Raw genomic sequence first — 107315 nt, forward strand, 5'->3', positions numbered from 1 at the left:
AGCAAATCAGCACAGTGCTCAAATGACAACGTTTGGATTACTACAAAAACGCAGAATTCTTTTACCCAACCAGCTTACATTCCGGGGAAAGGAAAACACAACTGCCTACATTCATAAGGATAAGAGAGAAAATGCACCAACTGCCACAGACTTTTACAAAGGATTGCAGTTCTTGAAACAAAGTTACTTACGGGACCACCAAACCAGACGGAACACACAACAGAGCTTCGTCATGGACACCCTCAGCATATAGCCGGTGAGTCCCATGAAACTAGTGCTCCTCGACAGGTAGAGAAACAAGCCGATCGACTTACAAATCGATGGCACAAACAGGGAGCGAGACCCAAAGGCACTCGAGACATCAGATTGTCACGAGCATCACATATTGCCGCAGTAGCATCCTCTACCCCAGATACAGCTCTGACAAGGATTGCAAACACTGGTTTCCTACCACCGCCTATACATCTTTAGAACAGATTTGAAGTACTAATGAATGTAAATGAGGAATCCCCAAACATGATGAATGTGATTGAACACAGACTGAATGGGCCAGTAGCTAACACTGATGCTAACTGGCGCTCAAGGTCGAGCAGACAGCGGCACTCAGCTCAGAGCGCAGCTGAGCCCAGGACTCTGATAGTGGGGGACTCCATAATCAGAAACATGAGCAGCAGGGATACAACTATGTGCTGCCTTCCACAAGCAACAACTTCTGATATAAACAGGGAACTTCAGACATTCTGAACAGTCCTCAATGAAACAGCCCCTCCTAACTTTACTTTTATGAGTGTCTGCAGAGCGGGTAGGAGAGGTGGGGGTCTAGCTGCTCTTTTTAAAGATATCTATCAATGTAAGCAAATATCATTTGGGAATGACCCGTCTTTCGAATATCTGGGTATTGTGTTAAAAGGTGCTCCACGCATTTTACTTATCATTATTTACAGGCCTCCAAAATACTCTCCAGCCTTTGCTGAGGACTTTATAGAACAGTTATCAACAATTACCTCAGAGTTTGATTGTTTTGACATTGCTGGAGATTTTAACATTCACATAGATAATGCAGAAACCAATATGGCAAAAGAAATCAAAACTGCTTTAAAAACTTTTGATCTGACTCAGCATGTACATGGACCCACACATGGACCCTGTAGATTTACTTATCAGTAAGGGTCTAAACATTTCATCGATTGTTATTAAGGATGTAGCACTGTCTGATCATTTCTGTATTTTCTTTGATATATTGATCTCTCCTACCATTGAAGCTAGATCTGTGTCTGTCAAGAAGAGATGCTTAAATGAGAACACTAGTGTACTATTTATGAAGGCTATATCCTTAACACCAAGCATATCTGCAGACTCTGTTGATTTTCTCATTGATTCTTTTAACTCAAAAGTTAAAAGTGTCTTTCACTTAGAGAAACTTGTGCATGCTTTCATCACCAGCAGGGTGTATTATTGTAATGGACTCCTCACTGGCCTTCCCAAAAAGACCATAAGACAGTTGCAGCTCATACAGAACGCTGAGCAGAACCAGAACAAATGAACACATCACACCAGTCCTCAGGTCTTTACACTGGCTCCCAGTTAGATTTAGGATTGATTTTAAAGTATTATTACTGGTATATAAATCATTCAATGGCCTAGGACCTCAATGCATTGCAGATATGCTCACTGAATATAAACCCAACAGATCACTCAGATCATTAGGATCATATCAGCTAGAAATACCAAGGATTCACTCTAAGCATGGTGAGTCTGCTTTTAGCCATTATGCCAGCCGCAGCTGGAACCAGCTTCCAGAGGAGATCAGATGTGCTCCTACAGTAGTCACATTCAAATCCAGACTCAAAACACATCTGTTTAGCTATATGGATTTACTGAATGAGCACTGTGCCACTGTTCGTCCGACTGTTTGTACTGTACTGTATTTTATTTTATTTTTCTAAACTGTTTTAATTATTCTTATTTCTTTTTATTATTTTAATTTCTTCTATGTAAAGCACTTTGAATTGCCACTGTGTATGAAATGTGCTATATAAATAAACTTGCCTTGCCTTGTATATTTATTAAAAAGCCTGTTTTTCAGGCTTTTTAAAAGACAGAGAAGACAGATAAGTGACATTGTATGGGGATGGGAGAAACCCACCCAAATTAGCTTCGGTTAAACAGGCGTATAAAAATTTGGGTAAATGTGTAAGCTAGATTTATGCCTATTTTTTCACATCTTCATGGACACAACAATGATTTCCCTCGTGTGTTTATATCTTTCCTTGTAATAATGTATAAGTAAGTAAGTAAGTAAGTAAGTAAAATTTATTTATATAGCACTTTTCACAGATATTATTGTTCTTTGTTGATATGAACCTGCAACCAGTCAAAATATATTGAGCAGTCAGTACTGTAAACAAATGGAAAGCACAATGTTCAGGGCCATACAATTTGTTCATTGTACAGTTTACAGCCTACAATGCACTGTACTACAGTATACAACACTAAAATCAAAGGAGTAAACATGTGATCATTGTGCTTCTTCTTGTCTTTGGGCATCATTTGAAACAGGTTAAATCAATTTTGAGTGGTTGTGTTCAATCAATGACATGTGTTCTCTATTTGTATTTGATCGTTGCCACTTGTGTTTACCAGTATGGATGGCATGTGCATTAGAGTGCAGAATGTGTTTTGAGAATGAGAATGTGTTTAGCGTTTTGCTGAAAAGTCTAAGTGAGATCTGCAAATTGTGTTTTACCATGTGAAATGGTTTAAGGTATTGACAACAGACTGCACAATTAGCTAAATGAGTTCAGGCAACTGAGAACTTTGTTCAGCCAATGGGTTTTAGTGTTTTAGCAATTGAGAAAAACTGTAAAAGGGCCAGAGTCAGTTCATTCAGTTTTGGAACAATGGATCCAGAAAGACATGAAGGATTAGGTTGAGGAGGAGGAGGAGGAGGAGGAGGAGGAGGAGGAGGAGGAGGAGGAGGAGGAGGAGGAGGAAAAAGAAGAGTAGATGGGAGTGGAGGAAGAGGTGAAAGAAGAGGATGAGGAAGGTGAAGGGGTAGGGCAAGGCCAAAGAGACAAGCAGTGCCACTCTAGTTGCCCATGTCTCTGTCCACGGTATGACAATGAGGCAGGCTGGGCAACGAGTACAGCCAAACTTGAGTCGCTTCATCGTCGCCTCGATCATAAGAACCTTCCAGGAGAAAAATAGGTACAGTAGATTAGCAGTACTTCAGACTGCTCTCTACTGAAACAGTGCAGTACACTGTGCTGTTACAACACATACATGTACTGTAGCTGTTGCACTATACTACTGTAATAAAAAGAAATGCCTCAAATTGTCTCACATGAATGCTTCCATTTTGTAAAAAGGATGTGTTACAGTTACCGTAATCAGTACTTCTATTTTTCTACACAGAGACGATGAAATGGAAGAAGTCTGCCAAATATTTCAGTTGATGCGTGCCAGCGGAGAACAGGTATACCTGCATATATGCAAGTGGATTTTACCCCCGCTGCCTGGCTAGGGCCAATATAGCCAGTGATGTTGACGAGATGCTGGGGCAGAGTATTTATTTTTGTTTGTTAGTTTGGTGTATTATACAGTACAGTACATTAAGGAATAAAAATGTGCCAATGTACCCATTGGTTGTGTATTTTGTGTTCATCATGTGAAAAGGTTTGTGAGGGAGGGAACAGCAAGCAACATAACTTACCATTTTTGGAAATGTTGTTTTGAATATATTGCACCAGTGTGTAGACTATGTTGTAGTGTTTGTGTTTGTGAGGGCTTGTGTGTGATGTCTGAGGGCAAAGTTTGGTTTTTCAGCAAGAGTGAATGGTTTTGACTGTAGAGCTTCATTCTGACCAGAAAATAGGATGTTTGGGGAATTGGGCGAGACGTTATGGATTTGTGTTTACTGTTTTGAGAATACGAGGCATAGTTTCAAGAAATGCGTTTAAGCAATCGAGAAAAACTGTAAAAACGGTCACATTTCTATAGTTGCCACGAAATTTCAATGATCATTCAGTGCAAGGTTGGAGTCAGCATTGTGTGTAGTTCAGTTGTAGTGTAACACAATACAGTTTGACCCATATTTATGATTAGGACCCACAACTCCTACAGTGAGCAAATGCCAGTAATGAGTTGTATCACTGCTGCCCGGTAAGGTGGTTAAATTTAGATCTGGTATTCTCGTAGTTGCGAAGTCTAACAGTCTGGAAACTCAAAGGTGCATGCCTCACAGCATGTCGAAGATCAAATTTATCATGTGCCTGACTGATGCAGAACTGATGCAGAACTGACAGAACAGAAAATGTGATATTGTTCTCCACAAACTATGTTAAAGTACCATAAGAAAAACATATGTGAGAAAAAGGAGTCTTCAAAAAGGAGTCTACCAACAGAGATTATGTTTGTTTGGACCAACAGAGGGCGCTATCAATTTCCTAACTGTACTAATTACTTGTTCACACTAGACCAGTGGTTCCCAAACCTGTCCTGCCGGCACCCCAACACTGCACGTTTTCTTTGTCTCCCTAATCAAACACACCTGATTCAACTCATCAGCTCATTATCACATGGGTTAATGAGCTGATGAGTTGAATCAGGTGTGTTTGATTAGGGAGACAAAGAAAATGTGCTGTGTTGGGGTGCCGGCAGGACAGGTTTGGGAACCACTGCATAGACTATCAGATATCATCATCATGTTGCCATGTGTTGCGTGCTGTTTTTTAAACATTATCTAAAAACGTGGTGCTCATGGCGCAAGATGCTAATAAGAAACATACACAAAAACCTTTACAATGGTACAGTAGTTTTACACTTGACAATGGTCAAAATACAGAAAATCATAATTGTCCTAACTTTTTAAATTCATGGATAATAACATAAAAAATGTAATTGATATTTTGACTATACTGAAATAGAAATGAGTTTTCAGTTCAGAAATCGGAATATGTACAGCTCAATTATAGCTACCTATGCATGTAAGTATTAAAAAAAAAAACAGTAACAAAAAGTGACATGAAGTCCTGCCAACAACAGTCATGCAAAAAGTGCACCTAACAAATGTGAAAACAGTATGTTTGACAAGAGTGTATGGAAGTAACAGATGTAAGCACAATGTGTTCCCAAAGAATAACACTATTATTGGGTAATGAAAATGTGAATGTTGAAGAGAACAACTGGATGAATACACCACACTACAGGATAGGGTGATCTGATTCTGAATCACTGACTAAATTGGATTTCATGCTTGTCCTTCTCCAAAAAGCTCAATAGGAGATTGCATCACTCAATGTGGTGAAATTAAATTTGCATCGGATAAAGAAAATGACAGGTTTTTCTGGTTGAATTAGGCCTCTTCGATTTAGATGGCTAACCTTCACTCACCTTTTCCAATCTCAGCTACGGTAAACAAGACGGGTCAACAGGCAGAAGTGAAGAGAGGCTAAGTGGCAGAGGTCCTATTAAATTAATCAGGTAGGCGAACACTTGACTCATTTTGGATAGATTAAAAAGGATTATAAATAGAAAGATTCAGAGTGTTGCTAATATTGAATCCTGACCAAGTGTGAACTGGTGTGTGTGGTTGCTGAAACTGGCAGGAGCAAGGATGGTCAATCTCTTATGCTGGCCTGTTGCATCACTTTCAGGTCACCAGTCCCTGCCTCCACATGTGTAAACAGCAAACGATAAGAGCTGCCGATGCGCTGCAAACATTATGTTGTCTGGAAAAGCAGTCAAGAGTGAAGAGACAGTTAACAGAAAGAGGACAGTGTCCAGCTTTGGAAATGACGAATATTTTCCAGAAAGTCATTTTCACCAAACCAACAGCATCATGGGTACTTAATCACCCTGAAACTTGTTTATATGTCTCACACAGAGTTCACGTCTGCACTCTTCCTGGCCAGGAATAGAAACAGGACTTACATCTGGCATTTGGCAAATCACTACTGGACTCGTGCATATTTCAACCCAGACTCATTGGAAAAATATTTTCTGCAGAATTATACAGTACAACTTTATTGTCAACCAAGGCTGAAATTTCTCTTTGACCACACCAGCAATAAAAAAACAAAAAACACATACTACACAACACAAAAGTTAAAATAATCAATCAATCAATCAATCAATCAATCAATCAATCATTTAACCTTATTATTATGATTAATAAGTCCAATCACAGGTAAAAATTATCTTTTCTGATCTGGCAATGTTTAATATGTTGGTAGTTGTACTATATGTATCGTAGCAGTTTGGAAATGAAATGCTAGTGGGACTAAAATGTTAATGCTATATCACTTTTGAAAATAACGTACCACACTTGACCCTACACTAAACCTAATCAATAGTTAACAAAAGCAGTGAACTGTATGTATAGGTATATTTTTGAACTGAGTTTTGCAAAAATGTAGATAGTCTTTCCAATGAGCATTTATTTTCTCTTTTATAACACAAAATGTACATAACATCGACAGAGGTTAAGAGCGAAAGCTCACAGTTACAGCTTGTTGATAGTTTAATCTGCCCTGTTATCCAGCTGTACCGATCTAATCCTAAGATAACTAAAACAAGGCCAGAGAATCTAAATATAGTTCCTGCCATTCACAGTATTTTTAGGCTTGACCTATGAATGACTCATGCTTTTTTGTAAATATTCTTTTGGGCTACTGCCATTCAAAAACACACAACCATGACCAATCATATCCCTCATGGGGTTGTTAGTAGCAAAATAATGTTTTGACAGTTCCAAAAGCAATTCATGTTTTGTAATATTTGTGCAAATGTTTTATTTTAAGATTCCATTAGGGAACGTCTTGAAAACGTCTGTATTGGGAACTCTACTTGAAGGTAAATAATCAGCATGTTGTTTTTGGACATTAAGAGTCTCCCTTTCTATTTCAAAGGATGAACAACCCCGGATGTGATATTATGATCCTACGCTTAAATAGCCGAATACTCATGAAAGAGACATTGGGAGAATAGACTTTATCTGCTGCCTGTGAATTATTGGCTCGTGGCAAGAATCAGCAGCAACATGACAGGAATTGCATGGGGAAATTTTAAAAAAAGCAGGGGACACGACAACAGTGAGAGCTATACATTCAATGCCAAACAGGCTTCATTTACAGTCATAGCGGGAAGGCTGATGTTTGGCGTCACTCAGCGGCATGTCTATTTTTGGCACACTGAATGTCTATATATAGCATACTTGTAAGGTCATCTGGGTCACGTTCGCCAGTGTCATCTCACCATAAAAAGGATATGGCTGGCTAAAAGGGTGGTTTTATTTTTTTTGTGGTTAATCTTCCTGTCTCACTAAATGTGAAACTGTTTTAGGCTGATTATTATCCCAGGGGATGGGATTATTATTCTATATCTCTAAAACCTGAAGATGGCCTGAAAAAAAATAATGTGGTTAAGCACTCTTTAGCTTTCTCAATGTCATTCTATCTTCTTCTCTATTTATATGAGAGACCAAACAAAGCTGGTTTATTTCAGTTAGACAAAATCAATAATACAGCATAAAAAATGTTTTAATCACCACTACCGTGTTTGATCGCAAACAAGACATTCTAACCGGATTGCATTAAAATAACAGAAATATATAGAAAATAATTTTCAAAATTCATTAACAAAATCATGAGGTAGTTGTCAATTCATCAAAAACTCTCAATGAGTCAAATTAGCTGCTTCCATTATTATAGACTATACATTATTATTATTATTATTATATTTAAATTAATTTTTTAAGTGATATTATAATAATTGTAAGTTGTCCCTAATTTTTTTTCCTTTATGTATATGAGTGACCAAACAGAGGTTGTTTTCTAATTGTCTTTATTTCAGTTCATTGATCACACAACTCGGCGGGGAAACAAAATGCATATTTATCAATCAAAATGTTTTAATCTCTACTAATTATAATAGATTATGATTGCAAAAAATATAATGCAACTACATAGCATAAAAACAAATAAATAACATAGAAATATCTCATGTAGACACAATTATTGAATGCTTCACAGTGGTGCTAATATTTTTTTGCCTAATATTTTGCTTTTCGCTAAAACCACAAAAAAAGTAAGCTAATTGTTCTTTAAAACAAAGAAATCCCTCAATGATCTGATGTTAGTTTCAAGACTGTAGTGACCAAAGCTCAGGTGTTAGAGAGAGACTTTAAGTGGCACTCGTTCCTGGCAGTCTTTGTTTGGTGGCGTTGAATTCTGGTAGGACAGCCTCACAAATATAACAATAAGTATAACGCCTGTAAACAAAAACATAAAATGTGATTGCATGAACCGCAAATTGTGTTATCCTCTTCCGTTTCCAATCATTTCAGGATGTTTTGAATGAGCTGTGTACGCGTCTCACCTATAAATCCCAGAGTCCCAAGCAGGATGCCCACTGTTGACTGAATAGTGGGCATGCCCTGAAGCTGTTTTGGTGCAGTTCTACAGTTCCCCCTCACGTTGCACGGGCAAACCGTCACTGTGAGAGAGACAATGACCATTGAGCTCTTTTTAAATGCATTAGAAGGGGCAATGGTTGCACACAGGGAAATAGGACATATTTATGGAGCACTAGGTGAGGGTGATTGCAATGGAGAGGTCTCGTGGGAAACTAGAATGAGAGTCAGACAAGATGAGAGCATTAGAGTGAGAGAGAGAGAGAGAGAGAGAGAGAGAGAGAGAGAGAGAGAGAGAGAGAGAGATGCCATTGCCCTGTGGCCATGCTATGCATCACCGGAGACTGTGTGAACACGATGTTTCAGGAGAGAATCTATTAAACCAATGGATGTGAATGCATGACAAAGGAGACACAAAAACACACAGCATTTGTTCTCAACCTTTTTGATCAGGTAGTCACCCCAAAGATAATTCCTCTTGTATTTCTGCAGTAATTATGACAATGCTGCTTTTTTTTAGATTTTTTTTTTTTTTTTTTTTTTTTTTTTTACAGAAAGTGTAGATAATAGATTAATGTAACAATTTATTTTGTGATTCTCCGAGATTCAAGATTCTGTGTTTTTCAATGAAAATAATAGTTATCGAGGGGAAATAACGCCTCGGTTACGACTGTAACCTCGGTTCCCTGAAGAGGGAACGAGCGTTGCGTCGAGAATGACGCTATGGGGAACGCTTTGCGTGATGACGTCTTGAAGCACATGTAAAATCAGTCCAATGGTGTAGCGGGACGTCAGAGGCGGGTGACGTCACGTACCAGGAAGCTATAAAAGCCGGCCCGAAACAGAAAACGAAAGCTTCGTAAAAGTCTGAAGTCGAGCTGACAGGCATGAAGGAGATATGGCAAGGCGACGCAACGCTCGTTCCCTCTTCAGGGAACCGAGGTTACAGTCGTAACCGAGGCGTTCCCTTTCAAGGGAACTCCCGTTGCGTCGAGAATGACGCTATGGGGAACGTCTATACCAACGCCTCCATAGCTACGAATGTCTGTCCTGTGTGTAATCTAATAGAGCAGCACTAGGATGACAAAACATGAGACCCTGGAGCAGAGTCTAGATCCAAAGAGTAAAACCTGACGAAAGTGTGCGGTGAGGACCAGCCTGCCGCATCACAGACATCCTGTAGTGAAACTCCTGAAATAAGGGCCTTAGAGGCCGCCATACTCCTTGTAGAGTGCGACCGGACAGCCAAAGGAGAAGGCTGCCCAGCCGCCTCATAAGCAAGTGAGATAGCCTCGACCACCCACTTGCTCATCCTTTGCTTAGACACTGGACCTCCTTTGTTAGGGGACCCAAAGCACACAAATAATTGATCACTTTTTCGCCACAGGGCAGCTCTGTGGACATATGCGTCTAACGCCCGCACAGGGCAAAGCAAATTATTAGCCTCCTGGTCCGCATTTTGAAAGGGAGGAGGACAGAAGGCCTGCAGAACAATAGGTCTGACCACATTAGTGGGGACCTTGGGGATATAGCCCGGTCTCGGATGAAGAAATGCTTTGATCATACCCGGAGCAAACTCCAAGCATGACGGAGCAACCGACAACGCTTGGAGATCCCCAATTCTCTTGAGAGAGGAAATAGCAAGAAGGAAAAGAGCTTTCAGCGTTAAAAACTTCTCAGGAACCTCCTCAATAGGCTCAAAGGGGGCCAGGGACAAGCCTTGTAATGCAATGGACAAGTCCCATGGTGGCACCCTAGAGCGAACTGCAGGCCTCAGCCTCCAAGTGCCACGAAGGAAAACGAGATATCAAAGGGTCTTTCCCCACAGACATTCCACCCAAAGGAATGTGGTAAGCACCTATGGCCGCCACATAAACCTTTAAAGTGGACGGGGTCAGACCTGCAGTGAACCGGTCCTGCAGGAACTCCAGCACTGTACCAATTGGGCAGTTAACTGGGTCCAACCGACGGTCACTACACCAAGAAGTGAAGACTCTCCACTTCAGGGCATAAAGTTTCCTCGTGGAGGGAGCTCTGGACTGTAGAATGGTCTCAACAACCTCAGTTGAGAGACCTGACTCTATGAGCTGGGCCCCCTCAGAGGCCAAGCCCACAGGTTCCACAGTTCTGGGCGGGGGTGAAATATTGAGCCCCCTGCCTGGGACAGAAGGTCTCTCCTGACGGGTAACTCCAGAGGATGCCCGTCGAGGAGGGAGACCAGATCGGGAAACCATACTCTGCCCGGCCAGCGCGGGGCTATAAGAAGCAGGCAAACCCGGTCCCTGCGAACTCTCTCCAGAACTCCCGGGAGCAGAGCAACTGGGGGAAAGGCGTACAGACGTAGCCTCGGCCACGTCTGAACCATAGCATCCAGTCCCAGAGGAGCTGGATGCGTGAGGGAGAACCAAAGTGGACAGTGAGACGTCTCTCGAGACGCAAACAGATCCACTTGTGCTTGGCCGAACTCCCTCCATATCAGCTCCACCACCTCGGGGTGGAGCCTCCATTCCCCGGGCCTCGGCCCCTGCCTCGACAGAGTGTCTGCTCCTATATTCTGGACCCCGGGGATGTAAGCTGCCCTGAGTGACAGTAACTTCCCCTGGGACCACAAGAGGATATGGCGTGCCAAGTTGGATAACGGGCGCGAGCGCAAACCCCCTTGGTGGTTGATATAGGCGACTACCGACGTGTTGTCCGTGTGTACTAACACATGGTGTCCCCTGAGATCTGTGATAAAGCTCCTCAGAGCCCGGAAGACAGCTAACATCTCTAGGCGATTGATATGCCAGGAACGATGATGGTCTTCCCACAGACCTTGAGATGAGCGACCCTCCAGGATCGCTCCCCAACCCGTGAGGGAAGCATCCGTCGTTAGCAGTTTGCGACGACAAGGAGCTCCCAACACTGGGCCCTGGGACAGGAACCAAGGTTTCTTCCACATAACCAGGGCACGTAAGCATCGCCGCGTGACCCTGATTGTGCGAAATGGGTTGCCCCTCGGGGAAAACCCCCTGGTCCTGAGCCACCACTGCAGGGGCCTCATGTGCAGTAGTCCAAAAGGTATCACGTTGGAAGCTGCTGCCATGAGACCCAACAGTCTCTGGAACTGTTTGACAGTGAGTAGCTGGCCTAGCTTTACACCTTTCACAGCTGCAAGGATGGACTCTATACGTGGCGGTGACAGGCGCGCCTGCATCGACACTGAGTCCCAAACCACGCCTAAAAAAGTGGTCCTCTGGAGTGGAGAAAGCACACTCTTCTTGGCGTTCAGCCGTAACCCCAACTCTTTCATGTGGGCGAGAACAACATCTCGATGTTGAACCGCCAACTGATGCGACTGAGCTAAAATCAACCAATCGTCGATGTAGTTCATGATGCGAATACCCTGGAGGCGCAGCGGCGCCAGAGCTGCATCCATGCATTTGGTGAAAGTGCGGGGTGATAAAGCTAGGCCGAATGGAAGAACCCGATATTGGTATGCTTTGCCCCCGAAAGCAAACCTCAGGAACTTCCAATGACACGGACGGATGGAAATATGGAAATATGCGTCCTTGAGGTCTATCGTGACAAACCAGTCCTCGGACCTGATCTGTGGCACGATCTGTCTCAATGTTAACATTTTGAACTTGAGCTGCATGACTGACTCGTTCAGAACTCGAAGATCTAAAATGGGACGCAATCCCCCGTCCTTCTTTGGAACTATGAAGTACCGGCTGTAAAACCCGGCTTCCCTGTCGGAGGGAGGTACATATTCTATGGCCCCTTTCTCTAACAGAGTGTTTACTTCCTGTTCCATAACCAGAACCTGCTCGGGGCCCACCACTGTGGGCAGGACCCCCATAAACCGAGGTGGGCGTTTCTTGAATTGTATCTGATACCCTTTTTCTACGGTCTGCAGGACCCAACGAGAAACATTTGACAGTAGCTTCCACGCTGTCAAAGATTCTACTAGAGGTACCAGCCTCTCGAGACTGGTTTCTGGATTTTGTTGTTGTCGAGTAGTCAATTCGTCGCCCTGTAACGGCGCACCGGCAGGGAACGACCGAACAGACTGCTCTAACACCCTCCTCGGAGGGGGCGGGCATCCCGAGGCCACTACGTTTCCGGGTGGTCCTTGAGATATGTGCTCGCCGGAGACCGCTGCGCCCTGTAACACCTGAGGCGGCAGGGTTGGCAGAACGGTCCCCTGAGGGTACCGAAGAGAGACGGGCACCGTAAAAAGAGGTGTTAACCGCTCTGCTTCGGGGGGGACTACCCTCATTAGTCCTGAGCCCTCGGACGTCAGGATTTCTTCCCAGCAGCCTTCTTGGCAGTAATAACGGTCCGCAGATCCGCTCTACCCCTCGAAGACTGCTGGGTTTGAGCGCGCCCTCCGTGTCCCCGAGATTTTTGTGGGGGAGCACGGGAGGACACACTCTGCTTTTGAGTGGCACGATGATCAGCGCTCTTTTTAGAGGAGTGAGGCTGCTCCCGCTCAGCAGCCTCAATGAAAGAACGGCGGGGGAGAAGTTTCTGGAGTGCAGCAGCCTGTTTTGAAGCTTCTTGCGATTTTAGCTTGACCAGCGGCTGCATACGATTTATGAATCAGGGAAGATGTAAACTTTACTGGTTTAGTGGGGAGTGTAGGAGTCTTCAAGGAAGATGCCGTTGCTGGAGAGAGATAGTTCGCCAACGTCTCCTCCACCTTCGGCATCTCCCCATAACCATGCTCTTTATATTTATAGATGGAAGAGTAATGGGATGTTTGTGGTGTGTATACTCTGTATGACATTGGTTTTCCCCACGATCTCGACACCTCGGTGTGGAGATCGGGGAAAAACGGAAGACTCCTGCGCTGAGGCTGTGCACGAGATGGCAGGAAGCGTTCGTCGAGTTTGCTTTTCGAACGAACGTCCTGCCTATCCTCTGGCCACTCAATAGAAAGTCTGTCAACTGCTCTAGTAACTACATCAAGCAGCTCTTCAAATGCATGAGACTGAGGTGGCGAATCCTCAGACTCAGCTTCAATACTGACAACATCCAACTCCTCAGAGCTGGATAGTTGTAGTACTGGTGCCTCTATCGGGGGGGAAGAAACCGCAGCGCGTGCTTCCACACCCTGATGAGAGGCACTGGATCTGTCAGTAAGAGGCTGAGATAAGGCAGAGCCCGTCTCAACATCCACTGACAGATCCATTTGCGAACCCCAGGTCTGAGATCGCCGCCGAGCCTCAGCCGCGGCGGGACCCGAGCCCTGGGGAACGTGGTCGGGATTGAACCGAGCCAACCGGGATCGGAGCGTCCGCAATGGAAGCGCACAGCAATGCACACAGTCACCACCCTCGAGTGCTGACTGGGCATGCTCCTCTCCCAAACAAACAACACAAAGAGTGTGTGTGTCACCTCCCGTTAAATAACGCGGGCAGGGATGGACACACACTCGATACTGCTGCTTGCTCGCCATATCTGAATAAATATATATATATATAGACAGACAACACCAAATAACAAGGACAGATTTCAACACAGAGCGCGACTGAAGACTCAGAAAGCTTTCGTTTTCTGTTTCGGGCCGGCTTTTATAGCTTCCTGGTACGTGACGTCACCCGCCTCTGACGTCCCGCTACACCATTGGACTGATTTTACATGTGCTTCAAGACGTCATCACGCAAAGCGTTCCCCATAGCGTCATTCTCGACGCAACGGGAGTTCCCTTGAAAGGGAACTATTAAAATATTGTATTTTTGTAATATATAATTTTTGTATTTTTAGCATTCAATTTTTATTTATTTTTAATAAGTAATCCTGTGGCCCCTTGAGAACCACTGACTTAGAGGCCACATGCACACTGTAAAAAAAGTCCAGTGAAATGTGAAAACGGTTCCTTCAACATCGAAGTCACTACACCAACTGGTTTTATTTATTTTTTAATCAGCCTGTACAGTATGTATGTATGTATGTATGTTTTATTTATTTTTAAATTAAATTAAATTAAATTAAATTAAATTATGAAGCAGAAATTGTACCCTCAACCGCATGTACTCCATATTTTACAGTGTACCTTCCAGAGAAAATAAGCAGTAAAAGAATGCAAAATGTCTAAAATGTTAAAATGTCAGACATCAATTAAACAAATACAAAAAGTCTCACCTATTCTTCACATTCTTACATCAGTGAGCTTTATGAGGAACAAGACTCAATTATAACAGATACTGACTACATTAGAGCTAAATTGTTTCACAAAAATCCTCTGACTGAACAGTAATTAAGCTCATTTGTACATTTAAATAACACGAATGACGTGAATGCTTGTTTATCATTGACGTGGCTGAATTGCGTTTTTAATGTGTCGGGGAAAATTTGTTAGAGATCTAAAATTAAACATGCCATTTGTGACCTCCAATGGATATTACAGTCTCCAGTGAGCCCATTAAACATTGTGTTCAGACAGCTGATAAATGCAAAGCATGAATGTAATCAAATTACCTACATGATTTTCCTCTTTATGCAAACATGCTCTCTTCAATCATTCAGTTTAAATTTAGTCCATGTATGTTACCTGGCAGATTGATGAATGTGCTTCTGGGAGGAGAGCTGCTGTCTGAGATGGTAAAAGGTACAATATAAACCTCTGGAGGCAGGTACGGGACATTTAAAGACAGGTTGGTGTGAGTGTCTGTGGAAACAATAGAATTCCAGTTTACATTTCTATAGGGTGTAACTTTATCATCCACTTTCTAGACATTCTAACTATAAGTAACTTACTTCAACTACCAGTCATTAGAGTATCAATAGACTGTCTTCTTACACTTTATTTTGATGCTCTCCCCTCTACTGACTATAAGTAACTTTGCAAGTAAGTAGATGTCAACTTATTCTACTAACCCTAACCTAACAGTCTGCTAATACTCTAATGAGAGTTAGTTGACATGTTGTTGCAAATTAAACAAGCATAGCATCAGTTCTGGCTGGTCACGTTAGTCAAGCTCGCATCAGCTGACTCTCAGCTGATCCACGTCTACCTATAGGAATACAATGCCTATCACTGTATACATATATAAGCTCCTTCAGTATTATCAGCAGCTATCGCGTTCTCAGGAGCGAATTACCCTCCTCCATCCCCAGCTCCTCCTGTCTCCACTCAGGATTTGGCATTCTGAATCCCCTCTGAATCAGACTAAATTCTCAAAATATGTTGTACATTAAAATATTGAATTAATGATATCTGCAATACATTCATGTTGGTTCTGTTCTGTTTACCCAAAGGGGGGGTTATTGCTGCTCTCCCTGCTCTTATCCATGCTAGGCTGCATGGGTGCGCAGGGAGTTCTTGCCCTGAACAGAACCATACTGCCAATCCAAACTATATGCTAATTGTCAATCGTATTTGATGATAGTGGTCCTGACAGAAATGAGAGTTAGTTGACATGTACAGTATTTGCAAAGTTACTTAAAGTTAGTAGAATGTCTAAAGTGGACTATCAACATAAAGTGTTACTAAGATTAGTCATAACGAACAATGTTATTGCTCTTACCACTTGGTATTTTGCCTTGACAACATAAACATATTAGCAATGTGCTAAAACATGTTGGCAACATGCTAAACATAGCCTATTAGCTAAATTTTAAATATACCAATGGTGTGATAAAACATTCTAGCAACATGCAAAATCATAATATCAGTGTCTAGCTAGCTAGTTGTAGGCTATAACCATCTTTATAATCATCAAACTTTAAACTTTCAGATAAGGCTTTCTCACCCTTGATATTAACAATAAATTAATTGGGTGACCCAACAGTAAGTCAAGTGGTTGAGTAATGCTGCTGAGTAAATCTTATGGAAAAACTCCTGACTGGGCCTAATCAGGACTAGGCTGTGTGACGCAGAAGCATGAACTCAGTCCAGTAAACAAGGGGGTGTTATCAGTCTCTGCTCACTCTTATCAATGGTCCAAGAAGCCCCACTAGTATCCTTTGACACCAGTCCTTTAATGTGCTAGTCAACAGGGTCACCAGTGCTGAACTAACACAGAATTATCTCTCATCAGAGGTGACCAATATGTTGCCCATGGCCTCCACATCAGTGCAGTTAATTCTACACAATAGAACAACTGATTCAGGCCATGAATATTTAGATCCCTCTCAAAAGAAGAAAAACAAAATATTCGACCAAGGCCAAACTTCACATTTGTGCACTTGCAATTCCTTAACGTGGCTTACTAAGAAGACAGTGATTTGAAAAGATCAAGTTTACACTTTATTTATGATCAGGGGTGTTTGCACCATGGAAGCAAGGAAGGCAGTGCCTCAAAAAAATTGGATGAGAAAATAATCCATATTACAAAAATAAAACAGCAGCAGGAGTTTGCATCTTTCTTACCTCCCCTGAGCCCTTTGACTTTTAACAGACCCCCTAAAGTGTGCGGTGGGTTTAATGGGGGGCAACTGAGAATGAATGGGGAAAGTCATGTGAGGAGACAATGCCTCCATCGCGCTATGATCAGTGGTTATGATTGGCTATGACTGGTTCACATGATAAATCATGCCTCTTATTTCTGTGCACATTCCGCGTTCGTGAATCAGTCTGAATGAACAAAATGATGAAGTTAATGGGAAGACTAATTAAAAAGTAAGTAAACAGCTCAGCCACTTAGATATCACCACTTTATGTCACGTCATGATGACTGTGGGGTTTTTTAATTAATGGTTTATGATGGGAAAATGCTTAATGTGAAACTTTGTGCATTGAATTCATATGTTGGGTTCATCTGTTTGCTTGTACATACAGTACATATAGTAGTAGGTTATGTTTTTGATCCTCCAATATCACTTTCTTAGTGAATTAAGACACATTAAGCATTTTCTTTATTATGATTTTCTATGGGAGAATGGTTCACATGCAATTTAGTGTACTGCGTTCATATTCTAAGAATTCCTGTATATATTATGCATCACGAATAGGGTGTATACTGAATTTGGTCTTTTAATATCAGTCTTACAATATTAGTACACATCTGGTAAAAAAAAAAAACTGGAGGAAAGCATTGTTTTGCCCTCCAGATGGGTGTCCATTTGTCAACTAGTGAAAACTATGAATAGAACTTCAAACTTAAAAATGCTTATTAAATTCTTTAAAAAACGTTTAAATTCAGTTCAGTCAAGCCAACATTCAAAGTTTGACTATTGACAAACTTGCTGTTCTATTTAAAATGTACAATTGAATTTATGGATTTCTTTGAGCTTTTTTCTTCCTTAAAAATTTCTTTGAGGAAATTTTCTTCCTTAAATGTCAATTCTTAGGGTAATTCTGAGTCCTGTTTTTTTGGAATTGGAATTTAAAATATATTTTCAATTCTAAATGGTGCACAGCAAGGTTAAATATCCATCACACATTAAAGAGGATGTGCTCGTGTATCATGAGTGGATAAACAGCATTACACGCACAGACAGGTTTAAATTTAAATTAAGACCTACAGATGTCATACTACGTCATCCCTCCCCATCATTCTTGACACACTTTCATTATAGAGCAGGAAAAGCTGGATGAGTGAAAAACGAGAAGAGAGAGAGAGAGAGAGAGAGAGAGAGAGAGAGAGAGAGAGAGGTGAGTGGGGAAAAAAAGGAAACTCTCTGTTGGATGTCAAAAGATCAATTAGATTAAAAGTCAATGGAAGTACACATTTAGCTCCTTAACCAGTAGACACTAGCTGTGAGATCATATAAATTAAAGGCAACATAATTACCCATGTTACTAGAGGAGGCCTTTTTATCAATTAACAATGAAGAGAAAAAAAACCCCCTGATAAATACTGAGACAGACCAAGAAGTGTGTGTGCAAAAAACAACAAGTGAACAAAATCTATTTGATTCTGGTCCATGACTCAGATGCTGCAACTAAGTCAACTTGCTCATCAGCTTGGCACATTAATGATGCCTAAAGCTATCGGGAAGAGAACCATTATGCTTATTACATCCAATACAGATTCATCTGAAGACACCAGACTTGGAGGGCAATTTCCTTCTTTGTCAGTACACTCTTTTCCCTAGACCTGCACTGTGTGTGTGATTCAGCAGGTGGTAAACATTATACCCTGTTCAGATGACGTCTCAATCTGACTGCACAGACTCTACAGCAATTTTTTTTCCCATTTCAAATCTCTAATTTTATCCACATTGACGTCATTGCTAGAGGAGGTCAGTGTAACTGGGTATGTCAATGCTATTGCGGTTATACAACGTTTTAGAACATTAAGGGAACTATAAAGTGAGTGAAGCTTGTCTGACATGTAATTTTGAAATGACTGACAGAAAAATAGATATTCAGAGACGGGTCACGTAGTTCTTGGGTGACATGCACGATTTGTCACTTCACATTCAACCCCAGTATTACTCAATAGATAGAGTGTCTGGAAATGGGTGAGAGGACTAGACAAACCATTGATGGGAGTGAGCTTCCAGTTGCTACGAACAGTGGTGTCACTGCGGAGGGAGAAGTTGAGCCTTCCTCCATGCTGGGGCCCATCGCTGTCTCGAGAGGCCAGAACCAGAGCCTGATCCTCCCAGCGAGGTGTGCACAGGTACTTCCAGGAGTAATCACCCACCAGAACTGGGCTGTTGTCATTTACATCGAGAATGTGGACTGTCACTAGCGTGGAGGCAGACAAGGAGGAATTACCTGAAGGAGAAAATAGATGACAAAATATGAATATGAACTCTGTTTAGTGTGCATTTAGTCTGTGTATTTCAGCAATGTTGGTAACCAAATAGTTTTGGTGATCATTGACTACCATTGTACAGACACTACCATTGTTCACACACCAAACCACAAAAGCTTTATTATACAGTAGATCAAGTCATGTATTATTAACCTACTATGTATAAAGAGAGACACAACTCCAGCCAGTGTTCAGTGGATTTAAGCTGCTGGTATGATAAAGCTGCTGCTTGTGCTGCTTCTTTGCTCTCTTCACTGCAGTACACATTTAACCCTTAAATGCATGAATGTTTCGCCAAGCATTATTACATATTCTGGTCTTTAACGACCCGGAAATATATCCAACAGTGATGGATCCCTACCTGTCACAATAATATAAAACCCTCCTGATATTAGAGTAACAATTACAGAAGAATAAAATAAAACATATTTTGTTACTTTTTGGATCTTGGAAGGGTTCAGTTTGAGCAGATGTTTTATACCATCATCACTGTCCTCGTCAGAGCTCATTTCCCAGTACATTCAGCATCTGGCTCATATTCATGATCTCAAACAGCCTGATCTCACGGCAATTCGTATGAATTCTACAAGGTGGCTAATTCGTACGAATTCATACGACCTCACTCATACGAATTAGTACGATTTTTGCTAAATCGTACATATTTTACGAATTGCCCAATTCGTATGAATGCATACGAATGACCTACCCCTGACCCCGCCCCTAAACCTACCTATTACGTGGGTTTAGACAAATCGTACAAATTCATACAAGTGAGGTCGTACGAATTCGTACGAATTAGCCACCTTTTTATCACTCATACAAATTAGTACGAATTGGTCGTGAGATAGCGTTGTCTCAAACATATTCTCAAAACTATAATTTTCAACATCTTCAAAATCAATATTTTGATCGCTGACAGCTTCTTCACCAGATCCACCATCAAGTGACAGTGACACTATTTGATTGTGTTCAGTACTTGCTCTGCAGTAAATTGCTGAGCCATTTCAAGTTTTGCTGATGATTCTTCCTATTCTTTTGTTTTCTGCCTGTGGTAACTATGAGTGAAACGTCACTTCATCATTGTGTATCAGACATTGCCACATTGTGGAATAAAGATGAATTGCACTTATTCAGTTATCAAAGATTCAATTATTGTTGTGCAGAAAAAAATATATACTTACACTGTTACACACCTCGGGTCATTAGTGACCCTATACAATTTTTTTTTAAATTAATGGGAAAACAGGCATTCTTTTATAAGTTTATATATGTTTTTCTTGTTAAATTGTTTATAATGAATTTATTGAGGAATACTAAGAAGGCTGATATCTAAAAAAAAAAAAAATGCATGAGGAAGAGGGTAGTGAATGATGTCCCGGGTCACTAAAGGCCTGAGGTATGTGTTTAAGGGTTAAAAAAGATGTTTTAAAGCAAACTGATGCTAAATATTTCTCAGGAGATACATTAAAGGCTGTGCAGATTGAGATTAATGCTACAAAGCTTAATGGCACAAGTCATGTTTTACCGAGAGAGAAATTATTATAAATCAATAAAAACTGATTTGAAAAGGAATTTCTAACTTTATAATATTATACTGTATCTAGAAAAGAACAGCTCTTACTGCCTGAATCGCATTAAGTGAAAACGTAGCCTACATACAACCTGCATGCAAGAGGGAGAAAAAAAATCCTCAAAATAAACCAATAACAAAAACCACCAAACAAAAAGAAAACAAACCCTAATTTTCTTAAAAGGTCTTGAAAACTCATAACTCTCATTAGAAAGACCCAAACAATAAACAAATATATAATAAAAAACGCAAGTAAATTAAATAAAGATCATTCACACAGTGAATGTGCAGGTGGAAGAGCAAACATACTGTACATACTGTAATGTATTTTTCCCATATTTTCTCTGCCACCTGCACCTGAAATATTTATTTATTTATTTCAACATCATAGGTATTGATAAGGCGTGACCATCTTGATGAGATGGACAGTCACTATATTTCCTTGGCCATCTTTCAAAGAAAGCCCTGAAAAAAGAAATAGCTAAAAAAAAGAGCTAAATAGCTCAAATCATCCTCAACCACACACTCCAGCAAATGCACTCTCTGTGGTCATTAAAAATCCCATGGCACTTCTCGTAAAGAGTAGGGGTGTAACCCCAGTGTCCTGGCCACATTCTACCCATTGGCCCTTGCCAATCATGGCCCCCTAATAACCCACATCCACTGAATTGGCTCTATCACTCTCTCTCTTCTCCACCTGTAGCTGGTGTGTTGTGAGCGCACTGGTGCCATTGTACTGTGGCTGCCGTCGCATCATCCAAGTGGATGCTGCACACTGGTGGTTGAGGAGAGATTCCTTGATATGATTGTAAAGCGCTTTGGGTGTACAGTAGTACACATGAAAGCGCTATATAAATGCCTCATTCATTCATTCATTCATTCATTCATTCATTCATTCATTCACTAATGCAACTCATTTCAGACAAACCTTTTAAATCGAGTGTTTGTATTTAAAGCCTAGCCTACAATAACATGCATATACAGACCCTTTCCAAAAAATTTGAATATCATGGACAAGTTTATTTCCATAATTCCATTCAAAACGTTAAACTTCCATAGATTATAGATTCAGGGCCCACATCTTAAACGATTTCAAGTATTTAGTTGTTTATTTGTACATAATTTGGGCTTCCAGCTCATAAAACCCACGAAAACAGGATTTCAAAAAATTAGAATATTACATGAAATCACACAGTAATTACACAGTGATACCATGGTCATTGAACCAGGTTTTGGTTCTTTTGGCAGTGTGGGCAGGTGCAAATCCTGCTGGAAAATGAAGTCAGCATCTCCATAAAGCTTGTCTGCTGAAGGAAGCATGAAGTGCTCTGAAAATGTCCTGGTAGACGGCTGCGTTGAGTGGACAGCACAGTGGACCAACACCAGCCGATGACATGGCTCCCCAAACCAACACAGACTGTGGAAACTTCACACTGGACTTCAAGCATCTTGGATTGTGTGCCTCTCCATTCTTCCTCCAGACTCTGGGACCTTGGTTTCCAAATGAGATGCAAAATTTGCTCTCATCAGAAAAGAGGACTTTGGTCCACTGTGCTTTATTAAATCCAGAGTCAACGCAGCCGTCTACCAGGACATTTTCAGAGCACTTCATGCTTCCTTCATTTTCCAGCAGGATTTGCACCTGCCCACACTGCCAAAAGAACCAAAACCTGGTTCAATGACCATGGTATCACTGTGTAATTACTGTGTGATTTCATGTAATATTCTAATTTTTTGAAATCCTGTTTTCGTGGGTTTTATGAGCTGGAAGCCCAAATTATGTACAAATAAACAACTAAATACTTGAAATCGTTTAAGTTGTGGGTCCTGAATCTATAATCTATGGAAGTTTAACGTTTTGAATGGAATTATGGAAATAAATAAACTTTTCCATGATATTCTAATTTTTTGGAAAGGGTCTGTAGTCACACATTTACATACTTTGTTAAGACATTATTATATTTAACTTTATTTTAGCTTCTTAACTTTGGGATAGGTTGAAGTTAACTTAAAATTTTTGTATTTTTGTTAACATTTTGTAAACAGATTTGAATATTTGACACAAAAATGTATCTATAGTTTCTTAATTTATCTCTCCTCGTATGCCCTTCCTCTCATTTTAGACCCTGGTTCACCACTCAAGACCACACAGGACCGGGAGTCTCATTTCTCTCCTTTCTTTCTCCCCCGTAAACATTTGTGACTGAGCATTTTGGACTGGACTGATTTCACATCTGAGAGCATTGATGGGGAGAAAGAAGGTAATTGGAGGGTGAACCATGTGACCTTCACACCTCAAGACTTTGATCTGCGCCCCTCCGTTCAGGTGCAGAGGAACAATGTGGAATTCTGTTCCACACACACACATGCTGCAACATCTCAGCTGGTGACTCATTCACCGCTAGATAAAATGTCTGAGATTTCACTCACGGCGTGTGGATGTGGCCCAGAATTTCCAATGAGATTTGATACTGAATAGAGCCTGTCACAGCATTTTGAAATGTCAAGTGTCTCAGCAGCACTGATGATTTTGAAAAAGAGAAAGCAGAGGAATGCTGATTTTCCCAGATGTCTTGCATTTGATAGCCTCTTTTTCTTGCACTTGCTCTGTATAATAACTTCAGTTTGATAGACATGTTTATTCAAACAAACAACATGAATTGACAGCCCTCCACAGTGAATGTACAGCATGAGGAGGGAGTAAAATATTTCTTACGCCCATCTTCAGCCACCACCTCCATGGTGTAGGTGCTGTTCTCCTCTCTGTCTAAAGCCTGGACTGTCTTGAGCTCTCCTGAGTACTTCCCAATGGAGAAATATTTCTTAGTGTCTCCTCTCAGCGAATACCTGAGAAAAGAAGAGTCAAATACTGAATTTAAAAAATAAAATAAAAATAAATTGCAAATAAGAATATCCGCAATCTATTGCAATTTGTTAGGTGTGCATATAAGCATTTCAAAATGTATAGTGTTTCCTGATGTGCATTCAGATCACATGCACATACTTTTATACTTTGAACCCAACATATTCCCAAATACAATCACAATTTTACTATGAATATTTTAACACAGTTTATTATTAGAGACAAAGGACAATATTAATTCATAAACAGTGAAAGCAAGTGGAAATATTTAGATTAAGCATTGAATTTATGAGTGGTCCGAGACTCTCTTTAGTATACTAATGAATGCGACAGATGGAAATTGTTTCAAGGCATGAATCGATGTATAGATACCATTTGCATTGTGACCGATGGTTATATTTACTACTTATTTAAATTAGTGAAATATCACTTTACCTGATTGGATGAGAGTCAGGGTCATAACCTCTGATTGTGGCAATAACACGTCCTGGCTCCTCCCCTTCTCTGACAGTGACTTCATAGTGGCTTTGAGACAAAACGGGTCCTTCGTTGATGTCATCGATGAAAATGGTGACAGTGGCTGTGGATGCTGGTCCGTATCTGCCTCGCACCAGAGCAACTGGGTTCTGAGCGCTCAGTACCAGTATGTACTCATTCTCCCGCTCAAAGTCCAGCACCTACATGCAAGTGACCAATGAAGTGTTAGTATATCACTTTTTTTTCATGCTTGGAGGATGGTTTTAAGAAAAAAATAATGCCACTATGTGTTAAAAAAAAAAAAAAAAAAAAAACAGTGCTCTGATTTTCACAAGCAGCTAATCTGTACCAGCCCAATGTAGTCCAGGACAAAAGAACAAAATCGGAGAGTGTCTCACAAGTCATCACAATGTGTCACAGTCAAACTATATTTCTGAAGGAAAAATGTGTTCAAATCAGGTTCTGAGTGACCCACTGTATGCTGTGATGTCATTCATCAGACTGAAGGTCAGACATTTCTCTGGACGTCAACCTGCTGTCGTCACTCTGACTGTATGCTATACACTGGGCTGTCTTCCAGGAAAACATAGCTGTGATGCAAAAGGTAACAGAGTTCAAATAAATGTCGATTTAGAAGTGGGTGGTAATGACATGTCATTATTGATGTCAAAGCACTTTTTTTTATCCCTACCGGTAATTTTGATCTTTTCATTTTCATTTCTCATTTAACTTAATTCTCAACACTTGCACCTCTAATGTGTGTTTGTTGAAAAATCAACAACAAAAATCATCCTTTCTATAATTGAGAATAACTGATGATGTCAGTGATGATGCAGATGTTAAATCTGTGTGTGTTTCCAGAAAACAGAAAATGAGAGAGAAAGACAGAGACAGAGAGAAAAAGACTAATGCTACTGACGGGAAGTGAACAGCATTGCTGTTTTTTCCCCACTAGTAATATTACAACCAAATTTCACTTAATTTAATTCATTAAGTCACTTTATCCACTTGTATTTTTAAGAGCAGACAGCATTCTGACCAGACCCTGCTGTTCTGTCATTCTTTGCCTATATTACATTTGTCATCCCAGCCAACCCATCAGTTGACCAGTGTACAGCTAGGATTTACAAATCAAATGCAGCCAGGAACCAGGTGGCAGTGTTCGATGAAAAAAGACACAGTCTTGCAGGTTCATGCTTTATGAAATCAAGAAAATCAGACCCTTCCTGTCTTAATAAAGCCTTTGCAAAACACAAAAAAATAAACAAAGTTATAAAAGGTTATGAAATACAAAACCACTTTCCAGAAGTCTTGTTCTCTCTGTTCTTGTGTGGTGGAATGAATTTCCAACCTCCACCCAAGTTACTCATCAAAATCTTCAGGAAACAACTCAACTTATTGTTGTGTATTTTCACAACATTTTATCTGAAACTTTGCATTGTGGTACTGTGAGTGTTGTTGGCGCTTATATGACACATTGCTTGTGACGTTCCTCATCTGTAAGTCGCTTTGGATAAAAGTATCTGCTAAATGACTAAATGTAATACTACATTTATCTTTTTTTCAAAACTCAATCATTTGAATTTACAATAATGAATTTCTAAAATTGTTACACAAAGCTTTGTGCCCTTCCCATGCAATAATAAGTTGTCCTTTTGCTGCACTCAGAATACATCTGAGAGTTCAGCACACCCGTCATCATGGACAAGAAATGAGCTGTTCTCAAATCCTCAGGCAATCCCTGCATACAATCGAACACAAAAACATTGTTTATAGCTCCTGACAACTGTTAAAACATCAGCCCACTGCTCTAACATGCTTCAAGGCAACAGCAAATTACATTTATTGTTGTTTCCTTAAAAACAGTCCTTCTACTATTTGTGGTCTCCAGCATTGACTGTGCATGCTGAAAACTTGACATTCTGTAATTAGTGCTAACTAAGAATACAATACAATTACTTAATCACTGAGGCACAGATCAACATCCAAGAGAGTTAAGCAGAATAAACTAGAAAACAGATAAACACAATGTAAAACAAATGGCTTAGCTCCTTGACATACAAATATATATCAGTTGAAATGTCACCACCTCCCAGCCTGCAGTCTGATGAAAAGCTATTAGCACATGAATAAAATATGTCAGAAATGGGTTGTATCAAAACGGAACGGGTTGTATATCACAGACAGGGTGGACAGAGTTCAAGATCAAGGGAATCAGTGACACTAATCACATGCTTGTGGTGACCCTGCAGTGGAACAACTGCATCACCTGAAGGGAATGTAGGTCACGGCGAGGATCAGGCCTTGAGCTCCGGCTGAATGGCCAGCTAAAGAAAGACTTAACTGTTTGTTTTTATTTAACGGCCTCAAAAATGTATTTGAAAACCTAAAGCCCCACTTAAAAATGCATTAAATTCATTGCGCTAGATCAAACCAAGTGGCATTTGGAAACAAATTATACTATACATTTTCTCATAATTTACTTCATTTTTCTGAGCCATTACTTTTAACCAACTGGGCCCAAAGGCATTTCTAGTTCACACAGTTGCCAAGTTTTGTCTTACAGTAATTTTGAAAAATTTATACACAATAAAAAACAACAACAATAACATATTTTCATGAAATATGTTGCTTGTAAAGTGTATGAACTCTTGGGGGTTGAGTGGTCAACAACTTAACTTTTAAACCTCATCCATGCACTTAACGTTACCTATAAAAATACTAGTTAGTATAAATGTAACTGTTCAGCGAAGGTAAACACAGAGATAATTTTAGTAACTCAAGAATATGAGCGATCATACATTTTGACAATTTGACAAGCATATGCAGTGTCAGTTCCATTTTGAATGTGGCTCACTTCAGTGAAAAAGAACAGACCAATGAAAGTTACTTTAAAGCTCCTTCTTTAAAACAAGTGCAACTTGGTTTAATGTTTATCTACGCATCTATGAATGGCAGTAGTATAGTCAGGCAGAGATGATACCTTATCAAGGATGAGGGCAGCTTCATTGGTCTGTCTGTCTGTCACAAGAGTAAAAACCTCCTCCTCATTCCCAGATTCAAGTCTGTAGTCCACCTGCCAGCTGTCTCCACCCCACTCATCCGCATCCCATGCTGACACTACAGTAACTGTGGTGCCCACTGAGGAGTCCTCAGCCAGGTGGAAGGGTCCATACTAGAGAGACAGAAACAAATAAAAGATTTCAAAGATACTATACACTCTTAAAAATAAAGGTTCTTTATTGGCATTGATGGTTCCATGAAGAACCTTTAACATCCATATAACCTTTCCATTGTACAAAAGGTTCTTTATAGCAGAAAAAGGTTCTTTAGATTATTAAATGTTCTTCACACTAAGAAAAAATGGTTTCGCTTCGTTCAGTCACGAATGGGGGTTTCGCTTAGAAGCCTATCACCTTCGAGTTCTTACAAAACAAGCCAATGGCAAAACAATGCCATGGGTCTGCCGAATTTGCATAGCGCAACTCCACCCCACTGCGTGGGTATAAAAGGAGCAGCGCGACAATCTCGCATTATGTTTTGTTTCTTCACTTCTCTCCACTGCAAGCTGTCTACGAGTTCTAGATACGAGACGAGCGACTCTTCAGCGGTGTTGGTGTGACGCCGTGTTCCAGCGAGATCTCATTTCTGCTGCAGCATTCGTGGATGCGTCATGTTCTCATTGTGGGAACATGATCATCGCAATGTTGCAATCTAGACTCAATGACCTCCTTAGAGGTAGAGTCCCTTCTGCCACACCCCAATCTATTCTCTCCACGAGAGGGGATACTTTGGCTGGTGGCCAGGGTGATTGAGTCATCTGGAGATGAAGACTCAGCTGTGCTGCCTCCTTCGGGGGTGCCAGCATTGCCCGAGTCTGATCCAGAACTGACTGCCATGCTTTCCCGGGCAGCCGTGAGCATCTGGCTTGTGTGGACGACTGGCTGATTCTAGCTCACTCTCGAGAGCAGGTTTGCGAACACAGGGACTTGGTGCTGCGGCACCTCGCCCGTCTGGGCCTTCAGGGTCAACTGGGAAAAAAACAAACTCTCCCCCGTGCAGAGGATCTCTTTTCTTGGTATGGAAGTTGACTCGGTTGCCATGTGCGCGCAGCTTACGAGCGAGCACGCACAGTCACTGCTGAAATGCCTGAGTCAATTCAAGGGCAAGAGTGCGGTCCCACTGAAGTTATTTCAGAGGCTCCTGGGGCATATGGCATCCGCAGCGGCAGCCATGACGCTCGGACTGCTTCATATGCGACCGCTTCAGCGCTGGCTTCGCAATCGAGTCCCGAGATGGGCATGGCAACAGGGCATGCTCCGTATGTCGCAACTCGCCTGCCATCCTTATGGAGTCAGAAGCATCTGAGGTTGCTTCAAACCATTTTCATTCCGGGAGAGCTGAATCATGCAGCCGACGAGCTCTCACGATTTCAGGCCACATCCCGGGGAATGGAGACTCCATCCCCAGGCGGTTCAGCTGATTTGGGAACAGTTCGGCGACACACAGGTAGATCTGTTTGCCTCCCCAGACACTGCCGCTGGTTTTATTCCCTGTCCAAGGGGACCCTCGGCTCGGATGCACTAGCACAAAAATGGCTGCGGGGCCTCCGCAAGTATGCGTTTCCCCCAGTGAGCCTTCTTGCACAAGTCCTGTGCAAGATCAGGGAGGACGAGGAGCAGGTTGCGCCTCATTGGCCCACCCGGACTTGGTTCTCCAAACTGGTGCTCCTCGTGACAGCCCCTCTCTGGCCAATACCTCTGAGGAAGGACCTCCTGTGTATTACAGAGACAGGGCACCCTCTGGCACCCATGTCCCGATCTATGGAACTTGCATGTGTGGGTTCTGGACGGGACGCGGCAGGTTTGAGTACCCTACCACCTCAGGTGGTGGCTACCATCACTTCTGCTAGGGCCTTGTCCACGAGACACGCCTATGCTCTGAAGTGGAACCTCTTCATCACCTGGTGTTCTTCTCGCAGAGAAGATCCCAGAAAGTGCCGGTCGGTGCGTTAAGCCTAGCCCTTCGTCCGTGCTAGTCTCATGACAGGGAGCTCAGACTTGCACAGGGCACTGGAAGACAGCCACTGTGGCGTGATTGAATTGGGACCCCCATTCGTCAGTCACTGACGTAACTCGGTGTGACTGAACGAAAGGGAACGTCTCGGTTCCATATGAGACGTTACGTCCCCCTGCCACAACCGCTGGAACAGCCGGGAGTTCAGTCTCGGCTCCTCAGCATAACATAATGTGAGATTGCCGCCACGTGGTGGGGCGGAGTTGCGCTATGCATTGTTTTGCCATTGGCTCGTTTTGTAAGAACTCGAAGGTGATATGCTTCTAAGCGAAACCCCCATTCGTCAGTCACTGACATAACGTCTCCGTTCCCTCCTCAGGGAACGAGGGTTACATGCGTAACCGAGACGTGCCTTTAAGACCAGTTTACTGAAAGGCTTTTGGGGGAACCCAAAAATGGTTCTTCTATGGAATCATGGCAAAACACACCATTTGGAACCTTTATTTTTAAGTGTGTATGCGATTATGATAAAATGGAGAATGAATTACCCATGAAGATGTGTGTGATTAGATAACATATTGAACAAATGGATGCATCAAAAATGTTCCATTTATGAATGATCTCCAGTTAAGAGGAGAGCTCCATCAAATGGAAAATTAAAAAAATTCAGTAAGACAGTAAAGACTTTTATCATGTTAAAATGGAGAATATTATAATTATTTATATTGTTGTCGATGGAGCTAACCACACTATGCTAACTAGACAACCTTGACCGCTTGCTATATTGTTGTTGACCTTCAGAACTACTTAACTCCTGACATACAGGCATGACCCTCTCAAAAATGTACCTCCAGAGAGAGAGAAAAATAGAAAAAAGAGGTAAAAAGGAACCAGAATATTAACTGAATATGTGGGCATGACCGGAGAGTGCCTATCAGGAGAGTAGAAAATATATGTGTGTTCATTTCTGCAAACAATGCTGTTCATTAATGTAAGTACAGCACAATTTATCCAAACATCATCCATCTAAGTTGAGGCTGCTTCATAGTGACTAAACTTCATTGTCAACGAAATGGGGGACACATAATAAAAATGAAAAGGCACACAGCCAGTGAGGTGAGATTTATGGTTGTTTCCAGAATGCAGAACAGAGCTTATTTCAAAGAGGATCTATATATACCTCTTGAATTCAAGCCAGCACTGCTTTTTTACCCCTCCATCTTTACACCGGCACTCTATCTGCACCCACATACATCTCCTGTATTATTCACAACACGTAGGCGTAAACACGCAGGGTGTTTTCCAGAAATCAGGGACCATTGCCTGCCTCCATCCTGCATCCGCTCTGTTCTGTATCCGCTCTCCATCCCTCATTTTTCTCACCTCTTCCAGTCATTTTAGTCAGCGATCATAATTTCACTGTTTATTATTCAACTCAGACACATCAATGAACAAAGATGATGACATAAGAAAGGCGCTTAGGGCTGTTCTGCATAAGTGAATGCGTTCATGTACCATAAATAGACAGCGCTACAAATTAGTAAGTGGTCATATTTAGAACATCACCTCAGGGTAAGAAACTCTTCCAAAAATAGTAGAATCAGACATGCTCTGTAAAAATGCTCATCACAGAATTATATATTACATTTGCTCACTGAATGTAATTATGGATGCACTAATGTTAACATTCTGGCCAATGCAGATAAGGTGATAATTTACTTTAATGTACTAGTTGAAAACTGAAAAATGGCTCATATTAAAATTCTACAATAATTTGTAAAAAAAAAGAAAAAAAAAAGAAATCAATTATCTAAATGCTACAAGCGATTTTAGGCTTCACAACATTACAAAGTACAGTCAAAACTGGATATTCATTTTGAGATTTGCTTAAATACAGCTACATTAAATACACTACATTAAATTGCAATCAACTAACACATAATCTAAATGTAAAAAAAGAGAAATTAGAATGTACAATTACTGCACAGCTATGTACAAATAACTGATGTGGTTGGTACCTTGAATATAACATTATTTCTGGTAAAATGCAGAATTAATATGAATAAACTGTCGTAATTGGTGTCATCCAATTATAGCTGTGAGCATTGTCCATTTGTAGTGCTCAATACTAAAAAAGAAACACTCACAGCTAAATTATTACATGTCCATAAGCCTAAGATTAAAGCATGGATTCCCCCTGAAAGCTCTTTATCTCATCTGACTCTGTAAATCACATTTTCTAGAACACAGGCCTTGTACACAGGCCTTGTACACACACACACACACACACACACACACACACACACACACACACACACACACACACACACACACACACACACACACACACGTACGTATATGTGGTTTACAGTGACTAATGGTTTATGGGGCGTAATGGTTTTTATTCTGTACAAACTGTATATTCTATCCTCTTACACTAACTCTATCCCTAAACCTACCAATCACAGAAAGTTTTTTTATTTTTTTTTATTTCAAAAAACACCTTTTAGTAAGGTTTTTTAATGTTTACGTTGTAATACCCATGTCGTTATAAACCACATATTCCTGTACACACACACACACAAAAGTGAGAGAGAGGCTATGACAGCAACAACATCAAGAGTCCAAAAGAAAAGTTATGTCATTCACAAAACTGAAAATAATATATAACAGAGACATAGTAGTACCCATAGTGCACAGCCCTTACCTCATGATGGGAGAAGATAGGTGGGTTGTTATTTTCATCCAGAACTTTGACTATGACAGTGCATGAGCTGTTCAGCCCTGAGGAACAAGTTAGAAAACATATTAATTATCTATTTATAACAATATCATTGCATTAGAGACTGCCATTTAATATCAAGGGTGATAAGATATCATGCTGCTGTCTGACAGCATATCAGATTCTACATGGCATATTATTTATTCTAACTGACAGAGTAGTCATACTATGTATGTGGAAAGAAATGGCATTTTAAGAGCCATTAGTCGGGTCCATAAAGTGACTGAGATTGCGCTGCATAACTACACTAACAGCCACAGGTGTTATAGGAAATTATGTTGGAGCAAAAGGTGTCTTTAATCACGCAAACCAATCAGAGAAAATTGCACAAAATGACACTTGTTTAATTACGTGGTGCCATTCTAACTAGACTAGTTTTGCATTGTGTCGACCTTTAGCGTCCTCTGCTGTGATGGTGAGTGTGTACTGTGGAGCAGTGCCCTCCATGCTGTCCGCCTGCACTGTGATCACTCCCGAGTCCCGGTCCACACGGAACAAATTTCGAGGAGTCTCGGGCATCTGGCCCACCAGCCGATAAAAGATTCGCACGTTATCGGTTTTCGGATCGTCGTTGTCCGCTGCTTGAACAGTGAGAATCTCTGTACCTGTGAGCAGAAGATCATACCACTCACTAAATTTGCCTTTTTTTAGTATTTACATAGGATTTTGTGTTTCTATTGTGCATGTATATGTGTGTAACCTTTAGTCGCAAGCTCCTTGACCACAGTGTGGTACTGCATCTGTGGGAATGTGGGCCTATTGTCATTGGCGTCCCCCACCATCACTCTCAGCTCCACGGGCTTAGCAATCTCTCTGCCATCTGGCCTCTCCACTACTATGTCAATATGAAACTAAAAGGGAAAAAACATAGAAATGAATGGTAATCTAAATCATTCTTGTGAATTATAATTTGCAAAGAAATCAGAACTGTATGTCATCTGTCTATTGATGTATAGATGATGAAAAGAAATCATGCTCACTTAAGTCCCAAATGTTCTACAGATTGACTATTAAAATGTATCAAAAATAAAATTAGAACAAACTATTACAGCAAACTGGCAACTGAACTTGTAAATTTCGAAGACGTTCTGTTAAAGTGGCTAGTTATCTGATGGCGGAGATGTACGTACGTAGACCTATTTACAGAAACATCATGAGAATTATGATGCTATGTGAGTTACATACTGTAGCTGGAGGAGTCTTCTTAGTAAAAAATGATTGGGATTTCCCTGTACTACTGATGAAGACAGATACAAAGTTCCAGCTTTCTTTGATTAAATGACCCCCACAGGCATATGTACCTCCAAATGGACACTGTAGCAATGCTGGCCTACTCTTAAGTGATTAAAAGCCATGGAATTGTTGATATTTGGCTCTAGAAAAATTTCATTATTCTGTGATCCATTGTGCAATTATTTAGGACTTTGTTGAATAGTTGGGTGAGTATTTTATCTAACAGTTAATATGAGAGGAACTGAACTGAATTGGGCATATTCAGGGCTTTTGGGCATAACTTGGGCAAGCTGATCAAATAATGGCTTTATGTACAGTACTACCATTCAAAAAGTTTGGATTGGTTTGGAGAGATTTTTTTTTATTTTTTACTTTTATTCTGCAAGGATGCATTAAATTGATTAAAAGTGACAGTAAATACATTTGTATTCTATTTCAAATAAATGCTGATCGGTTGAACTTTCTATTCATCTATTCAACAATCCTGAAAAAAGTATCATTATGTTTCCACAAAAATATTAAGCAACACAACTGTTTTCAACATTTATAATAAGAATAGTTTGTTGAGCATTAAACCAGCATATTAGAATGATTTCTGAAGGATCATGTGACACTGAATACTGGAGTAATGATGCTGAAAATTCAGCTTTGTCATCACAGGAATAAATTACATTTTAAAATGTATTAAAATAGAAGGCAAACATTAAAAATTTTGTTTTAATGTTTCACAATAATTACTGTATTTTTGATCACATAAATAATATGCAGCCTTGGTGAGCATAAGAAACTCCTTTCAAAAACATTAAAACGTTTTATCAATCCTAAACTTCTGAATGGTAGTGTAAAGTCACTACATAATCCTCAAGCATGGCACTGATTTGTTCAAAACGGGTTTGAGTGCAAAACTTGGCTCGAGCTTGATCCCTGCTGGACTACTTGTTTAAAGAAATATAAATGGATAGAAAAATAGCAGCAACAAATTGAGTTAGAGGAACACCAGAGTGAACACTATTATTATCTTATTATTTAAACATTATACAGAAAAACTGTTGTAAAAAATTAAATTTAGACAGAATTTACCACATTTAGCACTGATGTAAATCCATAAAAGTATCTTTCACCTGATCCTGTGTTTCTCTGTCCAGAGGAGCATTCAGGTAAATGATTCCTTCCCTGTTGATAGTGAACAACATTTCCGGAAACTCTCCCTCAAGACTATATTCAACTGGGCTGCCACTCCACTTCACCTGCAAAGACACACCCCCAAAATACATAACATAACCAATCAATACTATTGACAACATTAACTTGAGTGAAAGTGTATACCCAAAGGCTAATCTTAAAATCAAGCCTGCTTTATTATACAGTGTTCACAAGGCACCTGTGAGGGCACCATCCAAATGGCTTGGACATCAGATTTAAACAACGATGAGATACAGTGTTTGAGGAAAACCCTGCATGTTTAGGCACTGCTGAGAGTTAGCTGATAAGTGCGGTGAGGCCGGGAACCTGCCAAAACAAACCAGCTGCCTTTGCGATGGAGGGATTTTCCACTGTGCTGCCACAAATGATGCAAACTGTTCTGGAAAGGGTGTGGAAACGCACCGAAGAAGGAGAGGACCCTGTAGAGGGGAGAGCGAGGGGGGCATGTGTATCTCCTCAATACCTCGCCCTCCAACCGTTTGTTATGGAGATGGCTCTCCAAACTCAAGCACTCTGTATACATCAGCGGGCCTCTCTAAAGGTGACCTGCCCACACTGTTATGAACCGTCAAGGAAGCACAGCTTTGAAGAGATTAGTGTCGTCCTGCTGTTCTAAAAATGGTGAGCACCAACTAAGGTGATGTCATCTATTTAGTTTCCATGGCCTGTTTTTGATAGAAGTGATAGAATCCTCTTAGGACGAGTCAGTTCATGCCTTTGATGCTTAGTGCTGTGGATTGACAAGAGAGAGTGTTAACAGTTTGATGCTGAAAATGTATTCTTGTGATAAGGAGAATGATGCTTTAGCAGTCTATGCCCAAGTTTCACTGAGGAGATGCAGGTTAATACGGGAGAGGCTATTTTTATTTGAGTTCAGTTTTGTTTTCTTGTTATCATGAGAGAAAAAAAAAAATTTGATCAGCTGAAAATCATTTAATTTCATCTGTCAAATATTATTCTATTATCATGCAGAATTTTTGACCACATGTTTAGAGTCACTATTATGTAACTGTTAGATAAAGTTGTTGCCTCCTCCTCCTCGAGTATACAGATTTGGAAAGGCTCAATCACTCACAAGTGAATATCTGATCAAAATGACGAGATAATTTGCTCATGATGCACCCTTTTATATTTATTGTGCTTATAAAATGTAAAAAAGTGAGAAATAACTTTTACTGTAAGTTGAGATCTTGATAAACAATATTTGCTGTGTTGAGATCGTGAGACAATTTGTCCAAAAACAAAAAACATAAAAATTAAGGATGATAACTATAACTACTGTATAACTAATAACTAAAGTTTTAATAATCATAATTATATAAGAATATGGAGGTTCAGAACACAACTGTAACGACAACGAACAATATTGTTGGAATCACTTTCAGAACTATTTTTTTCTGGCTAATAATAACTTTAAAGAGCTCAAGCATTTCAAAAGGGTTTTTGTGCAGAATCCTATTGAAATGACTGGATTTCACTTGCGAAAATTAGCTGAACAGCGGTAAATGTGGCCACACCTTAAGTGTGAATGCACCTTTAGGGCTTAAATCTAAAAGAAAGTGTTAGGAAAGGTTCACACAGTGATTTATATAGTGTTTTTTCTTAGTAAACATGAGCTACATCTTTGGCTGTTTCGCCTAGTGATCCACATCTCACTGCCTGTTCAGCGTCTTGCCCATGAGTGCCACTGTTTTCAATAAAGGAAAAGAACGGAAAGGAAAAGAAAGGTCTCTATAGTTTTACTTCATTTAACATGAAGCAGCGTCTTCAAAAAATTTGGCACAACGATCAAATATGTCTGTGTAGCTCACAAAGCTAGAAAAGCAATTTCACAACAAAATATTAATAAATTAAATTGGAAAGGGATCGAACCTTGCAATAAGGCCCCTAACTGGATATGAGTAGGCGGTTCCTTACAGACGCTTGTGTGATGATTGACAGGACAGATTGATCAGGCTTCTCCTGAACTTATGTTTATTAAAATGTAGCGCAGTGAAATCCAAGAACATATAGAGCATTAAGCAAGCCAAATTTTAATAAAAGCACACCAGCATCTTGTAAAATAAACGATGGAGTGCACAGATCACAGATTTACAGGGACAGTGTTGACATTTTCAGCCTGAATCTTCATCATGACAACGTCCACAGACTTGATTTAAACATGGCAATTTAAAATGCTTCTGCTGTCACCCCATCAGTCTAATACACACTCATTCACAAGCAAATTGTGACTCTTGAGCAGTGATTTGTCATCTAGGGTCAATTTGATAAAAAAAGAAAAAAGAAAAGTGGATTGCACTATTGTGGCATCAGCTAAATGGGGATAAAGAATGGGCAGCTGCTGAATTTAGCTGCTCTTCTGAATTGTGGCACCCCTGTACTTGGTGGATTTGAGTGAGAGCAAACAAACAAAGCTGACATCCTAAGCCCAAGTCATCCACTAAGCATTATGATCGAATAAAGCTCTTTATCTGAAATACCAAAAAGTGTTTTGTAGGAACACATGGAGTTAAGAGGATTGAGATACAATTTTTTTTAGGTTTATATCTATACCATTTTAAAAATAGAAGAATTGAGAAGGATGAAATGAGGAGTGCTGTACTGCAGTGTTGCTATGAGAGACACACAGAGTCTGAGTCCTTCATGACCACTAATCTGTTTCATAACCAGTGTAACTCCAGCCACCCACATGCACATCACAGCACACATGAGTGGGTGGGAAAAGGCTTTTCCCATTAAAAAAAAAAAAAAAAATCCAGACAGATCCAGCTCACATAGCACACTCTTATTGTTCCTTATCTGACTCCCTTACATCAAGAGTTATTTTGTGTAAATTAATTCAAATATAATACAATGCATTGTCGATGCAATACTATATTATTGTATTAATATAAAAAGGTATTTGTTAAAATTCTATTGCATACATCAAAACCAGTACTATAATATAAAACAGTGTGTCTCACCATTTCTGTCATTTGTAGCTCCTAACTTTAAAACAATACTCACTCAGAAATTGCAAGAAATTTTCACAAATAATCACAAAGAAATGCCAAGTAACTCTTGGAATTAAATATGAAATTATGAAATAGAAAGACTGAAACAGTATTTTCAATTAAAGTGTCCTCCAATAATCTTTTTTATTTAAAAATTTTGAAAACTCACTTTTATCCAGAGAGAGAGAGAAGTACTTTTTAATAAACAGGAACCATATAACACTACACATAGGAACTAGGGATGTCACGAGACCAAAAATCTAGTAGTCAGTACCAATACCACTATTTTTATACATATTTCTTTTTAAATAAATTACAATTATCTTACCAAAATGTTAGCTCGCTTAATGGATTTGTGTATTTATGAGGTAATTTGTTGCAATAGTCAGTAATAAAACAAGAATGAATAAACACATTAGAAGCAGTAGCATAAATAAATACAATAGAATAAAGATACAAATTAAACAATGCTGTATATTTTTTCAGTTAGGTCTAACAGTGGCATTCAAGTATAAATACCACAGAAATTGAAGAATCAAATATAAAATAACTGTGCATAGTCATAACTGTATAAGTAAAATATAGATTAATCCTTATTAAAGCTTTTCTTTTGTTGTTTGATTATCATTAATAATACAATAGTAGACAGTAGCAGATTTTAAAGGGGTCCTTGATCATGATATCACTTTTTTAACTTTAGTTAGTGTGTAATGTTGCTGTTTGAGCATAAACAACAATACGGCGCTCAAAGTTCAATGCAAAGGGAGATATTTTATTTACAGAAATCGCTTTTTAAGGACTACAACAAACAGCTGGTAAGGAATACAACAAGCTTCTTCCCGTGTTGGTAACATCACAAACCCTAAAATTTACATAAACCCTGCCCCCGGGAACACACAACGAAGGGGGTGAGGCCATGTTGGGCTGCTTTAGAGAAGAGGAAGAGTTGTTGCCGCTGTTTTTTACACCCCAGAAAAAGTTTGTCCTAAGGCTGACACTGTTCCTGAACATTATAACCTCAACATTTGTCTGTGCGCTGCACATTTTATGTTGAACAGCTTCCAGAAGAGAGAACAATGCAGGCTATACGCACAAAAGCTTCTCCTGAAAGACGTAGCCATTCCCATTTTGTCGGGACAATCTGTTGTTTATGGATCACAACTTGCATGTCTTATTATTTGTAGTTGTGTTTTCTATTAACAGTTCCAATTATAAGCTTTTTGTAGTTGCTTTGATAGCTATGATCTAAACGAAGGGCAAAGCTTTGCCTCCGCTAGCCCGCTAACTAACATTACAGTATTGATATAGTGTTTACTTTAGCTTTTGCAAGCTCTTGCTTTTGTCAGACTGCTCACCACGCCTTAGGGAAATTATTCATGATTTTGTGATCGATTACTGTTTGGATTACCATAGTTTTCCGACAAATATGATTAAACGGTGGATAACAACGTATCTGTAAGAGAAAAAAAACAACAACAAAAAAAAAAAAACGTTCCCACTCTGAAACGTCCCGTGAAATCCATGCTTGAAGTCTGTTCAGCACAATCCTCTTGTTCGTTAACATTGTCAGGGTCTGAATCGGGCTTAAATTGGTTTGAAATTGACACTAATCATTAATATTTACATCTGAGTAGAGCTTGCGGTTATAAAGGGGTGGGACATTTCGGTGCCAATCACAACACACTGGGCCAGCTAACCAATTACAGCACATTTCGTATTTCGGAAGGAGGGGCTTCATTGAAAACGACGCGCTCAACCATTACTGGGGAGAGAGGAGCTGTAATAATGTAAAATATGTGCAAAATAATTATTATTTTTTAACAATCAAGCATGAAAACATATTCTAGTACACCCCAAAAACAAAATCAAGACTTCGTAAAAGGACATAATAGGACCCCTTTAAAGGCTGCTGTCACTAAGACCTAATCGACGGACGGACGGACGGAGACAATATGCTGTTCACATTCACATAACCGACGCAAATATTCACCAAGATGGGCATTTGGACATAACTCTCTGTGTGTATTTGAACGTTTATGTGAAATAAGCTGCAAAAATCTGACACTCGCGAAAGGCAGCTATGAGTGTACGCTATGGTTGAGGGTGCAGCGACTGAAGACCGTCTCTCAGAGAGTGCGCAAGTACTTTATAGTTCAAAATCGCTTTTATTTATAAATTGCCATGATACAAAACAATGTGAGCTAAAGCTTTGTATTGTAGCTCAATGTGGATACTATTGAAAATGACTGATTTGCTCTGATAATCTGTTTGGGTTCAACCTACATGCTATAGTGCATAAATGTTCAGTACCATCAGTACTTACGGTACTGCAGAAAAACAAGTATCGTCAGTATTTTCAAATGTTGATATCGACTTGGTACCCAAGTATCGGTTCTCATGATATTTCTAATAGGAACACAACGTTAACGCAAGACAAAGCACAGAGGAGAATTAAGGGCTTAAATACATCAGGAGGCTAATCAACAGAACTATAGGCAGGTGTGTAATAATCAGAAAACAAACAAGGATCGGAAACACAGGCAAACAGGAACAGAAGAGAACCACACCAAAACACAATTAAAGTGACACCAAGCCAAACCCACCCCCCTGGATGCGACCTCATGCCATAACTAAATAAAGTTCAACAGAGGAGGTAGGGTGGGGGCTCTGGAGGAGGACGAGGAGTCAGAACAGACTACAACTGGGAGGAGCCGGCAGATGAGGGGGAAAAAAAACTACAAAGGAGCACATATATTCTGCAACAAATGTCACTCACTTTGATGTTTTCTTTCCTTAAAATATCATGACAATTTCTTGTAATCAATAACATCAAAACCTTTCCACGCTACTTTAGTACCCCTGGAGTAGCCCAGGCTGGGAAAGAAAAGCATTTTTGTGATCCAGAAATTTAAGTGGGTGGAAATGTGTTGGTGTGTGTGTAGGAGGCATCCATAAAGGAGAGAGAGGAGGATCGTTTGCCACAAACCCACAAACAAATTGTGATGGTAATAAATATTATTCTGCAAACACAACTTATATATTTTCCATTTCACATAGCACAATTGTACTCTGATTTCGCTGACTGTATTCAAGCATTTTCTGATGTTACACGTTAATTGTCAAGCTAGATTTAACCTTTGCTGTGGAATTAAATGTAAAGTAAACTAAAGATAAGTGCTAAGAGGTCGGAAGTAGACGGCCCATATCAACTATCACAATACCAGGTGTTTCAGACTGTATGTTAAGATGGCAGTGAGTAATGATTAATATTATAAAATCAGAAGCAAAAGGTCATGTCATGATGAAAGCCATTTGCAATTGAGGGATGCTGCCACACTTCCCTTTGAACACAATATAACATACTCACCTATAATATATACACACAAGATATCTATATCATGCCGCCAGCACCTAGAACCCTCTGCTTTCATCTTACCTGTGAAATTGGGATGGGATATGGTCCAGGCAGATTCTCCTGCAATCTCACTGGATCAGGTGAGGCCCACGCATTCCCAGTCACCTCCACCAACACAGTTCCAGTCGAGAAGAAAGCGTTGGCCTTGCCAGCCATGTCCTGCACCATCACCGAGAGCTTGTAGCGGCCACACATCTCTGGATCTAGTGTTGAGGCACCTGGACAGATAGACACATTTAAGAAAAAAACCCACAAACGGCTGATATAAAAAGATCCCCATAACACCAACAACAGCTAAAAAGGGAAACTATTTATTGTAAGTATCTTATACTGTATGTAAAATCTAAATTAAATACAATTCTATCATGTTACTCTAGATGGCGCAGGCTGATGGGTCCTTAACTGAACCCGCTGACAATTACATCAACTACATGGCACAAGCTGATTGGTTCTTGTTGCATCTGCAGCCAATGAGCTTGCTGCTCAAATTTAAAATAGTTGGTTAGAGTTTTCTGTAGCAGTTTCAAACAGCGCTTTTTAGAGTTCCACTGAAACCTTCCACTTTCCTGAGCTCCACCTGTATAGATCTGTTACGGGTAATTTCATATATGTTATTTTTTATACAGCAGTATGTCTTACATGCTCACAGCAGCGTGTCTGTGTATGTATTGGCAGTAGCAGCAGCACTGTAGCAGATATATATTCTGCCAAGACTAAATACATTAACATTGTCATATCCATTACCATGCAAAACTGAGAGTTGTCATGATAGAATTGATTTTATTTACTCTACCATTCTAAAGATTTTTAAATGTTGATAAAAGTCTCTTGCTCACCAAGGCTACAAGGTTATGCTACTGTTTATACAGTAAAACAGTAAAATACTATTACAATTGAAAATGACTGTTTTCTATTTCAATATGTAATTTATCCCTGTGGTGGCAAAGCTGAATTTTCAGCATCATGACTCCAGTTCTTTAGAAATCCCTTTAATATGCTGATTTGGTGCTCAAGAAACATTTCTTATTATTATCAATGCTTTTCAGGATTCTTTGAATAGAAAGATACATAGCACTTATTTTAAATATAAATCTTATGCAATAACGTAAATGTCCTTACTGTCACTTCCGATCAACTTAATGCATCCCTGCTAAATATAAAATCTTACCCTAAACTTTTAAAAGATGGTAGTGTAAATCAAATAAATATTTTGTTAATTGGATAAAATCAACCTAACTAGTAAGAACATTAGATTACTCCACAAAGTAATGTAATGTATCTAATCTAATGTATCTAATGTACTCCACAAAATAATCTAATGTATCTAATGTATTGTTAACACAAGGTATATCACTCTGGGAGCAAATCAAATGCAGCAGTAAAGACCTACATTGCAAAACCATCTATTGTCTGCACAGCCACATAAAAACACTATGTACAAACTGAGAGCGTATTAAGCCTCTGTTATTATCCCTCTCTCTGAGCTAATGCCAGGCTGCTCTCATTGCATTTGAACCAGAATCGTCTGAGCTGACCTGATAGGGACGGGGTCTTGATGACTCATTCAAATAGTGGCCGTGTTTAAAAAAAAACCAATGTTGTTAACAGCCGAGTTAACAATGCAATTAGCAGAGCGTGTTGGACTGGCTGAGAGAAAGTTATTAGCTGATGTCATGGTGGAATTGGGCTGAGAGGAGTGACAGATGAGGAAGGCAGTTTACACCAAGACACTTAAAAAAGCATAAGTGCACTAGTCCAAAATTTACAAGGAAAGAGGTATTATTCTATGCCTTTTCAAGATTTGATTGGTCAATGCAATGGTATTGTGATTAGGACAGGCACTGACTTATTCTTTACCAAATATATCAGTCAGACTATTCATTCAATTTATCCTAATCTTAGTCACAGAGAAGCATCAGTAGTTTATTACCATCCTCTGTAAGAGACACTTCTCCGGTGATAGAATCAATGGAGAACATGTGGCTGGCAGGGATGCGTGGTATCTGGTCCAGAAGACTGAAGCGCAGGTCCGCGTGGGCGGTGTTTCGGTCGTCTCGGTCCAGCGCTTCCACCTGCATGAACGGGATTCCTGTGACAATGACACGTACACACAGACACACATCAGAATTATTTATCACAATCTACATGAACTGACGCATTTAGATTGATGAGCAAATGGTGGTTATTTGCATATTAACAGAACGGAATTTCAAAAATAGTTATTTTTTTCACAATTATATTTTTGCCCATTTTATTAACTGTGAAAGGAGAGCGAAAATGACATGGAGAAGAGGAAGGAATTGGATTGGCCATAACGTAAAATCTCTCAAAGCAAAGTCGTTCAGAAAATAATTCACAGTTTTTTACTAAATGGGGTATTAGTCAAAATCATTATTAACAGCTGTGTATAGAGCTTAATTTGGTTGAAACCGGAATACATTTAAATGTATGTAATTGTTCTGTTCTTAATGTTTGATTGCAATCAAGTGATTGTGAAACAATCTCACAACTAGCCTGACATTCAACACAGGTCATTATTGATGTTCTATATTCAAATAATTGCCAATGCGTATTCAAGAGGATGACTTCACTGCACTGATAAAAAACGGTGAATCAGTTTGTTCGTTTGTTCTTCAATTAATTTTCTTCCTCAGCATGAAGCCTCTGAGGTCAGAGTACATGAGTCTCTCTTTTCTGATGTTCTTAAAGATGAGATGAGTAATCTCTGAACATTAATGACAAAAACATTCTTGTTATTCACTCCCATCTCTACAAGCAAACAAGCGTTTCTGAGAAAATTAAGAAATTCAATTCCCAATTGTTAGCACTTCAAGTACATTTCATCTATTATCACAGTGATGGTGTACAGGTAAAACAGCTTGTCTGCATGTCTAACAGACATAAAATGCTCTTCATGTGTCTTATAGAAAGTCCCATTCAACTATGGCATAATAAGCTTTTTCTAACTGCGCTACTATGCTGCTCTAATTTATGGTGTGGTGAAGGAAATGAGGGACATTCAAACTAACAGTTTATCTCATTTAGCATCACACGCCTATATAATTTAAGAAAAAGTCAAGGCAATTAGGATAAGCATCAAGCAAATGAAGTTCTCTGATGCAGGCCTGCTGAGCACTGCCCACCCACCTTTGAGAAGCCCCAGCTGCACGCTGCCTCTCATGCTCTCAACCAAGAACACCGGCACGTTGTCGTTCTTATCGATGACGCACACTTCGACAGTAAAGCTCTGAGTGTGCATGGACTTTGTGAAGGACACCTGGGAAAAATCACTCAGTTCAAAACACTTAGAAAATGTCTTATAAGAGCTCAAACCTTTATGCTTCACGTTTCATTGGCCAGCAATTTTCTTCAGCATTTGTTATTTTGGGCTGCCTCCAGATGTACTGAACACTGATTTTTACTAAAATTTGTATCAAATGATCTGAGTGGCATAGGTTTATTACATTCGTGATCCAAGAAGCTGTGTAGTAGTCAATGCCGAATTGACATGCATCTCGAAGTAACTTATGCATTTTACAAAGAACTTCTGTAACAATGAATGTTAAAAAAAAAAAAAATCTTCTTGAAATGGAATTGATACATATGTAAGGTTATCCTGATATCTTCAATGTATCTTGAAAAAATGACATTAAATATAAGTCAAAGACAAAGGAACATTACTTATTGAATGATTTTTAAATGTTCTTTATGATTGTGCACCTGTAAGGAGTAGGATGGCTGCTTCTCTCTGTCCAGAGGTTTAAGGGCATACAGGAAGCCTGACTCCACCCCAAAAATCCCTTCATCATCACCACTCACAGTCAGATCAGAATAGGTCAGGGGGAGATCCAGCAACTGAAATATCAAAATATGGTAAATATATAAAAACTTATCTATAATGGGAAACTGTAGGCTACTAGTGTACTATTTATTTGTAAAAAAAAAAAAAAAAAAACCTTCTGAAAGGCTTAACAGCTTGTTTGTTTTGACATACATCATTATGTACAGTATGAGGCTCTAGTGAGTACTGGCTCAGTTCACACTTGACATTAAAATGCACTGAAAAACAAGAGTAAAAGCTTTTGTTACTGGCAACTGCTTGATATCGAGAGAGTTGGGGATATGATTTCAATGTAATCTAAATGCTATCTAGTCATCATATCTGCATTCAAATCACACAAACCCTGCCCATTCCACCAGGTCTAATACGCTCAGCCACGTAATTTATTTTTAGAAGAATCACATGAAAACTGCTTTGCTTTGGGGTCATTTGTGCAGTTGTCACTCCTGAAACTTTGCAGTGTGTAGGTGACCTCTTGTCTTCTTAGCAGCATGAATATATATATATATATATTTTTTTTTTTTCAAATAGTTAATAGATTATAAACGGAGTGCAAGCAAAGAAAGCTTTATCAGACAGGGTACGTTTACACGACAACGAGTTTTCCGCATACAGACGACACCCTTTTCAAAACGATCCACGAAAACGACTAAAAACCCTGTATTCTGCTGCCAGGCCATTAGATGGCGATGAAACACTAGAGACTGAACACGTAATACGCATGTGCACGACGTCATCGTCTTCAGAGATTCGCATTTTTGTTGTTTATGGAGACCGTTTTTTTAAAAAACTTGCACTTTGAAACCGTTTTCAAAAGTTTGCGTTTCACCTAAAAGGTCGTTGTTGTGTAAACGAACGGCCAAAACGCATAAAACATTTTACGTATCTACTTGATCGATTTTTAAAATTAAGTCACACATTCAAGTTGTAAAATTAACACAGAAGTAGTTTAAACAAAACAAGATAGTTTGTGAACATAAACCCATATAACTACATCTGAACTCAAAAAGATGATTATTTTTCCAAATCTATAATGTATTTATAATAGTATCAACACTAAATGTCTAACAAAGTTTTTACAATGATTTCACTTTTGGTGTCCAAAAACAGAACTTTAGATTTTCAATCAAGTCCAATCAACAATCAAGTCCAGCCCAGGTGAGAAAAAGTAACATAAAAGTAACTTAACATGACTTTCCATAAAAAGTAACTAAGTAACACAATTAGTTATTTTTTTTAGGGAGTAACAACATATTGTAATGCATTTCTTTTAAAAAGTAACCTTAACCCAACACTGCTGATCTCTCAGTCTGATCTATCAGTGTTTCAAGTTGACATTTTTTTGACAATTTGTCAACTCATGCATTATCTAGAATTCAGAGTTTCCCACTTGTAAATACAACTTGGACATTCATGAGCTCGAAACTAATAATTATGAAATTCCAACTCCATTTGAAGGGCACATTAAAAAACATACCGCCTGTTAGTGTAAACAGGGCCACTGGTTGTGCAGTTGGAGCGGTCAGTGAGACTGATGTTTGGCTGACCACCCCTTCTCTAAATTTCTGTGAGTGTGAACAAACATGGCAGCTGCTGTTGACAGCAGGTATGTGACTCAGTGGTTGACACCAATTCGCACGGATATTCTGAATTAAGCTGAGCATGAGGCTACACATTGTAATGCTTTGTGTTCAATGGCACATCCAATGCTAGGTACAGTCCCAGATAGCAAAAAATATCTGCACGGCTTCTTTTTGCCGCCGGCCCCAAGCTGTCGGCTATAGGTGCGCCCCGCTGGCGGAGATGAAACGTTTGCCGCCGAATACGTCACTCCCATTTCTTGCGAGATGCCACCGGCGAACAGCCGCCGGGCCGCCGACTTCATTCTCTCTGACGGCTGCCGCCGTCTAAATGAACCGCGGCTGGCTGGCGGCAAGTCGCTTTGAAATCGACCAGCCATGAGTGAAACTGACAGCATTTTAACTACTTTTCACATTTAAAGCGATTATAATTATTATGTGAATTATATCAATTTTTGTTGTTGTTGTTGCTTCAAAGCCATTAGGGGTTAACAGATTTGACTCTGATTCCATGATAAGGTTTAGGAAATTACATTTAAATTACTTTGAAACTCTGAAGCGATAGCAGATATGTAAAATATATAGAATTATTTTATTCACTTAAGGTGACAATTCTTTACATTTCTTATGCACAATTTGAGATGCACCAATAGACCAAAAAGAATTCCTTTTGTAAAACTTACTTGGCAATAAATATCTTTCTGATTCTGATTAGTTTTTAAAATAAATATTTAATTCATGGTATGAACAATTTAGCAGAATAAATGGATGAAGTTAGATTTTTCACCAATGCTTGAAATCAGTGAACAGTGAACGATATCTGCAACTTGGCCAAAATCTTGGGTTTGCTTTATATTTTTTTTATTAATTTGCAACCATGGTAATGTCTATGAGAAACATGAAAATCCCTGTTTTGACCTGAAGGATAAAGTGAAATATTTAGAAATATTTTGTCTCTCTGTCACTCCAGGAAATTGTGGTTATGTCTTTCATTGTTTTACAAGCTCAATTTTTAATTTATTTTACCTTTTACATGTATAAGGGATTACTTTGCAGTTTGCAATTGCGAGTTTTGCGACCTGTACAAATGTTTAAGAAAGTGTTAAAGCACAAACAGAGAAGTACCTCCACCGGTCGAAAGGGGCAGCACCTAAAAAACTGAAGCAGATTTACTCGTCTCGTCACACGGTTTCAGTACCTTCGTAGTGTTGTGACGTATTTCCAAGTGAAGAGAATAGTGATGGGAAGTTCGGCTCTTTTCAGAGAGCCGGCTCTTTTGGCTCAGCTCCCAAAGAAGAGCCGGCTCTTTCGACTCCCGAAAGGCTCTTAATTTAGGATTTTTTGTAGGCCTTTATTTTACCATAACTTTGCAAAAATTAATGGTTTGTGTGTTGAAAACCCTTTCATGTGCAGTGTTTTTATGCATTTATTGCACAAATTAACAACAAAACAGCAAATAAACAGCTCTGTTGTCATTGAATGCAAGTTTTTTAAACCTAGGGATCCTATATAAAGCGACGAGAATACTTTTTGTGCGCAAAAACAAACAAAAATAACGACTTTATTCCACTATTAATTTCCTTCTCTCTGGGCCTCGAGTCTTTTCACGTAGTGTTTTTGCGCAGCGCGTCAGTGTTGTACGACACACGCATCACACACATGACCAGCGTCGGCCAATAGTGAGCCTACGTGGTGACGTGTAACACAGACACGCTGCGCAAAAACACTACGTGAACTAACTCGAGGCCCAGAGAGAAGGAAATGAATAGTGGAATAAAGTCGTTATTTTTGTTAGTTTTTGCGCACAAAAAGTATTCTCGTCGCTTGATATACTTAACATTGAGCCACTGTAGTCACTTAGACTATATTAACGATCTCTTTAATAACTTTTCTGGGCCAGCAAGTTTCAATCCCTTATAAGCCTATGGAGAAGTGATCCAGCTCTCAAATTTAATCAAAAATATCGTCATTTGTGTTCCGAAGATGAACGAAGGTCTTACGGGGTTGAAACAACATGAGGGTGAGTAAATACTGACAGAATTTTCATTTTTGGGTGAACTAACCCTTTAACGTTGTTACGACTCATTAACTTGCAGTGGAGTGCTGCTTCGCTTCACCCACCTCTCTGTTTTTACATAATGGTATGATCCCATATCCTCACATCTGATTGGCCGCGATGCGATTGCTGACCAATCAAAACAAAGTTCTGCCTTGAGGAAAGCAGAGAAAGGAAAAAAACTGGGAGCCGGCTCTCACTCGATGCGAGCCGGCTCTTCTGATTCACTACAAAGCATCGGCTCTCAGAGCCGCATCTTTTGCGCATGACACATCACTAGAAGAGAATTACAGTGATCGCTACCACATGCTGTTTCACCTTTTTTACACACCTTTTTTACACACTGAGTTCAAGCATGTTCTAACGTTTCATGTTGAAATGTATCTAGCTACAGGTAGTACGCCCTCACGCCATTGCTCATGACCGGAAGAGAAGTCATTTCGAGGGGGGAGGGAAGGGTAACGTATTTGATTAAAGATTATAAGGGTACATGAATAAATAAAAAAAGTGCACAGATGAATCATTTACATAAACACTACAATATTACATATAAAAATACAAATAGTAAAATTTGATTTCATGCTGACTTTAAGATGATGAATCCTTTAATCATAATCTGTTTTTCACTAGGACACTTGATGGGATTCGCTGCAGCAGTTTCTGGATGAAAGGTGTTGAGGTGTGTTGTACATTCCATTCTCTTGCACAGTTCAATTATTGTTTCATTACTGAATATGCAATACTCTGCATTGAAATGAAAGCTGTTATGTTTGCTCCCCCAGCTCAAGTACTAAGCTTTACACCCCCGGCAGCAAATTTACCCTTGCAGCATATGGGTGAAAACTATGGAGGTATGTAATACGTTGCGCTTAACTAAGTGTTAAATTTAAGTCCAATTCATTAAATGTATGCAATAACTTCAAACATATTTTTACATGTCAATGATTATCAATAGGAGGGAGAAAGTCATTGATCTATTGTTGGCCCTTGTACTCCAATGACATCTCATGTCAAGCATGAAGTTTTCAGCTGTGAAGGTATATTCTAGCCCTATGTCTTAATGTCCAGTGTTTTAACAGTATTGAAAATAGTGCCTTTAGTTGTTTGTTTTATTTTATTTTTTAAATGTAGAACCAAGCCCTGAGGGAAAGCAATGCACGAGCAGGTGAGAACTTGCCCTGTTTCTTAAATTGTACTTTTTTGTGTGTGATGTAAGTCCAAAATTACCATATGCCTTTCATTTTGTAGCTTCGGATGACAGCGGCTTACTTCAAGAGTAGGTGAAGCAAGTTCAACAAACAATGTTGAAGACGTTTGCTTGCACTGGGCAATCAGGTTCAACTTGCAAACAGCACCTGTGGTTGTTGGTTTAATTCCCACTGGGGCTACCTGTACATGTAGTAGACCTAGATATAAATGTCATAGTTTAGTAGTTGAGGGACCAGGACTGACTATTTTATTCTGGGAAACCCTGTAGGTGCAGATCAGACCCTTATGCTGTGACGTCTTGCAGAGTTTGGCGATGTTGTGTCTGTTGGAGTTACTCCTGTCAGGGGATCTGTTACTCCCCCTACACACCCAGGAAGATTTGCCGGTTCTTGACAACAGTTTGAAGCAGGATAAAAAGCTCCAGGAACAACTTGTAAGTTTGCTGATTATAACGCCGTAGAGTAATCTAAAAAGTAAAATTTAAGATTGTATACTGCATATATTACAGTCTGAATCCTTAGCCTTTCACATTTTTAATTTATTTATGAGAAGCTTCAGAGAAATGTAATTTGTAACACTTTTTTGGATTTTCAGCTTGGTGTAGGGGATAAAGCATGTTTTAGAGACATGTTCCTTTAGACCATTGTTCAAAGTAAGTTGAATATTTTTTTAATTATATTTTAAGTAGATGTGTATGGCCTCATGCAATTCAAATGAAATGACAGATCTGTATTTTCTAAATTAGCCATCCGGATGAACTCAGCAACCCAGGATGCCACTGATGCGGTCTAGGTTAATGTTTCACGTTACCTGAAAGGAGCATCTGACCGTGAAGGCAGAAAAAGGCACCGCACAGCTGAGAGGGACCCACAGCCGACCACTTGGGCTGACTACTGAAACCCCAGAATCACTGACAACTGGAATCCTTTCTTTATCTTGCAGTCAGTAACATCAAGACCCCTAAAGAAGTCAGAAGTGTCACACTATACTCACTCACTGTGGAAATTACTTTCTTTTTTTTCTTTTTTCAAATAATGCTTGTAAGTCCTTGTGCCACAGGTCAGCATTGCAGTTATAATGGTCTATTCTACTCCAGAGCTTTACTATAAATTACTACCACTTATCCTATTGTTAGAAATGGCTTGTAAATGTGATGTCATACTTTGATTTATTTGGTATCCTGCACATTATTTGGTATCAAGTATTCTCTTTAATTGTCATAATGTTTACTGGTAATTTGTTTCACCCTAGAGCTGTCCTCTTTATATGAACAATTATTGTAAGAGTTGTAATTTGCTTCTAAGGCTGATTTTATTTTTTATTTTTAACCAAAATTTAATTAGAAACCTGCATGTTAGTATATTGATTTATATATTTTTCTGTTATGTTTCAGTGATCTGACACATCTTGTTTAAAATACAGTTACTGTACTTTGAAGTGGAATAAAAATGGCAAATGGATATTTGTCTGGTTTGAGCAATCATTATTCTTGATAAACTGCATGCTATATATATATATAGCCAGAATAAGCGGCGGCTGATCGCTCGAAAATAGCGCTTGCCTCCGGCGGGCCGCGGAAGGGCCGCCTGCAATATAAAGGCGGCGGAACGGTGGTTGGCCCGCGGGCCGGCCGCGGAACGAAGGCGGTAGGAAGGCGGCTGCCGCTTTTAAAAAGCGGCTGCCGCCGGCAGTGCGCCGTCCAACGTGTTTGCGATGTCGCCATTCTGCCGCTTATACTGCCGCCGGAGCACCGACGGTGGTCCGCCGACTCATTGCTATCTGGGGTGTGATCACATGTCTTAAATAGCACACAAACCAGAATAGCCCGTGTCATACCAATAATTCCCATGCAGTGAATTTTAATTCTTTGGTTTGGTTCCTGGAATGTAACTCCGAATAGTGTTTTTCCATGCTTGCCCTGCTTATTTAGAATAGCATGCCAGTGAGTGTTTATTTGGGAAAGGTAAAGATTGATTGAAGCGCTAATTGCACACAGCATGACACAAAAGTGTGGCACTTTGTAGCTCGCCGTTCCCCCTGTCTGTTCAATCTGATATGCAGCTTACGCACCTGCACAGGATATCCAGGGAACAGTCTTTTAAACCCATGCTTGCTTGTTTTGATTGACTGTTAAAAAAAAGCTAGCGAAAAATTTATCAATTCTCTCTGGGGGCCTTGCAACAAGAACACAACACTTCTGTGACAGCTAAATAAAATAAAAATAAAATACATGAATGCGTCAGCCCTCATTTGTCACTTATTTTTAAAGCCTAAACAAATATTCTGTAGCCATCATCCTGTCCCTTCAGTGATCACACGGGGTGTGGGTAATTATCCACCCACTCACATGTAGGCCATTATACTTGATTTGGAAAATGCACAGAGACTGTTTTGATAGCATGCCATGCCGTCAAATTCAGAAAATGGTGAGCAAGAAGGAATAGAACCCAAACAGTCCTTCAGAAATGCAGCCAATTACAGTGTCTAAGCAAAAAGCTTTTTGGAGAGCAACTGGGCTATTACTAAACGACATCTGGTAAAGATTTCTGACACAAGGCTTGAAGTAAAGCATTGTACAGGAGCTCCATATTTAGTTTGGTGATGACTGGTTGTTGCGTGAATGCCTGCTCATAATTACACCTTGAGTTCTGAGTGTTCTGAGGAGTGGGATGTAGGATTTATTGAATGGCATGTTCAATGCTCTGCTTTTTCAGTCCTTTCTCTACATTGCTCTTAGAAGCAGTCATTAATACATTCCCAGAACTCTTTAGTCATTCTGAACACAGCACAAGGACAGTCCATTTTAACCAACTAAATCCAGTCTATAAATAACACGCAGGACAATTTCTTTCACTCAGTAATCTTTGTGGTATTTTAGGCACCAAATCTGACAATATGTTGCTTAAGGCCTCATTATGCTTCTGCGTCAACTCCACGGCGTAGCTACGCCGTCACTCCTACGGCGTCGTGGCCGTTTTATGGTTCTGCGTCGGGTTGCGTTGCATCGCGGTGCATTTCACCGCCAGAACGCTAGGGGGGTGTGTGGTTCGCGAATCTCTTTGCTAGTTTGTTTTGGTTCCGTGCGCCGGTTCCGCTATTTCATTTCCGACAATGGCAGGCGAAAGAGAGAGAGTGTTGTTGCAGCTGGAGCTAATCGACGTTGAACAACAAATGATTTTATTGCAAATGTTTAATCGCAGAAGAAAAAGAAGATGTCAGCGAAGGTGGTCTTGAAACAAACAGTGCAGTGGTCACTTTAAAAATGGCGGTATAGCGGGAGGGGGAAACCGGAAAAGCTACACTCCGGAAATGATGTATAATCTGACCAATCACAGCCCTTGCGGTCTGCGTCGCCTCGACGCGTAGTTAAAATTTTTTGGAGGTGCACGTCGAGCTACGGCGGAGGGGTCGGAGAGGGGTTCGCGGCGACGCAGAGGGGTCTGCGGGGGTACGCCGTCGATTCGACGCAGAAGCATAAAACAGGCTTTAGTCTGTCAGAACTGCTTATTACAATTTTTAACCAACTAAAATGTTCAGAACCTTGGTGTTACATCTTCTCACATTTGAAGATTACATCACTTATTTGGTCTGGACTGCAAAATGGCACACCTCCGCACCATATGTAATATGAGAATGAGAGAGTCTGACATTCTACTTGCCACTTGCCTTCATAATTTCCCATCTTGATTACTGCAATGCCCTTTTCATCAGCCTAGTCAACAAAACCATTGCTAGACAGATTGGCAACCTGTATCATCCTGTATTAAGTGCAAAAAAAAAACTCTTTACCTTCACAGCTCTTTATGGCCCTTCCCCTTCATCTATTTGAGCTTTCACTCAGTCTACACACACTTCCGCAGTCAATTCTTATTATTATACATATTTTATTTATTATTTTCTTGTATATATTTATTTTTACAGTGGACAAATATACCCAATATAAGCCAAGCTAAATCTTCTATTAATATGTAAACTTCTAACAGAAAAAACTCACCTTGGTGAGGTACCATGGGAAAATACCATCATAGTTTTCAGGAACACCAATTTTAAGATGAGCGGTCTCAGAAAGCAAAATGTTCTGAGTCAGCACCTAAAATAGAAAGCAATTAATTGCAGAAGTTAAATCATGGTGAGTGATGAAAATGTATACATTCCAGACAAAAGGGCCAAGATCTTACGCTCAATGCAATAAAGCAAGCACTCAGAGATTCCATCGAGCCAACAGCGGCCTTCATGCCTGAGACAAAAACAACAACATAATTTTAGCATTTATGCTTATTTGCTTTAAAGTTCAAGCTTAAGTTTTGTTCAGTTTTTTTAACACAGAGAAGAGACAAAGAATTGACTACTGGATTTGCTTTTAAGGTGTACTCAGTAGCTGTCTAAGTTTGTGTTGATCTATCTATCTATCTATCTATCTATCTATCTATCTATCTATCTATCTATCTATCTATCTATCTATCTATCTATCTATCTATCTATCTATCTATATATCTAGTGTATTTCTCCAATCGTTTAAATAAAAACTAAACTAAACTAAACTAAAAACCATTGGGTACACCCTTAAGAGAATGTAATTGGCTGAGTGAACGAATCAAGCGTGCCATCATACTTTTTCTCCAGTTAATGTTCAACTCGAGTACATCTCATTAATGTAACATCACGTAAGTGTCGAGTTACTTCTGTGTCCTTTTTTTTCAGGGACAGCTACACGATTTAGGCTAACTTATTTTTTTAATACAATACATAAAACAAGAATATCCGGCAGGTACCTGTTTCAGAAAAGGATAAATCGTACGCAGCGATTAATGAAAAAAAAAGAAGAAATTACGTCAGTAAAGAAAAAAAAAAAAAAAAAAAAACATATACGCCATGTGACACAGAACTAAATGGATATACTCGCACTTTAATAAAATAAATAAAATATAGCCTAAATAAAGTTACGATAGTCTACTGTAAAAAGTAAAATGCGGATGTTTTATGATGAAATAATAATAAGTGTGGCCTAATAAAAACAACGCAAATAATTAAAAAAACGACAACAAAAATCTCCAAATTAATGTCAGGGTGAACTGTGACAGATACAGCAAAATCTTCCACGCTTTTTTCTTCTGTTTATCTGATCATAGGCCTATGTTGTTTAATAAAAGCAGCTCTTACCTCCAGTCCACACTTGCCGATAGCGAAATTGAGAATGGCTAAAGCGTTAGAAGAGCATTGCATCTGCCTTATCTGATTAATGATTAGCTTTCTTAATTTGTCCGAGAAAACCTTTAACTACCTTGTTTCCTCCAATTATACTACCGTCCTTGGCTTACATATGTATGGGGGAATAAATTACATGGTATTATAGCCTCAAGTTTGAATCATGTATTTTGTGTTTGTAGAAAGAGTAAACTCAGATTGTTTTTTTAATATATATTTTATTATAAAACCAATTGTAAACATGTAACAAAATTAACAACTCAATAATATTAAATGCCTTTAAGTGCAAATCAAACGTTGTTAAAAACAGCTCACAAAACATAATTTATTGCTTCTATGTCGTCATTTGCACACAGAGCATAGATGTCTAAGTAGCCATATGTCAGACCTCTTATATTGAAACTTCTTATTTATATTGCCTCTTGCCCTCCCCTCCCCCACCCCAAAAAAACCCCAAACCTTCTAGTTTGGTGTCTTGGCTGAGTTACGAACCTGCGCACTCAGTTTCAAGTAACATTAGATTCCATATGTTATTTCAACAAGAAAAATGACTTGTGCTCATCTATATGCACACATGTGCATTCCACACCTGATACAGCTGTAGTGCACATCAGGAAAAGAACCAATTTCTTTTGCCTCCGTGCAAACATAACCATAGCTCTCCGAAGGGAACATTGTGATTAGTGGATTTACCTCCTATTTACATGCGTAGAATTTGACAACTATACATATTAAGGCAACAAAACAAAAAAAAGTAACGTAACAATAAAAAAGCCTCATGCCGGCCAACATAATCAACATGATTTTGTCAGTTTTGTTTCATACATAATCTCTTTTTCAGTTTACAAAACAAGTTCATATTTGTCTGTACAGCTAAATAGTCCTTATATTAGCATTAAAAACACACAGCTTCTGGTCGTGGGTATCAGAGGGCATATTAGTCCAGTTTTTCAGAGCACTGACAGGTCGTGACAGGATTTGGACTTCTGTCTAAAGGCCATCTTCTTGTTCTTCCGGGCCACCATACGGCCCAGGAAACGTTTGGCCTTTTTGCTGATGCTCTCGCGGCGCTTGCAGTTGGCCATGCGGCGGGCGTTCTCTTCCTTGCTGTCCTTGCGAAGGCGAATTTGCCGTAAGATGCCCTCGAAGAGGTCGCGCACATTGTGATGCAGGGAAGCTGAGGTCTCAATGAACTTGCAGTCAAACACAACGGCACAGGCACTGCCCTCTAGAGAGACACGGAAAAAGAGATGCAGGTGAGCAATAACTCCATTACCAGAGGGACTGAGGCTACAGTGTCATCATTACTATATGCCTCCTGGCTGTTCCTCAAAGCTCAGGAGAGATGAGCACTTTATCCAAAACATGACTCCAACCAGAGGCTGCAAAGTCTGTGTTTCTACATGCCATATTTAAAATAGAGAAGGAGATGGGTGAAATCTTACCATCTACAGAAACTTCTCGGGACCGCACCAAGTCACTCTTGTTTCCCACCAGGATAATGGGGATGTTTTCCGACTGCCGAGCTCTGCGCAGCTGGATTCGTAGCTCTGAAGCTTTCTCAAAACTGGACTTGTCTGTCACCGAGTACACGATGATATAGGCATCTCCCATACGCATGCACTGATCTTTCAGCCACTGGCTGTTATCCTGTAGGAATAAAACGAACGGTTATACAGTGCAAAGTTGATGGAGATCATAAAAGCCATTCCATTTTTTAAATCTATTTTTATTTATTTTAATTCATTTAAAATATTTTATTTTATTATTTGTAATTAATTTAAAATATTTTTATTATTATTCATTTTAAATAAATTCGTGGATAAATATTACTCAATGTTGATTGCTCACCTGTTCCCATATATCATACAGAAGGATTGATGTCTCCTCGTCATCAACCACAAGCGATCTGTCATATGTGTTTCCTGAAATGAAAGTGCAATAAATAAGCACAAGATAATATTACACAGGTTTTTAAAACAAAAAAGCACCACGTCACGTAAGACAGATGCTGCCCAAAGACTGACTGTGTCCTAAAATCTTCTGAAATTATAGGTCTGTAGGGTAAAGATGCAATATAGATATTTACCCGTTTCCTCGCAGTCGCTACTGTCTTCAACTCCACCAAATATTCTCGCCAAACTCGACTTCCCAACGCCGTGCTCTCCCAGAAGGACCACCTTGTAGACCTGTCCGTCTGAGTCGCTGCCGGAGGAGATGACCGAGTCGGAGGAGTCGGACACGCAGCTGTTCCTGTGCTGCTCTCCCGGACTGAAGCGCATGAGGTTGGACAGCTCGGTGGGTTGAGCCTCGGGCATCGAGTGCAGCTCTCGGTCGTCCACCGGCATGCTCCTTCTGTGCAAGTTCTGCAGGTGAAGGGGAAACGGCATGCTACCTCTCCTCTTATCCATGTTCCTCAACTTGTCTCCTTTGTTCAAAGTCATGACTCCAAACCTGTCTGTGTAGAACTATATTATAACAGCTGTAATACACTTATAGGCTACCTATAATACTACCAAGAGATATGAAGATACGAAAACATGTCAAAATTATACTTACATGTGAGTGCGGCTATAACGTCTTCCGTTCAATGTCAAAATTCCAGTTGTTCCGTTTTAACTCCGTTATTCTTCCACTGAGGGTTTCGCTTATAATCTCTGACGATACGGATGCCTTATTTATGCGAGTGAGTGACGTCAGCCGAGGGAGGGCTTGCCTCGGAGAATCACTCGTTCTCTCTTCTAGTAGTAACATGATTTTGAGGGAGGGGCGTGTGATTCACAATCTTGCGAGGGCGTCCATCAGAGAGGGTCTTCCCTCCCCTGCTCGTGTAGTGCGTGGACGATGGGCTTAATCAGGTTCCGCCAAATGCGTTCTTTGTCTGTGAAGGCGTATAGCCAGTCGTCAATGCTTCAAGAAAATAAATCAGGGTAGCCTACAACATTTTTTTTTTTCCATTACACTGCTGGAACAAACATCTTGCTGGTTTGACCTGGTTTAATGGTCTTATAGCCGGAGAACAGCTGCACTGTAAAAATCGTATTTTTTATAGGTCAAACAATGTGAAAATATTGTAAATTAGTATAAGATGACTATGGTAAAATATATTTCAATAGACAACGTCTCGTATGTAATTTCGCTGTCAAATGTTTTAAAAGTATGAATTACAGAATGTATTTTAAATTCTCTCTCTCTCTCTCTCTCTCTCTCTCTCTGGGGTGTTTTCTGTAGCATTTTCTGTTATTTTGTTAGTATTTATAGCATTATTTTTGTGTTATGTTTGTTATCGTGATGTTTTCTTGTTTGTGTGGCAAACTGTGCTCTAATATCATTGGTTACAGCTGGAAAGGTACATTTTTAGGCTATGCTTTTAATTGTATCCCCTTTTTAATTATCATCAGTATTTTACAGTAACAAAATTAAAATACTTGAACAGTTTGGTACATTAACATTAAATTAATTCATGATAAATTGTAAAGTCACCAAAATGTCATTACGTACGTCTTGAAACATCATCACTTGAAACCTTTTTTTTTTATATATATCCAGTAATTCTGAAGGGCAAAACGACCCTTTCATCACGTTGCTGGAGTGCATTTATAGGTAGTTCAATGTTGCCATCTAGTGGCAAGGATCGGTACATATGACCATTTCTTCATGTTTTATTAGATCTGATTGTTTTTTTTATTCATTTGCTCTCATGTGTAGAGACTGACTCTCTGACTTTGAATAAATTTGGCAAGTATGCTCCACTCAGTTCTTTTACACACAGACTTATTATGTGGAGGATGTTTATGCATTGCAATGACTTGCCAAAGTTGTGGGATTTTTTTTTATAGCCTGCACTAGCTTCTAAAATTCACCTAATATGCCAAGGCCTGGAATTTAACAGCTTAACCATGAAGAAACACTTTACAGAGCAATAGACATAACCAAGTCTTGGACATAAGCATAATCAGAATAAATGTACAGATCACAGTTAGTTGATGCACTGCATCATTTACAATGTACTGTTTTATTCAGACAATGAGATTGTGAGACACAAAGATGTGACCTGACATTTGTCCTTTCTACTTATAGATGCACGAAAACAACAATTTATATTTGAAAGTTCGGTATTTTATGACTGGACTGAAAAAGACTTGCAACGTTAGCTAGTCTGGTCATTTATAAAAAGACTATTGAATAAGAGTTCTGTTACATGAAATAATATCTATCATGCATTTTTAATGCATGCCAGAGAAAGCACTTTTTATGACTTGAGAGCCAAGCAAGTGTAATCTAAATCGACTCTGCTTAGTACCTATTGTGCTTATTATAGTATCTGTATATCATCACTGACTTCTGCCTTTAGCTTAGACCGACTGGATTATCTTCAAACCTTTAGATGACAAAAAGGTTTCAATTATAACTTAATTATAACACAGGTCAGTAACTTGTTAAATTGCAATAACATAGAGTGTAAGGTCAATGGTCTGTGATGAAGGTTAATAATAGCTAGTTTTACAGAAGTTACCATGCCTCTTTTGTGAAGTGTCTAGTGTAAAGTTAAGGGGTTACTAAATAACCTGAAGGGGTTTATTTTGAGAGAACCACCGGCTGGATGTACATTATCCCGCTTATTACACAACTACTTGCCACATAAGTAAATAATTAGACACAAAATATTACGGAGCCCGGGAAGTCACCTGTGGGAGAAAAAAAACAAACAATCCGTGGCGACGGTTTTGCAATCCGTCCGCTCAGTTTATAAACCGTACTCACGAATTCTCAAACTGTTCCCTCGGTTTAACAAATCGTGCCCACGGATTAATAAACCTACCCACGAGTTTCTAATCCGCGCTCTCAGATTTGTAAACCGTGCCTTCAGTTTTTGCAATCTGTACCCACAAATTCATAAACCGTGCCCACGCTTTCGCAATCCGTTCCCACGGGTTTGTAATCGGTAGGCTACTCATGGATTTGTGGCTCACTCTCATTTTAGAAGAACACGTTGTTAACGAATCTTATTGTATATTGTTTTATTGTGTAATAAGTGGAATAGCCTACATCAAATTGTCTTAACTGCGTCTGCATCCTTAAAGTGATTCTCAATTTTAGCGGGTATGGGTGGAATATAGGCTACTATTTAATAGGCCATTCATAATAATATGAATGACGTGCATCAAAATCTTTTGTTTATTTGTGATAATCTTAGCACTTTATTATTATTTTCTAACCTGTGCTATTATGACTGTCATACCCGTTTGTATCTCATAACAGTGTACAAAACAATAGTCACAAAATGGCAGCAACTGCGTTTGTATGAAACGAGAGAGCGAGTCCACGATACTGGATGGCATAATTAAATAACTGTACACAAAATATTGATTCGACTGAGTTTTAATATTTTATTTGCTCACCAAATGCAAAACTTGCACGAAGAAAAACCATTCCTAGCAAGCAGCTGACCTCAGTAACCCAGATGAGCCTGCGTTATCTGTTTTGAGCGGTTGTTATCTGGGAATAATTTACCGCTGGATGGCACTATTGACCAATCAGAATCAAGTATTCCACAGAGCCGTGAAATAATAATGTATAATGCTATATCCATGTACCAGTAAATCCGTATTTGATTTATCTGAAGAAATGAAATATTTATACCACAGCATACAAATTAGGCCTATGTTTTATTTTATTTATTTATTTTTAGCCTTTTTTTATTATTTATTGTTACCTTCCAAACAAGCATATGCAAGAAAAAATATCAGATTACAGTAAATAGCTGTAACATCAATACAACTGACCTTGGGAAAATATTGTTTGCTTATGGGTTGCTTGAACTTTTTCTTAAATTCTTTAAATCTTTAAAAAACTTTCACACAAAATTAATTTTCAATTTTTTATTGGCAAAAACAAGAGGTACAAAACAAAGCAGTCCAAACTATTTCTGCTGTACACATGCTCCATTTTGATCAATAAGAAATTTATTTGAAACAACTCTAAAATGATGCTATGTCAAAATGAGACTACTATTAAAAGTAATTTTGTGCATATTCACAAATATATGACATGGTTACAGAATAACTTTTCGTTCTGTATCCACGTAACATAAAATCGAATTATGTTTCCACATACATTCTCTATTACTGTGGTTTCCTTTCTTGACACCTTTTTAGCTCAACTCTCACTTTATAAGTACTAACAAAGTCCTAAATTGTCTCTGGTACTAACCAGTCTTCCTGATCTGGTACTGTGAGTGTAGCAATAGAATTACAAAAGAATCAAAACAATAATGATCAAGGCGCTCACATTATTATTATCATCGTCACACAACTCTGGCTTGCCTTTAGGAGTTCAATCAAGATAACGTGTCAAAGGAGCACACTAGAGCGGCAGAGGTTTCTTCTGATCACATGCTTCTGGTGTACAGACACTGGTTGACCACCTCCAGAAGCTGAGAGTTCTCCAGAGCTGCTGCCACTCTCTCTTTGTCAGCGAGCTGCTTATTGACTGGAGGAGAAAAAAACACAACATATTATCAAACTCAACAGGGTGCTGTGTGATAAAAATATAATGTTACATTAACTCATAAAGCCTACTGTACCATTTTTGATACATTGATTTCTAAGGCCTATATTATCAACACTTTGCCTTCTGCACACTGACTGATGGTTCAAGTAAAAGGCCTTTAGTAGAATTCTAAAAAAGTCCACCTTCAGGTCGTAAATGAACATTTCCTAGACTGAGGGAACTTTCTTTTTATTTGATTATGCATGTGTAACGGAGGCCAGCTAGTAGTGGCTGTGTGAGTAAACCTCACTCCTCTGATCTCAACAGACTTATTAGAGCGCCTGACTCTTACGCCGGAAACCAGTGTTCGAGGCCCGCACAGAGCGGGGCAAGTAGGACTCGGGTGAGGGGTTACACATGCATATTTAAAAAAATAATAATAATAATGTTAATGTATGAATCAACTATGATATAACAGGCTATTGGGGAATGTTTATTTTTACATTTCTTGATCATCATTGCAGTGCATTGCATTTATACAGTATGTTTTGCCACCCACAATTAAAACTACAGAGCTTTGATCATAAAACAAAGCATTTTAACATCTTAATATTTATACTTATATAACATTACCTTGGATCTTACTAAGACATTATTGGGAGATGAGTAACAAATCATGTGTATATGCATTTTAGGAAAGTGGTCTGCCATACTGTTAAAAAAAAAAAATCATAATTTATATTACTATCAGAAATGTATCTTATGTTTTGGATGTATAAAGATAACAATATTTGCACAAAATTAGTTTTGCTCAGTGGACTGAATAATATGCATGTATTTTTTTCTCGTGTGAGTTCCATATTCTCACTGTGTCATCCTAAATGGGCCATAAAAGCCTGATGAATGAAATAGATAATATCAAACGCATATGCCATGTATAATATATGTAATATACAGGTGTGTATATATATCTATATCTATATCTATATCTATATATATATATATATATATATATATATATATATATATGCAAAGCTGACTTTATCAGCCATTACTCAGTCTTCAGTGTCACATGATCCTTCAGAAATCATTTTAATATGCTGATTTATTATCAATGTTGGAAACAGTTGTGCTGCCTAATATATATATATATTTTAAAATATATTTTTTCAGGATTTGTAACAATATACACTACCTTTCAAGAGTTTGGGGTCAGAAATTTAATTGTTAAAAGAAGTTAAATTGATAAACAGTGCTAGTAAAGATTTATATTGTTATAAAAGATTTCTATTTTGAATAAATGCTGTTCTTTTTTTTAAACTTTTTATTTAATTTATTTGTTCATCAACAAATCCTGAAAAAAATCCCCCCCCCAAAAAATTCAGCAGCACAACTGTTTCCAACACTGATAATAACGGAGTAGCAAATCAGCATATTATAATGATTTCTGAAGGATCATGTGACACTGAAGAATGGAGTAACGATGCTGAAAATTCAGCTTTGCATCACAGAAATAAATTATATTTTAAAGTATATTCAAATAGAAAACCATTATTTAAACTGTAATAATATTTCACAATACTATTGTTATAGTATTGTAATACTATTGTTATAGTATTACCCCCCCCACACCCATTTCTGATTAAATAATGCATTTCATATGTCGCGCATTTCATGCCATTATTTCATAATATGTCATTTTATAATAAACGTTTACCTGCATCCTCTGAGGCATGTGTGCCAGGTGTGATGTGAACGTCAATCTAACAACAAAAAGGCAAAAATGAATGACTTGTAGATCGGAAATCCCAAAGCCTAATAATGCAATATAATGCAAGCCTGTGTTAATGCAAGCCTAATATAATAGGCTTATAATATATAATAGGCTTATAATATTGCAATATAATATAATGCAAGCCTAATATAATGCAAGCCTGTGTTTGGCAGCTCACTAAAATGTACCTTAAACCTGTCAGGCAGGGAGCGCAGAAGCTTGACTTTGATAGACAGGCCAATGAGAGTGGCCATACTGCAGTGTGGGATAGTCGGTGTGAACTCCACAGACACTGTGCTCTCCTCATCACTCACCTACTCGGAGAGAAGAACGTGACAGACAGACAGACAGATAGATAGAATATTGTATCCATTTCATTAATGTGTAAAGGTCTATTCCTCTTCAAACTGCTCGCAGATCGGACTCACATTGACGCGCATTTGTTCCACGACATTCAGTTCTTCGAGGGACAGTGGGTGCTCAGGATCGTTGATCGATCTGATTAGATGTGATCATTTAGTTAAGGTCTGACTCAAAATATTCAAAATGCTTTAAGTTGAGGCTTCTAAACTATTGCAGTTTGCTAAGAGTTGCCCAACTTTCAACATGGCAGATAATTCAAAGCAACGAGGCTGACTTTATACAGCATTTGTGTAGCGAGAGCCAAATGATGCTAACGTATTTTGAAAGGATATCGAAGATTTCCCTGTCATCGATGGGGTCCGCTACATCCTCATCTTCATCAGTGGCAGTTAGGAGTCTTTCCCCTGATCGCTGAAAAATCAGAGGATTGGCGTTTTCTAGTCGAGTTCCCCCTGACATTATTATCTACTCAACGATAAAATAATAACCAACAACCAACGCTGTCAGACGTCAGATCACTTCGCAAACTCTGCGATTCCAAAACAAGCCAGCCGGAAGTTATACAACAAAACCCGGAAACAGTATAAACGCTTTTTAAAATAAAAGATTTATTTATAAAAGTCCTAACCCTAACCCTAACCCTTTGCCTTTGAAGACATATAATAATAATAATAATAATAATAATAATAAGAAGAAGAAGAAGAAGAAGAAGAAGAAGAAGAAGAAGAAGAAGAAGAAGAAGAAGAATATAGATTTCCATGCAGTTGTTTTACCTATTTAAAAAAATTCTAATCCCAAATCTATCCTTTTTACTTGTTCAACAGATGCTGAAAAAGGGTTGTTCTGATCAACACAAATAGGCCTATATGCAATACTTTGAGCATTTCTCATTATATACATCTGCAACATTTTATCTCAGATTTATGGCAACAATGACCTCAGATTTAAACTATTATCATTGCACAGAATGACCTCGTGGATCAAGACAATTTTCCAGTTTAAAGTAATTTGTCTTTGAAAGGGGGAAACAAAAATTAATTTGTCTTCAACTAAGAGGGGTGATAAAAGTTATGTGATATACAATAGGCTGAGACATGGGCATTCAGTAGTATGCATTTACATACACCTATTTCACTATAGCACACGTGAGGCAGATGTGAGCAAAACATTTCCAAAACTTCTGTTGTGCCAAGGTGGCCACTGTCATCAGTACACTCCAGAATAACATAACAGGTAGAAAAAAGCAAAGCTCTGTCTTCCCTGAACTGAAATTGTTAGTTTTTCAGGTTATATGCTCACATCAAAGCAGTGTTCATCAACCATGAAAGCATGACCTTGATTTAACAGTGAGGTTAGGTTATTTGTGAGCCAACCAATGCTTATTCCAGTTATAAAGAGCCTTTTGACCTAATTGTTAGGCATCTGTATGCATAGATCTTGAGTACCACAGACAGCACACAAGGCCTAGCAATCCTATGAACCAATACAATCACAGTGACAGAGTGTGCTATAAATCTTCTTTATTTCATTTAATGACAATAATCATTGTAAGACAGCCAGCATTTGCTTGTACATTTCCTTGCACAATAATAATAACTTTCAGATACAGTCCAAACAATCTAAAAAAAAATGTTTCATTTTAGTAGGCTATTTGAAGAACTCTTTTTATTTTTTTATTTTTTTATATGAAACATCCCTATCAATCAATTGAAAAACCCAGACTCTGGCTATGTTTTCTCACACAATCCTTGCTATTTGGTTTTGCTCTCATTAAAAGTATTGTACTGTGTCACATTAGTATGGTGTTATTTGCAAGACTTCATCTGCATTAGCTGCCATAGAGAATTCATGTGTTAGCGTTACACATTTGCTCTGTCTCTTATAGTTTCTTGAAATAAATTTGCTGTTTCATAGCATTCATAACATTTGCTTTCTTCTTAGAAGCTCTGGCATTTTAAGAATGCAATGTGTGCTTTATTAAATTACACAATTTGGCTACTACTTCAGTGTTCAGTTCATAATGAGTCTCTTCCTGAGACTCACACAAAGGATTTATAGACAAAGAGATTATCAAGAGAGTCACATCTTATATTTAATGGACAAGTGCTTTTATTGCAGGCTCTTTTCCAACCAATGAGACTATAAATCTGGCATCACTGCTCTGCATCGGCCTGTTAAAAGATTACCATTATTCCGCTGACTGCTTCTATGTGCTAATGTGAAGGTCAAAGGTTAACTATATGAAAACTTAAGTAACAAAGGAATTTATTGAAGTGCCACAACCTCCGTCTCCTTTCCAGTAAGACATTTGCGCATTCCTAAAATCACAGAGGAGCTGGTATTGTTCAAAGCCTTTTGTTTAAAATGTTAATGAGTCAGAAATGCATTCCCACTTATTTGCATGAAATGCACATTTGCTCATTTTTTCATTATTTTCCCTTTAATTGACTATTTAATAACTTTAATAAGCACAATGTTTATAAATCCCTTGATCTGTTGGATTTTTCAGGACCAACCGTAATTAATATTCCAACCAAACAAATTAAGAAGTTAAAATAACAACTAAATTGCCACCACATCCCTCTTATCACTCTCTGATATTCTCCCACTTGTCTCAGAAACACTACCAAATGTACTTTTTTTATATGCTGCACATTTTCTTAACTGTTATTGCTCTTCTTTCTCAGCAATTTAACATCAAACCTGTCTACTAGTGTAATTTTCACAGACACAGGATAGTCTCATGTCAAGTGGAAACCTTTGACTAGTGGTTTGATGGCTAGAGCAGGGGAGGCATAAGAGGGGTGCGATGAAGCACAATGAGCTCTACATTCAAATACATATGGAGAGCTTCAAGAGTGCGAAGGTCTGCTAGTATGTCTGAAGAACTTTAGCTGTCTCCAAACAGCAAATTACTCATTTTATCCAGAGTGAATGATTAAACCAAACGACCACTCTTAAAAATGCCCTGAATCTCAAAGATTTCCAGGGGTAGGACGTAAAAAAGAGGCTTTTGTGCTGATTAAATTTGATCTTAGCATCTCGGTTTATCTCAAGGCAAAGCAACCACAGAAATGATTTTGCTGCCACAAGGGTGCAGTCTTAGCACATGCTAATATCTGCCATGTATTCATAATGACAAAAACTGCAGTAATCTGCACTGGGTTAATGCCAGTTGATAGGGAAGGCAGATAATCTCTGACATCCTTCTTTCTTTCTTCCCTCATTGGTTGAACACAAATAAGAGGATTATTTAAGGTGCTGTGAAAACAAACTCCATTTCTTTCCTCAATACCAGAATCAGATCCACTGGTTTCCTGAAAAACAAACAAACAAACAAAAAAAAAAAAAAAAAAAAAAAAAAACCCAGCCCACATGTACACACACTTAAAATGATTACATTATTTGCTCCACATGACCTTCAAGAAGGTCACCTGACTGCATCCCGACCCTTGAATCTGGGTGTCTTGGTCCTGTTGAGTGCTTTTGACATTTTCAGTGCAAGTAGGTCTGTCATTCTGTTTAATATAATAACAGAAGTTGTTCAAAAGTTTATAGGAAGAGTGATTGGCCTGGTTGTGATGAATAAAGAATGAACATTATGATATAACAGGTAAGTACCAACAGAGTAAGTGGGGGACACATACAGTTTTGAAATGAGGGCATATAGGTAGGAAACAAGTCATAGATTACAATATCATTGTCAGGGTTGGTGAGCATGAGGGGGAGGTATATTAGTGTAGAAATGTGTGCCACACAGATATACCCAGCCAACAGTACTGACCTATTTAGTGTAAACGCTGCCATAATGGGTTTCTCTGTAGCATCCCTTCATTTAGTCAGAAAGTCAAATGCCTCTTAACCAACGTCACAGCTGTTCACAAGTTCACGGTTTTGTCTGGGATTTATGTTTTTGCAAATGACTTTGACAGAGATTTTAGACAGCATTTGGCAGGCCATGCTCTCTCAGAGTGCCAGGGTTAACCACAGGTTTTGCAGAGGGTGATACAGATATTCAGTCTTGCAGTAGATTCATTTGTTTACTCTGGATTTCAGCCATACTGCTGATTAAAGACTCAGATGGCTGGTAGAAATCCAACTTGATACACACTCTTTGGAGCTCAGTAGGCCTATGTATCTGTTCCACTTGAAGAGGTAATAATGCAGAAGACCACAATAAACTACAAATAAACAGTTTAAGAAAGGGATGTGGTTGGTCATTATCACAAAAATAAACCCTCAAAGGGTGATCAGGACACAGATTGGAGGCCACTCACCCAACAGATAAATATGTAGACATGAAATATATATTTTAGTTGATTATTTGATCATTTCACATGTATATTATCTTAAAGTGTCCACTATACAATCACAGTTCTGCCTAGGTGTATTAAACAAGCGAGTGATATACTGTAAGATATATGAAAAGTAATGGTTATGTACGTACATATAGTTAAATATATATACTTAAAACTTGTGCACTTTTTGACAATTATGTGCAAAATAATGCTGACTGCCAGGCAGATTTTGGATTGAAATGTTTTTGATGTAAGGGTTTTCAGGGAGAGGTAAAATGCTGAGGTTGTTGGCTTTTGGGGATGTCACTGTTTTTGGTTCTTTCTCCAGCGGGATTGACAGGCTGAATCACTGGGTTTAGGCAGCTGCAGCCATTTTCTTCGGCAGTTCAGCTGACTGGGCACAGAGGGGTGAAGAGAGCAGTCATTGCTTTCTGTCTCGTTTTCGTATTTTCAGAGTCAGACCAAACTGTAATATTTTGCTCTCACTGTTTCTCATACTTAGAATATCATAACCATTGAAAGTTGAAACCATTGAAACCATTAAGGAGAATCTCTACAAGGCTGTAAATGTCACGTTTTGCCTTTTTGTTTTTGTTTTCTGTCAGTATATTCCTTTGTTCTCCTTTTCCTGCCACTAGTCAGTTGTCATGGACACTCATTTAGAATCACACCTGTTAGTCTTTGAGTTAATCATCATTGTGTATTTAAGTTCCTCATTTCCTTTCATTTGTATTGTTTGTGCTATGCACACTGTTTGTTATGTTACCTCTTGTTGTTTTATCTGAGCTTGCTTCATTTATTAAGCGACGCCGTTATATCTTGATATGCTTCATTTATCTTCTTCTTCCTTGGACTAAACGGCAAGTAACCATTACAGAAACGGTTATAGTTACCATGTCTTGAACGTTGTGGGGACCTTTTTTTTTTTTTTTTTAGAAAGCATAAAGAAAAAGAAAAGTGTAGTGAATCCTAGGTTTAATTCTTGTTGGGAAATAATAATTTTGAACTGTTCACACATAATATTTGCATTAATTTACATTAAAATGTATGCCTCATATGTTGAAAACGTAAAACGTTTCTTGTATCATCACACTATATAAAGGCCATATTTGGGAAAAAAGTTGAATAGTTTGCATAACTGGATGTTACTGTCGGTCGTTTAACATTTATTTCATAAAAATATTTTATTGACGTATTAAATGTTTCACTATTTACATCTTACCTCACTCTCTTTCAACGTTAAGTGAAAATGATGCTTTCACGCTGGAATTCACACTCTGCTTCTGTAAACATTCATTTGATTGGCCATCTCAATCATTTTGACATTGACAATTCGGCCATTTCTAATTATAAAATGTATTATGGCACATTTTATATGTGGTCTTCTGTAGACCTTTATCAGGAATGTGTAGATAAATACGTAATAAATGGTTGGCTGTATGTTATGAAATCTGGATTCTGCAGTAACTTCTGTAAATGGCAGGCAACAGTGACATTATGTTTGGTGTGTTTTAAAGAGATTTTTCTGAAGGATGAATGGGATTCTACCTTAAGGAATCACACTAGATAAACATAGACATGTAAAACACTTATTTCATAACCATTATGCACAAGTTTAATTAGAAAGAATAAAAAAGCTCCGCTGCTTTATTGAGTGAGGATTACCCACATGCATCCTGCTACACACTGTTCACAGTAATCACAACCGGAACACAAAACCAACACGGCACCAGGGAACAAACTAGGCTGTTGACGGGATAGCCTTTGTTGTTTTCATGCATCGATGAGCCTAGGGCGCCCAACACCCTGTTGCCGTTTTGTGTTTTTTTCCTCCTCGGACCACTGTTGGTAAATTTTTACCACTGCTGACTAGGAGCAATCCACAAGACTTATCGTTTCAGAGATACTCTGACCCAGTTGCCTTGCCATAATATTTTGGCCCTTGTCAAAGTCGCTCAGGGGCCCGTTCTTCGTACGTCGCTAACTCAGTTAGCTGGATTTGATTGTTGGCGATTTGGCATGATCTTGGACTGTTTGGTTCTTCGAAGCTCATCCTGGACTTGCTGTCATAGCAACAGGTGCGCAAGCTTAAACCTGCTCGGGAGCAGGCTTATTTCATGTTAACAGGATTAGATCGCGGCTTTATAAGCGGAGCTGATACGGGAAGTCCAGCGCAGCGCGATAGTGCACTTTCTGAGATATATATTTTTTCTCGTGACTCGTGAGATCGTAGTTTACATTATTAATTTGTTGGAAACGCACATTTATTTTAGACTTGTCGGAGTCGGGCTTTAACTACAGCACAAACTGTTTGCATTGCCCTAAGATTATTTGCGAGTGGCTCTTTCCTTTACACTATTGGAGATGCGGAGAACTTGATGGAAAGTGCTGTCTGTCGTGTCATTCAGAGTTTACCTGGCGCTTTTAGGTTTAAAAAACAGTTTTAGTTTTTTTTTTTTTTTTTTGCATTTCCAAGCCACTGAAGACCCAGTGTTGTAAAGCAGTTTTTTTAAAGCAGTTTTTTATTTTTTTAGGCTATCATAATTTTTTATGAAGATCATGCAGTCATGACCATGCCAGTTACAGTATGTGTCACTCAGGCTTCACTAACGTGATTGGTACCATAGACTATAGACTAGACCATAGACTGCCATCAAGGCCTCAATGAAGGGGATTATGTGAACAGAAAGGAGGTTCACAATGTAAATGTGCAGCCCAGTTACTATTGGGATTCTTAATATTCCAGATTAGTAATATTATATCAAATAAAAAAAGGCAGTTGACTAAAATCTTCCATATCACAAATGTGAAAGCAAAATGGCCAGGATCTGTGCATGACTTAAGAATTTTCAGAGATTCACATTTATGCACATTATTTGAAAGTGGTAAGAAAAGTTCCACAATTAAATATCAAGCTCACTGTATTACATACACTTATGCTGATCCTAACAGAACTGCATTTTTTCATAGGTGATTATGACATGTTCCTGCCTGCAGACAGGTGTTTTATGACCCCATTCCCTGACCCAAACCAGTTACAATGCAGCTCTTGCCAGGACAAGGGCACACAATGAAATGAACTTTGGCTAACTAAAGGGAAGATTTCAGTGTCTGAAAAGTCTGAGGGTTGCACACCTGACAGGGCCTGTGACATTGTTGCATGTGCCATATTACACAACATTGCCAAAAAAACCAAACACTTTTCATTAAATGTTTAATAAAAGACAAATATGCTTAGTTCCTTGAGTTTTATTTCAATTGTTCTTTGTAAAGAAAAGCCAGTGGTCTGCCCACTGCCCACCTGTAGGCCTATGTCTCCTCTGTCTGTGCAGACTCTTCTGTAGGCCTTTCTGTAGATGTGGAATCCTGCAACTTATATTGCAGCCATAAAGCATACAAGTATAAATTAAGTAAAGTTATTTATGCATTTGCAGGTAGGCTAGTTCCTCCATATGACAGTTATCTGAGAGGGTTTATTCACTGTCCAGTGCAATGGAAACAAATAGACATTACAAAGTCTTATACTTTCTTTCCTTTGGAAAGTTAGAAAATGTCCACTTACTGCACATATTTCAGCCACCACTTTCTTTGGAACAGATACAAGTGTTGGTGTAATATGTAAAAGTGCACAAAAGAGGAAAACACAATGTCATTACAATGAACTACACTCGGGAAAAATGTGATCAATAACTCATGGCCAGATATTTTTACATTAACATAAGTTTATCAGTTTTCACTTTCACAAGTCAAAGCAATTCATCATTACTCAAGATTTAACAGTTGAAATGAACGCAGCCTTAATTTAATGCAGCAAAAAATATTTTACCGTGTAGGCTACTAAGATCTTCTTTTTTTTTTCAGTCTTTTTCTTGGTTGCTTTTATAAACAGACAACCATTTATTTAACAGTGCCTTTTATAGAAGAGACTATAATATAACTAAAAATTACCATTATATAGTGTACTTCACTTTTATTTGTTCCCATGTTCTAGTGTGGTGACTCTGACATTACAATGAACAAAGTAATTATGCAATTATTAAAATACAAAAATATAGGCTAATAAGTGATAAAAACATCTAACATGGCCACTTCTAACGGATTTAAATTGTCTGCTACTTTTTGCCAGCCCTCTCTCCTGGCCTTTGCAGACTTTGAGGTGTTCCCTGGCGTTTTGATTAAACATTAAAATTCCAGAATAAACTTCGACTATTAGTTCTTGCTCTGCTGAGGAGAAAAACTGAGCGCGCTCTTTGGCCACGCTGAGCAGCCAATAGCAGCGTTGCTGATCAATGTTTCTACTATCGATACATATCCCCTTTTAAACCAGCGCATGAACGCGCAGTTATCTCAGATAACTCAATCCAGTGATACTAATCATAAACAACAGGTGTGTTCGAAGAACCCAATTAGCCGGATCATGATTAGCACGATGATATCATCTTGGATGGGTCATTTGATCTCGGATGTAATAAGCAACGTACGAAGAACGAGCCCCTGATCTTTATTCGTGCCCATTTTCCTGTTGAAAAAAAAAGTTGATTACGAGAACTGCTTGTTTGCTTACCATCTAATCTATCCAGACCTTAATATGTGGCCTTGTTAGGAGATGATCAATGATATTCGGTTCACCTGTGACTGGGTCATAATGTTTGTGTTATGAAGGTAAACGATCCAAATGCAGTTTATTAAACAGAGTAATCCAAAAACATGATCCAAATCCATCCATACAAACAAACAAATCCAGAGGGTGAGTCAGGAACGGGAAAACCAGGGCACAGGCAGATATCGAAAACAAGGCGCTCAGAAATGCAGATGAAACAAATAACAAGACTTCGCAGATAATGAATGTGTACATGGTTTAAATAGGCTGAGACTAACAAGGTAATGAGACAGGTGGATGCAATCAGGGATGATGAGTCCAGGCAGTGAGTTATGGGAAATGTAGTTGTGAGGGAATCACGATAGTCAAAATGTAAGCTTAAGTAGGCCTACAGTAACAAAGTAAAAATACATTGTTACTGTCCACCACTGAAGCTGACTAAAAAAAATTGGTCTTATTTTAGTCATTTGGTCAAATGGACACACTGAGATGACAGTGGGTTTGTGCCAGTCAGGCTTCTTTTCTGCATAAGCAGACTGTCAAGAGGCATTTTTCTTTTGGTTGAGCTGACTAGACTTTTCAGTTTCACTTACACACATACATCATTTTGGAAAAAGATAAAAAGTGAATGACTTTCACTTATTATGCTTCACAAACGGAAAGTGCAAAAGTAAAGAGTATCTTATTATAATCTCAGTTTTGCACAAACTGAAAATGATTATGCAAATTCTGCAGAAGTATTCACTTCTCAGTTGACTGAATTTGTATCTGTGGACATTGCCAGTCTGAAACAGTGTTTTATTTACACTAACAGTCAAATGTTTGGAACTACTCATTCTTTATTATTCTATTCTCTATTCTTTGTCTATATTTCACTATATTACAGACACAATGTAATGGCCATGGGGAAATCTCAGCATAAAACTGGGAGTTGTGAAAAGATATCGTAAGACACATTGGTGTTTTACCAGATGAGAAGTTTGTAATGTTCATTCCTTTCTCAATGATGACACATTGTTGTGATGAACAGCTAGCTTGTGCTAGTCATTTATTTTATTCCTTTAAAAAACATCCTGTCCCTGTGATAACATAAAAGTCCCAGTTCCTCTCTTTGACTTAACACAGTAAATTATCGCCACCTTGTGTCTACATGGATATATTACATGTTACTGAATATCATTACATCCCCTCTCCTTTGAGTTAACACAGTAATCAACATTTTCTAAGAAATAATAAAGATGATATCAATAACACAACTTAGTTCTCCATCAAACATATGAATGCTTTTGCATTAGTGTCAATAACAACATGAACAATAACAACATGAACATATTATTTTTTAGGTATTTATTCTTTTTAAAGATTTAGTCTCAGGTTTTTTTACTACATGTGTGGATCTCCTCAACACAGTTGAGTTTGGTGCGTTTGTCTTTGAATGATGACGTGTGTCATTTGAGTCTTCTGGTGGTAAGTGTGAAGACTCAAGTGTGTCACTGGTGTGCTCCTGGAATGCCTCTTGTGTTTTGAGCAGGGAACAGCGATTCCTCCTGAGTATCTGTCCTTCCTCACTCCTGACAGTGTAAGACCGTGGTCCTACTTCCTGTAGGCTAACAGTGGCTTTCTTGTTCCAAGCATTTTGATCCTCAATCCTGACAACATCATCTTTTGATAGTGGCTTGAGACTTCTGGTTGACTTGTCATAATATGATTTCTGTTTCTGCTTTAACAGCTGGAGTCTTTGTCTCAGTTGTCTGTTCTGTTTTTCCTTTACCCAGCAGGGTAGTGTGGTGCGTAACTTACGACCCATTAACAGTTCAGCAGGCGATGAACCACAGTCCAGAGGCGATGCTCGATAGAGCAAGATATGGATCAGACTTGCTGTCTGTAGCTTTCTTCAGCAGTTGCTTTAGAATGTGGACGCCTTTCTCAGCCTTGCCATTTGACTGAGCATACAAGGGACTTGATGTGACATGCTGAAAGTCATAGTGCCCTGCAACTGTTGCCATTCCTTGCAGTTAAAGCATGGCCCATTGTCACTGATGACAATCCTTGGAATTCCATGTCTGGCGAATATGGATTTGACATATATTATGACACTGCTTGCTGTGATGCTGGTGAGAAGTGCCATCTCAGGAAAGTTGGAATAGTAGTCAATCACAATTAAATAGTCTTTACCATTCAAATGAAAGAGATCCATACCAACCTTTTGCCATGATGCTGTTGGCAGATCAGCCACCTTCATAGGCTCTTTTGCTTGTTTATTGTGGTGTTTCTGGCGGGTCTCACATTTGCTTATCTTCTCAATGTCCTGATTGATGCCAGGCCAATACACAGTGTCTCTTGCTCTCCTTTTGCATTTTTCAATTCCAAGGTGTCCCTCATGAATCCTTGTAAGCATTTCCTGACGTAGAGTTTGCGGAATCACTATTCTGTTCAGTCTTAGCAGTAGTCCATTTGCAACACTCAACTCTGACCTGATGTGGTAATATTTTGCACAGGAACCTTTTGGCCAATCAGTATGAATGTTCTGTACAACAGTTAGTAACTCTGTGTCTTTTGCTGTTTGTTCTGCTATTTGTCTTGATTTTGTGTCTGAAACAGGCAGGGTAGCAGTGATCATACTCACATGAGCCTCAACGTCGTCTCCAGTAGAGCTCACATGACTCACCGTGGGTGCTCGGGATAGTGCATCTGCTAGCACTATGTGTTTGCTTTGTGTGTAGATTAGATCAAAGTCGTATCTTTGTAGCTTCATCATGAGACGCTGAATCCTTGGAGACATCTCATTTAAGTTTTTGTTTATAATAGCAACCAGTGGTCGATGGTCTGTCTCAACTGTAAAAGTGGGGAGGCCGTAGATGTACCCATGAAACTTTTCCAGTCCAACCACCAAGCCTAGACATTCCTTTTCTATCTGGGCGTACCGACACTCAGACTCAGTCATAGACCTGGAGGCATAGGCAACAGGCTTCCAATCCTCTCCCTCTGCTTGCAGTAAGACCGCGCCAAGGCCATCTTTCGATGCATCTGTGGACACCTTGATTCTCCTGGTAGGGTCAAAGAAAGTGAGTACAGGTGTAGTAGTCAGCGTTGTTTTGAGTTTTGCCCACTCTTGTTCATGCTTTGCTGTCCATGCAAACTCATTTTCCTTATGTAGGAGGTCTCGCAGGCAGGCAGTCTTGGCTGACTAGGAATGAATTTTCCAATGAAGTTGATCATTCCCATGACCCGTAGTACTCCTTTCTTGTCTGTGGGCCGGGGCATCTCCAGTATGGCTTTTATTTTGTCTTTATCTGGCTCTATTCTTTGAGCAGACAGCTTATCTCCTAGGAATGTAATTTCCTGGACGCCAAACTGACACTTGGCTTTGTTGAGTTTCAACCCATTCTTCTGGACACTCTGCAGCAATTTGGTCATTCTCTTATTGTGTTCCTGCAGAGTAGAGCCCCAGCAGATGATGTCATCCACGTAGACCTGGACTCCTTCTAGACCTTCTATTATGTGTTCCATTGCTCTGTGAAAGATTTCAGATGCTGATATGATACCAAAGGGCATCCTGAGGAAACAGTATCGGCCAAATGGTGTGTTGAAGGTACAGTATTTTGTGCTCTCTTCTTCTAACTTGAGCTGCCAAAAACCTTGAGACGCATCCAGCTTTGTGAAGTACTTAGCACCTGACATTTCACTGGTGATTTCTTCTCGCTTGGGGATTTCGTAGTGTTCACGCTTTGTTTTCATTCAAATCCTTTGGATCCATACATACTCGTAGATCATTGTTCTTTTTCTTAACACACACCATTGAGTTGACCCAGTCTCTAGGCTTTTCAACCTTTCTGAAAACTCCAAGCGTGGTCATCCTGTCCAGCTCTTTTTTTAGACGACCACGCAGGGGTGCAGGAACTCTCTGTGGAGCATGTACCACAGGCTGAGCGTCATCCTTAAGCTGGATCTTGTATGTCACGGCAAGACACCAAATCCTTTGAAGATGTCTGGGAAGCTTTGTACAATCAAGTCTACTGAATCGTGTGGTGTGTTCTTAGCTGCACTGTCACAGTTGATGCAGTAGACTCTTTTAACCAATCCCAAATCCTCACAAGCTCTGTCACCTAACAGTGAATCATGTCCTTCAGCAACTACAAAAAACAGTATATGGTGCACTTTGCTCCTTGACGTTACTTTTAGTCTGCACACACCTAAACAGTCTATTTCCTGTCCATTGTAGTCCCTCAATGGTATTGTCTTTTTCTGCATTATGGGTTTTTCTTTCATTGCTTTAATGTCACTTATACTTATCAAATTTGCTTTTGCCCCAGTGCCAAGTTTCAGTGTAACTAATGCTCCATTTATCTGCAGCGGCACAATCCATTTATCCTCTTTTACTGAATTCACCTTATAGTCAGCATCGCTCATTACTGTGGGCTTCACATTTTCTGTGGCTTTCTCTGATGTATAGTCACATGACACCATTCCTACAAAGAATGTCTCACCTAAATCAGTGTCCTCAACAACATGCACAGATTGTCCTTTACATGATTTTCCTTTTGAAAAACACTGCTTGGCAAAGTGATTCTTATCATTACATTTTGTGCACATTTTACCAAACGCTGGGCATTGCCTCGGTTGATGCTGGTAACCGCACCGTTTGCAACTGAATGTCCCGTCCTGCGACTTCTTTGCATTCATCCTCCAGAAATCCTCCAGTTTCAGTTCAGTTTCTCTCAAAAGACGTTCTCTGACCTTTTTGTCATATATTCCAAATACAATCTGATCACGTATCATGGACGATTTCCAATCCGAAAAATTACAAGTCTGTGCCTTCAATTTCAGATCTGTGAGAAAGCTATCAAATGTCTCATGTTGCTGCTGTGTACGTGAACGAAACACATACCTCTCATAAGTTTCGTTTTTCTTCGGAGAACAATGAGCATCAATTTTCTTTATGTGGCAGGGTAAAGGAGCTTGTTTATTGGTTTATTGGAGGGTGGGTAGAAGACCAATGAGGTGGGAGCACCTGTTTAAAGACCTTTATTTTGGCGTCTGTTTATGTGGCTTGCTGATTCCGGGCTTGCTGATTCCGGGCTTCGTTTTGTTGTTTTTTGGGGTTATTTTCCTTAACATTATTTCATATTCAGTTATGGTTTTCTTTGTGTAATTTATTGTGATTGTTTTGAGCTGGATTGTGTAGGTGACCAATCAGGTACTACTCTCTGTGTAGCCCTGTCCGGTCAGGAGGCAGGAGCGTCTTTGATGTGCCATTTTCGTGTTTGTATGTTTTGAGTGTTTGTAGTATACTGTAATTGTCTTATTTAATTAGTAGCTAACACAGTCTTTTGTGTGTCTCCAGGAGCCAGTAGGATTCGACGTGGAACGGGGGAGGCCGGTTGCCTTGACCGAGAGGCGTGTACTTCAGTGTATGATGTGTATTTGCACAATTGTCTTGCAGTGTTTTACAGTCTGATTTTGGGGTGAATTTAAGTAGGGTTGGACGACCTCTCACGTGTGCCCGGCCTGCCTTGTTCCTGTGAAGCCTGGCCCTGGAGGAGTATTTTTCTGTGTTGCTGTTTAAAAGTCCGCCAATTGCAGTCAACATTTCCCGTGAGCTTCAAACCCTCCGGTGGCCTCAGCAACTCCATGTTGCGTTTCACAATTGTCCTCAGCGTAACTTCAGTAACCACTCCTGGTACCATGTAATGTTCATTCATTTTTCAATGATGACGCATTGTTGTGATGAACAGCTAGCTTGTGCTAGTCATTTATTTTATTCCTTTAAAAAACATCCTGTCCCCGTGATAACATAAAAGTCCCAGTTCCTCTCTTTGAGTTAACACAGTAAATTATCGCCACCTTGTGTCTACATGTTACTGAATATCATTACAAAGTTTATCTGTATCATCTTTTTACTCTTAAAGCAGGGCTCAGTAATTTCGGGATTTCTTCGCTGTATTCTCGCTTTTTGCTCGCAGGTTTCTTTCTAGAGCTCCCCCTACAGCTTCGGAATAGATATTTGACAACACTGTTGTAAAAACTCGTTGGCAATTCTCAGACACCAGAGGCTAGTAGATCAACGACATCAAAGCAGATGGGACATTCTTTAAAACGTCTTCTTCATTCGGGTTCGAACAGCGTGAGGGAGCGCAATAATGACAGCATTTTAGCAGATTTCTTTTGGCCGTAAAGCAATTCGTTACATCGTGAGACGTGATATCACGCCGGCTCAAAGTTGCAAGTGCGGATTTTCCGCTCACGGGCACCAGGGGGGTGCGAAACGACCACCATTCAACCCGAAATAAGTAATATAACCATTCCAGTGACTCCGAAGCTGTTCAGTTAAGGTAAAAAAGTTACTTAGTTCACCTTTAATTCATTTTATGACTGTATCATATCTCTTTTAATTTTCCTAGCTTTTATTTTGTGATTTATTTTAATTCCTTTCTGATTAAAGCACTTTGAATTGCCATAGTGTATGAAATGTGCTATATAAATAAACTTGCCTTGCCTATATTTCCTACTACTATAATAGTATAAACTTTAATTTTGTCTAATCAGTAATGTTTTTTTTTTTTTTTTTTTTTTTTTTTAAATCGAACGGGTGTTATTTATATTTCAGTTCCTCATAGACAGATGCATCAGACTTGGAGCTTCATTTGGCAGAAATAGAAACTGTAACCAAATGTTTTTGATTTCATACAGGCATAATCTGTATTGGACTCTGCATGACTGATACTGATGATTGGAAGTAAGATCATAGTGACCGTGGTGATGGAAAATTAAAAAAACATCATTTGGCACTTGTCTTGAGAGGTAAACAACATTAAAGTTGAGCATTTCAGTGCACTTGCAAAGAAGGCTTAAATGGGTGGTATAATGCCCATTTTTACAATATGTAAAATAAGTATCTGTTGTCCCCAGTTTTTGTTTTTACAGCATGTTAAAATTGTCCCTTTTTGAGGGTCAGTTGTTTTGTGAGTGTCCCTTTAAATGCAAATGAGCTGCAGCTCCTGGCACAGAGGGCAGAGCTTCAAGAGCTCTTGTGTCTTAGCAGCTCTGATTACCTCATGCAGACAAGCACTAAAATGTCAGAAACTGTTCTGCCTTTTGTTTAAACTGGAGTTGGACAATGATGGAGAGACTCAAGAAGAAGTGACAACATGTAGAATGCAACAGGACATTTCTGAATGGTTAGTTGATGAATTTATGTTGCTGATGTGGAGTTAACTATCTTCAAGTCTTTGATTAGCATATTCTGTCATGATAATCTATAAAATCGCTCATGTGGGAACTGCTGTAAGATGTCTACAGATTGACATCCTATTGCATTTGTGTTACATATACTGTATTGCATGTGAAAAGACGGATATGACAGATACGACTCACAAATGTGCTCTATACTACACACTTCCTCTGTTCCTCTGTTCGGATTCGGAGGAGGAGGAGGAGGAGGAGGAGGAGGAGGAGGAGAGCTAGCCTCCGCTTTGTTTGACAATTCTTTGAATGTCAACAAGAAGTGACGTCACCCAACATCGCTTAAAGCACCTTAAAAAAATTATTTCTTTAAAAGCAAATATCTTCCTTTGCTTTGAACTTTGAGCGTTTTAACTTTTCAGATGTTGTTTATGCTCAAACAGCAACATTACACACTAACTAAAGTTGTGAAATCATAAAGTGAAATCATAATCAGCCACCCCTTTAAATTCAGAATACCAAATTTTATACACCACAAATAGATGAGTAACCTTGAAAAGTGTGGAAACTGCCATCAAAGAATGTCCTATAGTTTTCATTTATTTAATTTAATTTCACCTTTCAAAGGAAAAACGAGGAGTGACCTCATTAGCAGTAAAATTACACAAGGGCAGCTGTCAACTCGGTGTGAGACCACTGTGCTACAAAAAAATTAAACAAATAGAGAACGAGTTTCTAATGTTAATGATGAATAATGAAAGGGGGCTTCAGCTAATGACAAACCTACATTCACATGAGAAGGTAATAAACTCTTAATGTCTTATTGCCATTGCCGATGTTCTCAGAATGGTTGAAAGGGAAAAAAAAAAATCCCACATGAACTCATTCTTTTCAATCGTCTGAACCAAATTTCCTTCATCTGAAAATGTTCACGTTAAATGTGTTTGTGTTAATTTGCTCTCTCGATGTTGCCTTGAGAAATACCAATAACAGGTGCTTTTGTAACAGCAAAGTCCTACTAATGAAATGTATCTTAGACAACAGAGATATTACAGCAGCATGGGTGCAAACATCTTATTACTGGTGAGTGTGCAGAATGCAACAATCAACTTGAACCAACATGCTCCTCTAGTATTCGCCCATGTGCAGACCATCTGTCCTGCACCTTTCAGAAAACCTCTCCACTGTATGTGACTCGGGTGATGTTGATTAAATTGCACAGGGCAGTGGGAGACCCGTCACATTCCTTGAACTGAACACTGAAGCCTGAACACTCCAGCTGAGCTTCTGCACATCTAAGGTTATCATATTACAAAAAAAATATCTGGCTATGTTAGTTGGGCCTAATGCTGATGATTTTTTTGTGAAAATGGGCCAGTTGGTCCCAAGAAATTAAAGTGTGAGAGTGACTAATTGTTAGGCGAACTATCAGTTGCATCATGGGCATATTTGGTATGACAAGCATATGGAGAAAGTTGCATACAGCACAACCGGGGGGACTAAACACAATGATTCTTTAGCCAGGAAATCACTTTTTGCGGAACAAAGCTGCCATTAGTAGCAAAGGGCTTTCACAACCCCCTAGACTATGGGCCTGATTTCCCTCTGCTGCTGTTAAATGCATGAAAAAACTTGGAGAGAACTGATTAGATCAATCTAATAGTGAAGGCTAAATGAATTTTCAGAGGGCCACTTTAGGGAGCTGATGGAAATGACTCAGCTCCAAAGTCAGGTGGGAAAGAAAATGGAGGCGTGTCTTTTAACTGAGATCAAATTAAAAGTATTTTGCAGCCTTTTCTGTCCTTCTTTCTTTCGATGCCCTATATGTTCTCATTTCACTGCATGCAAGAATGAAATATGCATAATGCTTTTCTGATGTCCTCCAAAATCTGTTTAACTCTATATGATTGTGTTTGTTTGAAAATATGTTTTTTATTAATGAGATGGCTAGCCATTATCATATTTCATTGAATTATACAGTGATGAAGGAACCTTAAGTAGCCTACAAAGTACCATTATCTAATGAAACATTAAGTACAAAGTACTAGTGTACAAAGTGTTACTGGAAAAAAGTGCAATGTGATTTACAAAGTAATATTTTCCTTGAGTCAAGTAACACCATTTATACATCCTTTGTCATCACTGTGTTCTTCATCAAGGCACGAATCCCCTGTCTGCCAGCATAATCTGTTGTGGTTAATCTTTTTCAGTGATTCAATCTAATATGCAAGCATTAACGTATTAGCTACGTTTTAAAATGATATGTTGAAAAAGGTGGAATCAATGAATGCATGAGATAAGCTCTGAAATTTGAGCCATTTTCTCCACTTTCCACTACTTCCTTCCTGGTTCTATGTATGCATTTATGTATGCACATATTATGTGTGTGTGCTTGTTTATATGATTTATGAGGACACACATTTGAATAATGACATGGGTATTACACTGGTATTACAATGTAAATGTGGTTTATGAGGACATTTCATGAGTCCTTGTAATTAAAATGGCTTAAAAACATACTAAACAATGTTTTATTAAAAATATAAAAATGCAGAAAGTTTTCTGTGAGTATAGTGTAGGGGACAGAATACAGTTTAAACCGTATACAAATCATTACGTCTGTGGAGAGCACAAAGATAGTAAACCAGATGTGTGTGTGTGTGTGTGTGTTTATTTATTTATTTATATAAGAGTGCCTCAAGCATCCTTGCTATGTTTTATGCTAACATCACTCCTGTTTATTGTTATTGCGCACACATACAAATTGTTTTTATTTTCATTTACTTATTCATGGGTGAAATTAATTATTGGGTTAATAGTACCTTTATCAGTCTAAAAGTCCCCTTAATAATAAATTGCTAAATTGCTCTGTTGAATGTCACATGAGCTTTGGAAAATTCATTAATTTTCAAAATAAATGATAAAAATACAAACATACCACAATTTCTGGAACGTTTTAATTGTAATCATCATGATAAATATTTTATCAAAAGACGTTAATGAATATTAATTCAATTAGATGTCAAGCTTTTTATTATGGAACATATTTATTTGATCCTTTAATACTTTAAACTTGGCAGGTTCAATAACTGAGATTTTGGCAGGTTCAGGTTTGTTGGCATACGGAAATTGCAATAGCCTTTTCTTTCCTATTAAGACATATATCCAAGTGAAACAAGAAAATCAAGAAAAAATGTTGGGTGGGACTTGATTTAGTCAATTGGGAATTGATTGGATGGTTGTGGTTAGCTATTGCTGCACATAATCTCATGTGAATGACAGGTAAAAACGTGCCAGTAAACACGTCACTGCAAAAAAGAGGGGAACTAATTCTGATTAAAGATTAGGCACATGAAAAAAAAAAAAAAAAAAAAAAAAAATGTGCACAATATTCCATAGAAAATAAGAAGTGTCAATTTTGATTGCATGGTGACTTTAAGGATAACCATAAACTGCTAGTGCATCTAGTTGTTCTGACAGAGCTCTCTCTCTCTCTCTCTCTCTCTCTCTCTCTCTCTCTCTCTCTCTCTCTCTCTCTCTCTCTCTCTCTCTCTCTCTCTCTCTCTCTCTCTCAGGCTGTTGATGGCTGTTCATCAGGGTGAAGAACAGATCAGGTTGATAAAAGGATGTAAAAGGATTAGGGCTTCAGACAGACAAGGAGTGAAGACAGAGGGAAAATGGGATTACTGCTCTTCTCACTGTGGTCTCTGTACATACTGGGTTCTTCAATGGAAGAAAAAAAAAGGAATAATAAATGATCCAATATAAAATGTTTTGATCTTTTATATTTTAGATTCATTTTGCACCGATTATTTCAAAAGCACAATGCATGAACATGAAGAATATGTAACAGCCGGAGGGGATCTTAAATAATAAAGCACTTTTGTTCACACACCTACCACAGAACAATGTCGAAATGGAGAGAGGACATGTTTTTTAAGTAGTTCCCAACTTGTTCCTTGTCAATGAAACATGGTGATGTGTTCCACCCAACAGACAGTGACTGAAAACAAACACAGTACTTTCATACTTGAAAATTTCTAGTATTGTTGAAAATGAAATAAGCTGTACAAGACCCTTAATTATTAAAAATCATTGTTTTTCTGGGAAATCATCTAAGTGCTCAGTTTGTAATAGAGGCAAGAATTCACTGTCCATTTGGCGACAGCCATTGTCTTTGTTGATCTGGGGGTGAGGTAAGGCTATTTTCCTCATTTCCTCTTATTGAGCAGTCCTGGGGGCAGGATATGATTTAAAGTAGACAGCAATTTCACTCGAAATGACTGGCACAAGACCTCCTGAACCTTTGCAATGGAACATGGCCATCGGGGACGTTTTCCCGTTTGCATTTTGCATATTTGTTGAAAGTCGCCCGTGGCTCTGGTGCACTCCAATTCAATATTTCATATTTAGTCTGTAAAATATAACTTATGTTATATTTTTTGTTGCTTGCTCATGTTGGTGAAAATATTATGTGTGCCACATAGGTTTGTTATTATGTGCAACACTTCTATGGCTTTTATTATCAGCCAGACAGATCAACCAAAGTGAGAATTAAACTCTTGTGCCTGATGCAAGAAAAAAGGTTTTCCAGTTTTTTTTTACAACTGGAAATTTCTGCCATCATAAAATCAATGACTGCTATGAAGTCCTTGGAGGGCTTTTTCCTTGCAGGACTGACAGACCAATTATGGACTTGGGAATGTGCAATACTACGATAGCTACAGTCATACTAATGCTGCCCCAATCCCTGTCACAGTACAGAGACCAGATAAGATCCCAACAGAGGCTGTGCACCTCATGCTCTTTGTGCCTATGCAGCTGTGCACACTGTGCCCTAATGAAGAGAAATAACCCACTGAAATATCACTTACCCAGAGCAGCCTGAGACAGCGGACTTAAATTAAAGCAGTTCTATCATTAGTGCACAGTGCACACTCAATCCCTCATGCACAGTGTCTGAAGAAACAACCGTAGCTCAGTGTGATGAAGACGAGCCAACCAGCTCACCTTCGGGGAGAAATGTGAGTCCGTAAAGGGATGTTGAAATGATGGCGCACTCGCAGAAGCACTTTGTGCAAGGTGGAATTTATTTAGAGTGTCAGAGAGGTTTGTCCACAGTGTAGAATATATAAAAGTGCCCACAAAAATGACAAAAAATCCAAAGTACCAAAGAAACAACAAAAGGGAAAAATAAACCAGAAAAATAAATAAATAAATAAACCACTGAAAAAGGCGATGTTTTAAAAGCACCACTACACACTTTCAATGTCTGAGCTTGGATTACATCCAATTTATTTAGATGAGAGCTGCTGATGTATACACTATACTGCCATTAGTCCATCATAGATCTTATCAAGGCCACATAAATTCTTTTCAATGATTGACAACTTGCAACCCATTCTCTACCAGTCAAGCATCTCATTACATTTATTACTTTTTTGCTTTTTCCATCAACTCTTCTAATATGTTCTGCCCATGTTTATTGGGAATCAAAAAGCACCCTCAGAAATGTAAACTTTCCAGCCCTTTCTAGTTCTTCCCCATACAGTACTTCCTTACTCTCAGTCTTTCATCAATTCTTTTATTGGTAAAGAAAACAATTTGGGATTTTTCCACTGAGAACCTACATCCCCATTCCACCACCATCAACGGCTCCTTGCACTTTCCTAACTACATACTCCATATTTCTCCCTCTTTTCCACATAATTATGAATAGTAGTGGGCTTATCACACTACCTTAAGGTGTACCATTTTCAACAGTAGATTGATTTGGCAATTCTGATCCTATTCGTACTTGGATATTCCTTTCAAACAAAAAATATTTTATCCAATTGAAAACTCTCCCCCCCAATCCCAAACTTGTGTAACTTAATACTCCTTCCTTCCACATCATATCATAGGCTTTGTCTATGTCCAAAAACACTGCTATTTCTGCCTCTTTGTTATTCTGAGCTTTCCTTTTTCTTGAGTTTTCTTCATTACGGAGTCTATGGTACTACCTTTCCAAAACCCACTCTGATAGTTTGCCATCATTCCTTTCTTCTCAAGCTCATATGATATCATTTCGGTTATCATTCTTTCTATTATTTTGTACAAATTAGAGGTTAGGGCTATTGGTCTATAGCTGTTCGGTTTTGATGGATCCTTACCAGGCTTCCTTATCGGAATTACTATTGCTTCTTTCCACACTTTTGGCAATCTTCCTTCCTCCCAGACTTTATTATATACTGTAGATGAAGCAACTTCAAAAGTGCACTTTCCCCTAAATTTTTTAGGGTCACAAACACTGATCTATATAGAATGACTGGATAGCTCATGAAGCCACCGCGCCACCATATTGGTATTCCCTGGCGTTCTATTGAATCAATAGGAAATTTTATGATTTGACTGAGAAAACATTGCCTAACGAGACAACTTACAACACAAACATCCTAAGCATTTAAATGGGTATTCGTTTAAAGTCGGAATTTTTTCCTGCTTATTAAAAAATTAAAAAACGGCAATTTCTTTGCAAAAGGAATAAAAAGCTGTACGAGAACACCAGTCGGCCTTCACTGAAGAGCTATCTTCACAGGTAAGAAAAAACGTTTGATATCATTAATTAACTAGTGAATGCTAAAGACCTATATTTTTGTGAATTGGTGAATATTCAGGTGAATATTGTTTCGTGGCCACGAATTAATAATAGGCTTCCTCAGCACGTTTTACTAATTTGTTCCCTCGTTTTACTATATTGTGGCCACGTTGTAATTCGTTAAATCAAATGAGGGATGGAATTAGTTAAACGTGTCCACGATTTATTAAAACGAGGGAACAAATAAGTCGTCGTAACAACGAATTATTTAGATGAGTGGAGAAGGCGCATATAATGAACGAGCAGAGAGAGTAGCCGTTTCTCAATGTCAAGGAAGGATCCTCGGAAGCCAGAATTTCGAGCATGCTACGTCATTGACATCCGTCGAAGGACTGTTCCAATGTCGAGGATCCTCGGAATTTCAACCAAGGACTGAGTCCTTCGTTCGAAAAATATCCCATATACAGGAAAGGATGCATATGTGTAGCCTTCGCGCTCTCAAATTACCCACAATCCTATGCGCGCAGCTTTGCTATCTTGTTCAAAAAATTCAAAATGTCGGACGTTAACGGAGTCGGAGCGTTAACGGGGCAATATGCTTTCAAATGTAAGTATATTTACGTTACCAAACATTTGTTTTAAAAAATAATTACATCCATTATGTTATGGGTCAAATTGACCCGCACTGTTTAAACACACTTGACAGTCAAAGAATCAATATGATTAAAAAGGAGTTTATTGATTTAAAAACGATTATATTGCCTGAGTGAACAGAACCGTCCATAGCAACGCTCTGTTTTTCATTTTCACTGACGTAATGATGCAATGACGTGCACTTGCTAGCCTGTTCCAGAGCCGTTGAAAAACGTGTTCTCCGAATGCTAAAGAGGAGCCTCGCTTATCCTCTGGAGGAAGTGACTTGGAAGGACCAGTCCTGCCAAGGAAGTATCCTTGACATTGAGAAACACCTAGAGAGAGCCCCGGCCGCGCGCGTGCGCGCGCACTCTCACCGTCTTCAAACACGAGCGCTGTATGCTCTCTCTCCCTCGCGCATATCAAAATCAACTGACACAACAGTAAAAGGTCGGAAGACCGATTGTGTTTTATAGATCAGTAGTTTGTTCAAATACAGTGTTTGATTAGTTAGCAAGTACATGTTCAAGAAATGCATAATACAAATTGTATGGGTTAATGTAAGTAACGGACTCTGCACAAAGCTCTTTTGAATCTGTCAAATGGTGACGCTATTGGACACTTAATTGTGATTATTGCTGCTCTGAGGTTTCTTATAGGCTACTGTTGACTGTTTTATCGTTTGTTTGTTTTTTGAAGAAGCATTACTCTTGCCTTGGAGAAAACAACACGGAAATAGCGACAATTGTGCATATCAATTGCTACTTACAGGGCTTGAATTACAACCTGTGGGCAGTTTTTCTACATCCTTTTGTGAACGTCGTTTTACACTTGTATGCTGTAGAGACAAATGTGCAGTCGGAGCTACCAATCTCTGTATAATGGCTGTTGGAGCCCTCTGCTGGTAGGGAATCGTAAGATGGCCGCTCAAACACTTCCGGTGGCTTCACTGCCTGCTGGCAGTTTAGAACGTCATGAGCTATCAAGTCATTATATAAATCAGTGGTCACAAAGCATACCTCGTCTTTCCCCGGGGATGATGGTCTTAATCTTTTTATTGCTCTCATCATGTCTGCCAGTGTAAATGGTTCATATATTGTACAATCTACTTCTTCCTTCCTTTCTAATATTCCTGGATATTGACTTATTTCCCTTTCTCTTCTCCTCCTTTCTTCCTCTGATATGTTTTCTGAACTATGTATTTTTGCAAATGCTTTGGTCATACTCTCTACCTTTCCCCCATTTGACACTGCTGTTTCCTCCTTTGTTACTATAACTGGGTATTCCCATTCCCTTCTATTTCCTCCCATCCTCTTTATCATTCCCCACACCTGTCCCACAGGTGTTGTTCTTCCTATTCTATTGCAAAAATTTCTCCAATTAGCCATCTTAGCCTGACGTATTGTTCTTCTCACTATGTGCCTTCTTGTACTGGATCAAATGTTGCATATTGTGTATTCTTTTGACTAATCTGAATGCTTTATTCCTACTCCTCACTGCCTGCTGACATTCCTCTGTCCACCATGGTACCAGTTTCCTCCCCATCCTATTTTTACTTTTTGGAATATAACTTTCTGCTGCTTTTATAATTGTTGGTGTAATGCTATTGTTAATTTCATCTACATCTCCAGATAAATCAATCTTTATTATTTCTTCCTCATTCAGTCTCTGGAACTTGTCCCAATCTGCTTTTCCAAATATCCACTTTGGACTTTAACCTCCTGATCTTGTTTCCTCTCTTTCTCCAATTGAACAAGCGACTGGGTAATGATCACTGCCTACTGTACTACTTGTCCAAACTTCCCAGTTACTAACACCAGCTAAAGAGTTGGATACTAAAGTTAAATATAATGCTGATTCCTTGCCCTTATTTATTCACACAGATACAATTTGTATCCTCCATCAACTCTTCAATTACCCTTCAGTGTGAGACTGACTGGAATTTGTTTTTTGGATTTGATTTTCCCGTTTCATAATCTCACAACCACCGTAAGCCACATTATGAGCTCCTCCACAGTTACAGCACTTTGGCTGAACTCCTGCTCCACACTTTCCATATTCATGATCCCCTCCACATCTTGCACATCTTCTCTGTTCTTTACAGTTTCTTGCTGTATGACCAAATCTTTGACAATTAAAGCATCTCAATGGATTTGGAATGTATATTCTCACTGGGTAACAAAAAAAAACAAAACAAACATGAATACCTTCTTTGGCATATTCTCTTCAAATTCGATCAATACTGTTTCACTGTCCTTCTCCAGTCCTTCTTTTGTTGTTTTCAATCTTTGAGCACTTTTTATTTTTCCTCCTTTAACATTCTTCTTGAGTTCCTCCATGCCTACACTCATTGGTACTCCTGTGATGACTCCTTTACATCCACTTCCATTATTCCCTCCCAATTTCCCTAAGCTTTCCACCCTAATTTTTCCTATCTCTTTAATCTTAAGTGCTTTCTCAATTTGGTTTTCATTTGCACATTTTATCAGTAAATTACCTTCATTTAGGACCTTTGCATATATTATTCCCCCTACTTTATTTGCCAGGGCTGTTGTCAACGTAAATGGGTTGATTTTCTTCATGTTACTTTGGGTTTTCTCATTAAACCTTACTATTGTCAGGTTTGGCATAGACGAAGCAGATAGAATGGTAAGTTAAATGCTTTAATTTGCCGAATGGATCGGTACAGCGAAACAGGTGATTAAACAGTAAGTTGAATTTCAGATGATAGCTTAACTGAAGTGTAACCAAGTCTCTCTCTCTCTTTCTCTTGCAGATGATGATGAAGGAGTTCCTTAGAAGACAGAATGGTGACTGGCTGAGAAGATCGGGATCGAAGGTAGGTATACAGGTAAGCATGGCAGAGCGTCTGTGTCATGTATAGACGAGATCAGACAATGACTGAATGTTTGTAGCAGGTATATATTGGTGAACTGATGATGAGGTCCAGGTGACGGTGATTAGTAATCAGGTGACAATGAGCGTGTGAATGACTGAGTGGGCGGAGTGAGGGAATGAGTGGAAGGAGATGGTGATGGAATCCTGACAGTACCCCCCCCTCCCGAGGCGGCTCTTGACGGCTGGGAAGAAGAGAGATGTTGCCGGCGGCGAGGTCGACCACGACCCCTGGGAGCTGGGCGGTCAGGATGGTCAGAATGGAACTGGGAGAGTAAGGCTGGATCTAGGATATCATCACGGAGCACCCAGGAACGCTCCTCTGGACCGTAGTCCTCCCAGTCCACCAGATACTCCAGCCAGGAGTCCAATGATGGATCGAACTCTGTAGATGGCCTCTTCTTCCACAGGAACGGGAGGAGGAGGCACGTCATCCGAGGTGGAATCTGAGGGAACAGAAGAGACTGGGTCAGTGAAGGGTTTGAGGAGAGAGACATGGAAGGAAGGAGAGATCTTGTACTGAGGTGGAAGGTTGAGTCTGTAGGTTACTTTGTTCAACTGCCTCTGGATGGTGAAAGGTCCAATGAATCAAGGACTCAGCTTACGGCAAGGCAGGCGGAGGCGAATGTCCCTCGTCGATAACCACACCTTCTGACCAGGTTGGTATTGGGGTGTATCGGCTCGTAGACGATCCGCTTGATCCTTGTGCCTCCGCACTGCCTGTTGTAGATGCACATGAGCTGAGTCCCATACCCCCTCGCTCTGATGGAACCAAAAGTCGACAGCTGGAACCTCCGAGGGCTCACCCGACCAAGGGAAGAGAGGTGGCTGATATCCGAGGAAGCACTGAAAGGGGGTGAGCCCGTTGGTACGCTGAGTGAGGGAATTCTGAGCGTATTCCGCCCAGGGGAGGTATCGGTTCCAGCTGTCTTGGTACTGGTGGCAATAAGTTTGCAGATAACGTCCTATCTCCTGAATCTTCCGCTCAGTCTGGCCGTTGGTCTGCGGATGATATCCTGAAGAGAGGCTGACAGTGACCCAGAGGAGCTTGAAGAAGGCATGCCACACCCGGGAGATGAATTGGGGTCCCCTGTCCGAAACGATGTCTTCTGGAATGCCGAAATTTCTGAATACATGATGAAACAACGCTTCAGCTGTTTCTAAAGCCGTGGGTAAACCAGGTAAAGGTATCAGCTTGAAGCCTTTGGAAAATCTATCCACAACGACGAGCACACAGGTAAATCCACCGGATCTAGGAAGGTCAGTCATGAAGTCCACTCCGATGTGTGACCAAGGGCATCTGGGTATAGGTAGTGGCACAAGTTTACCCTCAGGTAGTTTCCTGGGAGTGTTGGTGATGGCGCAGACTGAGCAGCCACGGACGAACCTGGAGACATCTTCGGAGATGGACGGCCACCAGTACCGCTGACTGAGGAGCGAGAGGGTACGCTTGCTACCTGGATGTCCAGAGCCCGGAACTGTGTGAGCAGAGTCCAGAAGGGGAGTACGAAGATGTTGAGGTACGAAAGTATGCCCTTCTGGACCTCCCGGCGGAGCAGGATGGCGAGAATTTTCCTGAGAGATTTGCTGGTCGATGTCCCAGAGAATGGGACTGAGGATTAAGGCTGGAAGGAGGATGGTTTCAGTACTGAGGTCCTCTGAAGATGAATGATGGAGTCTGGAAAGAGCGTCTGCCTTGCAATTCTTACTTCCTGGACGGTAAGTAACAACGAAGTTGAATCGAGTGAAGAAGAGTGCCCAACGGGCCTGGCGAGGATTCAATCTTCTTGCCTCACGAAGATATTCCAAGTTGCGATGATCTGTAATTACTTCGAACTGGTGATTTGCTCCCTCCAGCCAATCTCTCCATTCTTCTAAAGCCAGTTTTATGGCTAGCAGTTCCCGGTTGCCGATGTCGTAGTTTTGCTCCGCCGGGGACAGCTTTTTGGAAAAGAAGGCACATGGATGGAGTCTGGGAGGCTCACCCTGCCGCTGTGACAGCACCGCTCCAACCCCAGTGGAAGATGCATCGACCTCAACGATGAAAGGAAGTTCTGGATTGGGATGGATGAGGATTGGTGCTGTCGTGAAGACTTCTTTGAGGCGATGGAAGGCTTGGATAGCTGTGGGATTCAAGGACAGAGACTTGGGTCGATTCTTTAATGAAGATGTGAGAGGAGCACTGATGAGACTGTAGTTCTTGATGAATCTTCTGTAGAAGTTTGCAAAACCGAGGAATCTTTGAAGTTCTTTGACAGATGTGGGTAATGGCCAGTCTTGGATTGTTTCCACCTTCATCTGGTCCATCTGGATACCATGCTGATCTATGATGTAACCCAGGAACTGAACAGGTGATATGGAACTCACACTTCTCCAATTTCAGGTAAAGCTTGTGTTCTCTCAGTTTCTCTAGTACTTGAATGACATTACGATGGTGTTCAGCAATTAAAGATGAATAGATGAGGATATCATCAATGTAGACAATCACAAAGCGGTTGAGGTACTCACGGAACACTTCGTTCATGTACCCTTGGAAGACCGCTGGAGCGTTGGACAGCCCGAAGGGCATAACCTGATATTCATAATGGCCAGATGGGGTGACGAACGCTGTCTTCCACTCATCTCCATGCCGTATACGGATCAAGTTGTATGCACTCCGAAGGTCCAGTTTCGAAAATATGCGAGCCCCACGCACCTGCTCCAAGGCAGCTGGGACCAGAGGAAGGGGATAACTGTATTTGACGGTTTGAGAGTTGAGATGACGATAATCGATGCAGGGCCTCAAGCCTCCGTCCTTCTTACCCACAAAGAAGAAACTTGAAGCGGCAGGGGAGGTCGATGTGCGGATGAACTGTTGTTGTAAAGCCTCCTCCACATACTCCTCCATGGCCTTCTGCTCCGGGATGGACAGTGGATAGATACGACCTTTAGGTAGAGTGGCTCCAGGTAGCAAGTCGATTGCGCAGTCCCATGGCCGATGAGGTGGTAGTTTAGTAGCCAGTTTCTTGCTGAACACATCCTGGTATGCCTGGTACTCCACTGGAATCTCTACTTGATGCTCTACTTCAGGGCTCTCAACCGAGGTGGAACAAACAGGAACTTTGGACCTCTCCTGAGGAGTCGATGATGAAGAAGGGATTTTCTTGATGGATGATAGACAGGACAAATGGCAGGACTCACCCAACGTAATACTTCACCAGATTTCCAGTGGAGCATCGGCTGATGTTGAACTAACCAGGGGCGTCCAAGGATGAGCTCAGCGGTGGACTCTTCCAGCACCATAAAATAAATCTCCTCTGAATGAAGACAACCAACACGCAGCGTCAGAGTAGGTGAACAGTGACGAATTCGACCTCGACCCAGTGGTTTTCCCTGGATGGTTTGTACATGGAGGTCTTGAGAATTGCGATGTTTGCGGATGTTCAATTTTTGGAGAAGCTGTGTGGAGATGAAATTCCCCGCCGAACCAGAGTCAATAAGGGCTTGCGCAGAGACACAAATACGAGAAGTTAATACATGCACAGTGGTGCGATTTAAAGCTTCAATTTTAGGTGAGACTTGAATTGTGCTTACCGCTGGGCATGGAGGTCGAACAGGGCAAGAGCTGAGAAGATGAATATCAGATGCACAATAGAGACAGAGTTTATGAAGAATTCGTCGTTGACGCTCTGAAGCTGGAAGATGGGCGGAGCCGAGATCCATAGGCTCTGGTGCTGGAGGAGTGACTGATGGAACCGTGGGCGGAGGACATACAGTGGGAGTCGGAGAATCACAGGCTGATAGTCTTTGCGAAACTCGAATGGATTTTTGAATTAATTTCTCAATTCCCGGACTGTCGTCATAAACCACCATCAACTGACGAATGTTAGGGTTCAAACCATGATGAAAAGCTGTGATCAATGCTGCCTCATTCCAACCACTGGATGCCGCTAAAGTGCAGAATTGTAAAGAGAAAGTACTCACAGAAGATTGGCCTTGACAAAGATTGTAGAGTTGATCATGTACTGATAGATCGGCAGCTGTTTGACCGAAAACTTCTTTGAAGTGTTGTATGAAACTGGAGAGGGATTTGACGACTTCCGAATCCGAATTCCACAGAGACTGTGCCCACTGAAGTGCTTGCCCAGACAGAAGTGAAATGATGAAAGCAACACGAGCTGAATCGTTGATGAATTGATGTTCTTGCATGGAGAAATACAAAGATACCTGAAGTAGAAACCCACTGCAGTCCTCCGCCTCACCGGAGAATGTCGCTGGTCGGGCCATGGGACACGCTGAGGCAGTGAACGAAGCAACGGGCGCTTGAGGAAGTGAAGCTGAAGAGGTGTGTAGATGAATGGCGATCGGATTGACAGGTGAATTCGCTGTGGATTCTGAAGGATTCTGCATGGTGGTCTGATCTTCTGTCAGGTTTGGCATAGACTAAGCAGACAGAATGGTAAGTTAAATGCTTTAATTTGCAGAATGGATCGGTACAGCGAAACAGGTGAGTAAACAGTAAGTTGAATTTCAGATGATAGCTTAACTGAAGTGTAACCAAGTCTCTCTCTCTCTTTCTCTTGCAGATGATGATGAAGGAGTTCATTAGAAGACGGAATGGTGACTGGCTGAGAAGATCGGGATCGAAGGTAGGTATACAGGTAAGTATGGCAGAGAGTCTGTGTCATGTGTAGACGAGATCAGACAATGACTGAATGTTTGTAGCAGGTATATATGGGTGAACTGATGATGAGGTCCAGGTGACGGTGATTAGTAATCAGGTGACAATGAGCGTGTGAATGACTGAGTGGGCGGAGTGAGGGAATGAGTGGAAGGAGATGGTGATGGAAACTATGACAGTGTACTTGTCACCGGGTGACGAATGGGAACTTTGAAAAGCGGAACGAGTTCCCCTGGGGAAACATTTCCGGTGTGACACCAGGCCGGTTCCGATGACCTGTCATGGCCGCCCGTGTTGATGAGTGACAGCTGCAGTGAATCATCAAGTGGCTATTTTAATGTTCGGTGTTCAGCGTTCGGGGAAGGAGTTCAGTGCGTGTGGCGGTCGAAAAGTTCAGTGTGTGTGGCGGTCTGGTGTTCAGTGTGTGTGGCGGTCTGGGGTTCAGTGTGCACGGCGGCTTGAGAAGCGGCAGTTTGAAGAGAAGAGGTGCAGATAAGCAGAGCGGACTTGATCAAAATTGAGGTACGAGAAGACGAGAGGCAGAGGCGGCAGTTTGGAGGCACGAGTGTGCTTTGAATTACGGAATGTTGATTGAACTTGGTGTCTCCCTTTGAACGTATCACCATAGTGGATCTGTCGGCCCGACGAGCTGAGGTGAAGGTACCCTTTTCACTTTTAAGTGGTGTGTCATTGCAGTGTCTGACGACTGAGGTGAGCACGTGTGAAGATCTAAAGTGGTTTGATACATGCACGAGTGTTTGAAAGCTTTATGTTACCAGCACTCTGAAAGCTCAGTCGGAGATCGTCCAGCCCGGTGGGGAACCAAGAATTAATGTGAACATAGAGAAACTGCTAACCGCCACTGCTGCCTGCCATTGCTGTTCTGTGGTAAGAAGACTCAGTTGTAACTGTTGGATTCTGTACTCACTACTGTTGTTCTGTGAACATAGAGAAACTGCTATCCGCCACTGCGTGCTGCCATTGCTGTTCTGTGGTAAGAAGACTCAGTTGTAACTGTTGGATTCTGTACTCACTACTGTTGTTCTGTGAACATAGAGACACTGCTATCCGCCACTGCGTGCTGCCATTGCTGTCTTGTGGGAAGAAAACTCAGTTGTTAACTGCTGGATTCTGAACTCACCATTGTTGTTCTGTGAACATAGAGAAACTGCTCACCGCCACTGCTGCCTGCCATCGCTGTTCTGTGGTAAGAAGACTCAGTTGTTGACTGTGGGATTCTGTGCTTACCGCTGCTGTTTTGTGAATACAGAGAAACTGTTATCCGCCACTGCATGTCACCGCTGTCCTGTGAAAAGAGAAAGCCCATCGTCTGCTGCCACCCATCTGTAGCCCCTTGTGCTCGGCCTACCACCTACTACTTTCTGCTTCCCACCGAAAAGGTTTTGGTTCTCTGTCCCATCCCCGTTGTCCTGTGAAAGAGGCGACACTCAGTGATCTAATGCTGTCCTGTGAGAAGAGAAACCCTCCCGTCCGCTGATTCTTACCCGTGGTCCCCCTGTGTCCTGCCCACCACTTACGTTGGTCTGCTGCCTGCCATCTACAGGTCCTGGCCTCTGGACCAATCCATTTCCCGCCCCTTCTTCCCTCCTTCTATTGTGGTCCTGTGAGCAGAGCTACCCAGCCCCCGCTGTTGCTTAGACGAAGGCATTCATCCCTCATCCCTTCTCTCCCCCCTGTATTGCTCCGAGCAAGGAAGAGACCAACTGGTGGCCGACTGGAGTCTTCCTCCACAGAAGCCCTGCTTAGACGAGTGGCCCTTACGAAGAGTTCTGTGGCAGTGACATTCCTTTAAAGTGTTTTTATATTTAATAAAAAGAATCAAGCTTTTATATCACGTCGTTGTCTGACTCTTGGTGTTCTTGGTGTAGCTCCTCCGGAGTGGTGGTTGTCCTCGGCCCTAGCGGTGACATACTTGTCAGGGCTTTCTCTTTGAAATCTATCTTGTCTTCTTCAATTTCAGATCTCTCTTCAATAGTACATCTTACTCTTTTACTCCCTTTGCCTCAATTTTTATGCATCATTCTCCCTGTTTCCTCCTCATTCTCTTTATCCCTTTCATCATTACATTCCATTTCTGCCCAACTACTATGTTACATTTGACACTTAAGCTTCAAAGCGCGTATCGAGTACGCAGCGCAATTTTTCATGAAGCTCCGTGCCCGAGCGCGTATTGTTTTCAGAGAAACACGTGATCAACGAAAAAACAGTCTCCACTTTCTTTCCAGTCACGTGAATGCTTCACTTTGCGTGTCGGAATGTTTGAACCCAGACCACTAGGTTTTTGGAAGTTTAAGTCCATTTACTAACATTTATATATATATAAATAAGCCTATAGCCTATGTTACATGATCATATATTCTGACACATAAACGGCATAGAAACCATAAAATAATTTAGACCAAAATAAAGACCAACATTTACTTGCATCAAGCAACTCTGTTGGTATTTTTATAATTAGTATTAATATAATTGTTACATTTATTTTATTGCCACACTTTAATATGTGAATTATATTATCAGAAAACTGAACATTTAGTGTTGTCAGGCTTTTATTTGTGCTTAATGGATAAAACAACGGCGCTGCGCACTCAGCTGCTCATAAACATGGCTGCTATAAATTTGACCTGCCACAAGATGGCGCTGTGTTCGACACTCTTGATGTTTCAAATCTTTTCCCGAAACATTCCGGGGAAAGCCTCTGTGCTTCATGAGGCTTTATTTGTTCATCCCTACCAACTATCTACCTCAGATCCATTCACGGAACAGTCGTGCTCAACCGCCTCACAAAAGGTATTTTCAGCTTGATTTGTTTTTCCCGTAAACTGGCGACTATTGTGTGTAACAAGCCAGCGAGTCCAACAAGCAAGTTACTGGTAAGCAAGTTCACCAAGCTCCCGATCTCATTCCACATCACTGAATCCATTGAATTCTTCATCCTCGGTGTCGCTTCTGAACAACTCCGCCAACTCTGGAGGAAGATGAAGCGCCGTCTCCTCTTCTGCGGGGCTGTCGTCAGACTCAGCATCAGTTCCAGTTCTTGGAGACGTAACTGCACCGTTGACAAGCCTCTCCCGGCAGCACGTTGTTCAAGCACCCATCTGTGGACTCGTTCCTCCAGCTCTGGCCATCTTGCTTTCAGCCCGTGATTAGCTTTCTTTGCTTTCTTCATTACATTTAGAGTAACCTCTGCTTTTCGCCAGTCCGTCACAAGTTTCTCACTCACTCCAAACTTTCTTTCTGCTGCTCGATTACCGTTTTCGGCTGCATATTTTACTACCTGCAGTTTGTAATCTGCAGAATAGGATTTTCTTTTTGGGGGCATTTTGTTTGTGTTCAGTCTTTCTCAGTTATCTTTAAGTTAATGTTTCAGTTAACAGTTTTTCAGTTTTCAGTTTAAATTTTAAATTGAAATATTAATGTTTTCTCTTGGTTCATGTCAGTCAGTATGAAATAATTTTGATATATAAGTCGCACCTGACTATAAGTCGCAGGACCAGCAATACTATGAAAAAAAGTGTGACTTATAGTCTGGAAAATACGGTAGCACATTCTGTTTTATCCTGCATGACTCTTTGATTTACCTTTTATGATGAATGACATTTGTATACTGCTACTGGAAGACAACTGAAAAAATTATATTCTGGCAGGCACACTTTTATTCAGAGGTCTTCAATATTATATTTCCTTGAATGAATACATATAAATAATTATGCCATAATATGACATGCACACATATTTATATCATGATGGTGAATTTCTGTTGGCTTTCTATAATTTTTACATTGATATAATGATATTTTATATTCCCAAAACCTAATCCTCACACAAACCTTTCTGCAGTTTTACATGTTCACAAAAACATTGCTTAGCATGTTTATCGATACAGAAAATACATAATCTGTATAGACTATGCTAGCCTATTTGTTGCAATAACAGAATTATCTACAGTGAGGAAAATAAGTATTTGAACACCCTGCTATTTTGCAAGTTCTCCCACTTGGAAATCATGGAGGTGTCTGAAATTGTCATCGTAGGTGCATGTCCACTGTGAGAGACATAATCTAAAAAAAAAAAAATCCAGAAATCACAGTATATGATTTTTTAACTATTTATTTGTATGATACAGCTGCAAATAAGTATTTGAACACCTGTCTATCAGCTAGAATTCTGACCCTCAAAGACCTGTTAGTCTGCCTTTAAAATGTCCACCTCCACTCCATTTATTATCCTAAATTAGATGCACCTGTTTGAGGTCGTTAGCTGCATAAAGACACCTGTCCACCCCATACAATCAGTAAGAATCCAACTACTAACATGGCCAAGACCAAAGAGCTGTCCAAAGACACTAGAGACAAAATTGTACACCTTCACAAGGCTGGAAAGGGCTACGGGGAAATTGCCAAGCAGCTTGGTGAAAAAAGGTCCACTGTTGGAGCAATCATTAGAAAATGGAAGAAGCTAAACATGACTGTCAATCTCCCTCGGACTGGGGCTCCATGCAAGATCTCACCTCGTGGGGTCTCAATGATCCTAAGAAAGGTGAGAAATCAGCCCAGAACTACACGGGAGGAGCTGGTCAATGACCTGAAAAGAGCTGGGACCACCGTTTCCAAGTTTACTGTTGGTAATACACTAAGACGTCATGGTTTGAAATCATGCATGGCACGGAAGTTTCCCCTGCTTAAACCAGCACATGTCAAGGCCCGTCTTAAGTTTGCCAATGACCATTTGGATGATCCAGAGGAGTCATGGGAGAAAGTCATGTGGTCAGATGAGACCAAAATAGAACTTTTTGGTCATAATTCCACTAAACGTGTTTGGAGGAAGAAGAATGATGAGTACCATCCCAAGAACACCATCCCTACTGTGAAGCATGGGGGTGGTAGCATCATGCTTTGGGGGTGTTTTTCTGCACATGGGACAGGGCAACTGCACTGTATTAAGGAGAGGATGACCGGGGCCATGTATTGCGAGATTTTGGGGAACAACCTCCTTCCCTCAGTTAGAGCATTGAAGATGGGTCGAGGCTGGGTCTTCCAACATGACAATGACCCGAAGCACACAGCCAGGATAACCAAGGAGTGGCTCTGTAAGAAGCATATCAAGGTTCTGGCGTGGCCTAGCCAGTCTCCAGACCTAAACCCAATAGAGAATCTTTGGAGGGAGCTCAAACTCCGTGTTTCTCAGCGAAAGCCCAGAAACCTGACTGATCTAGAGAAGATCTGTGTGGAGGAGTGGGCCAAAATCCCTCCTGCAGTGTGTGCAAACCTGGTGAAAAACTACAGGAAACGTTTGACCACTGTAATTGCAAACAAAGGCTACTGTACCAAATATTAACATTGATTTTCTCAGGTGTTCAAATACTTATTTGCAGCTGTATCATACAAATAAATAGTTAAAAAATCATACATTGTGATTTCTGGATTTTTTTTTTTAGATTATGTCTCTCACAGTGGACATGCACCTACGATGACAATTTCAGACCCTTCCATGATTTCTAAGTGGGAGAACTTGCAAAATAGCAGGGTGTTCAAATACTTATTTTCCTCACTGTATATTCAAATGGAAGCAAAAGTGAATTATACTTCTTTAAATTTAACCCTTAAATCCATGAATGTTTTGCTAATCATTATTACATATGCGGGTCTTTAGCGACCCAGATCTATTTCTAACATGGATGGATCTCTAACTGCTGCAATAGTATACAACTCTCCTGATATTTTAAGAACAACTACAAAAGAATAAAATAAAACATATTTTGTTACCTTTTGAAACTGGGAAGAGTTCAATTTGAGCAGATGTTTTTTGCCATTATTACAGTCATTTAGAATGAATTTGCCCAGCACATTCGGCATCTGGCTCATATTCGCGCACTTAACCAAACAACTATAATTTTCATCGTCTTCAAAATCAATATTTTGATCACTGACAGCTTCTTTCACCAGATTGACCATCAAGTGACAGTGACACTAATATTTGATTAATATGACACTAATATTTGATTCACTTGCTCTGCAGTAAATCACTGAGCCATTTCAAGTTTTGCTGATGATACTTGTGTAGGTTTTATGCCTGCAGTATTTATGAGTGAAACATCACACCATCATTGTGTATCAGACATTGCCACCTTGAAGAATAAAGGTGAATTACCCTTAATGACTCATCAGAAATTCAATTATTGCATAGCTAGCAACCCTATACACATTCTTAGAAAAAAATTGCAGATATTTTTGTGGCTGACCTTATGCATTTGTAGGAGTTTCCATTTAGACGCAAAATTTATGGGAGGAGAATATTTAAATGAATCACGGAAACGTGATTTACTAAGGTTTGCGCTACTCAGTTTACCGGTATTTGTTAATTAATTTGCGCGTCATCATTAGATCACACGCTAAACTTTCCACTCCCATCTGCACTTTTTTGGAATTGCGCGCTCATGCTAATTTGCCCTGTTTAGTAAATCTGTCCCTAAGGGTCATATTAACACAGACTCACCATAACATTGTAATTTAAGCTGTTTTTCTCATTTGCCCAGTTGAATGGTTTCCACAATGTAAGTGATTTCAGGTGGGTCATTTGGTTACCACAGTGTTAGCAATACCAGACCCACAGACACACAAATCCTGCATGACAGTTCATCATTTAAAGACTAAGCTCTTATTCTGTTTTATGGAGACAGAAAACATGTATACTGTGTCTAAATGAAATTAAAAAGGATGGTTTTAAATGCCTGCAGCCTGCCTGGGATTTTAATAAGCATATGAAAATGGAAACAAATTAATACCCTCTTAATATAATATCTCATTAAATGCTTAGGTGGGTGGTGTACAGCTCCCCTGACAATATGCGACCAGAGACTGTTGCTGAGAAACCAGAAGGGAGAAGCGAGCAAAAGAGGATGGATGGATCGGTACTAAATTCTAAGGCATCAAATCAGCATTAACCTGCCACAGGAAGATCAAACTGCCCCTTCAATGGCGTGGCAATATATTTTCTTTTAAACTCTAAAACAAGACCAAATTCCTTTGACAGCTTGACAACTATGCTCATAAAGTCATATTGCCTGCGTGAAGCTTTTATGATGTTATTATATAATGATTAGGTTCAGCACAAGGGGGAAAAAGGAAAAATATGTTTTGAAAAGTTGTCTACAGAGTAAGATACTGATTGATGGTGGCGTGATGTTTTAGTAGCTTGGTTCCAGTCAACTCTTCAGCCCATTCTGTCAAATACGGAACTGAGCTCAGTTAGTATGGATATCAACCAGTTTAAGTCGTAAACACAAGGCTCACATGCTCACGGACTGATCAACAGTCTCCACTCCAGCTGTTCTTAAACATCTGCTGACAATTTGACAATACCATAAGTAGAATGATAACTAATTCAATCATGATTCCATGTCAGGAAGCTGTTCGCTTTCAGTCCATGTTTTACAAAGCGCAGCTGGTGGTGTTCTGAGACTGTTGACTGATCCGTTCCTTGAAAGTGAAGGAGGTGGAAACAGATGTGCAGCTGTCATATCTCATGAGATGGAAGATGTGTTATGAATGTAGCAATCTTGTGCAAACAAAGTGCTGAAATGGGCAGAGCTAAAAAGAGAAGCTGGCAGTATACGGCCTGGATAAAAAGATCCCTGCTGTTAGATGTGCATGTCCTTCGCTGGCAGAAAGGAGGACCTTTGATAGGGAAGCTTTGAAAAGTTATAGTGGGAATGGAATTCATTTTATTCTGGTGTTTTGGACGAGAATATACCATACTAGCACAAACACTTTTTCTAACTGCTGTGTTCTGCAGTTCCCCTGAAGCTGGTGCCATGACTGCTGACACTGATAACGGTGGTCAACATAATCACCTAATGATGATACCCATGTGACAGATTGAAAAAAGCTTCTAAGTTTTGCTGCAGTTGTAATGTTTGTGAAACCATTGGATTGCTGAAGCTATCATGCTGAAAAATCCAGCATTGCTGGTTACCAGCATAAGGTATGTTTTACATGCTGGGATCAGCTTGGGATGCTGGTGTGCTGATGGACCAGCATATGTTGTCTTTTGAGTGCTGGTGATCCCAGCAAGACCACAGCAAAACTTGTGTATGTGTTACATATCACGTTTCTTAGTGGGTGTTCATAGTTAAAAAAAGACCAAGACAATTTTCCAAATTAATTTGAATGAAGAAAAATGCATGATGATGGTTACATATTTAACTGGTACACAGTAAAATTCTCAATGTTAAACAAACACTGCTCAGTTTCATATGGTCCCAATCTATAGAGAGCAGACAGAAGCAATGTTGCAGTTAGTGAAATAAAGTATAACTCTACAAATGATGATTGAGCATTAGTGATGATACTTATGGTTAACAAGCAGAATCACTGAAGGAACAACAAGAACAGAAAAAAGAGAAGAGATGAGCAGAAACACAACAATGTCTCACCAGAGGATTAACAGGATTACTATATTGACTTATTACAAATCCTTTTGGCTTTATTTATTTAATGTGGTACATGTACAAATGTTGTTGAAGCCCTTATGGGCACTTGGCCAATGACTATGGTTGATTTAATTCTCTTTCAGCAATTGTCGAAAGTGCATGCTATCACTATTGTTGACAATATTGCATGTTCCTGACTGCAATGACATATCTTTTACTATGTGTACTTTTTGGAATCAGTGACTGACAGCTGGATTTTGACACATGTGAGTTCCCAAATAAATATTAAAGTCTTTGAAAACAAGCAACTTTCAGTTTTAAACTTTCATTATCAAGTTGTTATTAACTGTCCCATTGAAAGCTCTTCTCATAATCCCTGTTATTGAACAAACTTATAATAACTGCTAATGATTATGTTTTTATTTGGCATTTTACTTGGCTTTCATATATCTAAATGTTTTTTGCTTTGCAATTGATTTAACTGATTTGTGTACAGATCTTTTGAAACAGGAGACAATTCCTTTGATGCGTTCAGCTTACCAGTGACATTGATTAATAATGTAATTATAACTAAAATATATATTTTTTTCATATATTTTACTTTCAGCAGCTGAAACCAGCTGAAACCAGCTCTGTTTTGCTTGAGAACAGCATGTAAATGCTGGTCCACCAGCTAGACCAGCACTATACCAGCATAAACCAGCCTGGACTAGCATGGAATCCATGCTGGTGTATTATGGATTTTTCAGCAACATTGGACAACTGTCATCAAACACTTCTATATTTTTAATGCTACCTTACCTTATACTTGAACATTTCTTGCAGAAGTCACAGAAAACTTCATAGCACTTGTACTTTTGACAGAGATGTACGCATGGAACAGTCTGTACTGAATAGTGAATAGTAACAGGAATCACAGTGGGAGATTGAGGACTTGAACTACTACTTTTTTTTTTTTTTTTTTAGCCAGCCAGTTCCCCCTGGGGTCAAATTATTAAATCCAACTCTGAACAGCTTTTATTTTCTCTTGCATGGGTGAAAATGTTTTACCTCCCTGAAAATAACAAACCTCTCAAGCTACGAGTTTCCATTAACAGAGGCTTTATGCACCTCAGTATGTTTCAGACTGAAACACAAAAACAACATTACAATATTATATAATAAAGTAGGACAAATAAAATCCTTATTGAATACATGTAAGTAAAATGAACAACTGAAGTTATCAGTTACACTCAACATTTCATATTTAGTATTCACAACACCAAAACCACATTTTGTTGTTGATATTTAGACACAATATAACAACTGCCGCGTTTCCACCAAAATTACCCAGTACAATTTGTCCCAGGAACTTTTTCACCAGGAACTTTTTTCCCCTAGACCTGTTGCTAGCCACGTTTCCACCGCGGTCTAAAGTACCGTGAAGATTAGGCAAATAGTCCGGTGACGTAGGACTGTGTGTGACTTTACAGTTCCCACTGGATTTCATCCTCTGAATTTAAGCTTAATAAAGCCTGCACCTTGTCGTCGGTCCATCGGTCGTATTTTTTAAACTCCATTGTTGATTCGAATAGCAGACGACTGTTACTGCACGCACCGCAACAGATGGTGGTTGAATAAAATGCTGTGTGGAGTCAACCAATCAAAATGCGGCATGAACTCAACCAATCAGCATCTTCAGCACCCAAGTCCCACCCCTGAATGTTCCTGAACTTTGAAAAAGTACTACCTACCTACTACCTAAGTACTACTTTCGGAGGGGGAAATATTTACCCGGAACTTCATTTAGACCAGGGGTGTCAAACTCAGTTCCTGGAGGGCCACTGTCCTGCAGAGTTTAGCTCCAACCAGCTCCAAAAACACCTGCCTGGAAGTTCTCTTACGAGAGTTCTCTCGTACTGCGTTTTATCAAAACGCTACGGGAAAAATCTCTTTTCACGAAACACTGAAGCAAAAATTATCCTTTAATTTTCATATATGTAAAACGCGTTGCGGCAGCAGCAGACAGCTGAAGCAAGACGGCTTGTCCGCTCATTGGCTGCTCTGCGGCAACTGCATAAGCCTATCGAGCGCAGGCTGATGCAACATCAGACCAACTTCCCGCCGAGACGGGCGTGGCTTACCTCTATAAAAGGAGCTCGAGAAGGCTGATTCACTTGATTTTAATCTCTTCAGCGAAGCGCACGCATCGCTGGATCACGAGGAAGCACGCGTCGTCTAATGCAAGCACTTCAGCGGGACGAGCCCTTGAAGCCGCTGGCCAACGCCGCCTTCTACCGCCGTACCTGCTGCGCTTTCCGACGCCATATCCTTTACATTCTTGTTCTTGTGTTTGTGTGTGTGTGTGTGTGTGTTCGCTTTGCAACACACACCCCTAAAAGAGCTGCGTCTTTTTCAAGATGCCTTCTCATGCAGCGCTCGCGCTCGCTGACGGCGAACGCCTTCACTCCGAGCCAATTGCCTACGGTGACTGAGGACTCACCGGGCATCCTTCCGAGGCTGCCCTTCCTGGAAGCGGATGGCGGGATTAGTTTTTCTTTACGTTACAAGAAAAGCTACCCTGCCTCTGCACGCGTCATTCACGTCATTCATTCAGGAGAAAAGAGTGTTCTTAGTCCCACCGTTGGTCGGTCTGACCTCTTTTCTCTCACATTTCTCAGTTCCCTGTTCGGCGACTGGAAATATTATTGCAGCAAGTGAGTCTGTTACACGCTTGCCTGCCAGCAAACGCCGAAGAATACATGTTGACGCCGCTTTCAAAGCCTGTATCCCCCTGTGGCACAGTGGTGGAATTATAGGTTCTCCACGCGGGAGACCGGGGTTCGGATCCCGGTCTAGCGGCATATATATTTATGCCGCCAATGCTTTGCTCTGTAAGTCCCCTGAAGGCGACTGCAGAGATGCATTTTCTGCTTGCCTGCAACCGAACACCGTTTCTACGGTTCCCGCGCGTCACTGGCGAAAGGAGAATGGAGTGTTTTCAGCCCCGCTGAAACTGGGCGATTTCCACTCTTCTTACATTCTGGCATTTTGCAGGCGTCTGAAAATGCAAATCACTCTGTCTGTTCCCCGAGAGGCAACTGCAGACGTGTTTTTTGCTGGCCACGAGCACGTGGTACATGCCTGCAAGCAAACGCCAGTGTGGATAATACTCGCGCTGACTTTGTCTATGTATCTTCACTGTGGTCCAGTGGTAGATTCTTAGACTTGCGCGCGGGCGATCGGAGGTTCGAACCCCAGGCCGGCCGGCAGAAAATATTTATGCCGCCGAATGCAAATCACTCTGTTTGTTCCCCGAGAGACAACTGCAGACGTGTTTTTTGCTGCCCACGAGCACGGCCGATGATGCTATATGTGTAGAGAAGATGCCCACTGCTAGTGCCCATCCCTACACACTAGCACAGCCCTTCACACAGGGCCCGCGCTCATATATTCGACTCGGGTCGATCACGCACGCAACATAGTGAACGTGCCCACTGCCTAGTGCCCACAAACACTATGTTCTGCATGCCTTGTGGTTTCTGTAAAGACGAAACCTGTGTGCATTCACTCTGCTCAGACAGACAGTGCACTCATTGCAGTAACTGTGCCCGCTCTCCCGCGCCCACACTTACTCACGGTATTTCTGGTGTCCCGGCCACGGCCGATGGTGCTATAAATGTAGTGTCGATGCCCACTTCTCAGTGCCCATCCCTACACACAAGCACAGCCCTGCACTTAGGGCTCGCGCAAATAAAATCGACTCAGGTCGATTGCGCTCCCCACATAGTAAAAGTGCCCACTACTCAGTGCCCACGAACACTATGTCTATCAGATCACAGGCTCTCTGTAAAAATGAGACCTATGAGCGCGCACGCTGCTTACACAGGCAGCGCGCCCAAAGCAGTAAATGTGTCCGCTCCCAGCCCACATCTACTCGCACACATGAGTCCCACGGGACTCGCGCAGCCCTCCCTCATTCAGCCAAGCACTGTTGTAAGGTCGAGGACGAGCGCTCCGCCCGCTGTATTAAGCGCGCCCCCCGCCTCAAATGCCGCAGGCATAACGCCTACGTTTGTGAGCCCCGTAGCACCTCTGTCGCACGGCGAACAGAGCGCGCTCTGTATCCGGCCCTTAGCCAACCATGCAGATGCATGGGCAGCGCTTCCAGGGGTTTCGGACTGGGTCTTAGGCATTATAAAGAGAGGCTTCTCGCTACAGTTTTTTCGACGCCCTCCGCGCTTCACAGCGCGCGTCGAAACTTCGGTACCGCTGAAAGTAGCACACCTACTTCGCGCCGAAATATCAAAACTGATAAGCAAAGGGGCGATAGAGCTTATTCCCCGAGATCAAAGCGAACAGGGGATATACAGCAGATACTTTCTAGTCCCCAAAAAGGACGGCGGTATCAGACCCATTCTGGATCTAAGACGACTGAACAGAGTGTTAGTGAAACGCCGTTTCAAAATGCTCACGACCAGCAAAATTCTCGCGCATGTTCGCCGGGAAGACTGGTTCATGTCGATAGATCTGAAGGACGCGTATTTTCAAATACAGATAGCGTCACATCACAGGCGATTCTTGAGATTCGCCTTCGAGGGTCAGACATACCAGTATACAGTCCTGCCTTTCGGCTTGTCCCTGGCACCTCGTACATTTACGAAATGCATGGATGCAGCGCTCGCTCCTCTCAGACTCAGAGGCATGCGAGTGCTGAACTACTTGGACGACTGGTTGATCCTAGCCCAATCACGATCTCAGCTCGTAGAGCACAGAGCCATTTTACTCGATCACCTCGAGAATCTTGGTATCACGGTCAATTGGGCGAAGAGTTCACTGAACCCCAGTCAAACGATTTCGTTT

General features: G+C 40.1%; 3 protein-coding genes and 1 long non-coding RNA gene across 8 annotated transcripts; 1 reads left to right on the forward strand and 3 right to left on the reverse strand.

Moving 5' to 3' along the window:
- Positions 1-7832: 7832 nt before the first annotated feature.
- Positions 7833-54500, reverse strand: cdh16 (cadherin 16, KSP-cadherin). Its single transcript, XM_084109866.1, has 18 exons — positions 54115-54500; positions 53521-53579; positions 53337-53432; positions 44377-44511; positions 43804-43933; positions 42587-42745; positions 40678-40874; positions 34167-34292; positions 32513-32663; positions 32205-32417; positions 31738-31814; positions 26998-27189; positions 23973-24214; positions 23391-23521; positions 18825-19064; positions 14949-15065; positions 8377-8493; positions 7833-8269 (listed from the first exon to the last, which is right to left on the reverse strand). Exons 2-18 carry the CDS (start codon positions 53575-53577, stop codon positions 8169-8171), a joined length of 2481 nt encoding a protein of 826 aa, XP_083965992.1. The 5' UTR covers positions 53578-53579; positions 54115-54500; the 3' UTR covers positions 7833-8168.
- LOC311080430 lies at positions 48441-49775 on the forward strand. Of its 3 annotated transcripts, none has more exons than XR_014605584.1 (7): positions 48441-48527; positions 48764-48812; positions 48916-48984; positions 49089-49170; positions 49265-49298; positions 49382-49468; positions 49611-49775. It is a non-coding gene; the product is annotated as an uncharacterized lncRNA (long non-coding RNA). The 3 variants fall into 3 exon arrangements; XR_014605585.1 differs by having other exon boundaries at positions 48459-48591; XR_014605586.1 differs by lacking the exon at positions 48441-48527 and having other exon boundaries at positions 48676-48812.
- Positions 54501-54755: 255 nt separating the features above from the next.
- Positions 54756-57243, reverse strand: rrad (Ras-related associated with diabetes). Of its 3 annotated transcripts, none has more exons than XM_084110442.1 (5): positions 57107-57243; positions 56637-57005; positions 56399-56472; positions 55993-56197; positions 54756-55775 (listed from the first exon to the last, which is right to left on the reverse strand). In XM_084110442.1, exons 2-5 carry the CDS (start codon positions 56989-56991, stop codon positions 55498-55500), a joined length of 912 nt encoding a protein of 303 aa, XP_083966568.1. In that variant the 5' UTR covers positions 56992-57005; positions 57107-57243; the 3' UTR covers positions 54756-55497. The 3 variants fall into 3 exon arrangements, with proteins under 3 accessions (XP_083966568.1, XP_083966569.1, XP_083966567.1); XM_084110443.1 differs by having other exon boundaries at positions 56637-56913; positions 57107-57206; XM_084110441.1 differs by having other exon boundaries at positions 56637-57001; positions 57107-57206.
- A 3171-nt stretch (positions 57244-60414) lies between these two features.
- ciao2b (cytosolic iron-sulfur assembly component 2B) lies at positions 60415-63746 on the reverse strand. The gene is made up of 5 exons (XM_084110398.1): positions 63507-63746; positions 63242-63319; positions 63002-63127; positions 62757-62802; positions 60415-61039 (listed from the first exon to the last, which is right to left on the reverse strand). The coding sequence occupies exons 1-5, from the start codon at positions 63633-63635 to the stop codon at positions 60939-60941; spliced, it is 480 nt and encodes a 159-aa protein (XP_083966524.1). The 5' UTR covers positions 63636-63746; the 3' UTR covers positions 60415-60938.
- Between the last annotated feature and the right edge of the window lie 43569 nt (positions 63747-107315).

Source organism: Abramis brama (assembly GCF_963993115.1).
Source record: "Abramis brama genome assembly, chromosome: 3".
Classification (NCBI taxonomy): domain Eukaryota; kingdom Metazoa; phylum Chordata; class Actinopteri; order Cypriniformes; family Leuciscidae; genus Abramis; species Abramis brama.

Bases quoted from the DNA above. Each gene is read 5' to 3' on its own strand.
- cdh16 (XM_084109866.1), bottom strand. From the start codon at position 53,577: ATGAAGGCCGCTGTTGGCTCGATGGAATCTCTGAGTGCTTGCTTTATT. The intron at 44,512-53,336 runs GTGAGTTTTTTC...TTGATATTTCAG, and splicing joins TCCCATGGTACCTCACCAAG to TTGCTGGATCTCCCCCTGAC. The intron at 40,875-42,586 runs GTAATAAACTAC...CTATCTGTCCAG, and splicing joins AGTGTCTCTTACAGAGGATG to GTGCCTCAACACTAGATCCA.
- rrad (XM_084110441.1), bottom strand. The intron at 56,473-56,636 runs GTAAATATCTAT...CTTTCATTTCAG, and splicing joins TAGCGACTGCGAGGAAACGG to GAAACACATATGACAGATCG. The intron at 55,776-55,992 runs GTAAGATTTCAC...GTGTCTCTCTAG, and splicing joins CCGAGAAGTTTCTGTAGATG to AGGGCAGTGCCTGTGCCGTT.
- ciao2b (XM_084110398.1), bottom strand. From the start codon at position 63,635: ATGTCAGGGGGAACTCGACTAGAAAACGCCAATCCTCTGATTTTTCAG. The intron at 63,320-63,506 runs ATCCTTTCAAAA...AAATGATCACAT, and splicing joins ATGACAGGGAAATCTTCGAT to CTAATCAGATCGATCAACGA. The intron at 62,803-63,001 runs GTACATTTTAGT...TTTTGTTGTTAG, and splicing joins CCCTGCCTGACAGGTTTAAG to ATTGACGTTCACATCACACC.